Here is a 144179-nt window from a genome sequence, read left to right as displayed (position 1 = left end):
TCAACCAGATTACTTTTTCTCCGTATTCCCCAAGGTGTCTATAGCATTGTGACGTAGTTTTACGCATTTATGTTGAAGAATACCCGTAAGCGGCTACATTGCGCAACTGGTCACCTGATGGCTCCCAGAGTGATTCTAGATCATTTTAGACTTTAAGTTATGTAATGTTCAACAGAACAAAAAGTTTAAAACACTGACGCGTTTCGCCAGCATGGGCTTTGTCAGGGAGTTCAAAGAGGACTGTTATAGTTATTTTCGAAAGAGAGGGTCCAGATTGTCTAGCCCGGCTGATTTGTAGGGGTCCAGATTTTGCAGCTCTTTCAGAACATCAGCTATCTGGATTTGGGTGGAAGGAGTAATGGGGGAGACTTGGGCAAGTTGCTTTGGGGGGGTGCAGGGCTGTTGACCGAGGTAGGGGTAGCCAGGTGGAAAGCATGGCCAGCCGTAGAAAAATGCTTATTGAAATGATCAATTATCTCATACTTATGGTTATGAGCTGAGTGATCTACATTTCCATGCCTGGTAATGTATGATCACAGCCTATGCTGTTTCTACTTTAGATGCATCTTTAGGCCATGATCGCCCAGGCAGAATAAATGTTGACCATACTGTAAGAACCACCCAAACTGACTGAATTGGGAATGTACTGAAATTGCATCAAAACACAGCTTCTACTCAGCAAATATAATTATTGCTCTTCTCTGCTTTAAAAGCCACATTTTCTCCCATAAGATCAACATTTTGTCTCCACAATGTAACTTCAACTGACTGCTTCCCAACCAGTTTTCCTGATATAAAAGCAGACACTTACACAAGGCCCCTGAAATAGTCAAACTCCCTCTCCCAGCCACCCAATAATATGCTATGGTGTATGTATAGCCGTCTCAATAACACAATAACCCTGCATAACATTAAAATGTCAGAGTATTTCATAGTGACTGAAATCTTTGTTGGCTACCAGTCATGCTGAATCCTCTGAGCATAGCCATTCAACCGTGTATTTGTCTCAGCACAATGTTTGTTTTGACTACAGGGGTTCAGATTCTATCTACAAGAAGACAAAACTCTTTATGCATCTGCTACCCTAAGAGAACATCAGGTGCCACTCACTGATAAAACCGTTCATGACACATGTTGCAAACGGGAACCTACTTAACTTAAACCATTTACAGAATTTCCTATGGATAATGCAAAAAAGCTAAGAAAAACAAAAAGACTATAAGAAATATAACAATCCTCTTTGTACTCCCTGACCAAGGCCATGCCACCGAAATGCGCCAGTGTTTTTAACTTTTTGTTCTATTGAACATTCCATAACTTAAAGGCATTTAAACTAATTATATGAAGAGTTCATTGGTCATTTTTTTTAAAGACCATTTAACCCTTTCACCAAAGAGCTCCTTAATACCTAGAGAGTTCTACTGTTGTATCCCAGCAGCATTCCCTTTCGTAATTTTTTTCTACTAAAATAATGAATGTTGGAATTAATTTGATAATAAAACAGTGCCTACTGTGTTAAACTGACGACAAGTTCTACTTTCAACGGATTCACAGAGCAAGACTAATCTTGTCCAACCCCAGTGAACCCCAGATATAGGTTTTGATTGAATAGGTCATTGTGTCTACCACAGCTGTTGTTCACACCATGCTTTTGGCTGGACTATTCTCCATCAACAGTGCCAATCAATTATATTTCCTGTTTTATGGTTACATAAGCTTCTGTTCTGTTGGAGTCCTTTGCTAAGTGGCGCATTGGGAAAAAAAGGAATTTAGTTAGACATGGAAGGATCCCAGAGCAAATGTTGTGGCATAACTGATGTTGATTCATTTGAAGCTGCGTAAAACGAGTGTAGATGAGATGTGTTATAGCTCACACATGTAATGGTGATGATCTTGAACACATTCTCTACAGCCAATGGTTGGCTTCCAATACAGGAAGTTAGTATGATTCTCCATATCAACACTGCCCCAGGTTGTAAAAACATAACACTCTCAGGATCCAGGGCTTGTTTCAGACACCCTGCTACACATCTTATGATACATAGACTAGATGTCATTGTCAAAATACATTTAGTCTCACCTGGGACCAAAACATTCTTCATGTCTAGATTTCATATTTTCCACCTCAAACGGATCCAATTCTTCTCAGAAAACCACTCCAGGGCCCAAAAGTTATCTATCTGGATTTCGCTTATCCGATGGGATTAAATGCATAGAAATGGAATGAATAGAATGGACAAATCATTAACTTGAGTGGGGAATCCTCTTCTATTTTTATTTATTTCATCCTGTTTGATAGGTGAAATATAGATCACTTTTGAAAAACTGGGCCCAGGACATTTATCAAATGAACATCCTAGAATCCCAATGTTCCAATGACATACAAAAAAAACCTCACATTCTCATTCACACACAAATGGCCAAATGGAAATACATGCCGCTTGATCTATGGAATACGCATTATTTCCATTTCTAATGAGCCACAAAGTTAACGGCATCTAGTGAAAAGCCATTGGAATACTAAGGGAACAGAGTCTGTATTCTAGAAGCTGCTCTCTGCTGAGCTCTTGTAATACCCTCCTCCATCATGGATGAACCGGACTCAACAGGACCAGGCACGTACTGGAGAGATGAATATACATCTCACTCAGTGCGTTATCAAGGCCAGACCTGGTGCGCTCATTCGATTGAATTCCATCTCTGCACTCGCTGACGGGGTCTAGCGGTTTTAATTGAGTTGTTTAGTATCTTCAAAATGGCTATTTAATCCTGGTCTGCATATCAAAGGCTCGAAATGAGGAGCCTGGCCAAACTCACCGATTTAGGAATCTCCGCTAGGTTTTAATTGGATATAATTATCATTCACAGGCTAAACTCTACAGGGGACTCAGGGTCAAAGGATTAACATTTTTGTTTGACATTTAATTGAATTGGTCACTCTTTGTACGTTCGCATAGATAAGTCTAAGGTGATTGTGGAAAACAAACAGAACCTTAATCATTCACATTACATTTAAGTAATTTAGCAGACGCTCTTATCCAGAGCGACTTACAAATTGGTGCATTCACCTTATGACATCCAGTGGAACAGCCACTTAGTGGAACAGTGGAGCAGCCACAATAGTGCATCTAAATCTTTTAGGGGGGGTGAGAAGGATTACTTAATCCTTCTTTATATATGGTACTTCTAAATAAACTATTGGCTAGTCAATTTGATTCATGGTGTTAAGGTTCTATATTTATTTTCTTAGTCAACCTTGTGTTCTGTTTTGTTGTGTTCTTGAACATAGCCCTGTCTTTCATTTTTGTTAATTGATTTCACCTGTGTTAGTTACTCACCTGGTCTCATCAGCTCCTTATTTAGTTCAGTTCATTCTGTTTGTGCCTTTGTGAGGTATTGTTCGATTTGACTCTACTAAGCCTTTTCCCAGCTCGTTTGTGAGAACCAGTTATAGCCTTCAATTCAAGTTTTGATTCACCTGCATGTTTGCCTAACTGTGTATGACCATTGCCTGCCTGTGACCAGGCTTTCTGTGAAGGCAAAATAAACACCTACAGTGTTCTGCAAGTGAATCTACACCTTTATCTCCCTGAGTGTTCATTACACATGGCAGCTGCTTCATGCTGTGTAATTCTCTGTAACGGAACCATAAGGCTTTTCCTCTCAAACTGGATTGCTGGTGCAAGGTGTTAGCAATCTTATTAACGTGGCCTGTCCAAGCAAACAGTGATTTGATCCAGCTGGGATCACACTGCTAGCATCTGCAACCTCCCTAACACCCCACCGATAACCTCTCCCTCACCTCGGAGAGATGTAATTGGCTGGGTGTCAAGTTTGCTTACACTCCTCTGTGGTAGGTGTATAGTGCAGAATTAATAGCAGACGGAGGTCAGCCCATAATCACCGTGATGAATAAGGAGGATCCTTTTGGGTTTACACAGGAGGGCTGCCAAAAAATTATATCGACCCCCTTTGTGCCTTCTCTGGGGTCTATATGTTCTCATCTCAAGGTTGAGACTGACAGACAGCCACTGGCTTAAGGGGTATGGACACTTGCCATTATTTATTAATCTGTTTGACACTTTAATAATTTTGCTAAGGAAATTAAAGATTCCTAGATGTAACAGAATGTGTTCTTAAATGCATTAGTCTTGCAAATTGAATGAGTCTCTCAATGTCCTATGAGATCAGGAGGAAGAGGGAAACAGTGTATATATATCTCATCACAACCAGTCAAAATTCAGGTGGCGAGGAAAAACAGTAGCATAACAAAGTGGTTCGATCGTGGATCGTCTGTTTTTTCTAGTGCTTTTGTCAAGCCACCCGTAAAGTAGGCGGCTGTGTAAGATCAGCTGTGAGTTATACGGGGCTAATTAATGTGGGCTGTGACAGGCTGAGCGTTGGCTACTTCCCCTTATCTCCATCAGCTACTCCTGGCCGCTTAGCAACGTCACCCTCCTTATTCATGGCCCCACAATTAGATGATATATTTTGGGCTGGGTGAAAGTGGTCACAGTTGTCCTGCATGGCTGCATAAGGATACTACTGAGCCACCACACTGTCCTTCGTCGGCAGTCTTGAGCCTGTGACTTGTTGGACACTTGAGGTAGGTCAGACTGGCTAGACTTCTCCTGACCAGGTTAACAGTTAAGTCCCCTTTAAATCAGTGACTTGGAGAGATAAATTTGAATTATATTTGCGCATTAGCTAAATGAAATTGCCCTGCTCCTGACTATCAAGAGAAACATTAATAAAGATGTGGAGATCAGCACGACTTGGCATGACCCTCTTTCAAATAGAATGTGCCAAGGTTCAAAGTCCTGCAGTTGAGACTCTGGTGGGAGAGCCCATCTCCACTCTAAACAGGGCATTAACTTCAGGAAGTTTCTATGGCTGCCAAAGTCAATAAATTGTGCACTGAGGTACAATAACTTTTAGCGATATCATCAGTTGATGGAAATGGGGTGTTTGAAGGGCTAAGGTACCGCATTATGCGCATCATTGAATTTATCATAGGAGAGCTTGAACCCAACATTGTGCCAAGGAGGAAGGTTATAGACTGAGAATAATTTAGCAGTAGTTGGCACAGCAGATAATCCACAGCAGATACTGAAGACAACCAGAGCAAATGCATACAGCAGTTATGCTGTAAAAGTCCCTATGCTGTTTTGCCCAACAAAACCATCACTCCTTGATCTGATTTGAGCATAATCACACTGTGCTTTCAGGGCTGTTCAATCTGACTAATATCACATGAGTTGGCATGTAAAAATAAACGTCCCTTTTTCAGGACCCTGTCTTTCAAAGATAATTCATAAGAATCCACAGATCTTCATTGTGAAGTGTTTAAACACTGTTTCCCATCCTCGTTCAATGAACCATAAACAATTAATGAACATGCACCTGTGGAACGGTCGTTAAGACACTAACAGCTTACAGACGGTAGGCAATTAAGGTCACAGTTATGAAAATGTAGGACACTAAAGAGGCCTTTCTACTGACTCTGAAAAACACCAAAAGAAAGATACCCAGGGTCCCTGCTCATCTGCGTGAACGTGCCTCAGGCATGCTGCAAGGAGGCATGAGGAGTGTGGATGTGGCCAGGGAAATACATTGCAATGTCCGTACTGTGAGATGCCTAAGACAGTACTCCAGGGAGACAGGACGGACAGCTGATCGTGCTCACAGTTGCAGACCACGTGTAACACCTGCACAGGATCGGAACATCCGAACATCACACCTGCGGAACAGGTACAGGATGGCAACAACAACTGCCCGAGTTACACCAGGAACACACAATTCCTCCATCAGTGCTCAGATTGTCAGCAATAGGCTGAGAGAGGCTGGAGTGAGGGCTTGTAGGCCTGTTGTAAAGGCAGGTCCTCACCAGACATCATTGTCAACAACGTCGCCTATGGGCACAAACCCACCATCGCTGGACCAGACAGGACTGACCCTCTCTTTGTTCAGGGACACATTATTCAATTTCTGTTAGGCACATGTCTGTGGAAATATTTACACATGTTAAGTTTGCTGGAAATAAACGCAGTTGACCGTGAGAGGACGTTTTTTTTTGTTGCTGAGTTTATTTAACACTCTGGGGGAATGAAAAGGCCCCATCAACAGATGAGGTGCCCTGTCAGGTATAACCACACACAGGCCACCATCACCCTACCCCAAAACACAGGCCACCATCACCCTACCCCAAAACACAGGCCACCATCACCCTACCCAAAAACACAGGCCACCCACCACCAACCCACCCAAAACACAGGCCACCACCACCCCACCTAAAACACAGACCACCACCACCCCACCCAAAACACAGACCACCACCCCACTCAAACCATGAATAACTATTATTTTGATCTTTATTTAACTAGGCAAGTCAGTTAAGAACAAATTCTTATTTTCAATGACGGCCTAGGAACAGTGGGTTAACTGCCTGTTCAGGGGAAGAATAACAGATTTGTACCTTGTCAGCTCAGGGATTTGAACTTGCAACCTTTCTGTTACTAGTCCAACACTCTAACCACTAGGCTACCCTGTAAGTGTCATTTGACAGAGAAGCGTCTTTTTGTATTTTGACAAAAATGTTGATAACTGAATAAAATAAGTAATGTAAACATTTTATCACCAGGAAATCTAGTGCCTGAAATCAGGCACTGTACTCTTAAGAGGTTTGCTTAATGGAATTTCCCTGTTGTGATCTAATTTCCCTGATGTGATGAATTGTCCCTGTTACTAGCTATTGTGTTATAGTCTCACAGCAATAAAACAACCCACAAAGCCAACTGATCGTGAGAACATATACATCTGAAATCCTTACATGATCAAATATCACATGCTGTGTATGAACCTTCTTTGATTCTACGGTATTAGTCACATGTTGGATCTTTATTCAGCTAATTACATCCACGGCACAACCAGGTGTGTACAGCTGTCCTTTTCCTGCAATGATCTATTCAACCTCTGTTCGACCTCTGTTCAGATGTTGAGGTGTCACCTGCTTCGGTGGCTACAGCACCTGATTATTGACATTTGTTTCATCATGCTACGCAACTCAGTATACCGCTCCAACTCCCCTTCGTTGGGTTGCATAGGAACCATTAACTTTAACAAAACTGCATTTTCAAAACCAGCCATTTTAGTGCTCAATAATGACTTATTTCTTATAGTGTCATGAATTACTACTTCGTCAACATATAGATTGAATATATTTGACAAACAATTCTCATTGTTCTGAGAAGCAACGTGTCCTCAACTAAATGGATCTACAGCTCTGGAGTCACAATCCCTTCGCCTGTTTAGAAGGCTGAACGTAAACATATCAGACATACAGTTCCTTTGAGAGAGAAACAGATCCACTCCATTAAATCCCTCATCTGTATCCTCTCCTCGTCCCTACCCCCATAAGCACAGAGCAAATAGCAGCCTTCCTCTGGGAAATAAAGGACCTTCTCAGAAAGGGAAGTCATCACCAGTTGTGCTCTGTGGAAATCAGGCCAGTACCATTGCTTTGGGCATTATTCCTTTAAAAAAACAAGTTATATTATACTGGTATACTGGTACTGGAAACACCATTGTCAGAATCATCATTATCATTGCCCTTCCTATTCCCTGGCTACCTTGAGTCAGCAGGCGTGATCTCCGAGAGCAACGGGGTCTGGGTCGCTGCGCGTTCAGCCCCCATACACTTTCCCAACCACTGCGGAGCGAGTCAGTACAATGTGTCTATACTTGTACGTGCAGTCATCAAGTATAATTCATGTTTGTTAAGTAAATATAGTGAATATATCTTATGATTATTAAATGAAATTAACAACAGCTCATTCTAAACCCCCTGTGTTCTTCACACACTGAGCTGAAAAAGTAATTGGGGGAGGGTGGGGCAACTCGCAGGCAAACATGTTAGTGGGCCCCCTCATGACTGCAGGCCTCTTGACTGTAGAGATTTTTTGTGGTTGTTGTAGTTTTACAGTTAATTTCCTGCAATTGTACACATTTTGCAATGACTACATTGTAGAATAATAGTGAAGACATCATAACTATGAAATAACACATACATTTTGTCACTCTCACACAGACAAAGCTGTCATCAAGGCAAAGTGTGGCTACTTTGAAGAATCTCAAATATAAAATATTTGATTTGTTTAACACCTGTTTGGTTACTACATGATTCCATATGTGTTATTTCATAGTTTTGACGTCTTCACTATTATTCTACAATGTAGAAAATAGAACAAAATAAATAAAAACCCTTGAATGAGTTGGTGTATCCAAAACGTTTGACTGGTACTGAATCTGTGTGAGAGTGACTAACAAAGTCAATGGGGTCCCCCTGGAGGCCAGGGCACCTGGGCATTTGTCCTACATACCCAGTCTCTAATTCGACCATGATTATTACAAGTTTAGATAGCTGGCTCGACTAACTTAACAATATAAACAATGTTAGCTGACATGGGCTAATTGAGTGATTGTCAGTGATTGACAAAACAAGAAAAAATGCAGATGGACAACCACATTTCCAAATTCCACTTTGTGTATTCTACTTATTCGACTTTTCTAACTCTCAACAGTAAGTTGAGACCAACACTGAGTTCCTATTTTTTGGGGTCGTGGGCCGCCTAGTTGCTGCAGGGCTCTAAGCGGTCACTTATATCGCTTAGTGGCTAGGGCCGGCTCTGACTGAGCTTCTAGAACATCTGAGTTGTTCTCATGGTAAGGACACTGTCAAATTACTGAGGGCAGCTGCACTTTGAAATATGCATCAGCCGTAAAAGACTGGCAAACGTCAACATCAGTTTCAATTAGCTCTCAGTTGCCACGTATCATATCATCATGATTTTACATGCTCTGCATATTTATTTTAAGTATGTTTCAACCTAAAAATATGATACAACTCTGCAACCCCAACACAGCAAGTATGGTTGATGATTGAGGTGGATGGCTGGTGCATGATGATGAGGAAAGAAATGAAAATAAAGCAACATTTGTCAACATTACTGGGATTGTAAAATGGTTATCCAACCAATGGAACTGTAATGGGACTCTCGGCAGTTGGTGTTTTGATTTTCTCCCTCCTTTATGAGAGCAAGGAGGGCGGTCTATCCTGGCAGCTGCTTCTGCTGCACTTATCTATTGATCCTCTACAATAAGCACTTAAAGGGTGTCTTGAAGGCAAGATAGACCCAGGGAGCAGTGGGTTGACATGGACTGGCTGAACTTTTTGTTGTGACAGATGAGACATTTTAGCTAATTAAATAACTGTTTGGAGAGATTCGATGCATGCTAAAGTAATTGAGATTGGTGGCAGCCAATGATGAGAGAAAAACAAAATGCCTGTCTGTATTAATGTCTTACGGGATTTGTTTCTAGGTGTGTACCGCTAGGGATAGCTGGTTAAATGAGCTAAAGTGATCTCACTGTCAGGTTTATCAACTGGAATAGTAGAGCATGGGTCAAAGGAGATATCTCGTATTGGTGCAGAAGCAAGAGAAGTCCTAACCATCATAGTGATTTTATTCCCTGGGAATCGACTCCTTGACAAGACAGTTGGTGTTAAAACTAAGTGTCAATTATGAAATGGGCTGTTTAAATTTGATTTGATTTAACCTTTATTTAACTAGGCAAGTCAGTTTAAGAACAAATTCTTGTTTTGCAATGACGTTCTGATAGAATTAACCCAGCTGTTTGCACGTCTAGACTAACAGGTGTGCGACATCCATCTTGCGAGAGGACCGAAGATGAAAAATCTAATGCCATTAGGTGCTGATGAAAGAAGTGAAATGTTTGAGCAGCTGTTTTGCCTGGGGTACGTGCTGCTGAGTACTGGATGGACAATGCACTGTTCTTGTCATGAATAAATGAATTATGAATCTTTCTATACGCAGCAGTTGAAGACTTTGCATATACAAACTGACACAGTGTCTACAGAGAAGCACCGCAAGAGAGAAATAAGAGGGCGCTGTGTTATCCTAGTCAACCCCCCCCCCCCCACACACACACACACACACACTGTCCACTGCATTCAGACCACTCCCACTCACTCTGGAAGTGGAATGCTTTTGGCAGCTGTTTGAGTAGGCTTGAATCTGAACCCTCAACATAAAGTGAGTTTAGAGACAAAGGGCATTTATGTGCTGTGTTTTCAAATGAGCACATAAGGATTTGTGATTGCTAACACTCTAGCCTGTATTGTGGGCTGCACAATACATAGGTGAAATTGTACTCATCGGGTAATGAACAAATAAATAGTCCGTATAAAACAGAAGGGAGTCAATCATAAAGCCCATCTGTAGTACTGAAGGAATATCATTTTTACCCCCTACACCTGGTAAATGTGTTTGATTGAATAGTATACAGTATTTGAGGATGTTAAAAAGGAACATAAGCAGGATACAAAGTGCACTATTCGATATCTGAATAGTTACCTCGGTTCACGCTGCCTCTGGGTATATGTACCTGGCATTTCATTAGCCACTAAATAGACAGGCTGCGTTTTCTCGATCAACCTCAGGTGTTGCTGCCATGCTAGCAGAAATGCAGAGGTGTGACATTGTTGCGCTGACTGCAGGAATGCTATCTACACCGGGTTCCCGATACCACGCAGTCTTGTTTACCACATTCCAGTTGCGGTGAGACAGGCTTTGATTGACCCCTGAATCCCAGCTAACCCGTGTCATGCACACAAAGACGACCTCAGACCGCGGTAAGGTAATCCGACAGGCATCTACCCATTCTCCCCTCTCTCCTCCTCGCGTAACCACCCTGCTCACCTGGGCGGCCAGATGACCTTGGGCTATCTTAGTCGCGGAGGGATGGCAAACACACACACAGCACCAACTGCAAGTCAGTCTTACACACTTCAGACAACTCCCGTATCTCATTGCTCTCCTCGACAACATGAAAGATGCAGGTGACTTGTCTTTCTGAGTCCTGCATCAAAAAGCTCTGACACATTTTAATGCCTAAGGACCCGCACGATGGCCTTAGGGATGAAAGAATACTTTCCCGCTATTCAAAGGAGCCACTGTTCCTGAATACTTTATCATGTCTTGTGTAAACAATGGGGAAGTCTCTCCCTTAATTAGTAAAGAAGACTGATTTGCCTTGCTGACAGTTGGCTCAATGAACCTAATTGTGAGTCATTTCACAGAGGCAAAATGTGCTGCTTGGCTGATGGCCTGAATGCCTCTATTTTACACAATCATGAACTATACCCAGCTAGCACATAACATTCTGAGAACCATATATTTCTTCGAGCTTGGTGAGAGCGTGGTTGTCTTAAAGTTAATTTGCATACAACCGTCCCACAATGTTCTGGGAATGGTGAAGGATAGTTGCTTGCCTTTGGAACATTCTCAGCACATTTAAATGCGGAAGAGACATTTATTTTGAATGCATTCAGTTGTACAACTGACTAGGTATCCCCCTTTCCCCTTTCCCCTGTAAATTGGACAGTGCAGTTAGATTAACATGAATTTAAGCTTTCTGTCCATATAAGACATGTCTATATCCTGGAAAGTTTGCTGTTATTCCAGTCACACTAGCGCATGTTAGCAACAACTGTCCCTTTATAGGGACACCAATCCTACGGGAACTGAATCAGAGAGGTGCGGGGGGCTGCCATAATCGACATCCACGTCTTCGTACGCGGGGAACAGTGGGTTAAATGCCTTGCTTAGGGGTAGAATTACAGACTTCTACCTTGCTAGCTCGGGGATTCGATCCAGCAACCTTTCGGATACTGGCCCAACGCTCTAATAAACTGGTCCTGAAAATCTCTAAAACTAAGGGCATTGTATTTGTTACAAATCATTCCCTAAATTCTAATCCTCAACTGAATCTGGTAAACAACGGTGTGGCTGTTGAACAAGTTGAGGAGACTAAATTATTTGGCGTTACCTTAGATTGTAAACTGTCATGATCAAAACATATACAGTTGAAATTGGAAGTTTACATACACCTTAGTCAAATACATTTAAACTCAGTTTTTCCACAATTCCTAAACATTTAATCCCAGCAAACATTCCCTGTCTTAGGTCAGTTTGGATCACCAATTTATTTCAAGAATGTGAAATGTCAGAGTAATAGTAGAGAATGATTTATTTCAGCTTTTATTTCTTTCATCACATTCCCAGTGAGTCATGAGTTTACAGACACTCAATTAGTATTTGGTAGCATTGCATTTAAATAGTTTAACTTGGGTCAAACATTTCGGGTAGCTTTCCACAAGCTTCCCACAATAAGTTGGGTGAATTTTGGCCCATTCCTCCTGACAGAGCTTGTGTAACTGAATCAGGTTTGTAGGCCTCCTTGCTCGCACACGCTTTTTCAGTTCTGCAGACACATTTTCTATAGGGTTGAGGTCAAGGCTTTGTGATGGCCAATCTAATACCTTGACTTTGCTGTCCGTAAGCCATTTTGCCACATCTTTGGAAGTATGCTTGGGGTCATTGTCCATTTGGAAGAACCATTTGCAACCAAGCTTTAACTTCCTGACTGATGTTTTGAGATGTTGCTTCAATATATCCACATAATTTTCCTGCCTCATGATGCCATCTATTTTGTGATGCACACCAGTCCCTCCTGCAGCAAAGCACCCCGACAACATGATGCTGCCACCCCCCTGCTTCACGGTGTTCTTCGGCTTGCAAGCCTCTCCCCTTTTCTTCTAAACCTAATGATTATCATTATGGCCAAAGAGTTCTATTTTTGTTTCATCAGACCAGAGGACATTTCTCCAAAAAGTACAATCTTTGTCCCCATGTGCAGTTGCAAACTTTTTTTATAGTGGTTTTGGAGCAGTGGCTTCTTCCTTGCTGAGTGGCCTTTCAGGTTAGGTCGATATAGGACTCATTTTTACTGTGGATATAGATATTTTTGTACCCGTTTCCTCCAGCATCTTCACACGGTCCTTTGCTGTTGTTCTGGGATTGATTTGCACTTTTCGCACCAAAGTACGTTCATCTCTAGGAGACAGAATACGTCTCCTTCCTGAACGGTATGATGGCTGTGTGGTCCAATGGTGTTTATACTTTCATACTATTGTTTGTACAGATGAACGTGATACATTCAGGCGTTTGGAAATTGCTCCCAAGGATGAACCAGACTTGTGGAGGTTTACATTTTTTTCCGAGATCTTGGCTGATTTCTTTTGATTTTCACATGATGTCAAGCAAAGAGGCACCAAGTTTGAAGGTAGGCCTTGAAATACATCCAGAGGTACACCTGCAATTGACTCAAATGCTGTCAATTAGCCTATCAGAAGCTTCTAAAAGCCATGACATAATTTTCTGGAATTTTCCAAGCTGTTTAAAGGCACAGTCAACTTAGTGTATGTAAACTTCTGACCCACTGAAATTGTGATAAGTGAAATAATCTGTCTGTAAACAATTGTTGGAAGAATTACTTGTGTCATGCACAAAGTAGATGTCCTAACCGACTTGCCAAAACTATAGTTTGTTATCAAGAAATTTGTGGAGTCGTTGAAAACAAGTTTTAATGACTCCAACCTAAGTGTATGTAAACTTCCGACTTCAACTGTATATTCAGTGGTAGTAAAGCTGGGGAGAGGTCTGTCCGTAATGAAGAGACGCTCTGCTTTTTTGACGCCACACTACAAAAAGCAAGTTCTGCAGGTAGTTTTGTCTAACCTCTATTATTGTCCAGTTGCGTGGTCCAGTGCTGCAAGGAAAGACCTAGTTAAGCTGCAGCTGGCCCAGAACAGAGTGCCACGTCTTGCTCTTCATTTTAATCAGAGGGCCGATGTAAATACTATGCATGCCAGTCTCTTTTGACTAAGGGCACTTATTTTTATAAGAAACAATGTGTTGAAAATCCCAAATTGTTTGCATAGTCTACTTACACACAGCTCTGACACCAGGGGGTCTTTTCACAGTCCCCAAAATCCAGAACAAATTCAAGAAAGCAGACAGTATTATTGTTACGGATACCAGTATCCTGTGTGTGTATACTGTGTGTGTATCCTGTGTTCTTTTCTCTCCTTCTCCCCTCATAGGTGAAAATCATCACTCCCCAATCAGTCACCAATCCAATCATCAATCAGAAGACACACCTCCTCCTGTTTCCTACCCTATCACAGTTCCTTTCCCTTGGTTTAAAAACCCTGTCAGTTGTTTGTTCTAGAGCTCAATTTCTCTGTAAATGCCATGTCTGTAGGTCTCTGTGTTTTACTCTCTCTTTGTGTATGAACCTCTCTTTGTGTATGAACCTCTCTTTGTTTATGAACCTCTCTTTGTGTATGAATCTCTCTTTGTGTATTAACCTCTCTTTTGTTTCAGCACCTCCATAGCACTTTGTCATCACCTGTGAGTATTGTTATGGTGTTTGTTTGCTGGTGGGAAAAGGGGAAACCAAGACAAGTCGCCCATGGACATACACTACCCGTAGGTAAACTTTGTAAAATACACTAGTTAGAACTGGGTGGACCACCCACTGTATTTTTGGTTAGTTAGCTGTTAAAGTAAAAGTAGGCTAGTCTAGTTTAGGGGTGTTTTTGAATACTTATTGTTTCTTTCCTTGGTCCAGCTCAGCCCCTTTTCCTGCTCCCCCCATTACCGTGTGTTTACTAATAAACCCTGAGTTTGACGGTAGATTTCTGTTGTCCTGGTTATTTCATTCTCACTTTTACTTTGTCGCTATTATAAATTGCATGAGTTGTGTTACGGGTCTCATTACCATCCCGCCTAGACTGTCGGGCCAAAAGGGATTCGTAACAATTATACAGAGCCCTTATTGCATGGAACTCCATTCCATCTCATATTTCTCAAATAAACAGCAAACCTGGTTTCAAAAAACCGATAAAGCAACACTTCATGGCACAACGCCTCTCCCCGTTTGACCTAGATAGTTTGTGTGTCTGTATTGATATGGAGGCTACATGTGCCTGTAAAACATTTATGCTGTTCTTGTCTAATTTTAATGTTCTGTATTATGTCATGTTTTGTGTGCAAAACACAACAGCTAATGGGGATCCTAATACAATACCAAAAACATACGTTCCCACAACTTCCAAGAAACCAAATATGCTAGCTGGGTGTTCTCTGTAATTGAAAAGTCACAATCCAACTGCGTTTCGCTGAAGTAAACCATCTAGATAATAACAGACTTTCAGAGTGAAGAAAACAATGCTATGAGTTCAACATAATCACTTAAACAGTGACTAAGTCAATTGACTCCTGAAAGCAAATTCTGTAGTCAAACCTCATTTTAGAATGCCAACAACACTGTATCAGAAAGTATGTTGTAAAGGAAATCATTTTAGCCTGTTTTGTGTAGTGAAATTGCATTTGTTAAAATCCATATGTGGATGACTAAGTAGCAAGCTACCAACCTAATAAACGTATAACAAGCTAATAAACATGATTTTTATGATTACATATTACGGCAATTGCATATTTCACATACCATATTACACCGATATATAATGCTAGCCCCTCATGTATTTGGGGTTATTTTGCTGGGTATTAAATGGCTAACATGGACAATGGCAAATACTTGTACCGCATTTTGCTAATGCTGCCACAATTAACACTTATGATATCATAAAATCCCCTTGGCATCTCTCAGCGGCACCATAATCAGCTCAAATTGCTTTTGTGCCACCTAAGCATATTCAGGCCTCCCCGAATGCCTTGGCCAGAGACCATTTTGCTCAGTTGACAACAAACCCAAGTCCATCAAAACAAGTTTGATAAACGGCCTCTGCTTGTGTATAGAGAAACAATAGATCATTTACTGAGACTCCATCCTTGTTTCCAGAACAATAGCTCAAAATGTTATTCCTATTTCCCCACAGTGCATAATACACACAGTACTGCACCTACACATCTCTGTGGATGATTCTCAACGACTCACAATACCAATAATACTGTACATCCAACAGTGTCTCGTGTAGCTCAGTTGGTAGAGCATGGCACTTGCAACACCAGGGTAGTGGGTTCAATTCCCACAGGGGACCAGTATGAAAAAGAACAGTATAAAAATCTATACATCCCCTGCTGTAAGTCGGTCTGGAGAAGGGTGTGTGCGTAGTGATGTTAATAGTACTATTTACAGGACATGAAATCAGCATTAGCTTTATTTACATGTACTATAACAATACTCCAGCAAGTTAAGATATTTTGATACATCACTGAGGTGCGAATGAGCATCTGATAGAGCACAGCTGTTTTTCCGTTGTTGGACGTGATGGCTGGCACTGGAGATACACTCAAGGAAAGACATTCTACACTCAAGGAAAGACATTCTACACTCAAGGAAAGACATTCTACACTCAAGGAAAGACATTCTACACTCAAGGAAAGACGTTCTACACTCAAGGAAAGACATTCTACACTCAAGGAAAGACATTCTACACTCAAGGAAAGACATTCTACACTCAAGGAAAGACATTCTACACTCAAGGAAAGACGTTCTACACCTTTGATCAAAGAGATACTGTACAAGCAATGCGTTCAAGCGAGTAGAGGGTTTCGTGTTTGTACAGTGACATTGAATCCCATTCTGGGGAGAGGATGTTTTTCCAAGGAATGTCAGAGATAAAACAGGATTTGTTACATGATAGAGATCTGCGTTATGGTGTGAGAATTGCACATTATTGCCTCCAAACCAAATGAATATCTTTCACAGACGTGTGGAAAGTTCTACTCAAATCGTTATCTGTTATCTGTTATCCAAAAAAATAAACAAAATGGACTGTCAAGAGTTGAATTATATTCACCCACATTCACCTTCTGAACCTGTTCTGAGTCAGTGTTCTCCATTAGCTATTGAAGTCAAGTCTGTCAGTCATTTAGTTCAGAATAGACATGAGGTTGTTCATCTAAGAATTCACCATTATAGCGCCACTCTGCAGTTTCTACTGTAGTTTTTTTTGTAGTCGTGGAGACAGATTCTGTGCACGTCAATACTCCATGTTAAGCACGTCCATGGGTTTTGTCACTATGCCGACAAAACATAAAGTGAAGCTGAAGAGGAGAGGGCCCTCGCACAGAGGCCATTATTGCCCCGAACCCAGTGACTTCTGTAGAGTATGCATTTAACTAGAAACATGACAAGGAGCACATAAGCGAGTTCACATGCACAATTTTGTCATCTGAAGTGGAAATCACACTCCCACCACAGAGCAGGCTGGACACATTAGCCAGGGGTCGGAAATTACAGAACATCTCCCAACCTCAATGGAACTCTGCATGTGCTTGCCAAACTCCTGGACCCACTTCCTGGACTCACTGAAACTCCTATTCCCTTCTCATATGGGCAAAAAAATAGGTTTTGTCCAGACATTATTATTATTGGCTTATCGACCAGAAATGTGATATTTGTTTTCCTTTGTACAGTAGCATGACAAATTTGATCTAATTCATTGATTTTTATTCCAGCTGTGATTTTAAAGTTTGGGGGATTGAGGTGGAATGTTCCTTTTCTTTTATCTTGACATTTTTTACCCCAGGCACCTTATTGGTTGAAGTACATTTGACACCGGTGAAACTCCAAAAATGCTTCCACAGTTAAACTTGGTTTAATGGAGTGCCTCAGGGATTGGTCCTTATCCCAACACTTTTCCAATCCGCCACCAGGCAGGATATGTGATCACTGAATCGGAGAAGACAGTATTGTTCTTTCCTAGGAGACTTATGTGCTTGCCCCCACAGTCAGAACATTAAAATAAGGCTCTTGGGCACAACATTTCCATGGATGTAATATTGTAAAAGATATCACATTCATCCTTAAGAAATGTGGAATGCATTTGTTTGGGTGATTGAGAAGTGTGAAATGTTAGGAAAAGCAAAGATGGTGGAATATAATTAAGCACAGGTAATATGAGGCAATATTTTAATTATGTGAAGCCCTTTAACCGGCATAACACCCACATAGAAAAAGACTAATTTCACATTTTAATGCTGAAAAGGTGGAAATATTGATGCCAACACAACAGTGCTGCATGATGTTGCTCGTCCATCTGGGTGAGAATGAAATATCTCAAGCTCACTGTCATTAATGAATGGTAATTAACAATGCTGTAAACATCAGAGTTGATGTACTTCGATATTCATCAGTCTAATTGTAGACATAATTGCTCAGCCTCAGCCTGATACACTGCACCTCCTTCGAACCTATAACTCCACATTTCAAGCAGAATCCAAATGCAGCGTGAAGATTCCAATCATCAATGTGTATGTGTCATTAAACAGCCCGAATAAAAACCCTAACCGCAATACCTGCTTAATGGAATATCTTTATGGCTTGTAAAACGATGCCCTTGACGTGGCATACAACAGGTCCACTGCAGTTTTCTTCACATCAACATTTTATGGTTGTGGAGGGGAAGGGTGGTGGTTTATGACACCAAGCACAACTTTGCATTCCTAAATAATTGACGAGCTGCGACGAAGCCTCAAACGTACTTACAGATTGAAAAGAATATCCTTTAAAAAAATGATTTATACGTCTTCTGCAATCGCTCAAAATCGCCAAGAACTGATTCAAGTTGAAGATACTACCTTCAAACAAAAGTGAATACACAAAATCATCATGATCATAACTGTGGCGGCAAATTCATACACTTTCTACTCTACGAGCATTATATAGTGTGCAGATCACTGTTTCTCGATGCACCGGTTCCCTTTTATAGCATCTACTGTGAGCTTCCTTTTGAAACGTCACTCTTCTTCTTCTCTCTGTAATATGCCTATCCATCTCAAGTCCCTTTGCGTGGTCACAGGAGCTGCACGCATGAGATACTTGAACGTGACCGTGGTTAAAGCTATCGTCACACTGCATCTCGGGGATTTTAACTGAGGTTCTACTCGGGGTCTGACGTTTAAAAGGACATCTAAGGAATCCATATTATCCACCCCCAACGCAAGTGTGAAATGGATACGGACCTAATGAACAGAACCATACTCCACTTGCTGCAATTTGTCACTGTCCTGCTAACTCCTCTGCGCTGGGTTTAAAGTTTCCGATTGTTTTCAAAGGGATAAACGAATGTGATCTGTCGAATCGCCGTCATTATCTTATCTTGAAATATGATCGTTCTCGTCAATGGAACAATGGTTTAAATTACATTTCTGTGCATGGATGGAGGCCTGGTAACGATGAAAAAAAGAAAAGAAAATACAAGCACTCCTCTTCTCCAGTATTGTTTGAGTATGACCTTGTTTTGTATGGTGATACAATGGCGACATCTGGTGGGCAAATACCGACATAGGGACAGGTTTTGGTGCATGGATTTAATGAATACCATTTATTTATGGATGGACACTAAGGTTCATGCAAAACACTCTCTAGTGCTATCCACATCTCCTCACACCCAGTCACTTCCAGTCCAAATATAAAATATCTGTGTAATGTTAGACTCTACACAAGTGGGATATTTCAAGAAAATGTGACCACAATATTCTGGTTTTCCTCCAAAAAATACAACTGATCTCTTGTACCTGCAACACAGATGTATTCTAACGAGTTGGCTGATTGATATTTATATCCCGGTGCTGAGACCTGCTAAGCACAACTGGCCAGGGAGATGGAAATTCATAGTAGTACGCCACGGGAAAAACAGAGCATGTTGGGTAACAGGAGGCCTTTACATCTTACTTAGCAATAAGGGGTCCAGGGAAAATCCCTGAGAAATCATGGACGACCTGGAGGCATGTTAAACAAATACAGACACGCAATAGATCCACTGTCAGCGTTAATGCCTGGCCGTTCACACACTGGTTATTTGAAAAGGGGGACTGTTGTTTCACAGGCTCGTGCTTCCTGGTTGTACAATAACCTTTTGTGACTTTCACTTGAACTTATTCTGCCCTTGCTTGAACACTCAAATAAATGATTCTACTGTACAACGATGGATTTACCCACTGTTTACTTGAAGATTGAGGTGAAAGGAAGCCCTGAAACTATGCTCCACTCATTTGAATTCAAATAATGACTAGACTTTTATTAACATTATGTTCCTACCGTATGCGTCCTTCTCCCATTGAGTTAACGCTTCGCCTTTCAGTCCCATTCTGTCGGCTGATGACAGTAAAACTTTCCAATGAGGCACATCGGGTCTGTTTTGGATTATGGCACTCCTTCATCCTCTCATTGACTGCTGAATTTGATCTTTATTACTGGGCCTCGACTTTACTGTATGTTGACAGATTTTACGAGTACATGTCCTGCAGGGTTTTGCTCATGTGTTTTTAAAAGGAAACAGGCTACAATGTTCCAGTCCTTGAGGGGGTCCAACAAGGTAATCAGATCAAGGGATTTCACTTGTGATTCTGAGACGATAGGTAGAGAAACATCTGTTTTCAGAAGTCTACAAGTGTGGTGGTGATGTGCTTAGATGCAAGAGTCTTAGCTATCAAACAAATGGTCACTGTGATAAGGTTACATTGTCCCTGCTTTAAAAAAAATACATACTGTGCACATTGAGATGTGAAAGATAAAGAACCCAAATCCACTGCTCAATAACAGAAACCCCATGACTTCAGTGACTGAGGGCAAAAGAGTGTGACACTGCCACAAATGTTAGGTGATAGGCACATACACACATATACAAGGCAAGAATAAACCTCCCGATGTGATATTTGATTTTTAAACTGTTTATGTGATGTACTGTACTGTATCTGCCTGCATGCATCATTTGCACTGACAAATCAAAGAAGGCCATAGCCTAAAAATATAGACAATTAGGAATACATATTGCACATTTTTGTGGATTATTCTTATCCATCAAAGAAGTACATTTTTGTTGGTTTTGTGAGGATGAACGGTAAGCCGTCTGAAGCATCTCTGCTCTCCGAACTCTGATTGATTGGATTTTGGACTTCCTTATTTAGTTGGACATGAAGCCTTTTGGTTGGGATTGTATTTGTGATAATGACTTTTATTTTGTTTGAAACTCTGATATTGTGACACTATGCTTATTTTGCTCACTTCATAACAGTTTGTCTGTTTTGTTTTTGTTGCACTCATATTCACAAAGTATTTCCTTGAACTTTAAAATGGTTAGTTTGAGATCCAAGCTGATTGTTACAAGAGGTAAGACTTGGGGAAAATAGTCATCTGGATTGAAAACCGTCAACTTTGAAATAGCTCATGAAGACATCAGTCCAAGTTCTTAAAAACATAGCACAAACACAATAACAAGATTATTTTTTGATGTTAAAAGCATCCTGCAAGCTTCAGGCATAGCATAATCAGTTTAACTGGCTGGCTGTCAGTCAGGAAAGACAGCGTGGGAAGCTAATCTGCTTTGATACGTTCTGTCTCTGTCTGGTAGGCTACTGGAACACTGAATGGGTGCGTGCATTGGCTGTCAGTCCATGCACTGTGCCAACGATCCCGTTTGTAATTCAATTAGTATGGTTGAGTCATGTCCTCTTCGATTCTCCAGCACATCTATGTACTGATCAAGACCTCACTGCGCAAATGGTCACATATGAGTGCTACAATTTAACAGGCACTGTTATGGATCAAAAGTTTGAACACACCTACTCATTCCAGGGTTTTGTTTTATTTTTTACTATATTCCAAATTGTAGAATAATAGTGAAGACATCAAAACTATGAAATAACATATCTAATCATGTAGTAACCAAAAAAGTGTTTAACTAATCAAAATCTATTTTATATTTGAGATTCTTCATAGCCACTCTTTGCCTTGATGACAGCTTTGCACACTCTTAGCATTCTCTCAACCATCTTCACCTGGAATACTTATCCAACAGTCTTGAAAGAGTTCCCACATATGCTGAGCACTTGTTGGCTGCTATTCCTTCACTCTGCAGTACAACTCATCCCAAACCATCTCAATTGGGTTGAGGTCAGGTGATTGTGGAGGCCAGGTCATCTGTGTCACGTCCTGACCTTAGTTCCTTTTTTATGTCTCTATTTTAGTTTGGTCAGGGTGTGAGTTGGGGTGGGCATTCTATGTTTTTGTTCTATGTTTTGTATTTCTGGTTTTGGCCTGGTATGGTTCCCAATCAGAGGCAGCTGTCAATCGTTGTCTCTGATTGAGAACCATACTTAGGCAGCCTGTTTTCCTGGTTTGTGGGTAGTTATTTTCTGTTTAGTGTGTTTTGCACCTGGCGGAGCTGTTTCGGTTGTTTCTTTTGTTCCATGTTGTATTTAGTGTTCAGTTTATTAAAATAATGATAACTTACCACGCTGCATCTTGGTCCTCACCTTCTTCCACCAACGGTCGTTACAATCTGATGCAGCACACCATCACTCGTGTTTCTTGGCCCAAGCAAGTCTCTTCCTATTATTGGTGTCCTTTAGTAGTGGTTTATTTGCAGCCATTCAACCATGGCCTGATTCACACAGCCTCCTCTGAACAGTTGAGATGTCTGTTACTTTAACTCTGTGAAGCATTTATTTGGGCTGCAATTTCTGAGGCTGGAAACTCTAATGAACTTATCCTCTGCAGCAGAGGTAACTCTGGGTCTTCCTTTCCTGTGGCGGTCCTCATGAGAGCCAGTTTCATCATAGCGCTTGATGGTTTATGCGAATGCACTTGAAGAAACTTTCAAAGTTCTTGAAATGTGGTATTATACCAAATAGGGCTATCTTCTGCATACCACCCTACCTTGTCACAACACAACTGATTGGCTTAAACGCATTAAGAAGGAACGAAATTCCACAAATGAACTTTTAATAAGACAGACCTGTTAATTGAAATGCATTCCAGGTGACTACTTCATGAAGCTGGTTGAGAGAATGCCAAGAGTGTGCAAAGCTGTCATCAAGGAAAAGGGTGGCTACTTTGAAGAATCTCAAATATAAAATATATTTTGATTTGTTTAACACTTTTTTTGGTTACTACAGTACATGATTCCTTATGTGTTTTTTCATAGTTTAAATGTCTTCGCTATTATTCCACAACGTAGATAATAGTGAAAATAAAGAAAAACCCTTGAATGAGTAAGGGGTGTCCAAACGTTTGACTGGTACTGTATATATTTAAAGTCACATGACAAGCCAATTGAAGGTTCAAATGTTTAATGCTACATACTATTAACATATTGTAGTCATTTAGGCATTTGGAGTCATCTTTTCAGTCACTTAAGAATATTATTGGAATGTTAGTAAACTACAGTATGTGCGATATTTTCGCTGCATGTTGCCTTGTATCAAACATAGGTGGAATATAATTGTACCTTCTTGCTGCTTGATGATTTAATTAAGACACTAGATGGAGGTACATACTTATATGTAAACTATCCCTCCTCATAAGAAGACACATGATACTCTCTGTAAATTAATACATTTCCAAATTGTAATCTTGTTTTGCATTTTTACATTAGGAGTAACAAGATGCATTGGGTAACATATATATTTTTTTAAATGTGTGATTATATGATAAATGCAATTGGTAGACTTCCACTTGGAGATTAATACTAGATACTTTTCTAATCAACCTGTGTGGTTTAGGTAGATCATCAGTGCATTCCATATTGTAACCTAATAAGCTACATTTATTACAAACTAACGGTACACTCATTACCTGTCTCTCATGCCATAAAGATCTTTCTTTAATTTGATTGACGTTGTCCTCCACAAGCCACGACAAGGGCTCCGGTTTACAATAGAAAGGAAAGGCAAGGAGGGCGAGCAGGAGCACATTTGTCCAATGGGATCACAGGTGGGAGGGAGTTTGTCTAACTCGAGTTTTGTTCGAAGTTAGTAGGTACCTAAGCGTGTATGATGTCTGAAGCTTCTGCACCGTTATTCCACGGGACATTGTATTGGTACCACTGAGAGTATTTGTGCCTTGCTTTCCATATTCTATAAAAGCAATTATTTAATCACTTTTAACTTTTGGATACACTTTTGACAACGGAGAGGAATTAACATTGGCATGTATTTTTCACTTTTGTAGTTCCTATTCATCCGTAAGTGTATTGCGCATATAAACCATCATGCATTGCCGCTCACATACGATGCGTTCTCCGAAACTTAATTGACAAGCAAGGGAAGTCTGAGCACCACGGATTCATTGCATCCCAAGGATTCAATTACTACATCTAGATACGGGAGAAAATACTTCAGTGGAAATATCCGCATAATTTCTGGAATTACCACAGTGTGTCGCGCACTTTTGGAATACAATGCTTTAGCTTTGGCCAAACTCGAATAAAGTTGATGCATCTACGGCATGGACTTTTTATAATAAAGGTGGACTTGGATTTCGACCATGGCGCTCACAGGTAGGGACTTAGGCCGGTTCCATTTGATTTTATTGATGCTATGGACTCTGTCGCAATATTCTTCATCCAGCCAAGTTCGTCAAGAGTTTCAGGTATTGGAGGAGCAACCGTTTGGTACCTATGTGGGGACGATAGAGACGAGACCCAGCTTCACATATCGCTTCAGTGAAAACCACAAACTTTTTGCAATTAATGGCACCACTGGAGTCATTTACACCTCTTCTGTGATTGACAGGGAGATTTTGCAAAGTAATGTCATCAATGTGGTGGTCCTCTCCAGCCAACCTACCTATCCTACCGAAGTTAGGATTGTTGTACTGGATATAAATGATAATTCGCCAGTGTTTCCCGACGCATCAATTGTAGTTTCGTTTAAAGAAGACGCCAGCAGTGGCAGACAAGTGATTCTGGACACGGCTACAGATTCAGACATTGGGAGTAATGGAGTGGATCACACCACCTACAGAATAGTGAATGGCAACGAGCAAAGGAAATTCCGTTTGGATATTACAGTGAATCCTAGTGGAGAGGGGGCATTCTGTCACCTCGTTTCAACTGGAGGCTTGGACAGGGAAATCACTCCCTTCTACCAACTCTTGATTGAAGTGGAAGACAAAGGAGACCCTAAGAAGTTTGGGTACCTGCAAGTAAATGTAACTATTCAAGATATCAATGACAACCCCCCTATGTTTGATCATGACCAATATGAAACCAATGTTTTTGAAGACATGGCAGTGGGTTCTAGTGTTCTGCAGATAACAGCATCAGACCAAGACGAGGGAGCTAATGCAGACATCAGGTACTTCTTAGACGAGGGAACACCTTTTCAAATCGATCCTAAAGCAGGTACCATCATTATAAAAGAACGTTTGGATTATGAGAGTAAGAAAGAATACGCTATGACTATTCATGCTATGGACAACGGTGTACCTTCTCTGTCAGGTAGGTCAGAGGCCACTATCAAACTACTGGATGTCAATGATAATGACCCAGTTGTGAAGTTTAGATATTTCCCCACCACATCTAAGTTTGCCTCTGTTGATGAAAATGCTCAGATTGGTACAGTGGTAGCCTTATTGACAGTCTCAGATTCCGACTCTCCCACAGCTAATGGTAATATATCTGTCTCAATATTGGGGGGGAATGAGCAGAGACACTTTGAAGTGCACACTTCCCCAGTTCCCAACCTAAGCTTGATCAAAGTTGCTAGTGTTCTAGACAGAGAGCGCATTTCCTCCTACAACCTGACTGTGTCGGTATCAGACAATGGCAAACCCATGGCCAGGTCCTCTTTTGCCAGCCTGGTTATTTTTGTGAATGATATCAATGACCACCCACCCATATTCCAGGAAGTCATCTACAGAGTAGATATCAGTGAAGACATTCCAAAAGGCAGCTACATTAAAGGGGTCTCTGCAACAGATGGCGACTCCGGGCAAAATGCCAACCTTCGCTACTCCCTGGTGTCTGGAAACGGTTTGGGCTGGTTTGCCATCAGTGAAAACAGTGGTCTGGTTACCAGCGCCGCTTTGTTGGATAGGGAAGTAGCATCTGAAATAGTGCTCAACATCAGTGCCAAAGACCAGGGTTTGCAACCCAAAATCTCTTACACTAAATTGATAGTCAACATAACTGACGTGAATGACCAAGTGCCCACATTTACACAGAGCACGTATCATGTGTCCCTGGTGGAGCACTCTCCAGCCGGTGCTGAGCTCCTAGTGCTGTCAGCCTCAGATGATGACCTTGGGGCCAATGGAACTATCCGGTTCTCTTTTGACCCTGAGACCCCGTCTAGTGTACAAGAGTTGTTCCGCCTGGAAGTTGTATCAGGCAGGTTGAGCACAGCCACAGAACTGGACAGGGAGGACCAAGGGAGTTATTTACTTTACATCCAGGCGACAGACTCCGGTTGCCCCCCTCTCCACTCCATTGGTAAAGTAAACGTAACTCTGAGTGATATCAATGACAATAGGCCAGTCTTCTACCCAGTCCAGTACTTTGCCAATGTCAAAGAGAATGAACCCTCTGGCTCGTTCATAACCACTGCATTAGCCACAGACCCTGACCTGGGGGGAAATGGCACAGTGAAGTATATCATATCTGCTGGAGACACATCTAAATTTCACATTAATAGTAACTCGGGCAAAATCACCACCCTGGTGCCGCTGGATAGAGAGGAGAAGACCGCCTACCAGCTGCAGGTGACAGCAGCAGATGGTAGAGACCTCCGTTCACACACCCAGGCCATCGTCACCATTAATGTCATAGACACACAGGACAACCCCCCTACCTTTAGTCAGAATGCCTACAGTTTTGTTATGTTTGAAAATGTGGGCATTGGCACAGTTATTGGCACTGTATCTGCCACCACTGTCGATCTGAATACAAATATCACATATTTAATCACCTCAGGGGACCAGAGGGGGCTGTTTACTGTCAGTAGTGCAACAGGTCAAATCAAAGCATCCAGTCAGATAGACAGAGAGGAGCAGCCATTCTATCAACTCAAAGTCATAGCCAGAGGTGGTGAGGTAACAGGCGAGGCCCTCGTCAACATCACAGTGAAGGATTTAAATGATAACGCTCCCCATTTTATCCACGCCACCGAGCACGTCAGTGCAGTGGAGAACTGGCGCACAGGGCATCTGATATTCCAAGCTAAAGCTGCCGACCCTGACGAGGGCACGAATGGCATGGTGGTCTATAGCCTCAAGCAGAACCCCAAAGGCCTATTCCACATCCATGAGAAACATGGGCTTATCACACTGACAGGGCCGCTGGAGCTCACCACCAGCTCCTACCAGGTGGAGGTCCTGGCCTCTGATATGGGGGTCCCCCTGCTCACTTCCACTCTAATGTTAACAGTCAGCGTGTACGACGTCAATGACAACGCTCCCGTGTTTGATCAGCTCTCCTACGAGGTCATTATTTTAGAGTCGGAACCAGTCAACAGTCGCTTTTTTAAGGTGGAAGCCACCGACAAAGACTCAGGCCTGAATGGGGAGGTTATGTATGACATAGTTGACGGGAACACAGCCAACGTATTTGGGATCTTTCCAGACGGGCAGTTGTATATTAAGGCTGAGCTAGACAGAGAAGTCCAGGACAGATATAACTTAGTGCTGGTGGCCACAGACAGGGCAGTGGAGCCACTAAGTGCCAGTGTCAATGTCAGTGTAATTCTGGACGACGTGAATGACAATCGCCCCCTCTTTAACAGCACTAATTATGTGTTCCACTTTGAGGAAGAGCAGAAGAGAGGGTCACTGGTAGGGCGAGTGTTTGCAGTGGATAAGGACTTTGGCCCCAATAGTGAGGTCAGGTACGCGTTTGAGACTCAACAGCCCAACTTTGAGCTGAACGCCATCACGGGGGAGTTGACCAGTACTCTGCAGTTGGACCGTGAGTCACTAATGAGACAGAGAGGCGCAGCGGTGTTCAGCTTTACAGTAGTTTCCTCAGACCAGGGGCTCCCCAAGCCTCTGAGAGACCAGGCTAAAGTGCAGGTTTACATCCAAGACATCAATGACAACCCACCCAAGTTCACCAAAGACATTTACCAGGCCTCCATCTCCGAGTCGGCCCAGAACCTGACGCAGCTGCTGAGGGTGTCTGCCGTCGATGTGGATGAGAGCAAAAATGGACTGGTCCACTATCACATAAAGGAAGGCAACGAGGAGAGCCAGTTCACCATCGACAGCAGCTCAGGACAGGTCACACTAGTGGGAAAGCTGGACTATGAGGTGACATCCTCCTACTCGTTAAAAATGATTGCTGTTGATTCTGGAACCGTACCCCTCTCCTCGTCCTGTATGCTCAGCATTAGCATACAGGATGAGAATGATAATTCCCCTTCCTTCCCCAAATCTGCCATATCTGTGGATGTTCTGGAAAATATGAGGATTGGAGAGCTGGTGGCCTCAGTGACAGCCACTGACTCTGATTCGGGTCATAACACAGACATAACATACAGCATCACAGCCACAAACAACCACGGGACATTTAGCATTAGCCCCAACACAGGGAGCATCTTCCTAGTAAAAAAGATGGATTTTGAAACTCAGTCTTTTTACAAACTGAACATCACTGCAAAGGACAATGGGAGACCACCAAGGTCCTCAACAATTCCTGTGGTCATTCATGTCAGAGATTTCAATGACAATCCTCCTATATTTACCCCTGGTGATATTTTTAAATCCATTCCTGAAAATATGCCCCTCTCTGCATCAGTAATGACAATCACTGCTCATGACACGGATGCAGACATTAATGGACAGCTGGAATACTCCATAGTTCAACAGACACCCAGGGGAGGTCACTTCAGCATTGACTCCAGCAGTGGGCTCATATTCACAAACAAGGAGATTGACAGAGAGTTCTCCAATCTCTTTGAGTTGACAGTTAAAGCCACTGACCAGGCAGTTCCTGTGGAATTCCGGCGCTTTGCCTTGAAAAATGTCACAATATGGGTGACGGACCTGAATGACAATGTCCCCACGTTTGTTTCCCAGAATGCTCTGGTTGCGGAGTCCACCATAGTCATTGGCTCCATCCTCACGACGGTGGTGGCGTTCGATCCTGACGAGGGCTCCAACGGCGAGGTGGAGTACGAGCTGGTGAAGGGGGACTCGGACACGTTCATCATGGACCGCTACAGCGGGGATATCCGCTTGGCCTCACTGCTGGTGCCGTCTCGCCTCATCTACAGCCTGACCGTGTCGGCCACCGACCATGGCTCGGACAGGAAGACCTCCAGGACCGAGCTCGCCATAATCCTCCAGGGCGCCGATGGGCCCGTCTTCTCCCAGCCCAAATACATCACCATCCTGAAGGAGGGCCAACCACCGGGCACCAACGTCATCTCCCTGGATGCCTCCAGCCCCAGAGGCTCAGCCACCAAGGTGGAATTTTTCATTGTGTCAGTCCGCAGCGGCAGCAAGGCCATGGGACGCCTGTTCACCATAGGCCGCCATACTGGAGTGATCCAGACCGCAGCCGAACTGGACCGGGAACAGGGCTCTGACCTCTACCTGGTGGATGTGTACGCCATCGAGACGGACTCCAGTCATCCCAGGACGCAGAGGGCTGAGGTTAGTAGTGCGTTTATTTCTCTTCTCTTTTTGGAGGGCAATGGCTTCTTCACATTGTGGTCGATGGCTTCCAGACAGCATAATTGGAACCCGTACAGCCGTTGAAGTCGTTTAGTGGGATTAAATGAAATGAGATCAAGGTTTCGACTGGAAAACCTGGGAGTGAAAGGAAAATATCCAAGTCGCACATAAAACAGGTATACCTAGTGCATTCGTATGCACATTAATTACATTCCTTTTTTAAATATATTGCTAAAAGTTCTGTGTTACATAAAATCTAAATTGCCTTGGACATGAGTAAGTAGGCCTTGGTTTTTGGCTTTGGCAAGATAACTGTATTGTTCCAGTTCCCAAAAAGGACTGGCCATAACAATCCTTCTAGCATTTGTCTGTGTTTTCTGGGAAGGGGAAATGAGTGCCTCGTATCCTGTGTTTCTACTGTGCTCATGCTGTTATGAACTTGGATATTCTTATCAGTGAATAAGAACTACACAAATCGAAACGTAGCACTTTTTCTCTTTCGCAGGCATTATCGTCCTGGGTTGCTTTATATGATAAAGATCCATGATGAATTGTTCCAGGTTTCTATAGGTAGTAATGGAACACACAAAGAAAATATCATGATGAGTTAGTGCAGGTAGACTATATCTGGCCAATATCACAGAGTTTTAAGCCTGAGGCTGTTTTGGTTTAAGGGTGTTCCTGTGGTACTCTCCTCCACCACTGGGCCGGGCTCTACAGGCAATATGTGACCGTTAAAATTGAATGACCTCCTAAGACTGTGGAAAGATTTTCGGGGAGAGAAGAAGGGGAAGAAATCTTGAAGACTGAAACTTAAGCTCTCTATTCAGTTTGCATTATGTGATGCACCTCTTCCCTTGGGGGTGGAGTTAAATTCTCTGAAGTGCAGTGCTGAAACTGTAAACCCAGCTTTGGGTGGTTAAGCCCTAGCCACTCCTCAGATTTAAAACATGTGATTCTATATGCTATATATGTGTATTGGAAATTTCAACTGGAACCTAGAATTTCATGTTATTACAGGCTTGATGATACGCATTTATAAATTGGGAGTTTTCTGAGCGCAACCAGAAAAGATTTCACTGCTGCTTCCTTCAAGAAAATGTGTTTTTTATTATTGGAAGTTGCTTGCAAAGGGCCTATCCTGAAACGCTCTAACAGTATGACAGTAATCAGATGCTTCGACCATTTTTTGTGGATACCACTTCAACCATTACAAAAACTGAAATTGAAATCCAATACAATAATCGGGTATTTGGAGGCAAGCTCAAATATGATTAAAATCACAGATTTGGCAAAATGGCGTTAAGTCATTTAACTTAATGTTAGTTTGGTCAAAAGGGGATATCAAATGCTCTCCCGTTTCGCCTGCACCACCACAGATACTAATCTCTTCGTTTGAAAACTCTGCAGTCGATCAGAGAAATAATGCTTAACATATTTCTTAGGTTTTCCATGTACAAACCCTGTTCTCAAAGTGCAGTGACGTTTTATACTTTTTCTGTCCTCTGAGAGATGACTTAAATATACCCCATAACTGTATAGGCACTCTCTTTATTGTTAGTTCTGAAGTGTAATAGCTCTTTGATGATTTTAAACTACCTTTCCTGTGGGTGATAGTGGCCTTTTAGATATGCTCTACTTGAAAGTAGTCTCAGGTACTGTACTGCTCACTGGTGGGACATATGACAGGCTAAGGTTTTGGGCTTAGACTGGTACATTTCAAATAAAAACGTAACTTTTAAGGTCCCTAAAGAGGCTAACTCTTTCACTTTCTCAGCTTTAAATCCATTAGCCTTTTAGAAGTAGTCATATTGATTATTGAAAACACTTTGACAGCTGCTTTTCTTGTGCTTTGCACTGTGCACAAAGTTTTGGATAGACTAGAAGAAAAAATTCAGTTCAGTATGCCGTCTCAATGATTGGTATCATAAACAACCTGACATAGCGCTGAGCTTGCTATGAAACAGAAGTTGCCGCTGACTTGTTTTGAACATGCCTCTTGGTATCATATTAAGTGAGTATAATTGCCATTGTTTGTTGATTTGTTTTTTTCCATCTTTTGGGATTCAGAGTTTGCTTTGATAGCACCTGCTTTAGAACATGTTGTAACAACCTGCTTTAGAACATGTTGTAACAACTTGCTTTAGAACATGTTGTAACAACCTGCTTTAGAACGTGTTGTAACAACCTGCTTTAGAACGTGTTGTAACGACCTGCTTTAGAACATGTTGTAACAACCTGCTTTAGAACGTGTTGTAACGACCTGCTTTAGAACATGTTGTAACAACCTGCTTTAGAACATGTTGTAACAACCTGCTTTAGAACATGTTGTAACAACCTGCTTTAGAACATGTTGTAACAACCTGCTTTAGAACGTGTTGTAACAACCTGCTTCAGAACGTGTTGTAACGACCTGCTTTAGAACATGTTGTAACGACCTGCTTTAGAACGTGTTGTAACGACCTGCTTTAGAACATGTTGTAACAACCTGCTTTAGAACATGTTGTAACGACCTGCTTTAGAACATGTTGTAACGACCTGCTTTAGAACATGTTGTAACAACCTGCTTTAGAACATGTTGTAACGACCTGCTTTAGAACATGTTGTAACAACCTGCTTTAGAACATGTTGTAACAACCTGCTTTAGAACGTGTTGTAACGACCTGCATTAGAACATGTTGTAACGACCTGCTTTAGAACATGTTGTAATGAACTGCTTTAGAACATGTTGTAACGACCTGCTTTAGAACATGTTGTAACAACCTGCTTTAGAACATGTTGTAACAACCTGCTTTAGAACATGTTGTAACAACCTGCTTTAGAACATGTTGTAACAACCTGCTTTAGAACATGTTGTAACAACCTGCTTTAGAACATGTTGTAACAACCTGCTTTAGAACGTGTTGTAACGACCTGCATTAGAACATGTTGTAACGACCTGCTTTAGAACATGTTGTAACGACCTGCTTTAGAACATGTTGTAACAACCTGCTTTAGAACATGTTGTAACGACCTGCTTTAGAACATGTTGGAATGAACTGCTTTAGAACGTGTTGTAATGACCTGCTTAAGAACATGTTGTAACAACCTGCTTTAGAACAGGTTGTAACAACCTGCTTTACAACATGTAACAACCTGCTTTAGAACATGTTGAAACGACCTGCTTTAGAACATGTTGTAATAACCTGCTTTAGAACATGTTGTAATAACCTGCTTTAGAACGTGTTGTAACGACCTGCTTAAGAACATGTTGTAACAACCTGCTTTAGAACATGTTGTAACAACCTGCTTAAGAACATGTTGTAACAACCTGCTTTAGAACATGTTGTAACAACCTGCTTTACAACATGTAACAACCTGCTTTAGAACATGTTGTAACGACCTGCTTTAGAACATGTTGTAATAACCTGCTTTAGAACATGTTGTAACAAACTGCTTTAGAACATTTTATTTTATTTTACCTTTATTTAACTAGGCAAGTCAGTTAAGAACAAATACTTATTTTCAATGACGGCCTAGGAACAGTGGGTTAACTGCCTGTTCAGGGGCAGAACATCAGTTTTGTACCTTGTCAGCTCCGGGATTTGAACTTGCAACCTTCCGGTTGCTAGTACAACGCTCAAACCACTGGGCTACCCTGCCGCCCCAACATGTTGTAATGACGTGCTTTAGAACATGTTGTAATGACGTGCTTTAGAACATGTTGTAATGACGTGCTTTAGAACATGTTTTAACAACCGGCTTTAGAACATGTTGTAACATCCTGCTTTAGAACATGTTGTCACGACCTGCTTAAGAACATGGTGTAACGACCTGCTTTAGAACATGTTGTAACGACCTGCTTTAGAACATGTTTTAACAACCTGCTTTAGAACATGTTTTAACAACCGGCTTTAGAACATGTTGTAACATCCTGCTTTAGAACATGTTGTAACAACTGGCTTTAGAACATGTTGTAACATCCTGCTTTAGAACATGTTGTAACAACCTGCTTTAGAACATGTTGTAACGACCTGCTTTAGAACATGTTGTAACATCCTGCTTTAGAACATGTTGTAACGACCTGCTTTAGAACATGTTGTAACGACCTGCTTTAGAACATGTTGTAACATCCTGCTTTAGAACATGTTGTAACATCCTGCTTTAGAACATGTTGTAACATCCTGCTTTAGAACATGTTGTAACATCCTGCTTTAGAACATGTTGTAACATCCTGCTTCAGAACATGTTGTAACGACCTGCTTTAGAACATGTTGTAACGACCTGCATTAGAACATGTTGTAACAACCTGCTTTAGAACATGTTGTAACGACCTGCATTAGAACATGTTGTAACAACCTGCTTTAGAACATGTTGTAACGACCTGCTTTAGAACATGTTGTAACGACCTGCTTTAGAACATGTTGTAACATCCTGCTTTAGAACATGTTGTAACAACCTGCTTAAGAACATGTTGTAACGACCTGCTTTAGAACATGTTGTAACAACCTGCTTTAGAACATGTTGTAACAACCTGCTTTAGAACATGTTGTAACGACCTGCTTTGGAACATGTTGCAACGACCTGCTTTAGAACATGTTGTAACGACCTGCTTTAGAACATGTTGTTACGACCTGCATTAGAACATGTTGTAACGACCTGCTTTAGAACATGTTGTAACAACCTGCTTTAGAACATGTTGTAACAACTTGCCTTAGAACATGTTGTAACAACCTGCTTTAGAACATGTTGTAACAACTTGCTTTAGAACATGTTGTAACAATCTTGTTTCAGAACATGTTGTAACAACCTGCTTTAGAACATGTTTTAACAACCTGCATTAGAACATATTGTAACAATCTTGTTTCAGAACATGTTGTAACAACCCTGTTTATCGCTCGACCCTTCAGTCAATATTGGTCAGGGTGTCTGGCCGTCTTTCTCTCTCTCTCTCCCCCTCTCTCTCTCCCCTCTCTCTCTCTCTCTCTCTCCCCTCTCTCTCTCCCCCTCTCTCTCTCCCCCTCTCTCTCTCTCTCTCTCTCTCTCTCTCTCTCTCTCTCTCTCTCTCTGTGTGTCTCTCTCTCTCTCTCCCCCTCTCTCTCCCCTCTCTCTCTCTCTCTCTCTCTCTCTCTCCTCTCTCTCTCCCCCTCTCTCTCTCTCTCTCTCTCTCTCCCTCTCTCTCTCTCTCTCTCTCTCTCTCTCTCTCTCTGTGTCTCTCTGTCTTTCTGTTATTTTCACTCTCTGCCCTTCTCGCTCTCTCTCCACTCTCACACTCTCAAGCCCACTCCCTCCAGCTCCAGCCTGAATTGTTTTCTTTTGCTCATTGTGAAAATGAATAAAGGATCTTTTAGGAGAGAGCCTGAAGTGCTACATCACTTCTTGCCCTGCCGAAAGCATTGTTCCTTCTGGAAATAAACACTGCCGACCGCAACAGTCCTTCCTTTGTTTTGCCTTCACAGATATAGTGTTGCTCCGCTCTGGCACTGGTTCAGTGGGCTTTGTTATTTTTTTGTCTGTGCCAGCGTCATTCAATGGCAGATTTAGGGTTGTGTATGGGACCCCCTCCTCCTTGACGGAGGAATAGGGAAGTGGGAGTTGGAGTGGAGAAAAAAAAGACTTGGGATACGTTTCGGATCATCTCACAAACTGAGGAGGGGGGCATCAGCATTCTGCCTGGTGGCCTGGTGTTCTGGTGGACTGGTGTTCTGGACATCGCAACAGGGGAATGCAGATGGCTAGGCTAGATAGACGGCTCTTATTAGTGTTTATTTTACTCAGGACAGTGGAGTTGACCCCCCTTTCTTCATTATCTCTCTCCCAATCTTTCTCTTCCTCACACTTTCTTTTTCTTTATTCCCCCTCTCCTTTGCAAGGAACATTTTGTCCAGACAATAACCCTCTATCGTCTTGTATACTTCGAAACAGTTGGAAAAACAGACTGTTTATTAATGTAGCCCCGCAGTTAGAAGCATGCTTACTGGACATGAAATAGACTGCGAATCAACCTTGAATGTCTTAACATGCCTGGTGTCAGTCCAGAACACTTAAACCAGCCCTGGGTTCTAATAGTCTTTATTTCATTTCAAATACTGTAGCTGTGCTTGATTCAGCTCAATCAAATGCTCAAAGTATTTGACAGAAAACAACTACTGTTTGAACCCCGGGTCCGATAAACTCCTCAGACTTGAACCGTGAGGAAATGTGATTAGGGCATTAGTAGCGGGTGGAGTGCTTAATGTAGTGTAGATAGAAAAGCACTATGAATCGTAAAACCTCTACAGGCAGGTCAACAAGGTAGAGCGAGGGCTGCGCTGCCCTGGTACCATATGATATGGTTGTTGGTATGGGGGATGAAGGGTTTCTGAGGCAAGCAAGACAGTAAATTCACCAGGTAAATTGGCTGGATATGTGTTTTGTAATGGTCATCGCCAGGGTTCTCACAGCCTTCATGGAGTTGATGCGTATGCTGGTCCTCCCATGTAGGTGGTCCTCTCTGAGGTCAAAGTTGAGACAAACAGGAGACTCTCTCTAAGTACCTGTCTTTTACGAGACACAAACTATAAACCCCTCCTCACAGGCATGCAGGGAGAAAAACACACACACACACACACGCACGCACACACGCACGCACGCACGCACGCACGCACGCACACACACACACACACACACACACACACACACACACACACACACACACACACATACAGCTGCCCTATTATTTTGTTTTCAGTGTTTTATTTAATAGGTGGATTACAGGGCAAGAGGTCAAGTATCGTGTTCAAGTTCATACATATTATCTTCCATGCCAAGAAATCAACACTCCAGTTGTCATGCTACCACTTTAAAGCATTCCCCCTGGAAGAATTACTGTGACTGTTCCAATAGCAATGCTGTTCCAGCGATAGCATTGTGGGGCATGTCCCCACAACACAGAAGCCACACTAAGCTGTCTCTGTTTACTTGTTAAACTTTCTCTCTATCTCTCCCGGTTTCAAAGCTAGCGGCAATCGTCGCTCACAATGAGCGTTTGTTTAGCAATGATGATACACTCAAGGCTCATGTTGAAAACAAGGCTGTAGGTCCTTATCCAGGCCATGTGTTGCTAAGTCCCCCCCCCCCCACCACCATAAAATGTGCCGACAAAATAGCAGATCAAACGCATATTTAGCACACATCAATACAGTAGTTTTATTCATAGAATAGAGATGCCATTGAACATAAATGCTATAAGCACTACATTAGGTCGACTAATGTCAACAAAGGGTCAGCCTCAGACCACAGACTGACCATATGTTTCAAAACGGTCTATAAACGGTCTGCTCGGTCGGCTGCCTCATCCCGCCCCTCCATTTGACTCGGTCGTCTTCCAAAGAGAGCACAGGTTTCCCGTTGGAATAATAAATGAATGTGGCGAGAGGTGTGCGCGCGCTCCAAAGAGCTCGCATGGACTTTAGTTTGACCTCTGTGAATTTTGGTTGTTTCGCCTCATTTTGCAGGTCATTCCTGGTCTTTTCAGCACGCGTGGTCCGAGCACAGAGTATCAGGTCCACTGGGAATGTCCTGCTGTTTTGGTCTATGGAACAAGTTATCAAACAGCAACAGGGCCATGGGCTTACTGGGTAACTTTGAAATAGGAATGTCTATGATTGGCTAACTGGTGTAGGTGTAACCTTTTGTTAGCGTTCAGCCGGTATAGAAACGGGTTCAAGCTGATAAACTGTGTCTTCGGGTGTTGTTTACAGTCTGTTATTTAACGTTACACTCACGTTATCATTGTGTGGCAACAGGATAGTAATGTAGTCATCTACAGTGTGGTTATTGTAATAGCTATGCTCGAGTCCACTTAGCTTGACTGGTCTGTAAAGGAAATGTTACAGTAAATCTGGTCCAATTCCAGCAAAACAAGATTCCACTACTTGGACTAGTAAAAAGTTAGTAGTCTGAGAAAGAGAGTGTGCAAAGGAGATTGGGGAGAGGTGTGTGTGTGAGGGGGGGTGGGAGGGGTGGATTTAGGCTCATTTTCAATGCAGTAATAATTGATCCCAGCTCCAGAATGATTTTTTCTACACGTGACTGACACTGCAACACACACACACACACCTCCCCTAGGCCTCCATTGTTTTCTCTGGACAAAACTACACTGCATCTCCATTTCATATTGAACGTAAAATGCTCCTGTACTTTTAGAGATCTCGATTCCCAGACCCTATATCATCAGCACCTTCCAGGTGCCATTAAGTCACGCCACCACCCCTGTGACATCAAACGAGAGGGGGGAAAGAGGATGTGAGTTTTTTTCAAAGTCTAAACCCCCTCCTCTTTTCTTTCAGCCTGCAGTTGATAGCCTTCCTGTCCCAGGAAGGCTATCTCCCGCAGGCAGACAGATAATTTAGGAGCGGAGAGAGATGGAGAGAAAGGAGGGAGGTGGAGAGGAGGAGGGGGGATTGAGGTTTGAGCTGTGGGAGAGGGCCAGAGTGAGCTTCAGCAGCGTCAGGCCTGGAGACAAGGAGAGAGAGAGACTGGTTCCAGAGAAGAATGTTCATGTTATTGTTGTCTTCCCTCTTATTTTAGAGGGTTTCCATCAAGAGGGGAAAAAGGTGCAGGGCAGTCTACTGTATCCTGGCTGTGTCAGAACGTTTTGATGGTGAAGGGTGATTTAAGCTTTACATGTTTTTACAGTGTTGGCAGGTGTTTATCTAAAAATTATGTATGGAGTAATGTGTGTGTGTGTGTGGGGGGGGCATGTGTGCTTTGAAGCATCTCTCTAAATTCACTTTTTATTAGCTTTCATTATACATGCACACCAGCGTGTAACTGAATAGTTATGGCATGTTTGGCAATTGATAAAAGAGGAACTGCTCTTGAAAATATGTTGGCCTTTTCATATGATAGAAGTAATGCTCACTAAAGATAGACCATATTATGCTACATTAAAAGTGAGCTGAATCAAGCAGACAACTTTGGCTCATGAGATATTTTTCAAAAGCTATTCTCCCAAAACAAGTTTGTAGTCTCCAAGAGTTTCTAAAGAAGATTTTAAGAGGATGGCCACATGATTTACATTGAAAAATGGAATGAAGACTATTTAAGACTCAAAACAAATGGATTGAATTCGCATGACAACAAATAAACCTTGCCTTAATAACAAAACAACACTTTTGTTTACACAATTCTAACAACTGACATCTCCAGTTTGTTGAGTGAGAAACAGAGCTCTCCTCTCCGCCATTTTGGTGAGTGCAGCCTTTTTCTCCCCCCTCTGGTAAGGCTGCCTAATTGAAAACATCTGGGTGAAGCACTTTTTTTTCGGGGCAGCAAGGTTGGGGCCAGCCAACGTGACTCAGGCTCTCATTCCTGATTGGGTACCTAAGCAGCTCTCTCTGAGCTTTGTTGTCAGGCAAAAGTTATGCTTTTATTAAACCAGACGATATCACAAGGAGCAAAGGGAAACTTTTTACTGTTTGTGCTCCGTATGTTGGGACACAGAAACAGTTCCTCTGCTTTCGATTACACACGTTGACATTGTGCTATTTTTTTCCCTCCTCAACTTTTCCTATTGCTGGAGTGGCCTAGTTAGACCAGCTGTATTGTATCTGATTCCTATGGTGTGTGTGCGTGTGCATGTGTGTGTGTGTGTGTGTGTGTGTGTGTGTGTGTGTGTGTGTGTGTGTGTGTGTGTGTGTGTGTGTGTGTGTGTGTGTGTGTGTGTGTGTGTGTGTGTGTGTGTGTGTGTGTGTGTGTGTGTGTGTGTGTGTGTGTGTGTGTGTGTGTGTGTGTGTGTGTGTGTGTGTGTGTGTGTGTGTGTGTGTTTGCGAAAGCGTGCGAATGCAGGTATGTTTATCACACTTAACAGGTTGTTAACTCAAGAATGCCTTATTTTCTTGGCCAAAGGAGCATGCAATGTCCAACAGGCGAAATATGCTGGCTGAAGCATTGTGTTCTGATATCTCCCCTGTTGATAGAAACTTCCTAATGAAGTTAGCTCTTAATGGAATTAGTTTCCATGGGCATCATGCACTGTAATCATACATTGGGAGTAGTTTCCCTGGACATCATGCTCTGTAATCAGACGTTGGGAGTAGTTTCTATGGACATCACTGTAATCATACATTGGGAGTAGTTTCCCTGGACATCACTGTAATCATATATTGGAAGTAGTTTCCCTGGACATCACTGTAATCATACATTGGGAGTAGTTTCCCTGGACATCATGCTCTGTAATCAGACGTTGGGAGTAGTTTCTATGGACATCACTGTAATCATACATTGGGAGTAGTTTCCCTGGACATCACTGTAATCATATATTGGAAGTAGTTTCCCTGGACATCACTGTAATCATACATTGGGAGTAGTTTCCCTGGACATCATGCACTGTGATCATATATTGGGAGTAGTTTCCCTGGACATCACTGTAATCATACATTGGGAGTAGTTTCCAGGACATCTCTGTAATCATACATTGGGAGTAGTTTCCCTGGACATCATGCACTGTAATCATACATTGGGAGTAGTTTCTATGGACATCATGCACTGTAATCATACATTGGGAGTAGTTTCCCTGGACATCATGCACTGTAATCATACATTGGGAGTAGTTTCTATGGACATCATGCACTGTAATCATACATTGGGAGTAGTTTCCCTGGACATCATGCACTGTAATCATACATTGGGAGTAGTTTCCCTGGGCATCACTGTAATCATACATTGGGAGTAGTTTCCCTGGACATCACTGTAATCATACATTGGGAGTAGTTTCCCTGGACATCACTGTAATCATACATTGGGAGTAGTTTCCCTGGACATCACTGTAATCATACATTGGGAGTAGTTTCCCTGGACATCATGCACTGTGATCATACATTGGGAGTAGTTTCCCTGGACATCACTGTAATCATACATTGAAAGTGACCACATACTACTTACGTGGTCTGTGCTGTTGGTCCTAACTTTCTGGACTTGCTCTGTGGTAGAACACACAGCAGAAACCTACAAGTGGGGGATACAAGTCCCGGGGCATTCGGTCTCTGTTATCATTCTGTCGCTGCCCCTCCATTGGAGCCAGGTGATTGATGAAATCAGGCAGAACTCCTTTCTAAAGGATGGGATGTCCTTGTCCGACCTGTTCCCCTACCTTATTAACAGACACATACTCCCATTGCAGTCTAGTCTCCATTCTGAGTATTGGCATGAAATGGAATACATAAAAAAATGTCATTAATATGATTCTAGCAACACATAAATGAGATAAAGGCCTTTGTCGCCTCACTCTTGGCTTGATAACGCGTTAAATTCCGTGAGGGAAGGTGATGAACATTCACACTGCAAAGGGTCAGGTTGCCAGTGAATGTAGTGACATTTGGCTTGCCTTGGCAGAGCCTGCAGCATTAGCGGAAGCAATGTCCCTTGGCAGCTGAACCACTGTGCCAGCTGTGTGTGTGTGACAGGGCCCAACAGTGCTGGAGACTGGCAGACCAGAGCCTGATCTCCCCATGGTGTCTTTATGCGTCTGACGTGTGACAAGGCTGACACGCTGTTAATAATGATGTGGTTATTACTTCCCATCATGCCTCACTGCAGACCGGCCCATAAAACAGCTCTGTGTGCTCCTTTTGTTTCTGATTGGTTGCCCATAGAGCAAGTAATGTTGTCATACGCACATCACATTATGATTCTACACAGGCCCAGGTTCTGGGCTCAACATTATTAATTTTAAGTTCCATTTTGATTTCATAAAGTCACAGGCAATACACCTTCATAAACTCAGCAAAAAAAGAAACGTCCCTTTTTCAGGAACCTGTCTTTCGTAAAAAGGGTTTAAACACTGTTTAAACACTGTTTCCCATGCTTGTTCAATGAACCATAAACAATTAATGAACATGCACCTGTGGAACGGTCATTAAGACACTAATAGCTAATAGACGGTAGGCAATTAAGGTCACAGTTATGAAAACGTAGGACACTAAAGAGGCCTTTCTTCTGACTCTGAAAAACACCAATAGAAAGATGCTCATGCTCATCTGCGTGAATGTGCCTTAGGCATGCTGCAAGGAGGCATGAGGACTGCAGATGTGGCCAGGGCAATAAATTACAATGTCCGTACTGTGAGACGCCTAAGACAGTGCTACAGGGAGACAGGACGGACAGCTGATCGTCCTCGCAGTGGCAGACCACGTGTAACACCTGCACAGGATCGGAACATCCGAACATCACACCTGCGGGACAGGTACAGGATGGCAACAACAACTGCCCGAGTTACACCAGGAACACACAATCCCTCCATCAGTACTCAGACTGTCCGCAATAGGCTGAGAGAGGCTGGACTGAGGGCTTGTAGGCCTGTTGTAAGGCAGGTCCTCACTAGACATCACCGGCAACAACGTCGTCTATGGGCACAAACCCACAGTCATTGCAGGCAATCTCAACGCTGTGCGTTACATGGAAGACATCCTCCTCCCTCATGTGGTACCCTTCCTGCAGGCTCATCCTGACATGACCCTCCAGCATGACAATGCCACCCACCAGCCATACTGCTCGTTCTGTGCGTGATTTCTTGCAAGACAGGAATGTCAGTGTTCTGCCATGGCCAGCGAAGAGCCCGGATCTCAATCCCATTGAGCACGTCTGGGACCTGTTGGATCGGAGGGTGACGGCTAGGGCCATTCCCCCCAGAAATGTCCAGGAACTTACAGGTACCTTGGTGGAAGAGTAAGGTAACATCTCACAGCAAGAACTGGCAAATTTGGTGCAGTCCATGAGGAGGAGATGCACTGCAGAACTTAATGCAGCTGGTGGCCACACCAGATACTGTCTCTTACATTTCATTCTGCCCCCCCTATGTTTAGGGACACATTATTTCATTTCTATTAGTCACATGTCTGTGGAACCTGTTCTGTTCATGTCTCAGTTGTTGTATCTTGTTATGTTCATACAAATATTTACACATGTTAAGTTTGATGAAAATTAACGCAGTTGACGGTGAGAGGACGTTTCTTTTTTTGCTGAGTCTAAGTCTTCACACCTATAACAATTATATTCTGAAAATCCGACAGCTTAAAGCATTACAATTATTTGTACATTCTGTAGATTAAAGGTGCAATTTGTAGAAATCGCTCTGCCATTTCCTGGTTGCAAAAACTCAAATAGTTCGCCTAATTTCAGTTTATGTGACAAAACAAGCAAGTAGCATGTAGAGAATCATTGTACAATCAAAACCGCTGTGAAATATATTTTCCATAACCAAAGATATTGTATTTTCAGCTGTTTGAAGCTGGTGAACAAAGCCAAAAGTAAAATATGCAAAAATTAAACTTAAGAACGGGAAGCATAGAAATAACATGCACAGAACAGATCTACCACTTCTTAGACTACCTTTCAAAAAGCAGGACAGATATATAACTCACATTTCTATGTGAATTTGGTTGGGTCGCCCAAAAAGTTACATAATGCTCCTTTAATAATAGGAAAATGTGTGTTAGTGCTAGGTCAAATAGCACAGACGTGGTGAAAGGCAAGTTATCCAAAAGTTAGCCCCAGACGTTCCTTGGTGCAGAGATCACACTATTCCATATATCATTCATATTCATTGGCTGTCTTCATTGGCTGAGTATGAGGCCTGGCTATAATAGTAAACAGATTCAGATTTGTCTTTGAAACCTAATCTCTATTCACCAAGATCATATACCATCCTACTGTCAAGATACTAGTAAGTAAGCCAAAAAGTGGTTGCCCTTGCTTGATGTCTTGACATTATTGGTCATATGGAGTCAATCAGAGAAGGCCATTTCTTTCCTCTGACCGTCAAATGGCCTGTCTGACCACTGCATTAGGCTTCATAGCAGCTTTGCAGACACTGTACTGTTTGGCATTAGGGCCATGGTGACTGTGGTGCTTCTTAAAATCTGGATTTGTATAAACTTGTTTGCCTCTTAAGATTTGCAAAATTAAGAAGGAAATGTTTATTAGTGTTAATCTTGGACATATGGTTTTGACTATGCTGTTGTCTTGATGTTTTCCCCCCATTCACTTACGCTACTGAATATAACATTGAAAGGAATTATGACATGGAAAGCATTCTGTACGCAACTCTGTTGTGATGTAGGCTACTACAATGCTTGGCTAAGTATAAATGATGCACTGCTCATTAAGTGTGCCAGTCATCTGATGTCCCATTCATATCATTATGACATAAATTAGCCTCTCGGATCATTATCCTGTCGTTGTCGTTGTTGTTTTTCCACTCTGCATACATCAATTCGAGTACCACTTTAATTCATTTCTTACCTAAATCAGCGCTAAGAAAAATACTCCCAGGATGATTCATTTAGGGTGGTATGATTAGCACAAGCAGTGAAGATCAGAAGCTCTTGTTCCTTCGCACCAACTTGGATTCATCCTCCCCCCCCAACCCCCGCCCTCTCTCTCCATATCTTCATAATAGTCTATTCCGCAGTCTGGTTTCATTCTTTGCGATTACTAGACCTCCATCAGAGTTGGATGGAAATGAGGCTGGCTCGTCGTCGCTGGGGATTTGCTGGTCGGATGGATGGATGGAGAGATGGAAGGATAGAGCCTCATCTGGAGGTCTCCTCTCCGGGTCTGTGGCTCGTAGGCCATTGAGAGGAGATTACATAGCCCCGCCGGTGGTTGTAAAACGCCGGCCGTCCTGGCAGACACCAAACGGGACTCACAGGAGTCCTTTCAAACATCACTATTGTTAGCCAGGGATTATGCTTTGAGTTTTATCCCATTAAACGCTGTGATGGTAGCCATTTTCTGCTTCGGATCCAGAGATTTCTTTGGGCAAAAAAATGCCAGAATGTTTTAGAATCAGTTATCGACAATCTGTAAATTAGTAGCAGGATTAGGTATTGATATGTCATTCATTTTCTTCCAGTTATAGAAATCAGTATTCCTGCTTGTTTTTAAACAAATTCAATGACATGTTTTATTTGCAATATGTGATAATATTGACCGGAAATGAAACATTGTTGTAGAATTAGCTTTAAGCCTCTTTAAAGTTGTTAGGAAATGACAGAGGTCATTTTCTATTGAATGTATTGTATTGAATGAAGAAGTCATTTAGTATTGAATGAAGAAGTCATTTAGTATTGAATGAAGAAGTCATTTAGTATTGTTCTTAAAGCAGTGGGAATGGATCATTTCCATAACTTTGACATTTAAGTCAAATTCTTGTGAGCAAAAGCAGTTTATTTTTTATTAAACTCTGCCGTCGACATGGCTTTTCAAAGTAATGCTCTTAGCAGGTCATTAAGCGTTTTCAGAGTTTTTCTGTAAGTTTGCCCAAACACTAAAACCCTGTGTCTTTCACTTCTGATTAGTGACACTTTATTAAAGCTGTTTAAAGTTTAGTGGACTGAATCTTCCATCTTTTCTACTGTTTCTATGGTCACAGTGAAATGACCTGCATTCAGGCCTCTAGGCCATCTTTTAAATGCAAATCCTTTAAAAGTAACTGTGTAATTCTGTGTATTGGGACTCTCCCGACTTGGCTGTGAGAGATAGTGTTTATTATATAAGGCAACCGCGGCTGTTTTTCTTTCTGTCTTCTTGATCTGACAGCAATTGACTAAACCAGCCCTTAAAGCGTGACAAAAGCTTGGCAAAATCTTTACATTTATTTTCCTTTTTTCTTTCGCTGTTGCACTTTCCTTGGATGGGCATAGGTAGGTAGACAAAAGCTGTCTCTTCCACTTGATTGGGTCATAAGCCTGAAGTTAATGTGTGGTTGAAAATTGTCTTAACATTCCCTGCATTTTGTTTTCCTCCTCTGGGGAAGCCAGGAAAACTATGTCGAATCAGCCACAATCAAATAATTTACGGTGAGCTCACAGAGAAGGAATTAATGCATTTTATATTGGGCTGGGCGAACTGCCCCCAAACACGTGAGAAAACCCCTCAGTCACCCACTTCACAAGGGGAGCGGGGACGCAGGTCATTGACTTGATTTTCATGGGAAGGCTGGTTCGGCCATTCAGATCCTGATAGGTCCAGTATTGACAGCCTCGGAGAGGGGAGTGGAGCATGCCGCCTTCATTGTACCATGGTTTGCTGAGGAAAAACAAGAGAGGCCCAGAGACAAAGCACTCAATGGGAACAGTAGACCCTGTGTCCCCGCTTCTGACTGCTGCCGGGGCTTGTGTCTCCCATTCGGCTGAAGTGCTACTCTCCTCCTCCTCCCTTCCACTCCCCTAACCTTCTCCCCCCTTTTTCACTCTGTCAAGTGTCTGCAAAGGTGTTGCAGTCTCTCTCCCTGACACCGAGTGCAGAGGTTGTTTGCGGTCCTCATTTATAGGGGACTTCTTTAATGAACCTGTATGGTTCTCAGGCTGGACATGTAGTATGTGTATCTGTACTCCTTTCTCTCAAATATCGGCAGTAGTTTCCAGTGACTTACTGTTACAGAGAAACAGTTGTTCCCCCACTCACCATGGCTGTAGTTCAGTAGTCTGGGTTATCAGTTCAGGCTTATCAGGCCAGTCTTTGAAGTTAAGTGTTAGCTCTGTTTTCCCTGGATAAAAACGTTGGTTGGCTATGGGATGTAGGCCAGGACTTCTGAGGGATGGAATATTATCTAGTTGATGTTTTTATGTCTTCAAAACACCAATGAATTATGAAGTATATTTTTCTGATAAATGGATAAGAGTTAGATGTATTCTATAATATACACTCAGTTGCCGGTTTATTAGGTACACCCATTTAGTTCCGGGTCGGACCCTCCTTTGCCTCCAGAACAGCCTGAATTCTTAGAGGAATGGATTCTACAAGGTGTGGCATTCAAACATTGTTCAATTGGGATCAAGGGACCTAATGTGTGCATGGAAAACATTCCCCACAACATTACACCACCGCCACCAGCCTGTACCATTGGCACCAGGCAGGATGGGGCAATGGACTCATGCTGCTTCCGCCAAATCCTGACTCACAGTCTGTGGGATCAAACCATTTTCGTGAACGGGCTGGTGTACCTAATAAACTGACCTACACCAGAATGACTTTGTTATTGAAAAATAGCTTTATAATGGTGTAGAAACTCGATACAATTGTAAGAAGTTGCTCAGTAACTTAATAGTTTTGTACTCAATAATGACATTATCCTGTGATGTGTTTGGCTTCTAATCTCACATGCTGCATATGTGTTCTGGTCAAACAAGGACTAGAAGATTGGCGGGACAGTAAACAAACAGGAAGAGTTATGAGATTATAAGAGATGATAAGGGATGAGGAGAAATCACATTATTAAATTTTTTGGAGGTGGGATTTTCTTGGGGTGGGGGGAAAGAACCACGACAGTGTGGGTTGAACTCTGACCCATTGGGCTTCCGACCTCTCGGTGCACCCTTTGACCTTTTTTAGTGCTCTGGCCAACCGAGGAAACCGCTCTTCCCCCTGACAACTAATCAACACAGACCCTATTCCCTTGCTTTCCTTGCACTCATTTGGTTAAAGTTATTACGAGCCAACTGATAGTAATTAGAGGCCATTGAAAAAGTCAAATGTTTAAAGAGCAATAATGTTTGGTGGGGGAACACACCACATGCTATTTCAACATCTCGGGTCCCCGTAACACATCACACACGCACACATCACCCCCCTACTTCCACCCCTCACTCCCACTCTGTCTAAGACAGGGGTTCTTTTGAAGTGTGGATTGTCTGGAGAAGTGTTTTGCGCCCCCCGTTGATGTATCAGTCCTGGCTTTCATATGGGGATATAGTTCTCTCTATTTGGTCATGAGCTCTTTATCCTAATATACTGTATCAGGGTGTGCTTCCCTCTGCTATGTAAGGATTGAGAGGGCTGGTCATGTGCTGGGCTGATTAAGAAGTTGGTGGTGACCTAAGGTTAAACCCTCCAAGGAAGGGGGGACAAAAGCAGAATGAATCAAGCGGTCCGAGGGAGACGCTAAAAATGGGTCAGACCCAAACTTCCATGGAAGAAGTGAAACTTTCCAGGACACGAGGGAGTCATCTTACCTGCCACCTTTGCTCTGCTCGCTCTGTCCATTACTTGGAAAAAATAAACTCTGTTTTGGATAATACCATTAACGCTAAACCTCAAACCCCTTTTGAGTTATCATTGAGGCCAGTTTTGGTAAACATTCTTACTCTCTCCTTATCATATTCCATTAATCGAAGATCACCTTTCTTTCTCCCCATCCTCTCTGGGTATGAAGTCACTGCTGGGTTGTTTTTGTAGCTGTTTTATCTCCGTGGACAATTTGGATGTCCTGAATGGTGACAGGTTTGCCAGCCAGGCCGTGAGTCTGTGAGTCTAGCCTGCTTTTTTTGCTCTCCTTTCCCAGTATCTGATGGGAGTTAGACGAGTCGGAGCTGCTTGAGTAAGTACAGAGGCCAGCTCTGTGCTCAGGCGCTGCCTGCACTAGTGGCATAGCCTGGGACGGCCCAAATGATGTGTTAGCAGGTATTTTTTTGGTAGCCTTCAAAGGGAAACTTGGCCATTCTTTTCCACTATTCATTATCATCATCATCGTGAGTCTAACGGACAATAAGGCCAGAGAGAGAGAATTGAGTCATGGAAGTGCAACACATCTGTGCAACTGCAGTTGAAATTCGAACAATTTTTTTCAAGATTTCTTTTTACTGCCCATAGACAACGGCTCAACTGTGTTGTGTTTTGCAGGATTTCTGCTTTCATTTTTTGACAATTATTGAGTGCTGCCGTCATTCCTGGCAAAGCATTGGCATTAAAAGTCATTGAACCATTTTGATGGTTAACTCGACCCTGCTGAGCGACGCTTGCAATCAGATGTGACTGTGTTAAGGGCTCCTTTCTTTTCACTTAAATCATTGTCGTCAGGACTGGGTCAGAAAAACTCCTCCCTGCCAATTTGCAGGTATAGTGTCAATTTGATTTACTGCGTCTACAGCATCATGTTTACAATACTTTAAGCGTATTGTGTAGCGAAGACGAAGATGTCTTAACACTGTCATCATGGGCCACTTCTGTCATTCAATAAGCACTGAAAACCGGACACAATTGAGCTAAGTGGAATTAATTAGCGACTTTTTCCCTGGAGGCCCCTCCCTAGCCTCTCTCTTTTTGTCTGTTAAAGTGAACGTTCTGCATCATGGCCCCTATGCCCTGGCATGGGCTCGCCAAGATCTCTCGGGTCCAACAGGTAATTCCCAGGCATTTCCCCTTGTTTGGCTAAGGAAAAAATGCTCAGCTTCATCCCTGTGTGTTTAAATCATCAGCCGAAGGGGGAAAAAGGAGAAGGAGGTTGTGGTTGCCGTGCGGCAGTCTAACCCTAATGCTCATTACCTCATTCAGAAAGGATGTATCCATCCTGGGAAATGTTTCAAACTGAGACATGGTGAAGAAGAGAAGCCCGAGATCTAAATGGCGTAGTCTTTTTGATGTATGTGACGGTGCACTTAGCTCTTGGGAATTGGGAGAAGGTTTACACAGAGGGGAAAATGTATGTATTAATCGCCAGCGTTTCCATTTCAATTCTGTGTATATTTCAGAATAAACAGTACTTTTGATACACTCATCTCTAAAGGATGGAGATGGATGATCGCTCTTAAACGAAATTGCATCATTATTTCGACCAAAGACAAATTAAGTTTTGTTTACACTGTCCTTTGATGCTCCAGCCGTTTTCCGAGAACGCGCATGGTGATTATCTTCTGGACTAAACACCCCCAACCCATCGCAGGCACACTTTCACCACAAAGATAGAGGGACAGTGCTCTTGCGTCAGTCTCCTGATCATACAGATACTATAGGTACTTACACAACCACATTGGACCCTCCCTCTGTGGCGGCCATTGTGTACTTTACGATAGTATACAGTACCAGTCAAAAGTTGTAGAATAATAGTGAAGATATCAAAACTATGAAATAACACACGTGAAATCATGTAGTGACCAAATAAGTGTTAAACAAATCAAAATATATTTTATACTTGAGATTCTTCAAAGTAGCCACCCTTTTCCTTGACAGCTTGGCACACTCTTGGCATTCTCTCAGCCAGCTTCAACTGCAATGCTTTTCCAACAGTCTTGAAGGACTTCCCACATATTCTTGTTGGCTGCTTTTCCTTCACTCTGCGGTCCAAATCATCCCAAACCATCTCAACTGGGTTGAGGTTGGGTGATTGTGAAGTCCAGGTCATCTGATGCAGCACTCCATCACTCTCCTTCTTGGTCAAATAGCCCTTACACAGCCTGGAGGTGTGTTGGGTCATTGTCCTGTTGAAAACAAATGATAGTCCCACTAAGCGCAACCCAGATCGGACGTTTTCATAGTTTTGATGTAGTCACTATTATTTTACAATGTAGAAGAAGAAAAACCCTTGAACGAGTAGGTGTGTCTGAACCTTTGACTGGTACTGGATGTGTGTGATGCGTATGTTTGTATGATGCAAATGCATGCGCAACATGGATGTGTTTGTATGACGTGTGTTTGTGTGTGTGCGTGTGTAGGATGTTTGTGTGTGAATGACGTGTGTTTGTGTGTGTGTATGGTGTGCTTGTAAGACAGCAGAGAGGGGGTTCCTATGGGGTATGGGTGGGATCCACTCGGGGGCCCGCTGGTGCAAAACCCCTACTGACACTGAGCCATCGCTTTAGAGGATTTCCACGGCCTTGAAAGGCAACTGTGATAATGCAGGGATGATCCTGCCCCGGTGGTCCCCTGTTGGCACCCCTTAATAACTATATTAGTAATTAACGGACAGACCCCTCTGCTCCTCTCCTCTCGCCCCCGGGAGACGAATGGCATTTGGGTTAATGAGCTGTGTGAAGACTTTATTCATGTTCCTCTCACTCCTTTTCTCTACACAACAGATAACCCAAGCACAATAGATAATGTCCATTCACTATGATAACAGATAACCCAAGCACAATAGATAATGTCCATTCACTATGATAACAGATAACCCAAGCACAATAGATAATGTCCATTCACTATGATAACAGATAGCCCAAGCACAATAGATAATGTCCATTCACTATGATAACAGATAGCCCAAGCACAATAGATAATGTCCATTCACTATGATAACAGATAACCCAAGCACAATAGATAATGTCCATTCACTATGATAACAGATAACCCAACCACAATAGATAATGTCCATTCACTATGATAACAGATAATCCAAGCACAATAGATAATGTCCATTCACTATGATAACAGATAACCCAAGCACAATAGATAATGTCCATTCACTATGATAACAGATAACCCAAGTACAATAGATAATGTCCATTCACTATGATAACAGATAACCCAATCATGTCCACTCACTATGATAACAGATAGCCCAAGCACAATAGATAATGTCCATTCACTATGATAACAGATAACCCAACCACAATAGATAATGTCCATTCACTATGATAACAAATAATCCAAGCACAATAGATAATGTCCATTCACTATGATAACATATAACCCAAGCACAATAGATAATGTCCATTCACTATGATAACAGATATATGATGTTTCCTTTCAGTCACCTTAGTCATAGATTGTGGAATGTTATGTATGAAGGGGGGTTGTGGAATAAGATATTGAAATCGGGTGTGAGGGTTCATATCGTAAGCCCCCCCTTTTTAACACTTGGAGTCACCATGAGCGATATGCTCTTAGGCCTTAGGGATGTTTCCTGGAGTTGTGGGTAACATTCTTTCAAGATAGTAATTAGATTTGTAAAAATGTTGACTGAATGTGCAAGAGGATCGGTCGCAGGCGTAATGCATGCTCAGGGTATTTGTGTAAGTCTGCGGCATTGAGCTCAAACCCCTGGTAAACCTGACGTACAACAGCCATGTGAAGTGCCCTTCTAATGTTACGTTCATGGTGATCCCTTGGTTTTAGTCTCTGGGGGAGTAACTCTCTGACCAGTCTTTTCCCACATGTCTCTGTCTACGTTGGCTAAGCATTTTCATTAAACCAGGGGTCTCCAACCTTTTCTAGCATGAGAACTGCTTTTTAAAATAGGAAACATGTCGCCAGCTACTCTTTCCTTTCTAACTTTCAAATAGGTACATTATATTCTTTGGTTTAGATTTTTTGGGGGTTTTCTCTCTCAAAATGACAATTGTTCATAGAGAAACAACAAAAGTGGATGTTCTGAGTTGATATCAATGCATAAATCACATCAAAAGACAATTTAGGTCTGGAAGAAAACTAACACATTTATATTTTTGAGTATAATTCCCCTTTAACTGTGCATCTTGTGTGCCATCTAATGTGTCGGTCTACTGATGGTACTGTACTGCTGCTGCTCATTTCATGGCAAAGTTTGCAAATAACAAATAATAGATACAAATTATATACTTACTCATGGTATACTTCTGCCTGGTAAACCTACTTTACAGTTAACATTTGATTAAGAAGGTTTTGGGGAAAGTATTTCGGTCAACCCACAAGCCGGTTACCACATCAACTGGCTACTAGTGATGGGCATTCCGAGTCTTTTCTGTGAGCCAGATCTTTTGTCGGTTCACCTATAAGAGCCTGTAAGTCCCAAACAGCTCTAAGTTCAGTAATGCTTAGAAATGAACCTAAAACCTTCATTTAAAGAAAATAATAACATAAAGCCTAAAACGTTGCCTACCATTATGTCAGATTGTGAAATGTACGTTTAAAAAACAAACATTTCCTGACCAAATGTTTAGATGACCTCCCCCCCAAAAATGCAGACTGAATGAGGCTCACTATATTGTTCCTGCACTGAGGAATTACCATCTTCAGAGAATGTTTTTATAGTTTATCTGCAGATAACCATTGTCTGGAGCTCAAAAAGCAATAGTAAAAGTATGCAAATCAGGGAGCCAAATGAACGGCTCTTTCACATATGCGATTCGGTTCCTGACCTTCACCAAATCGGTGCTGTTTTTAAAAAAAAGCAGTTAGTTCACAAATGACCGGCAACACTTGGAGTAATAGACAAACGCCCACACCACACAGACCGAAAGGGGCAATATTGCTGGAAATTAATTGGCAGATATTGTGTTAGGTTTGGCTTTTTAAGCCAATAGTGGCTAACCAGGGGTTGCTTAATGTCAATGTTGCGTGTATTTGCTGGGAGCTTTATGTTTATGACAGTTTGCAATGGATCACATGTAAATTGTACTTTCCGAATTGTTTGACGTGTTACTCATAGGTGTTCGGCGAACTCCTGGTAGTTCCTGGTAGTTGGTGATTGACCTGTTGGAGACCCCTGACCAAAACACACGTTTGTAGTCGTTCATGTTTCCACTTGTCTGGTTGTCAGGAAAGGCTTAGAGGATATGTGATACATTTTTGGTACATTTTCTTACAAAAAACAATGCATTTAAATGGTTTGTCTTTAGTGAAAGAGGGATATTGTCATTTCTCCTCTCTCTTGCTCTGACACTTCTCGTCTGCCTCCCAGACCCTCTCACACACCACGCCCCTCCCTTCCCACCGCCGCTCTCGTCAGCAAGAGTGTTAGAAGTTATGGATGAGCATACTGATTCTGCTGACAAGCACCCCTAATAGAAAACAGAGGATTCTATCCTCCTCCCCGGGGCCTGTGATTGGGTAGGGGAACAGGGATGACAAATAATGGCTGAACTCTTGAATGCAAAGGTTCTGCTTCCCGGGGCTGTGTTTGCAGCATGGACCCCAGAGGCCATAGCTACGCCGCCCAGGGGGTTGTCAGTTACTGATGGCACTGTTGTTGGTTCCAGTGTGAAGGGGGCCGAAGAAGCCCCCTCAATCCTGCTTGTTAAATAGCATGAATTAATGAAGTGGCGGATCTGGGAACTTCCTACCCCTGAGCAACAAAAAAGTACCACTTCCTTAGGATTTCTATGGGCCCCCAACTTCTTTTCATCCTATCTGATTTTTTTTCCAACCCAAAACTTTTTTAAAGTCCCTTAATCCTCAGGATTTATGCTGGGTCGGGAACTGCAACTGATAAGCGGTTCTCAATAAGCAAAAATAAAACGGGGGCGGAGTCAAATCTAAATGCTAATGCGAACAGTGGTCATGGCTAACGGCATGGTGAGCCAAGATGAAAGAAGTCACAGATGTGAGAGTGTGTTTCTATTTTTCAGCCGTTCACAGCCCACTTCGCACAACTTCTTTTGCAGTTCACCAAGTGTTCATGCTCAAATGTTGTTTTACGTTTCTGGTTGTTTTTGTGTGCGTATGGTTCTGTAGTACACTGGACCACAATCCAAGCATCTTATGGTCCTAGTCAAAACAACTGCAAACTTTATGCCCATGATTCTCAATGATACATTTAAGATGCTGTTGTGAGGCTAGGAGAATGAAAACTAGCCAGGCCTTGTAGGAGTTGTTCCCATGGCACATTATTCTCTTTTTATGGCCATCTTGCTTTCTTCATTTACTTCATTTTTTGTTACTTATGAGCTGGAGTCCTAGACACCTGATTTACAGACAGGCAAAGACAGAGGGACACTTTAATAGAACTGTAAATGGGTCCAATGATGCTGATGGATTACGCTAGCCGTGTAGAGCCTGCCACAGACCTGGTTGATGTAGTGTGGCCATCAATACCCATACCTGGGATCCTATGTGTCAAGACCTTAATAGAGTATTTTATTAAACTATTAGAAGATAAAAACATGTTAGGAATTCTGCCACAACCTGTTTATGTTATAGAAGGTCCATATTTCGCTGATTTAATGCAGTCTGTGTCTTGCACACAAACTAAAAAGCATCAATGTGGTGTTTGAAAGAACACATGGCTCAAAGCATTCTGCCACCTCATTTCTTTATTTTGGTAAAATGACATTTTTATGAAGATGGATTAGCCTGAGAGGCTGAGACTACGGCTGATGATGGCCTTCCTCAAGGCAAGGCGTAACAGAACAGAAGTCCTGCAGTGAATCAGTCCAGTGTAGATCCAGGCGCTGGGCTGATAACACAGATCCCTTTGAGGTAATGCTGGTTGGCCGCCAGAGCCTAATGGGAGCCTGTTTATACTTTGGGTTTATCTCCCGTTTTCGACTGTGACGGCCCTCCAACGTACAAAGGCTGGAATTCGCCTCGTAAAGCAGATACCGTGCAAGCAAAAATAAATAAATAATCACAAGGTTGAGGGAGGGGAAACAATGTTACAGCTGCCGCACGGGACGAAATGCTCGATTGGTATCTCGCTCTGGACCAGACACACGCATGTACGGTCCACTCTGCCGTGGCGAGGTGTGGAAACATTGTTTGAGGCTCACAGCGGTTCGGCTCTAGTAAGGGAAAACACTTAAGGCAAGTTTCAGACGCTGATCGCAAGCCATGATAAGGTTTCAATTATGCTTCCTTTATGAGAGTGCCACGTATCGTGGCAGCGTCTCTTAGCAGGGTGAAGTAACCGATGTAGACGTGCGGCTGTCTAACTGCACCAATTTCTAAGGCGCGCAAGCAATTATATATCGTAGAAGGATTGCCTTCGTGCTACACTGTACAGCCATGGTTTGTTAATCATGAGTTATTTCAAAATTAACTCTTACTTCCAGTACCCATATGGAAGGAATAGCTTTCTTGATCTGATACCAAGTAAATATTCAGACTCTAATATAACTGGGTATGATACCAAAAAAAGGCTATGCACTCCAAAAAAATACCAAAACAACTGTACTTTTCCATGCAGAGTCATATCTTTCCATCCAACCCACTCCCTGGAGCCCACGGTGGCATCTCAGGCTGAAATGACATGTAAGGCAATGGGGTCTTGCCCCTGGACAAAGCACTGGAAGTGACCAGCTCAAACTCTTCCCCATCTGGCCTGTGAAACTAAACTCTGGCTATTATATCCTCTCTGTTTCTCTCCAGGGTCCCCCATGGTCTCTGTCTGACTCCCCCCGCTCCAACAAAGACCCAAGGAACTGCAGGTTGCAATGCTTCCCCCTCGCCAAAGCAGGGCCTTTTTACAAAGAGAGTTTATGAAATTAGCCAATTAGGATCTGCACAGGGAAGATAGAGAGATGGAGAGAGGGAGGGAGAGAGAGAGAGGGATGGAGGAGAAAGGCCTCTCTCACTCCCAAAGTCCCAGCATGGATTAATCACCCTGTCTGGAGAATGAATGGCCGCTCACATCCCTGGGCCTGTTATTTACAATGAAGTAGTTAGACAATAAAACTCACGCCACAGAGTCTGCTCTGGACCTGCCTGCCTGCTCTCTCTCTCTTTGTTCACCCTCACCCTCTGTCTCTCTCTCCCTCTCCCTCTGTTGAGAAGTAACAGAACTTTTGGAACCAGATAATGGAGCAAGGAATGTCCCGGGCTATTAAGTTTTGATGAAGGAAAGCAGATTTGTATATCTTTTTTTTTGTTAGATTAACTCCGAGCTCTGCATACCCCCGTACACATATTTCTGTTACTACACTCCTCCCAGTAAAGCTCGGGGGAAGGTGACTGGTGTCAGACATGCAGGGTCAGTCTAATCCCCTGGAGGGAATCAGCATTTACTACAAAACAAATAACAGGAAACCTGGCCGTGCTGCAACATTTACAACAATCCCAGCCGTTGTATTTCCACCCCCACTCCTCTGTCTCCGTGGTGACTCTTGTTTTAGGACTTCCATAGACTCATATCGTTGTCGTGGAATAATGCACATATCTCAAGGCGTGGTCTAGGTGTTTTTGATAGGAGGCTGCATTGCACTTTGTCGATTGTTTAATCCACTGTGATTAAGTTCGATGTGATTAAGTTTGTCCTAATTTGGCTATAAAATGGGGTCACGTAGTTATATACTGTAGTGTCAACATAGTCATCATGGGTACCCCTGAAATAACGAAGACGCCAGGGAGAACGTATAGTGAAGCCCACAATCTCAGGCTGCAGTTGGTTTACTACATGAACTAAATCAGACTTAACCCTGTTTATTCTCCAGATTTGGATACAGCATTGCTTTAATTAGCATCAACAGTGGTTTAATTGTTCCATTTGTTTTCATGTCAGAGGTAATGGGCGGTGTAGTGCGTAACGCGCACACCGAGTGTTACCCTTGTGGACGTGTTTAAAATGTCCAATACATAATAAATACCCTGTAATTTGGAATCCCCACACTGGGTATACCCTCCTTGATTAACTGGCAGAAGTGAGTGAATTCTTCTCTCTGTATTTATCTTACTCTAAATGTAGTGAACAGCGAGCAGGCTCGCTCGGTTCGGCATTCTAATCATAATAAGAAACGCAAAAGGTTTTTGAGAGGCCTAATGTTTCATACTTAAACATGAAGCAACGTTGGACAATGTCATCAAGCTCGAAATAAACAGTCGCTTCTGGCAAAGCGGAGGCGGAGAGGGTTTGGAAAACGGATTACAGGCCTTAGATTTGAGCCCACTCTTGACCAAAGAATCAACATATTCACTGTATACTGTTTCAGGAATAGAAGGAGAGAAAAATACCAAAGAAAAGAGGGAGAAAATGTTCAACAGAAAATAGCATCACTCTTTTCGATTGCCAGACCAGCAGTGTTCGCCGAGAATAACAACAAGGGGTCTCTGTAGTTTAAGGGAGAAATAACTCTTCGCTGGGAAAAAGAAATAATATTATGGCCTAAACTCCACCAAAAAAACGACTCCTCGTCCTGACGCGTTCTCAGTCGCGATGGCTCCACTGTGGGAAATGTTTGTGGACAAGCTCCCTGTTTATCTAACCTTTTTCAACTTACAGTCTAGAGCGACCTCTTCAAAACATATCTACCACCTTGCATGTTTCCGAGCCAACGTTTTTAGAATGTGTGTATATACTTTTGCCCTCGTTTTGACTTATATAAGAGGAATTGCACCTGTAAACAATGGGGAGTGGACCTGGGGGAAAGAGTCAGAGATAATACAGTACTAGTAGACTTGTAGACTGAGAACTCATATTAGGTGGGAGAATCGTGTTGAGCGATCCAACTTCTGTGTTATCTTACAGAATGGTAATTTGGACAGTTGAGAAAACATTTCTAGACTACAAAGATTCTCACCATTCCCATCACTGCCTCAATGGTAAATTGATGTTGTTATTTGGATGTATAACATGTACAGCATTGGACAGAAGTTGTACCTTAAACAAGCCAAGCATAACTTTGAGGTATGAACGTTTCTCATCATTGGCAAACATTCACAGCTGTGTTCTATTGCACATTGGATATAGACCACAATGGATAGTGATGGAATTTAGTCAAGCAAATGATTGATTGGCCAAAGACAAAGGTCACAACCTCTTCTTTCACAGTATTTACCATGGCCAAACTATAATGAAGATCTGCAAATGCGACACAGCTTAATATAATTTCCCAGCCCTTTCCACCCCGTACAGTAGGTGACATCACCATAACCATTCTCCTTCCTTCCCTCGCTCCATTGTGTCCCAATGACATGTCTCCGTTGGCAGTGACTAGTTTGTCAGAGTTTCTAGCGGTGTGGAGTCTATTCTAAACACAGAAGAAGGCGTGAATACCGAGTGCAGTCTTAATGCTCTTCCCAGCTGCTAATGCACTAATTGTAGAGGGAGGCCTCCGTTCAGACGGAGTATCTGTCTTGGATGGGAAAGTAATGGATCTCGGCGAGCAGTGCTGATGAGACAACGTGAGCTTGCTGGACTCTGGTTAGAGGGGAGATGCGCCATATATCACTCCCGGTTTCAAAAAATGGTTTCCTTCTCCAAACACAGCTGGCTCACGAAGTTATTCCTTCCTCACGACCCTTCTACGAAAGCAAAGACCCAGTTGGATAAATGTTAGCATCCCACCTGAAAACGTTCAGCGGAGCGCAGAGAGGGAGTGGCGATCCAGTATGTGAAGTGTTATCCTCCGTGTCCATCTGACTAACACTTTTTCACCTCCTGATCTGTCAATTACCACACAGTAGTCTGGAGTGGATGTGAAAAGCTCCACAATGACATTTCAACAGATACAGCTATTGTTTTAAGACCATCTTCCCCTAACTGTCCTCCATTGGTCTCTCTCTGTAGTTTGGAATAGGTTCAAAGTACCTACAGTTGTAGTCGGGAAGTTTACATACACTTAGGTTGGAGTCATTAAAACTAGTTTTTCAACCACTCCACACATTTCTTATTAACAAACTATAGTTTTGGCAAGTCGGTTAGGACATCTACTTCGTGCATGACACAAGTAATTTTTCCAACAATTGTTTACAGACAGATTATTTCACTTATTATTCACTGTATCACAATTAGAGGTCGACCGATTAATCGGTATGGCAGATTAATTAGGGCCGTTTTCAAGTTTTCAAAACATTCGGAAATCGGTATTTTTGGACACCGATTTGGACTATTTTTTTACACCTTTATTTAACTAGGCAAGTCAGTTAAGAACAAATTCTTATTTACAATGACGGCCTAGGAATGGTGGGTTAACTGCCTTGTTCAGGGGCAGAACGACAGATTTTTACCTTGTCAGCTCTGGGATTCAAACTTGCAACCTTACGGTTAACGAGCCCAACGCTCTAACCACCTGATTACATTGCACTCCCCTAGGAGACTGTCTGTTACGCGAATGCAGTAAGAAACTAAGGTAAGTTGCTAGCTAGCATGAAACCTATCTTATAAAAAACAACCAATCAATCAATCAATCAATCATAATCACTAGTTAAATACACATGGTTGATGATATTACTAGTTTATCTAGCGTGTCCTGCGTTGCATATAATCGATGCGGTGGCATTTGCGAAAAAGGGCTGTCGTTGCTCCAACATGTACCTAACCATAAACATCAATGCCTTTCTTAAAATTAATACACAAGTATATATTTTTAAACCTGCACATTTAGTTAATATTGCCTGCAAACATGAATTTCTTTTATCTAGGAAAAATGGTGTCACTTCTCTTGCAACAGAGTCAGGGTATATGCAACAGTTTGGGCCGCCTATCTCATTGCAAACTGTGTGAAGACTTTTTCTTCCTAACAAAGACAGCAAACTTTGCCAAACGGGGGATGATTTAACAAAAGCGCATTTAACAAAAGCGCACGAATGTACCTAACCATAAACATCAATGCCATTCTTAAAATCAATTCACAGAATTATATATTTTTAAACCTGCATATTTAGCTAAAAGAAATCCAGGTTAGCAGGAAATATTAATCAGGTGAAATTGTGTCACTTCTCTTGCGTTCATTGCACGCAGAGTCAGGGTATATGCAACATTTTGGGCTGCCTGGCTCATTGCGAACTAATTTGCCAGAATTTTACGGAATTATGACATAACATTGAAGGTTGTGCAATGTAACAGGAATATTTAGACTTATGGATGCCACCCGTTAGATAAAATACGGAATGGTTCCGTATTTCACTGAAAGAATAAATGTTTTTTCAAGATGATATTTTCCGGATTCAACCATATTAATGACCTAAGGCTTGTATTTCTGTGTGTTATTATGTTATAATTAAGTCTATGATTTGATAGAGCAGTCTGACTGAGTGTAGGTAGGCACCAGCAAGCTCGTAAGCATTCATTCAAACAGCAATTTTGTGCGTTTTGCCAGCAGCTCTTCACAATGCTTCAAGCATTGTGCTGTTTATGACTTCAAGCCCATCAACTCCCGAGATTAGACTGGTGTAACCGATGTGAAATGGCTAGTTAGTTAGCGGGGTGCACGCTAATAGCGTTTCAAACGTCACTCGCTCTGAGACTTGGAGTAGTTGTTCCCCTTGCTCTACATGGGTAACGCTGCTTCGAGGGTGGCTGTTGTCGATGTGTTCCTGGTTCGAGCCCAGGTAGGAGCGAAGAGAGGGACGGAAGCTATACTGTTACACTGGCAATACTAAAGTGCCTATAAGAACATCCAATAGTCAAAGTTATATGAAATACAAATCGTATAAAGAGAAATAGTCCTATAATTCCTATAATAACTACAACCTAAAACTTCTTATCTACGAATATTGAAGACTCATGTTAACCACCAGCTTTCATATATTCTCATGTTCTAAGCAAGGAAGTTAAACGTTAGCTTTCTTACATAGCACATATTGCACTTTTACTTTCTTCTCCAACACTTTGTTTTTGCATTATTTTAACCAAATTGAACATGTTTAATTATTTATTTGAAGCTAAATTGATCTTATTGATGTATTATATTAAGGTAAAATAGGTGTTCATTCATTATTGTTGTAATTGTCATTATTACAAAAAAAAGAAAAAGAAAGTGTCCGATTAATCGGTATCAGCTTTTTGGTCATCCAATAATCGGTATCGGCGTTGAAAAATCATAATCGGTCGACCTATAATCACAATTCCAGTGCGTCAGAAGTTTACATACACTAAGTTGACTGCCTTTAAACAGCCTTGAAAACTCCATAAAATGATGTCATGGCTTTAGAAGCTTCTGATAGGCTAATTGACATCATTTGAGTTAATTGGATGTGTACCTGTGGATGTATTTCAAGGCCTACCTTCAAACTCAGTGCCTCTTTGCTTGACATCATGGGAAAATCTAAAGAAATCAGCCAAAAACTTGCAGACCTCCACAAGTCTGGTTCATCCTTGGGAGCAATTTCCAAATGCCTGAAGGTACCACGTTCATCTGTACAAACAATAGTACGCAAGTAAAAACGCAATGGAAGCACTCAGCCGTCATATGCGTTCTGTCTCCTAGAGATGAACGTACTTTGGTGCAAAAAGTGCAAATCAATCCCAGAACAACAGCAAAGGACCTTATGAAGATGCTGGAGGAAACAGGTACAAAGTATCTATATCCACAGTAAAACGAGTCCTATATCGACATAACCTGAAAGGCCGCTCAGCAAGGAAGAAGCCACTGCTCAAAAACTGCCATAAAAAAGCCAGACTACGGTTTGCAACTGCACATGGGGACAAAGATCGTACTTTTTTGAGAAATGTCTTCTGGTCTGATAAAACAAAAATATAACTATTTGACCATAATGACCATCATTATGTTAGGAGGGTAAAGGAGGCTTGCAAGGGGAGGCTTGCAAGCCAAAGAACACCATCCCAACCGTGAAGCATGGGGGTGGCAGCATCATGTTGTGGGATGCTTTGCTGCAGGAGGGACTGGTGCACTTCACAAAATAGATGGCTTCATGAGGATGGAAAATTATGTGCATATATTGAAGCAACATCTCAAGACATCAGTCAGGAAGTTAAAGCTTGGTCGCAAATGGATGTTCCAAATGGACAATGACCCCAAGCATACCTCCAAAGTTGCTGCAAAATGGCTTAAGGACAACAAAGTCAAGGTATTGAAGTGACCATCCCAAAGCCCTGACCTCAATCCTATAGGACATTTGTGGGCAGAACTAAAAAAGCGTGAGCGAGCAAGGTGGCCTACAAACCTGACTCAGTTACACCAGCTCTGTCAGGAGTAACGGGCCACAATTCACCCAAACTTATTGTGGGAAGCTTGTGGAAGGCTACCCAAAACATTTGACTCAAGTTAAACAATTTAAAGGCAATGCTACCAAATACTAATTGAGTGTATGTAAACTTCTGACCCACTGGGAATGTGGTGAAAGAAATTAAAGCTGAAATAAATAATTCTCTCTACTATTATTCTGACATTTCGCATTCTTAAAATAAATTGGTGATCCTAACTGACCTAAAACGGGGAATTTTTTACTAGGATTACATTTCAGGAACTGAGTTTAAATTCAGTTGGCTAAGGTGTATGTAAACTTCCGACTTCAACTGTATTTGATGCATTTACCACATGTTTTAATCACACACATCCAAAGGACATGGTGTCAGCTTCTCCTGATGTCCCATGTTCGTGCTCCATCCATCGACAGAAATGACATAAACCCGTAATTTTCACGGAGACATATATTTTTATATGTTAGGCAGCATTTTGTGTTTAAGGTCAGCATGTGTCTCTTAGCGATGTTCTTTGTGTGTGCCTGCGTGTGTGTCCGTTCATGTGTGTTTAAGAGAGAGTGACAGCGGTCTTGGCCTATGAAACTGATACCGCATTTTGGCAGTGTCGGGGACAACAGCTATCAATCCAACAATTTTCATGTAGTATCACTAATAGATATTCAGTCATGAAGGAACATAGTCAAGTTTTACACACAGAACTTTTCACACACTATGCATTTATGCCCCAACAAACAATTGTTGAATGGGATTATGACAAACCTCAGTGCTCTCACACTGTGAAAAGACCATCCATGTTGTGGTGTCTATTTCCTACGAACTCGTTTGACCCTTAGCCAAAAGTATCCGATGTATGCAGCTTTCAAAGTGAGTGCGTTAGACAATTCCATTCCCTGGTTGTCTGACAGGGAATGGAATTGGATTAATCTGGATTAGTGATTTCATTCATTGGATTACTGTCGTAACCAGCCATTTAATTGAACAGTATACTGTTTAATGAGTTTGTATCAAGGTATTGCAAAGAGTCAACAGCTACAGAAGCTTTCAGAGAAAGAAAACATTTTAGGCATCAAATATGAAATGCAAAATGTCAAATAAGATTACTTTCAAGAGTACATTTAGTATGAAAACCTTCGGAATAATATATTGTCCTTAAATTATGCAAAATTATTGTCAACGGACGTCATTAATCACCTTCAATGTTATTTTGATGCTTGGCCAGTTCTATTGTTAAACAAAGGTGTAAAGAACCAGGCCCAACATTACCATCATAAAGCTTGTGCTAGGGATATCCCACATGAAAGAAGATATCAACTACAGTGGAAAATAGCAGAGGGCTAAAGAAGGGAAAGGGGTGAGTGGAAGAGTAATTAGGAAGAGAACCCTTAACGGGTCTCTATGGGTGTGCCACAGGGTTCAATTCTCAGGCTGACATTCTTTTCTGTATACATCAATGATGTTGCTCTTGCTGCTGGTGATTCTCTGATCCACCTCTACACAGACGACACCATTCTGTATACTTCTGGCCCCTCCTTGGACACTGTGCTAACTAACCTCCAGACGAGCTTCAATGCCATACAACTCTCCTTCCGTGGCCTCCAACTGCTCTTAAATGCAAGTAAAACTAAATGCATGCTTTTCAATCAATCGCTGCCCGCACCTGCTCGCCCGTCCAGCATCACTACTCTGGACGGCTCTGACTTAGAATGCGTGGACAACTACAAATACCTGGTGTCTGGTTAGAATGTAAACTCTCCTTCCAGACTCACATTAAGCATCTCCAATCCAAAATTAAATCTGGAATTGGCTTCCTATATTGTAACAAAGCATCCTTCACTCATGCTGCCAAACATACCCTCGTAAAACTGACCATCCTACCGATCCTCGACTTCGGTGATGTCATCTATAAAATAGCCTCCAACACTCTACTCAACAAACTGGATGCAGTCTATCACAGTGCCATCCGTTTTGTCACCAAAGCCCCATACACTACCCACCATTGCTACCTGTACGCTCTCGTTGGCTGGCCCTCGCTTCATACTCGTCACCAAATCCACTGGCTACAGGTTATCTACAAGTCTCTGCTAGGTAAAGCCCCGCCTTATCTCAGCTCACTGGTCACCATAGCAGCACCCACTCGTAGCACGCTCTCCAGCAGGTAGATCTCACTGGTCACCCCCAAAGCCAATTCCTCCTTTGGTTGACTTTCCTTCCAGTTCTCTGCTGCCCATGACTGGAACGAATTGCAAAAATCTCTGAAGCTGGAGACTCACATCTCCCTCACTAGCTTTAAGCACCAGCTGTCAGAGCAGTTTATAGATCACCGCACCTGTACTTAGCCTATCTGTAAACAGCCCATCTACCTACCTCATCCCCATACTGGTATTTATTTATTTATTTTGCTCCTTTGCACCCCAGTATCTCTACCTGCACATTCATCTTCTGCTGATCTACCATTCCAGTGTTTAATTGCTATATTGTAATTACTTCACCACCATGGCCTATTTATTTACTTAACTTACCTCATTTGCACTCACTGTATATAGACTTTTTGTTTTGTTTTGTTCTACTGTATAATTGACTGTATGTTTTGTTTATTCCATGTGTAACTCTGTGTTGTTGTATGTGTCGAATTGCTACGCTTTATCTTGGCCAGGTCGCAGTTGCAAATGAGAACGTGTTCTCAACTTGCCTAACTGGTTAAATAAAGGTGAAATAAATAGAAAATAAATAAAGGAGAGGAGGGGACAGCTGAGAGGAAAATCCAAAAGTAGAAAGTAGAAGAGAGGGTTTGAGGAGACAAAAGTAGAAAGGACAAGAAAGATTTAAAGGGCAGAAGAGAAGAGAAAGGAGGAGGGAAGAGAAGGTGGAAATAGAAAAGATGAGAGCAGGGGAGAAGGAAAGAGAAAGGAGGAGGGAAGAGAAGGGGTAAAGAGAAAGGAGGAGAGCAGGGGAGAAGGAAAGAGAAAGGAGGAGAGCAGGGGAGAAGGAAAGAGAAAGGAGTAGAGCAGGGGAGAAGGAAAGAGTAAGGAGGAAAGAGAAAGGAGGAGGGAAGAGAAGGGGGAAGAGAAAAGAGGAGAGCAGGGGAGAAGGAAAGAGAAAGGAGGAGGGAAGAGAAGGTGGAAAGAGAAAAGAGGAGAGCAGGGGAGAAGGAAAGAGAAAGGAGGAGAGCAGGGGAGAAGGAAAGAGAAAGGAGGAAAGCAGGGGAGAAGGAAAGAGAAAGGAGGAGGGAAGAGAAAGGAGGAGAGCAGGGGAGAAGGAAAGAGAAAGGAGGAGGGAAGAGAAGGTGGAAAGAGAAAGGAGGAGAGCAGGGGAGAAGGAAAGAGAAAGGAGGAGGGAAGAGAAGGTGGAAAGAGAAAGGAGGAGAGCAGGGGAGAAGGAAAGAGAAAGAGAAAGGAGGAGAGCAGGAGACAAGGAAAAAGAAAGGAGGAGAGCAGGGGAGAAATAAAGAGAAAGGAGGAGAGCAGGGGAGAAGGAAAGAGAAAGGAGGAGGGAAGAGAAGGGGGAAAGAGAAAGGAGGAGAGCAGGGGAGAAGGAAAGAGAAAGGAGGAGAGCAGGGGAGAAGGAAAGAGAAAGGAGGAGAGCAGTGGAGAAGGAAAGAGAAAGGAGGAGAGCAGGGGAGAAGGAAAGAGAAAGGAGGAGAGCAGGGGAGAAGGAAAGAGAAAGGAGGAGAGCAGGGGAGAAGGAAAGAGAAAGGAGGAGAGCAGGGGAGAAGGAAAGAGAAAGGAGGAGAGCAGGGGAGAAGGAAAGAGAAAGGAGGAGAGCAGGGGAGAAGGAAAGAGAAAGGAGGAGAGCAGGGGAGAAGGAAAGAGAAAGGAGGAGAGCAGGGGAGAAGGGGGAAAGAGAAAGGAGGAGAACAGGGGAGAAGGAAAGAGAAAGGAGGAGAGCAGGGGAGAAGGAAAAAGAAAGGAGGAGAGCAGAGGAGAAAGAAAGAGAAAGGAGGAGAGCAGGGGAGAAGGAAAGAGAAAGGAGGAGAGCAGGGGAGAAAGAAAGAGAAAGGAGGAGAGCAGGGGAGAAGGAAAGAGAAAGGAGGAGAGCAGGGGGAGGAAAGAAAGAGAAAGGGGAGAAAGAAAGAGAAAGGGGAGAAGGGGAGAAGAAAAAGAAAGGAGGAGAGCAGGGGAGAAAGAAAGAGAAAGGAGGAGAGCAGGGGAGAAGGAAAGAGAAAGGAGGAGAGCAGGGGAGAAGGAAAGAGAAAGGAGGAGAGCAGGGGAGAAAGAAAGAGAAAGGAGGAGAGCAGGGGAGAAGGAAAGAGAAAGTAAGAGAGCAGGGGAGAAGGAAAGAGAAAGGAGGAGAGCAGGGAAGAAGGAAAGAGAAAGGAGGAGGGAAGAGAAGGGGGGAAGAGAAAGGAGGAGAACAGGGGAGAAGGAAAGAGAAAGGAAGCTAGGAGACTAAAGAGGAGGCTCAATTGAATGTGTCTCTTGGCCTCTCTCAGCCTCTCTCCACTCTCTTTCCCTCTCTCTCTCTCTCTGCCTCTGTCTGCCTCTCTCCCCTATCTCTCTCCCTCCCTTCCTTTCTAGCCAGTGCCAAGTGGTGGTTTCGAGCTTTGCGTGCCACGGTCTGGGGGAGGTGGAAGTGGTGGCTGCTCCTGTCTTTGACTAGATCATATGTGACATTGTAAGCCCTTTTACCCCAGCGCAGCCCTTCTTAAATCCTCTGTCCTCCACTGATTGACATCGACCAGACGATCGGATTAAACCAAACATGTTTTTGTGTGCATTTAGTTGAATGAATAAAGTGTTCTTTGCAACTTAGTGCCTAGAACGTTGGGTTAAATAGATAGAATATAGTGTTATTTGTTGCAAAAGTATTTGTTATTTTTATGTCAGTACAGTCATGGTTGTAACGTGACATGAACAGAATGGCAGCCATCTCAGATTTAGAGTTTTCTTACGGCATCTTAAATACCTGATTGTTTCTTTGACAGTAAATAATGTGGGGAATAACCCTGCCTTTTGCCAGCCCCTAAAGACAAATGCTTTATTTGACTCATCTTAAGACCGGAGAGAAAACATACACTATCTCACAAAGGTTGGGGATAGACATTAATTGGTCATTTTTGTGTGTGTACTGTCACGAAGGTTGAGTAAATGTTGAATTAATAAGTAAATGACCATGGTCCATTTAGTTGTGTGTTTGTGGGTGTGTACATTTGCTTTCTGTGTATCTTGGATTGCATATCCCAAGGAGCATTGTCAGCCATTGTTATGTCAATGACTTTCAGTATTTTTTGCCAGACTAAACAATTCCTTCATTAATAAACACAACTGTATTTATTGTGACGGACTTAATTTACAGTGCTGGATTAGCCTTCCCACTACAGTCACCAGAGAGACAGTTGGAATGTTGTCTGAGTATTTATGCTCAAATTCGCTGTAAACCACAAACTTTTTATTTTGTACAGTTTGTCTACTTGTGTAATAAAAGGGGGATGGTTTTGGTGAATAGCAATACAAATGAACAACAGAGCCAGTCCCCCCATTCTCCTTTCCTCCACCTTCTAGAAAACTGGAGAATGGAGGAATGGATGTAAAATAGATGTCAGGGTTTGCAGTAAAGGTCAACTAACAAATGACAGTGTTGTGCTAAACTGGGGTCATGACCCCCAAGTATCCAGGAGCTCCCACAATGCCAATGCTCTTCTGACCCTGTGAAGTGACCCCAAAATCCCCAGAAAGCCCATAGATGTTATGGATGATAGCAAAGACAGAGAGAGGAGAGCAGTAGCTACCTAAATCCTCAGTAGGGATGTATGAGTGGCTTCCTACCCCATAGCTCGTTCTGTGGGTTCATGAGTTCACAATTAATCGTCTATATAAGTTTCTTGAATGGGAATTGAGACGGATTGTTTTGAAGCCTTTTCGGCTGCAGTCAAGCGCGCCACGAGAAAAAACAGGGTGGCTCTGAAGCTGGATCTTTTTGAAACATTTCCTTTTTGTTCCTCAGACAGGCCCAAAGGGAAGGCCCTACTGCTCTAGTCACTAATTCAGCATGTGCCAAACTAAACATGCTATCTAATACTAACTAAAATCTTCTTCTTAAACAGCATTCTCTGGTTTGAAAATGATTGGAAACTGGTACAAACTGAGTCTGACATGTTTGTTCTTGCTGAAGAGACAGTAATTATAATGACCCATTTGAGAGGTTCCAACAGGACACCGTGTACATCATTAATTTATGCTATTGGGACAGTGAGCCCTTCATGCTACAGACAGTAAATCAAGAGGAGATCGCTTCAAAGGAAGGTTACTCAGAATAACGTACTTAGAAGGGATGGAAAGTGTCAGTATGTGGAAGATGTGCATCATGTCTTCATAAAAGAAACATCATTTTTTTGAAGTAGCAAATATGTACATTTTACATGGATAATATATAATAACAGTCCTTGATATTAGTTAACATGCACTGGCAACATGGTGGAGCCATTTAGGTTTTAATCCAGTAATGATCTCAGTGATTCGAGAGCTCATCTTTAGCCAGTCGATTGCTTCCCATGCTAGCACTGACGGCGGCTGAAGTGCATACGAATGATGAGTTATTGACGATGGGTAGTATTCAGAGAGAGCCCATCTTCACGAGTGAACACTAAACATTAAACTCCTTTTGAGGGTGGTTGAAAAGCAGGCTGCTCAGTGGAGAGGAGAGGCTAGCTCCAGCACCAGTCTGTTGCTACGAATGGCCTCTGTAGGGGGGAAACTGTCCCTTATTGTCAAGTTCTTTGGCAGAACTCTTTCAACAACAACAAAAAATTGTCTCATGTTTAATGCATCAACATTTCTCTGAATGTTTTTTTTGTTGCCCCTCAAAATGTCTTCGGATCAGGCCATCTTGCCAAACGGTTCCTGTCAGGTTCCTAAATGACCGGCGCAGATGTATGGGACGCAAAATGAGAAATAGCTGCATGGTTACGGAGGAGAAAAAAAATGGGTTATTCTTTGGATCAGGAATTACCAAATGTAATTGTATGATTGAAGCAGTGTTTAACTCACGCTAGCTCTTCAGTAGTAGATGCAGTAGTAGACTAAGGTCCCTTAATAAAATCTAAAACGTCATTGCACATATGCTAGGCTAATTCTTTCAACTCAAATGAATAACCATCCTAGTCTTGTTACTTCTGTACAATACTAGTGTAGTGTATGATAATACTGTCACAGATGAACACTGTGTACTTCAGTTTCTTTACCAAAAAGCTAGCAGCAAGTCTCTCTGAACTACATTTCAACAACTGTTTCTACATTATCATCATAATTTGTTGTCTGGGAATGAAAAAAAGTTAACTCGGCAACCTGTTAGTGACTAGTAAACACATACAAGTGTGATTGTGGTTTGCGATTTGCATGTTTGTGTTCTTGCAGCGATCCTGAAGCAACTGTTGGCCAGAGCATGTCTGCTCCTTCCGAGTTCCCTCGAAGGCTGTTAAACAGTCAGGGAGCTTGGAGAGTCGCCGGCATGCACAACCATTTCTGATTATGTACCGGCCGCTGGGCTCTCTTTCTCTCTCCCTCTCTCTCTTTTTCCCCTCACTCCTTCCTCTCGCTGTCTTTCTCTGTTCACTCTTCCCATTGTTACTTTTTCAGGGGTTTTCACATGAACAGAGGCTGCAGGGGGTGCCCAGAGCTGTTCTCACACAGAGTTTGTCCTGTTTTAGATTTAATCACGCCACACACACACACACACACACACACACACACACACACACACACACACACACACACACACACACACACACACACACACACACACACACACACACACACACACACACACACACACACACACACGCACGAGCCGGAGGGTACACACACAAACATGCACGCACACACACACTACCCTCCATTCACCCTTGTAAAATAAAATGCACACAAGATTTCAGTATCCTTCCTCCAACCCCAATCCCTCCTCCTTCCTCCAACCCCAATCCCTCCTCCCTCCTCCTTCCTCCTTCCTCCCACCCAATCCCTCCTAATTTTTCACCTTCCCAATCATGTTCTGTTAGTGGACTGAGGAGAGGTCATGTGGTCAGGCATGTGGTCAGCTCTTGCCTCCCCTGATGCCCTCGAAGCCACATCAGGGCACTCACTTTTTAATGACAATTTCTTAGCTTCCATAATAGTTTAACATGACGTACATCACTGAAAATAAATGAGCAGCCTCTGCAGATTTGACTGTCTTCCATGCATATTTTGGCCAACTCCAGACGAGCATATCGCCAGTGCCTTTTCTGCTCCCTGCTTCTGAAAATCTTATGCATCAATCACTTGCGGACAGCGACTATTAAATGGATGTCGGAATAGTCTTTAAAGCCTTCTCCTTCCAGAAGTCTTGGAGACTGACTTTGGCTTGAAAGAGACATGCCTTGTATCTGTATCCTTTAGATTTAGTAGTTGTCTTGTTGAAATCCCCTGGGTTGAACTTGAAACTGCATGCAGGGGCACTCAGTATTATCTTCCAGTATTTATGATGACTCTGAATCACTATCAGTTGGCAATGGGAAAGACATTTGTACTGTACTCTGTCATTTTTTCATCATCAGTTTTCGAGGGTTAACAGCAGGCAGTGGTAGGAAATGGTTGAGTTGGTTGAAATGGTTGAGTTGAATTTTTGTCAATATTTTTTATGAGCAATTAGCATAATGTTTTATTCCCCCTATTTCTTTCCTGCATGCTCAATGTGGTTTGAATGCGATAGTGGATGGTGATAGTGAATAACCTGTAGTTCTGAGGCCATAGGCTCACGCAGGGCTCGTAGCTCCAAGATGGAGATGGAGATGTTCTCCCATAGCAGTCCATTTCCATTTTGTCAGAAGCACAAGGTTTTTGTAAACTTCAAAGCAGAATTTTTGCAAATCCTGTTTTAGTTTTTTACCTTATCGTTCCCTCTTGGTGAGAAATACGGTCGGTGCGCTTGTTTTGATGTTCTTAAATTTCTCTAACCTTTTATCGTTGGGATATGTAGTTTTTAGGCTATGGTGGTTTTGAGGAAAGCTTTGTAGTGGGCTGGGGCCTCAAGGAGAGGTAAACTTTGTCTCTCATCTGTTTCGTTAGCTCTGATATAGTTCAACTACTAATTAAACTTTCCACTAAACTCTCCCTGGTACCAACAATATAGAAGAAATATGACTGTTTATGGAGAAAAATAGCAGTGCTGCATTCACATTCTGGATAATGCAAGACCTTGGACCATTAAAAACGACAATTCGTCATGATTTGTTTCAAGTCTTTATGTGGGGAGTACTCGACAACGAGCCCAGAAACTCTATGAAACAATACTCCGGTCCAAAAAGACTATGGGTTATTAGTTTAGGATTATATATACCTCCTAAACACATTGAGGGAACCTTGCTTGGCAGAGGCTGCAGGGGGTTTGGAGGACCGACTGTAGACAAACTATCTTTTAACAGTTGCTGAAGTGCTCCTCTGAGAGGACGGTGATCCTCTTTATTAAAGCCACTTGTCCGGCATTGTCTCTCCACCACTCGTTGGTTACATAAGAACGAGGTGCTTTGTGATCGTTTGCAGGCACTCTTGTTTTGTTTAGTTTTCTCTCTCCGTGGATTTTTTTTCCGGCTGGAGAAGATTTGGAAGCTCGGGGGATAGGACCGTATTCTGACTTCTCCCCAGCACTGTGTGTTGGGGTCTGGCGGCGTTCCAGCTTTGTCTAGCTTTTCCCCGTGTACATTCCCAGTCCTGGCACAGTCCAATTCCCATCTCTGGAGCACACGCCGCCGGCTGCGGTCAGGAAGATTGATCGTGGCGGGGGCTTTTGTTTGACAAATCAAGCCAGTCGTGATTGCGTATGTGTAAAAAGCAGGAGGATAAGATAATTTATACCTGAGCCGTCACCTTTATTATATGCTTATGTTTCCTTTTGCTCTTAAAAACGAAGCCTGGAATGGCACTTGGAGTTGTGCTTGACCCTCGGAACTCGCCGGTTCCTAAGCCGCCATGGCCATAAATCTGGGGCCCAAAAAATCGCTGACGTTATATCTAAACAGTGAAATGAGCAAAGGAGAGAGGGAGGGAGAGAGAGAGAGATGGGGAGAGAGAGTGAAGATAAAGTGAAATAAAGATGGTCTTTGTCTGCAAGTCTCAGGAGCCACAGGAAATAAATAATGTTGAATGTGCCGTTATATCACCCCAGTCCGCCTTTACATTCTCTGAGCTATAGCAGGGCATTCATCAGACGTGCATGGTTCATGACATACGCTTTTCAGATTAAGCAATGCAAACACAGACACCGGGCCTGGGGTTTTCTAGAGGGTCGGCCATCCATTCCTAGAGTCAGGAAGATGACAGAGCCCTTCAAACAATACAGTGCCTCTTAAATACTACTGAATCTCATGGAAGGGTATGATCTCACTAATGCATAGGGTTGCTTAGAACCATGGAAGGTGTGTTCATTGTATGAAATTACCTTCTTTATTCATTCAAGTTTAGTTATTAGGATCACCATTAGCTACTGCACATGCAGCAGCTACTCTTCCTGGGGTCCACATAAAACGTACAAATACCTGACAAAGTACAGAGTAGTTATAGACAAGAACAACATAACATATTACATTAAATTGAAACAAAATAATGAAATAAGAGTTATTGCATTACATTTAAAATTACATTACTTTGAAAATAATAAATGCAGTTACATTAGGAAGACACCCAAAAATACTATTTACACACTATTCCTATATACATATTAATATTCTTACAGTACAGTTAAATTAGATCTCTTGAAAGAGGAGAGGCGCTATGACACAAGATGTTTATTTTTCATAAGTGTCTTGGCTGACCTTAGTAATGGGTAGTAAGAAGGTGGATTCAGTCCATAGCGCCGAAATATTACCTGCATTCACAGTGAATTGAAAATGACCTTTACATTTCAACCACGCTAAAACTGTGATCTTCGTCGCTACGGATTGCATCCATTCCTTAGTGCTTGGAAGTCAGAAGTGAATGTGAGATGCTCCAGTGATGGCTCCATTTCCTCTCTTTCCCAACATACTCTCTGTCCATACTCCAGCTACCTCAAGGCCCTGTTGAATTATTGGCCAAACAAAACAGCAGATGAACGTAATTTCACTGAAAACAAATAGTGCAGTCGGCCTCCGCCAACTTTTTTATTTAATTTTTTTATTTTTATAGAATCAACACGTTTTAATATCGAGTTCATTTTCTGGCGATACAAACATTCTTTGTACCCTTTATTTTATTCAAAGCCAACGTCTGAGTAATGTCTTTTGACTGCTCATGATTTTGGCCTTGTGCTATGATGAAGTGTTACAGTGAAATAGCCCTGGTGATCCAGGTTTTCGGCACATTAGTTCCAAGTACACTACTGCTGCAAAATAATTTTTTGGTTATGTAGAATGTAATTATTCAATTTTCAAAAGGCCCAAAAATAATGTGCTGGAAGTCGATACTTCCAAGAACTTTCACCTCAAGCCGTCAACAATGTCTAATGAGACCTGTAATCATTTTGAAATTATTATTCTCCACACGGGACGCACCCCTTTCCCCTGTCAGTTTTTATGATCAATTGAACCAGACTTGGCTTTCCAACATGTTGCATCAGAAGTTATATTGTTAGAAAAGAGAGACGTTACCTTGCTGATGTTTCTTTTACTCTTTTCAGGTGGAGTCTTTGCCATCACAGTAATGAGTAGGAGTAACTGATGTGTAGCTTATTACTCATCTTTAATGCAGACCAGCATTGAGTTAATTCATTAGCGGCCCCCTCCACTGGTATAAAACTGACTGACTCACTAACTCACAAAATATGTGTACTGACTATAGGGGGTGATGTCTTTCCTCCATGACCCCCCGTCACCCCATCTCTGTGCAGTCATCTTGGCACGGCTGCAGGAATGATGGGGGGAAAGTGTGTGTGAATCACTCCCAGTGGTTCCACCTTTTACAATATGAGGATGATTAGAAGGGAAATGTAGTGTGCTCTCAGGGATGCAGGCGATGCCTATACCATGGAAACCAGGTCCTGTGTTCCTCCTCACCGTGCACCACACGGCTCAAGCGCACCAGGATGGAGTGGCTGTTTCAGTACATTTTGTTACTGTTAGTGAGAGGGAGTGAAACCCTTCAGTGTCTGCAGTCTCAGACTTTTTTTGCTTGACGATATGGCTTGTTGAGACTGCAAATTGAGCTTATGAAGTGTTTAAATCCCGCAAGGTTAGTAGCTCAATGGATGAAGTGTGTGCAATTCTTCTCTCATAATTGGCTAAGGGCTAGAATGTTTGGCCAGAAGGTTGAATGGAATGGTTCATGGAGGATTTTATGAATCATCTAGAAGAATAGGAATCCACCTCACTGTGTTAAGAAATATGTGCCCTTGATTTATCGATTTGACCGACTAGACTGTGTGAACAATTCCTGTTGGATAAGAAATCCTCTGTCCAAGTTGCAGGCTTAGATGGGTGTAGACCCTGGCAAATTGTCCTTGGCCACTTAAGGTATCATAATCGACAGCATTCAGGAGTGGCTCGGCCTGTGAATCATTCATGGCAGGCATAAATAATGGAGAATAGCAGCCAGTTAGCAGCTGCAACTCGAAATAGTAGTGGCCTGAAACACAATCTTTTCCCCTGTAAACTATGTGTTTCACCTGTATCACACCGGGGCGTCTGGGCCTGAGTGACAGGTTTGAGCAGGGGAACGAAACAACTCCTTCCTCCCTCCAGACCTCGCTTCATCTTCCTCCGATGAATTTTTCACCAAAGCGTCTTTTTGATATCTCTCACCCAGGGGAGCTTGGGTAATGTAAACTATAATTATTTCTCATAACCGCACATCTTCTCTAATTAGTTCACTCCTCTGAACTGGACCTTGCAATTTTTACACGCCAAGAGGACATGGGTTGGAAGATAAATATACATTGTTTGTTGACTTTGCCGAGTCCCTCGGCTCTGCAAGTGATGTCGTCTGCCGTCTTGTTTTTACCTTGTAAATGGCTCCCCAACCATGATGGCCGGCGAGGCCCCGCGTTAAGTCTTGTTCTCCAATTATCGGGACCCAAGGTCAGATCCACCACATCCTCATCCCAGACAGAGACCACTGAACAGTCCAAAAACTCTGATTCAGAATCAGATTAATAAGCGGTCAGCGTGGAGACACGTTGTAATCATAGTCCTTTTAAGACTGCTCTTGGTTTTGGACAGCGTTAGTAAACATTCAGACTTACGAATCCAATTTTCATCTGGCTTTGGAATGTGTGAATGAAAATAGTTATAGCAAAGCAATGATAGTGCTCAAGTCATCAATGAGAAGAATCTCAATTCAATATGTTAAGCCCTTCTCTGTCCAGGCATCTTAAAGCTTTTCAAACTGGGTCATCTGTAATGGGCTGCAGCTCTTGAAAAGGGTCTGGATGGTGGCATTTACTCGTAGATCCTGCATGCGGCTTGTTTTAGAGCGGATTTGCAGGAGCACGTGAGGTCTGTTTTTCCTGTCAATGGCAGGCATGAATAGACTCCTGTATCTCCCCCATCTTGGTGGTCCTGCGGCCTTGAAGCCAATTGTCTGCATAGTAAATGCCTGTGGGGGAAACTTCGGTTGGTGGACGTGATGCAAAGTTGGTCGCGTACTAGGGCTGGCCCTATTTAGTCGACTGGACGATTGTTTGGTCGATAGGCTGTTTTGGCAACCAGTGTCAAATATATATATACAGTGCCTTGCGAAAGTATTCGGCCCCCTTGAACTTTGCGACCTTTTGCCACATTTCAGGCTTCAAACATAAAGATAAAAAACTGTATTTTTTTGTGAAGAATCAACAACAAGTGGGACACAATCATGAAGTGGAACGACATTTATTGGATATTTCAAACTTTTTTAACAAATCAAAAACTGAAAAATTGGGCGTGCAAAATGATTCAGCCCCTTTACTTTCAGTGCAGCAAACTCTCTCCAGAAGTTCAGTGGGGATCTCTGAATGATCCAATGTTGACCTAAATGACTAATGATGATAAATACAATCCACCTGTGTGTAATCAAGTCTCCGTATAAATGCACCTGCACTGTGATAGTCTCAGAGGTCCGTTAAAAGTGCAGAGAGCATCATGAACGCCGCAGCCCGTCTGGTGTTCAACCTTCCCAAATTCTCTCACGTCACCCCGCTCCTCCGCTCTCTCCACTGGCTTCCAGTTGAAGCTCGCATCCGCTACAAGACCATGGTGCTTGCCTACGGAGCTGTGAGGGGAACGGCACCTCAGTACCTCCAGGCTCTGATCAGGCCCTACACCCAAACAAGGGCACTGCGTTCATCCACCTCTGGCCTGCTCGCCTCCTACCACTGAGGAAGTACAGTTCCCGCTCAGCCCAGTCAAAACTGTTCGCTGCTCTGGCTCCCCAATGGTGGAACACACTCCCTCACGACGCCAGGACAGTCAATCACCACCTTCCGGAGACACCTGAAACCCCACCCCTTTAAGGAATACCTAGGATAGGATAAAGTAATCCTTCTCACCCCCTTAAAAGATTTAGATGCACTATTGTAAAGTGGCTGTTCCACTGGATGTCATAAGGTGAATGCACCAATTTGTAAGTCGCTCTGGATAAGAGCGTCTGCTAAATGACTTAAATGTAAATGTAAATGTAATGAAGAACAAGGAACACACCAGGCAAGAAGAAGTTTAAAGCCGGATTTGGATACAAAAAGATTTCCCAAGCTTTAAACTTCCCAAGGAGCACTGTGCAAGCGATAATATTGAAATGGAAGGAGTATCAGACCACTGCAAATCTACCAAGACCTGGCCGTCCCTCTAAACTTTCAGCTCATACAAGGAGAAGACTGATCAGAGATGCAGCCAAGAGGCCCATGATCACTCTGGATGAACTGCAGAGATCTACAGCTGAGGTGGGAGACTCTGTCCATAGGACAACAATCAGTCGTATATTGCACAAATCTGGCCTTTATGGAAGAGTGGCAAGAAGAAAGCCATTTCTTAAAGATATCCATAAAAAGTGTTGTTTAAGGTTTGCCACAAGCCACCTGGGAGACACACCAAACATGTGGAAGAAGGTGCTCTGGTCAGATGAAACCAAAATTGAACTTTTTTGCAACAATGCAAAACGTTATGTTTGGCGTAAAAGCAACACCCTGAACACACCATCCCCACTGTCAAACATGGTGGTGGCAGCATCATGGTCTGGGCCTGCTTTTCTTCAACAGGGACAGGGAAGATGGTTAAAATTGATGGGAAGATGGATGGAGCCAAATACAGGACCATTCTGGAAGAAAACCTGATGGAGTCTGCAAAAGACCTGAGACTGGGACGGAGATTTGTCTTCCAACAAGACAATGATCCAAAACATAAAGCAAAATCTACAATGGAATGGTTCAAAAATAAACATATCCAGGTGTTAGAATGGCCAAGTCAAAGTCCAGACCTGAATCCAATCGAGAATCTGTGGAAAGAACTGAAAACTGCTGTTCACAAATGCTCTCCATCCAACCTCACTGAGCTCGAGCTGTTTTGCAAGGAGGAATGGGAAAAAATTTCAGTCTCTCGATGTGCAAAACTGATAGAGACATACCCCAAGCGACTTACAGCTGTAATCACAGCAAAAGGTGGCGCTACAAAGTATTAACTTAAGGGGGCTGAATAATTTTGCATGCCCAATCTTTCAGTTTTTGATTTGTTAAAAAAGTTTGAAATATCCAATAAATGTTGTTCCACTTCATGATTGTGTCCCACTTGTTGTTGATTCTTCACAAAAAAATACAGTTTTATATCTTTATGTTTGAAGCCTGAAATGTGGCAAAAGGTCGCAAAGTTCAAGGGGGCCGAATACTTTCGCAAGGCACTGTCTGTGTGGCACACGAGACACCTGTTTGACTCATGCCTGTCTGAGTCGACTAATCCATTGCGGAGGCCACAGGAATGGCTCACCATTCCAAACCCATGTTTGTTTGGTGACGATAATTTCTGTTAATGCATTCAATATATTAATTATTACAGTCTTACCATTTTTAGTGTAGGAATGGACAGAGCGCACAACCTGGGCTACACTTGTGAGGAATAACTTTTGGTTTATTTCATTCCATTTTCAATGTATTCATTGTCTTGTTTGGAGCGCTCCTGTCAATCTTGAGTAAGGACATGCACCTGATTACGCATACAACTAGGCCTACCTGGCCTTTGCACGAATGTAGGCTTAGAAATGTGTCTATTTGGGGATCTGATGCTATTGATGGTTATCTTAACTCACCGTCACTGTGGATATTCTCAAAGGAATGTTTTCTTTGCCTCTAAAAACAAATAAACAAAGTCTGTTTTTACATCATTTGATAATGATAATAGTTCATCAATGTAGTCTATTTGAAAAATCTTTCCAGCTCTCTCCCTTTCGATAACCACTCAGCATGAAAGAGGAAAAATGTCATGCTCTGATCCGGTGGAAATGTCATAAAAAAGGCCTGCCTGATTACTTCTTATCCCTTGTGCAAATAGCCTACAGCTGTGTCTGTCTGTTCCGGAGCTCACTGGTACAGGAAACTCTTGAGGACCCAGCATATTTTATACAATGTTGCAAGTTTGCTAGCACAAGCTTCAGGCCTGGGACCCAAGTTAATAGTTGATACAATGTTTCAAGTTCCTTGCAGACTGGCCATGCAGAGCCAATATGATTTATAGGATATTCATTTGTATCATATTTTTACCTTGCGCGCTGCAATGTTTTTATTTGTTGGCTTTATGTAGGCTATTTTTTACGTATTGGCAATAGAAGTTACTTTTAGATTTGTATCATTTTCATTAGATATCATTTTGATTAACCACATTACATTGATTTTGAAATATGTGACTCACCACCTGGATTCATTCTTATGTAGCAAAATTTGAATTTCTGTTTTTTACACTGGATCAAAGTAGAGACTCATAGCTACAAAATGGTATATCATACACCGCATTTGAGGAAACAATGGGAAAGTAATTATGCTTTGAAAGTTGATACGTTTGTAAACTCACTTTTGAGAAAAGGGCCTTTGAATGTTTTGGTACCTACTAAAGTGCTTTACTTTGTCTACACCATTCAGCATTGTTCACACCCTCTTAAGCCAGCCCCACCCATCTCTTTAAGGATTCACATGAGGTCTTGCGCTAAAGACTGAAAGTGGTAGTAGCCTGCAATAAGGAAACATCACAGGTAAACAGATGTGTCCAGATAAAAATATTTGATAAATATTAGATATTAGATGATGCTTACCCAGATACACTTGTCTAAATTGATGGGTCATGTGAAATAATTGCTATAACCCCCAGTCACATCCAGTGGGGGGAAAAGTACTGCATTGTCATACTTGAGTAAAAGTATAAATCATGTCAAATTCCTTATATTAAACTGTATTTAAAATTGTATATATAAAAAGTATAATAATTTGACGGATAGCCAGGGGCACAATGTACTTAGGTATCAAAAGTAAACATATAAACCATTTCAACTTCCTTATATTAAGCAAACCAGACGGCACAATTGTATTATTTTTATTGACAGATAGCCAGGGTCACACTCCAACACTCAGACATGATTTACAAATGAAGCATTTGTATTTCGTGAGTCTGCCAGATCAGAGGCAGTAGGGATGACCAGGGATGTTCTCTTGAGAAGTGTTTGAAATGGACAATTTTCATGTCAAAATGTAACAAGTACTCAAGGAAAACGTATGGAGTAAAAAGTACATTATTTTCTTTACGAATGTAGTGAAGTAAAAGTTGCCAAACATATATTTAGTAAAGTAATGTACAGATACCACATAAAACAACTTAAGTAGTACTATAAAGTATTTTTACCTAAGTACTTTACACCACTGCCCAAATGCCTTCACACCAGCACATTAGCATACTTTATATACTGTTACGCACACACCTATCACATAGTATTCCATACATAAGTTAAGGCCATGCAACCTGAGTTGAAACCTGAGTGAGGTAAACATCTACAGTTGAAGTCGGAAGTTTACATACACCGTAGCCAACTACATTTCAACTCAGTTTTTCACAATTCCTGAAATTTAATCCTAGTAAAAATTCTCTGTCTTAGGTCAGTTAGGATCACCACTTTATTTTAAGAATGTGAGATGTCAGAATAATAGTAGAGAGTGATTTATTTCACCTTTTGTTTCTTTCATCACATTCCCAGTGGGTCAGAAGTTTTTGGTAGCATTGCCTTTAAATTGTTGCGTCAAATGTTTCGGGTAGCCTTCCACAAGCTTCCCACAATAAGTTGGGTGAATTTTGGCCCATTCCTCCTGACAGAGCTGTTGTAACTGAGTCAGGTTTGTAGGCCTCCTTGCTCGCACAAGCTTTTTGAGTTCTGCCCACAAATGTCCTATTGCAGGGGTGTCAAAGTCAAATGGACGGAGGGCCAAATAAAAAATGTAGCTACAAGCCGAGGGCCGGACTGTTCGAATGTTCATTGAAAATTTTTTAAATGACGCATATAGTCTAGTGAACCTAATTGAACCTACTGAAAACCTAACAAATATATTCCAATATGATCAGATAAATAAAGCAATATTTTCTTATGGCTCTGTCAGTAATCTTTAATTTTCAACAGACACAAAAGACAAATTTCCTTTATATAAAAATCCCCATAACATGAACATTAAATGAAAGAAACCGGTATTCAAGGCACCATCAGTAGCCTATATTTTCTATTTTAGCAAAAAGTGGGCTAAATTTACTTAAAGAAAAAAACAATAATAGCAATTTTCTATCATCCACTCAACTGAAATATTTTTAAAATATAATTGGATTGAAATACAATAAAATAAAGTGCAAAAATCTATTAATCAAAAACAACACTTTGTTTAAGGAGAAGTAACATGCAGTGAAAACAAATATTAAACTTTAACTTTTAAACTTGAACTGAGTAAAAACTCTAAATATGTGATTGCACAGTAATGTTCACTTGTTTGAGGTTGAGGGTGATACTTGGTGGTGTCCCATCTTTTCCACAAGTTCATCAATGTTCGGGGTAAGGCTCTGAGCTGAGGAAATCCTCAGAATTGAGTGGAGGTGTTCAGCAGTAAGTCGACTTCTGTGTGATGTTTTGTTCAAGTTCATCAAAGAAAACAGTTGTTCACACAGGTATGTGCTGCCAAACATAGACAACGTTTGAGCAGCCTGGATGCGCAGCTGGGGCATTGTGTCGGGAGAAACGGGCGAACTCCGCAGCACCCACTGCCGCATATTTTGCCCTCAGTGCATCATTGCATTGAGGTCAATCAACTCCATTTGGAGGTTTGGTGGTGAGCTTTCCACGTCAACAGCAAATGGGTTACCGAGCAGTTCCAACCTGCTTTTTGTGCTTCAAAGTCAGCAAATCGGCGTCGAAAGTCAGCGGCAAGCATACCTATTTTATCAGCCAACTGTGCGCTCGGGATCGCACTGGTAGAGAGCTTCTCTTTCATGGTCTGGCAGCTGGGAAAGTGGCTCAAATTTTCTTTTCCGCATCTGCGTCTCCCACAGAGTCAGTTTGGTTTTAAATGCCTTCACTGTACTGTACATATCAGAGATGACACGATCCCGACCCTGCAGCTGCAAGTTCATTGCATTCAGATGACTCGTAATGTCACACAGAAAAGCCATTTCACACAGAAACATTTCGTCTCGGAGTTGTGTTGTGTCTTTCCCTTTGCTGTCCAAGAACAGACAAATCTCCTCACGAAGCTCGAAACATCTTTGAAGCACCTTTCCCTGGCTTAGCCATCGCACCTCTGTGTGATAAGGCAAATCACCATGCTCCGTTTCTAACTCCGTCAGAAATGCCTTGAACTGGCGGTGATTCAAACCTTTGCTCTGATAAAGTTAACTGTGCGTGATGATGCTCATTACATGCTCCATTTTCAAGGCTTTACCGCACAACGCTTCCTGGTGTATGATACAATGATAAGCTGTCAGCTCACCTGTCGCGTTTTCCTCTTGCATCTTTTCCCGTATCTTCGCCACCAGTCCGCTCCTGTGTCCACACATCGCAGGTGCTCCGTCGGTTGTCAAACCCACGAGTTTTCCCAAGGCAGCTCCATCTCATTTACACATCTTGACACCTCTTCATACAAATCATGCCCCGTAGTTGTGCCATGCATAGGACGTAAAGCCAAAAACTCCTCTGTCACGCTTAGGCTGGAGTCCACTCCGCGGATGAAAATTGACAACTGGGCAATGTCAGAAATGTCGGTGCTCTCATCCACAGCCAAGGAATATGCAATGAAATCTTTTCCCTTTTTCACAAGCTGCTCTTTTAGATTGATGGACAACTGGTCTACTCTCTCGGCAATGGTGTTTCTGCTCAGACTCACATTTAAAAAGAGTTGCCTTTTTTTCTGGGCAAACTTCGTCACAAACTTTAATCATGCAGTTTTTGATGAAATCCCCTCCGTAAATGGCCGGGCTGATTTAGCGATCTCTTCTGCCAAAATAAAACTGGCCTTGACAGCAGCCTGGCCTTGTGATTTGGCTTTTTTGAACAGAGCCTGTCGAGATTTGAGGCCTCGTTTTAATTCCTCTGCCTTTTGTAGCCTTTGTTCCATGTCCATATTCTTGTTTTTGTCCGCGTGTTTCGTTTCATAATGTCGTCTCAGATTATACTCTTTCAGTACCGCCACACTTTCTCCACACAGAAGACACACAGGTTTTCCAGCTACCTCCGTGAACAAATACTCCGACTCCCACCTTGTTTGAAACCCCGGTTCTCAGTGTCCACCTTCCGTTTTGCCATTTTTGATGGGTATCTGAAAGTTAATTTTACTGTGATGCTGACAACTGCTGTGCCAATAAATATTGAAATGAAGCAGCCTACTGCTCGGTGCGTCACCGTTGCATTGTGGGAAATGTAGTATTGGTGCGTGTAAAAGATCTGCGGGCTGCCGGCTTGCTGCGGTCTGCGGGCCGGTTCTAATAATAAATCAAGATCATCCCAGGGGCCGTAAAACACCTTCTCGCGGGCGGATGTGGCCATGGGCCTTGACTCTGACATATGTGTCCTATTGGATTGAGGTCAGGGCTTTGTGATGACCACTTCAATACCTTGACTTTGTTGTCCTTAAGCCATTTTGCCACAACTTTGGAAGTATGCTTGGGGTCATTGTCCATTTGGAAGACCCATTTGCGACCAAGCTTTAACTTCCTGACTGATGTCTTGAGATGTTGCTTCAATATTTTCACGTAATTTTCCAACCTCGTGAAGCCATCTATTTTGTGAAGTGCACCAGTCCATCCTGCAGTAAAGCACCCCCACAACATGATGCTGCCACCCCTGTTCTTCACGGGTTGGGATGGTGTTCTTCGGCTGGCAAGCCTCCCCCTTTTTCCTCCAAACATAACGATGGTCATTATGGCCAAACAGTTCTATTTTTGTTTCATCAGACTAGAGGACATTTCTCCAAAAAGTACAATATTTGTCCCCATATGCAGTTGCATACCGAAGTCTGGCTTTTTTATGGCAGTTTTGGAGCAGCGGCTTCTTCTTTGCTGAGCGGCCTTTCAGGTTATGTCGATATAGGACTCGTTTTACTGTGGATATAGATACTTTTGTACCCGTTTCCTCCAGCATCTTCACAAGGTCCTTTGCTGTTGTTCTGGGATTGATTTGCACTTTTTGCACCACAGTACGTTCATCTCTAGGAGACAGAAAGCGTCTCCTTCCTGAGTGGAAGGATGGCTGTGTGGTCCCATGGTGTTCATACTTGCGTACTATTGTTTGTACAGATGAATGTGGTACATTCAGGCATTTGGAAATTGCTCCCAAGGATGAACCAGACATGTGGAGGTCTGCATTTTTTTTCTGAGGTCTTGGCTTAATTCTTTTGATTTTCCCATGATGTCAAAGAGGCACTGAGTTTGAGGCCTTGACAGGTACATTTCAAATTGACTCAAATGATGTCAATTAGCCTATCAGAAGCTTCTAAAGCCATGACATCATTTTCTGGAATTTTCAAGGCTGTTTAAAGTCACAGTCAAATTAGTGTTTGTAAACTTCTGACCCACTGGAATTGTGATACAGTGAATTAGAAGTGAAATAATCTGTTTGTAAAGAATTGTTGGAAAAATTACTTGTGTCACGCACAAAGTACATGTCCTAACCGACTTGCCAAGACTATAGTTTGTTAATACCAAATTTGTGGAGTGGTTGAAAAATGAGTTTTAATGACTCCAACCTAAGTGTTTGTAAACTTCCGACTTCAACTGTACATGTAATCAGAGGTAAAGTGGCTGAGCAGCAGGATAACACAACAAAAATTGCAGCAACATATGACTGGACCGTCCAAATCACGCATTTATATTCGGAGTTCCTTTTTCTGTCCTGCCCTTGACTTTGGTGCAGGGCATGTGATGTCCATAGCCTCTTTGTCACAAATCTCCCTGATCTTGTCAAAAAGATGTTGTCTAGCTGTGTCCAGTCCAGGTGGTGCTTTTACTGGCAGACCATCTATGGAAGGAAGGATGTCAGCAATGCGCAACAGCTGAAACCTTGTCCCGACAGTCTGAACGCTCCTTGGAGACAGCTCCAGGCTCCAGAGCATCAAAGCTGTAAAACAGGGAATAACAACAAAAATCTGAAGACATTACAACCCTGCACCAAATCAATTCACCTCCCAAGTTTAGATAAGAATAACCTCATACAAATAATTATTTTTTACCTGAAGTGCTGGTACTGCTTGTTCTGTGCCAGCGGCCTGAAGTACGGAGTCAGGTGTTGTTGCCAGCCATAGCTTTCCACCAGCACCATACCATCCTCCAGTCCAACCAGCTCTGGGATATTGACCCCTGTCACAGTGCTGTCCTTCACAACACCAGCAATCTCAGATAGTGTTCACTCTGGTCTGTCTGAAGCGCGGCTTGATGAGGTTGAAGCACCAGTCAGGGGCAAACTTGGTGTGGCCTGTGATCAGGAAGTGAAAGTCCAGATTGTGGTGTAGCTTGCACATGTTCCACCAGGCACAATACCAGAGCACAAACCTGTTCTTGTTTTGGCCACTGAAGTTATCACATTTCAGGTCCACACGTGTTTTCCCAACTCCGTAGTTGGTGAAGAAATGGTGCATGTAGTTGATGACTGCGCTGCTGCCTTTTCTTGCTTGGGCCAGCTCTCTTTTTGATGACTGTATGACTGGTGGATTAGTCAGGCGTTTTCTACTGATTAATGCTGAAATACAAATTCCACACAAACATTTCAGATTTATTATACAATAGATGCGAAATGGCAGAGATAACATCGCTACACACAGTTCATTCAGGTAGTGTTAGCTACTGTAGCTAGCCAGCCATCTAACGTCAGCTGACTAGCTGATAGCAAGCTTTAACTAACAATACAAACCAATTGTCATAGCTAGCTAAAGTTAACCAATAAGTTAAATGTTAGCCAGCTAACATTAGGCTATATCTAGTAATGCGAAATGGAATTCTGAGAAAACATCGCTAACGTTACACAGGCTTCATTCACATAAGTTAATGTTAGCTAGCAAGCCAGCCACCTAACCTCAGCTAAAGTTAGCTAGCTAACAGCAAGCTTTAACTTGGTATCTTTTGTTTAGACATGCCACGTTAACGTTAGCTAGCAAGCAAACAAATTAACTATAATCCCAATCCATAGGGTAATGTTACTAACAATACAAACCGATTGTCATAGCAAACTAAAGTTAACCAAATAACATTAGGTTCATTTTTAGTTCGCAAGCCAACCATCAAACTCTAGCTGGCTAGCTAACAGCAAGCTTTAGCTTGCAATGAAAACAACTTTCTGACAAAATTAGAAATGTATAATATCTGAATCTGTAGCTAGATTCTTACCTGTATACATGGATGAAAGCTTCACGGCAGACTGCCACCCCTTTTATAAGACATCCTGTGTTGTTTCTGTTTAGTTTGCACAGCTTGTTTGGCCCGTTGTGTTCCACTGATTCGTTATAAAAGGAGAGAGTCAGCATTGCATGGCATGTTCGTCATCCAGAAAGTAGTCCATCACAACTTATTCCCACTGACCTTGGTCGATAGTGCCTTGTAAATTCGGGGAAGCAATGTTATTGAGAGCAGTAGCAACATATTTGCAGTTGTCCATGGCTAACATATCTTTCAAGAAAACTGCAGTAGAAAGTATTATTTACGCATTACGAGCAGCTCATTTTATAGACACAAGATGCAACACCGCAGACCAATCCAAACTCATCTCTCGGCATGTCCAACCCAATCATTATCTCAGCCAATCATGGCTAGCGGGAAGGTTGCTGACTTTTTCTTTGGCTAAACCAACTAGGCTCACAATTTAATAATTTAACAATTTGTATTTACAGATGACATACACCTTTGATATTAAGGCACATGAAAGTTCACATGTTCAAGAAGGCATTTCTGCCAAAAAAAAGCATTTTCATAAAAAATATATTTTTTGCATTCAAAAGGTGCTCCTGTGAAGTCGTGATTTGCGACATACGCCTAGTTTCCTGAATTGGGTCACATATGAAGACTATTCTAAATTATTTTGAGATATGAAGACATTAATTAAATGAAACTGTTCCATGAAAATATGCATATGAAAATCATAACTGGCACGCAGATCAGTAGAAACGGTATGATAACTTGGGACTCCAAATCGAAAAGGTTGTCGACTGCTGCATATTACTGGCAACTTCAGGAGTTTAGTGTCAGAATCTGTGAAGGCCAGCAGCAGGAGGCAGCGGGAGGAGGAGGGTTTTTTCTTCTGTCTAGACTATATTGATCTCTGGCTCCCTCTTTAGTAATTTGTGTCTTAATTTTTAATCGCAATGCTTAAAGCATCAGACAAACTCAGTAACCTACATATAGTCTATATATGGAAAAATACATGTTTAAACATTTTCACCAATCGATTCGTCGAAAGAACCCACGACTCTCGGTCGACCAAGATCATTTTTTGTTGGGACAGCCCGATGTTTCTTGCTCCAGCAGTGCAGTAATATGTAAAGGATTATGTTTCTAGCTCCAAAAGTGGAGTAATATCTCAATCCTTACGTTTCTTACTCCAACAGAGCAGTAATATCTTGCAGCACAATATCAATATACACATGATCCAAAAGGTATATATATTGTTTTTGGGGCCTATTGCGCCTCAGCAACACACATCAACCCGCACAGCGGCAGATTCAACTGTATGACTGAATAAGACTGCATAGAGGCAAATAATTACCATAATCACTGTCAACATTAATGGATTTGGCAACACTGGAGAATTCAAACCCGACTTTTCCATATTTATAGAAGCAATAAACAAAGAATGCAAACGGAAATGTCTGTTATGATTCAAAGTGAACACTGTTTACTGGCATTGAAATGCATATTTGGGTTAGGGGATGAGATTGGATTGTGGAGTATGAGTGGAAATGTAATATTTATGGGCTCGACACAATTTGACACCATAATATCTCTATCTTTCTCTCCCTCTCTCTCCCTTCACCTCTCTCTTTCATTATGCTAAAGATACCACAGAATGGTTTTGGGTTGTGTAAAACACTAATAAGAAGTGTGTATCTCAAGGCAGTAGTTGAATACTGTCTGTACACTGTGTAGACGTGTGTGTAAAACCATAAAGCAGCTCCCTCTCGATGGAACTGTCCCATGCATTGATAACTACACTCTACATTTGGCATCAAACTACCATTGATCTCTACACTTGACATCAAAATAAGACTATTCAGAATGTGAATATGAAACACTTGACATTTCAGTAACTCTCCTCTCCTCAGCCCTCTGCAGTTTTATGAAGAGTGGAAGAATGATCACTTGTCCCTGCTGGGCGCATATCTGTCAGAAATGCGAGCAGGACGTTTCGCAGTGAAACTAACGGCTATAGCAGGCATAGTTTGGCGCTGTTTTCATGGAAATGGTGGTGTTTTTCTTTCTCTCCAGGTGGAAATTACGCTCCAGGACGTCAACGACAACCCACCTGTTTTCCCGAACGATCTTCTTGACGTGACCATCGAAGAGAACATCAGTGATGGCTTCAAGATAATGCAGCTAACAGCCACAGACGCAGATGAGGTAAAGTCTCCCAGGATTGGCCTTTTCTATATTCTGTCTTCTGCCTATTTGAATGGAACTCTGTCAGATAACTCCCCCGTCCCCGTTCCCCATGCTAGAGGGAAGGATCAGCCAAAAGGCAGCCATTACAAAGAGTAAATGTACAAGGCATACCGTCGTTATCTCTGTGTTACCATCAAAATTGATGTTTTTTTAGGTACATCTTGACTAGATCTGGTGCCGCACTTAAATGTAAAGCGCTCAACCTCCTAAATATACTACATTGCTCTTATCTGCATATAGGAACTTGGAAATGAAAATCTGGAAATGAGCAGATGTGAGCCTCTGTTAAGGGATTTCTTAAAGTGGCTGCAGGTAGAAACGTAGTTTCCAATATCCCAAAAATTAAATAAGAATTCCGTCCAATTAATGCGCTCTGCAATTATTTTACCAAGTATCCGACCACAGCCACTGGTGTAATGCAGTTTGATCAGTCACATTCCTGAAGCCCAAGAAACTAACACTAGAATCCTAGTACATATGGAAATGAAAAAGGTTTATGAATGACATTTTGGAGGGTTACTGTCAAAATTATTTTTGAAGCGGAAAAAAAATTGACAATCGATGATGGACGCATGGGCCTCCAGTGCTCGTGCACCCTCACTCCTTGAGGTTGTCCGGTACACCAGTGACCACAAATTGTAGTTGGAGAAATTACAGCACTTTTTCTTGCTCACACACACAGACACACACGGTCCCCAGCGATCACGTGTTTTGACGTTACATGAGATGGCTAGGGACCACAGGTGTCACCGAGCCCTGAGGAGAGCAGCTAACAATTGACTCCTTGCGCCGGGCAGATTGTCCCTCCGCGGGCCTCTGTAGTTCACATTACATCACTGACTTCACCCTTGATTAGAAAAAGGCTCCATCTTTCGCAGCTTAGGCAGGATGTGGACATAAAATCCAGCACTGAGCGAAAATCAGGTCCTCCCAGCATCTCCAAGGCCTGCGGTTCCTTGGCCCTGCCAATGAGACAGGGGATCTGAATGGAAAGAACTGGGGCCATTGTGAGGAGGGATTAGTGTGTGAGAGAATATGCACTCATACTTAACGTTAACTTATGAGGCCACACATTTTTATTACACAGCTGTTACCTCACCAACCTCGCCAGTTAGAATGTGAGAAAAATCACAGTCCATTTCTGGAATGGTCATTGTATTCGGAATAGAACATTGACTGTAAATCCTGGAGGCAGGTCAATATTTTGACTAATAGGGCGTTTTAAGGACATTTGAGTAACTTCTCTTGGCCTCAAGTGAACTTGAACTCGGAGCTCTGATCTTGAAGGATTTTAAATGAAATGGACTTGGACGGTTTCCGTTATTTTCTTTATCACTTTTTCCTCATAGTCAAAATCAAAGGGAAGAAAGACTTGAGCTGTGTTCCAGTAGTATCAAATAGCTGCCTTCCCTTGCCTCCTCTCCTTCATGACCACTGATCCAAAAGTACCTGAAAGGGGAAAGCAATATGATGAAACCTATCCAGTCATTTGACCTATTATGGGTCATGAAGGAAATTATAGTTGGAAAAGGCTCTTGTTTAGAGTATTGGGACGCAGCCTCGGACAAAGTAGTTGCACTCAGATATGATCATTAAACTGAACTCCAGATAAAGTCGGCTAATTTCTGCCCACATCCTAACGCAGGAAGCGCAAGTTGCGCTGGTACTAAGCGTATGGAATGCATTCAGGCCCTATTCAGAAATCCCCATGTGATCCACGGAGCCGTAACCAGGCGTGGCAAGCTGATGGCCAGTTAACTGGCTGAATCCCATCCAATTTAACAGTGCTACATATGGGAGTCATGTGTGAGCATATTAAAATGCTGTATCTATGCATCTGTTTTTCGCTACTCCCGAAACGAAGGGAACGGTTGCATTCAGTTTGGAAAAGAAAAAGAATAAAGCTTTGCTCTCTCCTGTTATGAAGGACTCTTTTGGAGAAAATGGTTCTCACCTGATTATTTGAAAGAATTGAAAAAAAGCTGCACTTTTTGTCTTTTTGGAGAGAACATTCTCGTTTTATTAGCATTCTGACACAGAGTGGAAAATATGCAGGTACCAATAGCAAGCCTAACTAAGAAAAGTATCTAGAACACTGGGTGCTAAAGAAGCAAAATAACAACGTAACAGCCAAAAAGACTGCTGAAAATACAAATGAGCGTGACTGAAGCTAGTTCCTACAAGACAGTTAATAAAGCCAAGTAAATGACTGTGTATTTACCTCACATGTAAATATACAGTAATTTACTAAATCAACAGTCCTAGGGGGAGCATAACTTTTAAAGTTCCTTCTTTTGGTACTGTGCATCACCTACAAATCTAGTTAGATTGGACTGTGATTGGACTTTTAAAACCTGTCTTGTGATTGGCTCACACGGCCTAATCTTGTTTTAGGACTAGGCCATTTCTCGACAGCTCTAGGAGTCTCTCTCCTCACCCCGCCCTGCTGCTGCAACTCATCTGCTAAATGAGTTTCCTTATGCCCAAGTCTGGCCCGGGAATCCTGCTCTTTAATTGGTTTCCCCCCACCCCCCTCTTTCTTCCCTCTGTGCCTTGGGACGGCTGTAAACGAGTCAGTCTTTTTACAAGGGGAGGTCAGGGGAATGGTCAGTGTCAGCGGGAGACGATGGACCCGCTACTCCTTTCCTCCTCTCTCCTTTTAATCCCCCTACTCTCTCCCCTCCACTCACCCTCTTCCCCCACTCCTCCACCTCTGTTTTAACCCCCTACTCTCTCCCCTCCACTCACCCTCTTCCCCCACTCCTCCACCTCTGTTTTAACCCCCTACTTTCTCCCCTCCACTCACCCTCTTCCCCCACTCCTCCACCTCTGTTTTAACCCTCTACCCCCTCTCCCCTCCACTCCCCCTCTTTCCCCACTCCTCCACCTCTTTTTTTAACCCCCTACTCCTTCCTTCCTCTCCCCTCCACTCTCCCCCTTTCCTCACTCCTCCACCTATTTTTTAACCCCCTACTCCTTCCTCTCCCCTCCACTCCCCCTCTTTCCTCACTCCTCCACCTCTTTTATAACCCTCTACTCCTTCCCCTCCACTCCCCTCCACTCCCCCTCTTTCCCCACACCTCCAACTCTTTTTTTAACCCCCTACTCCTTCCTCTCCCCTCCACTCCCCCTCTTTCCTCACTCCTCCACCTCTTTTTTAACCCCCTACTCCTCTCCGCTCCCATCCCCCTCTTTTCCCCTTTCCTCCTCTCTCATTTTGAACCCTATCAGAGAATTAATTAGCAGACGAAGGGTGTCTGGTTCCAGTTTGCAGCCCAGGTGGCTGATGGGAATCCCAGATCCAGCATTCGAATTGATGACAAGGGCCTGTTAGATGAACACAGCCTCAATCTGACCTCTCACAAAAAAATGTACCACTCTGTAGGTCTGGGAAGGAGAAGGGGCTCTCTGGAATTGCAATGGGGGTAACTCACAATGATGATGTTTTTGTCCTTGATAAACTAGCAATAAACTATTACTACTTACTAAATGGGAGATACATCAACTTTATTTTATTGCATCAACTCCATTTTATTGTATCTTGTCAAGATCAAAAGTACCCTTGAAATCACCCTGAAATGAAAGATGTTTTTAGCTTTTGACAAGTCAAAACATAATTCCTCTGTTGAAAAGTCGTAGCTTTTGAAGTTTACCTTTTTCCCTCACTTAGCATCCGACATGAGGAGAAAGTCATCTGCTCTGGTATTGTGCTCAGCACAAACATAAATGTTAAAATCTGTCGCCACTGTTATTCAGTTGTCATACCACGTCCAGTCCTCTACTCCAATTGCAAAGGACCACTATGGCTTTCACATGTGTACTGGGTTGTACTTGTCCAAGGTATCATGGGATCTATTAGTTGCGTTTATAGAGGAACTCTATAGCCCCAGAGTTCAAAGACCAAGAGAAAGGCCCAAGAGAATACTGCCATTCAGCTCCTGTGAGTTTTTCTTTTCACCCACATGACCATTCTATTCTGAGGGGAGCTTGCTAAGTGATGCATTTGTGATATATTTCACTCATTGAGATTTCTAATATAATAATGTCTAATCTATTAGCCCTAGAATAAGGTATTTGATAAAAGTGTGAACACACGCAGTGGGTGGTTGTGAACATGAATTTCACTCTCACAAAGAAAGTAGTATGATGTCCCTCTCTCCCCCTTCAGAACTTTGACTAACCATAATCCTTAACCTATGTTAAACATCACGGTCTCGTGTAAAAGGATCCACCCCCTTTTTTCAATTTTCGCCTAAAACTGCCTGTAGCTCAGGACCTGAAGCAAGGATATGCATATTCTTGATACCATTTGAAAGGAAATACTTTCAAAGTGAAACAGTTTGTGGAAATGTTAAATTAACGTAGGAAAATATAACACATTAGATGTGGTAAAAGATAATACAAAGAAAAATAATGTTTAAAATAAAACTTTTGTACCATCATCTTTGAAATGCAAGAGAATTATTCCAGCACAGGCGCAAATTAGATTTTGGCCACTAGATGACAGCAGTGTATGTGCAAGGTTTTAGACTGATCCAATGAACCATTGCATTTCTGTTGATAATTTTGCATCAAGACTGCCCAAATGTGCCTAATTGGTTTATTATTAAATAAAGCCTCATAATAAAAAATTGATACTGAATCTTTCTGCCATTAGAAATAACCAATTATAGCAATTTGTATTTCTTCAGGGTCCTAATGCACTGGTGACCTACACCATTATCAGCGGTGCCGATGATAGTTTCCGGATTGACCCAGAATCAGGGGACCTGATCGCCACCAAGAGACTGGATCGGGAACGTCGCTCCAAGTACTCCCTGCTGGTCCGAGCTGACGATGGAAAGCAATCCTCAGATATGAGGCTGAACATCACTGTCAGTGACGTCAACGATCACACGCCTAAATTCTCCCGTGGAACGTACTCCTTCGATATTGCCGAGGATATGACATCAGGTAAAAGGCTTACTGTCACATGGCGTTGCTTGTAACTGCCAGGTTCTTTCATGCTTACTCAGTGTGAAAGTTCCAAATTAATTTCTGCTAAAGTTTATGCCATTCCACGTGAATGTAGTCTATCTATATCTTAAAGGCTTTTAATGCAGACGTTTTGCTCGTTAGCTAAGTCAACAAAGATTGTAACACTTTATTTTAAGGGTCCATAATAAACCATTTATAAGGCATTTACAATACATTTTTTTCACTGTTTATGAATCATTATTCTCATATTTGTAAATGTTAGATATTCACATATGTATATATAGTTCGTTAAACATCCTTTGTTGTGTGCTTGTTCTATTATCAGGTACTGCAGGAATGTCTACCAATGGCATACCCATCTTTTTGTGAGAAATTACACTAGTCACTCAAAACATTTAAAGTATTTCTACATTATAAATGGCAATCACTTTAGAATAGGGACTGCAACAATACTTTAATAATGATTAGTAAATGGTTTATTAATTTTATTTATTTATTTTGGGAGTAATTATTAATAAATGGTGAACAGACAATTTATATATTCCTTATAAATGGTTTATTACAAACCATTAAAATAAAGTGTTACTGGGACATTGAATCTGTTCTTTAAACTGTGGTACTTGGAAATATGAAATGTGTATTTTTTTCTATGGCAGTTGAATGAGTTGGTAGGCAGACATGAGGGAATCCCAATCAAACAATCCAAAAACCCTCTCAAACCCTCACTGTCTGACTGTCTGCTTCTTGACTTGTCAGGCTCCATTGTGGCGGCGATACTGGCTAGTGACTCGGACTCGGGGATGAACGGCGAGATCACGTACTCCCTGGAGGAGGACGACGAAGACGAGACCTTCCTGCTCAACCCCGTCACGGGGGTCTTCAACGTCACGCGGCCCCTGGACTATGAATCCCAGCAGTACTACATCCTGACCGGGAGGGCCCAGGACGGCGGTGGTCAGGCCAGTTCAGTCAGGGTTTACTTCAATGTCCTGGACGTCAACGATAACCCTCCCATCTTCAACGCCACCTCCTACAGCACTTCGGTCACCGAGAGCCTCCCACCTGGCTCCAGTATCATCACTGTAGGGGCCAGTGATGCAGATGACGGTATGTATGTCCCTTCTGTCAGTTGCTGATTTCCATAATAGAATAATCTGCCACACCAATGACGTAAACGGATGGTTCATGAAAAATGCAGGTGAACATGGCCCATAACTATTGTTCTATGACATAACACCTGTAATGATCATGTAGTGAAGGCAGTTTGCTAAACATAATATTAAGCCATATATATATTTTCCATTTGTCATTCCTGTCACATTGGGATCATGTTGTGAAATACGGTCCACTAGGCTTGAGGTACTTATCAATTTCAGGTGGTTACCTTAGACTGCTTCATGCTGTTATAACAGCTCTGCCATCCCTTTCTGACTGCAATTACCGCTCTGACCATACCAGGCCTAATGCTGTTACTGTGACCCACATTCCTGGGGCAGAAGCCTGTCTTGTGTCTCCCAACATCAAGCCTCTTCTCCTCCACTGTCCACTTGCTCTCATTGACCCTCCCTGTCGATAGTCAGTCACTGTTCTCTCTCTGTGATCTCAACGTTCTCTCAATGATCTCTCAGCGTCCCCCCGTCCCTACACACTAATCATTATTGGTAGCACTCTCAGAAGTTCCTCAACCCTTCACCCCTGTAGACGTGGTTGTAACCTAAGGATAGAAGTAGACTTGGCCTTTTTGATAAGGGGTTACCTGTGTTCAGTAATAACGTCTGGAGTGTGGGAAGGTGCTGGGCCGCTTTCCACATGAATACCCCCATGACTTGAATTACAGACGCAAAATCTAAGCTCTTCTTCCCCCGGCTCCAGGTGAGGAACAAGGATTAAGCTAGATTTCAAGGTCTAATAGTTTGTATTTGCGCGGTTTCTGCAGTTAGTTATTTCATTGAAATTAGTGTTTCGATTGTGAGGGAAATCCCCAAATTGTAGAATCAGTAAAGGAGGTGATTTTAAGTTGCTGTGCGATTTCTCTTTTGAAAAGGATGATTACCCTGCATAAAGGCATCCTCCGTTTGGAGGAAGAAAGTGGAAGTCTGCTGAGACAGTTGTCTTTGTGAAGACATTAAGGCAATATGTGGAAATGCATGTTGATAGCGAATATAACATTATAATTCAGACATACAGTATCTAACAGTCATGTCTAAACAACCTGGCATCAGTCCAAATTATCTACGCTTGATGTTTTTAAGGTACAGTGCAGTATATCACATGACATGTTCTCTGGGATATTTGAAGGTAATCTAATCCTACCCCTTCCAGATGAATACTTCTCGACTTGAAACAGAAAGAGCCATTATACTGTAACTACCCCCTACCATAACAAACAGCTGAAGCAAGCACACAAAGCTTCTTCAGAGCTTCACATTTTCTAGTACAAGCAACTAACGCAAGGTAACCAACTCCAAATCTATTGCTATGGCTTGTCTTCCAGGTCCGAATGCCCAGCTACTCTACTCCATCGCATCGGGAGATCCTCAGAGCCAGTTTGACATTACCAAAGCTGGGGTACTCCAGACCAGAAAGGCCTTGGACCGGGAGGCCCAGTCCTTCTACAACCTGGTGGTCATTGTCCACGACCTGGCCCTCGCCCCCATGACTCGCTACACCAGCACGGCCCAGGTGTCCATCATCCTGTTGGACGTCAACGACTGCCCGCCAACCTTCACCTCCCAGAAGAGGACCTATATCCAGGAGAATACTCCAGTGGACACGGTGGTCTTCACGGCCCAGGCCATTGATGCAGACAGTGGGCCCAACAGCTACGTGGAGTACTCCCTGAAAAGCCCCTTTGGGAACAAGTTCAGCATAGGAACTATCGATGGAGATGTGAGGCTGGTGGGCGAACTGGACCGGGAGGAGATGTCCAATTATACATTGACTTTGGTGGCCAAGGATAAGGGCGAGCCGCCGCTGTCTTCAGCCATGGATGTCACGATGCTGGTGCTGGATGTCAATGATAATACACCCAGTTTCTCGCAGAACATCTACGACATCGAGATTGAGGAGGACACGCTGACGGGCTCCGATGTCATCCAGGTGTTTGCCAGCGACGCTGATGAGGGAACCAACGGGCAGATCCGTTTCTCCATCGCTGGGGGTAACATCAAATCTGATTTCAGGATTGACTCGGTCACCGGATGGATCTCGGTGGCCAAGCAGCTGGACCGAGAGGTGCGGACGTCTTATTCCTTGGTGGTCCAGGCTGCCGACCGCGGAAGCAGCTCGAGGGTGGACCGCGCCACAGTCAACATTGTGCTGTTGGATGTGAACGATTGCCTGCCGGTGTACGAGCTCTCTCCCTACTCTGTGAACGTTCAGGAGAACGCGGGGAGTCTCCCCAGCAACATACTACAGGTCAGTGAGGTCTTTCACTTTGTTAGTCATTCTAGACAATCATGGTCAAACATTATTGACATTTCTGGACTGGGAATTTAAGTCTCATAAACAAAGCACCAATTCATATGCCAAGCTTTAGGCCTTCAACAAGCTAATGGCTTAACTTAATGTCTAGGAATATTAAGCCATTAAGTATGTATGGTATCAGTTTACATACTTTACATACCGTACATACTTGCGGAGTGGCAGGTAGCCTAGTGGTTAGAGCGTTGGACTAGAAACCGAAAGGTTGCAAGATCAAATCCCCGAGCTGACAAGGTAAAAATCTGTCCAGTGCCTATGCCTCGGCAGGCCCGTTAGGCTAGTCCAGGTGGGACGCCGGGAGGCACGGGTACTGTCAAGCCTGCTCCCGCTCTCCCTCCCTGGTGCTCGAGGGCGCCGGGCTGCCCTGCATTATGCATTCCTGTCACCATCATTACGCACACCTGCTTCCCTCATCACGCCCATCAGCGATTCATTGCACTCACCTGGACTCAATCTCCTGTGTTATTTCCTTCCCTATATCTGTCTGTTCCTCAGCTCTGTTCCCCGCTTCAGCATTGATTGTCGTATGCCTTTGTATTACCCGGTTCAGATGCTGTTCCTGTCCTGTCCCATGTCTGTGCTAAATTAAAAGTTCAAGATCAGACACACAAAAGACCTTTCTCCACTGCAGAGCAAAAACACAAAGGACCTGCCTCCACTGCAGAGCAAAAACACAAAGGACCTGTCTCCACTGCAGAGCAAACACACAAAGGATCTGTCTCCACTGCAGCGAGCAGACACACAAGGACCTGTCTCCACTGCAGCGAGCAGACACACAAAGAACCTGTCTCCACTGCAGCGAGCAGACACACAAAGAACCTGTCTCCACTGCAGCGGGCAGACATACAAAGGACCTGTCTCCACTGCAGCGGGCAGACATACAAAGGACCTGTCTCCACTGCAGCGGGCAGACATACAAAGGACCTGTCTCCACTGCAGCGGGCAGACATACAAAGGACCTGTCTCCACTGCAGCGGGCAGACATACAAAGGACCTGTCTCCACTGCAGCGGGCAGACATACAAAGGACCTGTCTCCACTGCAGCGGGCAGACATACAAAGGACCTGTCTCCACTGCAGCGAGCAGACATACAAAGGACCTGTCTCCACTGCAGCAAGCAGACATACAAAGGACCTGTCTCCACTGCAGCGAGCAGACATACGAAGGACCTGTTTCCACTGCAGCAAGGAGACACACAAAGGACCTGTCTCCACTGTAGAGCAGACACACAAAAGACCTGTCTCCACTGCAGATTAGACACACAAAGGAACTGTCTCCAATGCAGAGAAAACACACAAAGGACCTGTCTCTACTGTAGCGTGCAGACACACAAAGGACCTGTCTCCACTATAGAGTAGACACACAAAAGACCTGTCTCCACTGCAGATCAGACACACAAAGGACCTGTCTCCACTGGAGAGCAGACACACAAATGACCTGTCTCCACTGCAGGTCAGACACACAAAGGACCTGTCTCCAATGCAGAGAAAACACACAAAGGACCTGTCTCTACTGCAGCGTGCAGACACACATAGGACCTGTCTCCAATGCAGAGCAAAAACACAAAGGACCTGTCTCCACTGCAGAGCAAAAACACAAAGGACCTGCCTCCACTGCAGAGCAAAAACACAAAGGACCTGTCTCCACTGCAGAGCAAACACACAAAGGATCTGTCTCCACTGCAGCGAGCAGACACACAAGGACCTGTCTCCACTGCAGAGCAAACACATAAAGGATCTGTCTCCACTGCAGCGAGCAGACACACAAGGACCTGTCTCCACTGCAGAGCAAACACACAAGGACCTGTCTCCACTGCAGCGAGCAGACACACAAGGACCTGTCTCCACTGCAGAGCAAACACACAAAGGATCTGTCTCCACTGCAGCGAGCAGACACACAAGGACCTGTCTCCACTGCAGAGCAAACACACAAGGACCTGTCTCCACTGCAGCGAGCAGACACACAAAGAACCTGTCTCCACTGCAGCGAGCAGACACACAAGGACCTGTCTCCACTGCAGCGAGCAGACACACAAATTACCTGTCTCCACTGCGGTGAGCAGACACACAAAGGACCTGTCTCCACTGCAGCGAGCAGACACACAAAGAACCTGTCTCACTGCAGTGAGGAGACACACAAAGGGCCTGTCTCCACTGCAGAGCAAACACACAAAGGATCTGTCTCCACTGCAGCGAGCAGACACACAAGGACCTGTCTCCACTGCAGCGAGCAGACACACAAAGAACCTGTCTCCACTGCAGCGAGCAGACACACAAAGAACCTGTCTCCACTGCAGCGAGCAGACACACAAAGGACTTGTCTCCACTGCAGAGCAAACACACAAAGGATCTGTCTCCACTGCAGCGAGCAGACACACAAGGACCTGTCTCGACTGCAGCGAGCAGACACACAAAGAACCTGTCTCCACTGCAGCGAGCAGACACACAAAGAACCTGTCTCCACTGCAGCGAGCAGACACACAAGGACCTGTCTCCACTGCAGCGAGCAGACACACAAATTACCTGTGTCCACTGCGGTGAGCAGACACACAAAGGACCTGTCTCCACTGCAGCGAGCAGACACACAAAGAACCTGTCTCACTGCAGTGAGGAGACACACAAAGGGCCTGTCTCCACTGCAGCGGGCAGACATACAAAGGACCTGTCTCCACTGCAGCGGGCAGACATACAAAGGACCTGTCTCCACTGCAGCGGGCAGACATACAAAGGACCTGTCTCCACTGCAGCGGGCAGACATACAAAGGACCTTTCTCCACTGCAGTGGGCAGACATACAAAGGACCTGTCTCCACTGCAGCAAGCAGACATACAAAGGACCTGTTTCCACTGCAGCAAGGAGACATACAAAGGACCTGTCTCCATTGCAGCGAGGAGACATACAGGGAACCTGACTCACTGCAGCGGGCAGACATACAAAGCACCTGTCTCCACTGCAGCAAGGAGACATACAAAGGACCTGTCTCACTGCAGCGGGCAGACATACAAAGGACCTGTCTCACTGCAGCGAGGAGACATACAAAGGACCTGTCTCACTGCAGCGGGCAGACATACAAAGGACCTGTCTCACTGCAGCGAGGAGACATACAAAGGACCTGTCTCACTGCAGCGGGCAGACATACAAAGGACCTGTCTCACTGCAGCGGGCAGACATACAAAGGACCTGTCTCACTGCAGCGGGCAGACATACAAAGGACCTGTCTCACTGCAGCGGGCAGACACACAAAGGACCTGTCTCCACTGCAGCGAGCAGACATACAAAGGACCTGTCTCCACTGCGGTTAGCAGGCACACAAAGGACCTGTGTCCACTGCGGTTAGCAGACATACAAATAACCTGACTCACTGCAGCGAGCAGACACACAAAGGACCTGTCTCCAATGCGGTTAGCAGACATACAAAGGACCTGTCTCCACTGCGGTGAGCAGACACACAAAGGACCTGTCTCCACTGCGGTGAGCGGACACACAAATGACCTGTCTCCACTGCGGTGAGCAGACACACAAAGGACCTGTCTCCACTGCGGTGAGCAGACACACAAAGGACCTGTCTCCACTGCGGTGAGCGGACACACAAATGACCTGTCTCCACTGCGGTGAGCAGACACACAAAGGACCTGTCTCCACTGCGGTGAGCAGACACACAAAGAACCTGTCTCCAATGCGGTTAGCAGACATACAAAGGACCTGTCTCCACTGCGGTGAGCAGACACACAAAGGACCTGTCTCCACTGCGGTGAGCAGACACACAAAGGACCTGTCTCCACTGCGGTGAGCAGACACACAAAGGACCTGTCTCCACTGCGGTTAGCAGACACACAAAGGACCTGTCTCCACTGCGGTGAGCAGACACACAAAGGACCTGTCTCCACTGCGGTTAGCAGACACACAAAGGACCTGTCTCCACTGCGGTGAGCAGACACACAAAGGACCTGTCTCCACTGCGGTGAGCAGACACACAAAGGACCTGTCTCCACTGCGGTGAGGAGACACAGAAAGGGCCTGTCTCCACTGCGGTGAGCAGACACACAAAGGACATGTCTCCACTGTGGTGAGCAGACACACAAAGGACATGTCTCCACTGTGGTGAGCAGACACACAAAGGACATGTCTCCACTGTGGTGAGCAGACACACAAAGGACCTGTCTCCACTGTGGTGAGCAGACACACAAAGGACCTGTCTCCACTGTGGTGAGCAGACACACAAAGGACCTGTCTCCACTGCGGTGAGCAGACACACAAAGGACCTGTCTCCACTGTGGTGAGCAGACACACAAAGGACCTGTCTCCACTGCGGTGAGCAGACACACAAAGGACCTGTCTCCACTGCGGTGAGCAGACACACAAAGGACCTGTCTCCACTGTGGTGAGCAGACACACAAAGGACCTGTCTCCACTGTGGTGAGCAGACACACAAAGGACCTGTCTCCACTGCGGTGAGCAGACACACAAAGGACATGTCTCCACTGTGGTGAGCAGACACACAAAGGACCTGTCTCCACTGTGGTGAGCAGACACACAAAGGACATGTCTCCACTGTGGTGAGCAGACACACACAGTGCAGCTTGTCTGTATAATGTTCCTACAAGGAAATTATTTTGCAGCTGTGTGGAAACGGCTCCAGCGGCAGTGGGTCGCCACACAAGAACAAGTCCCTGTGCCAACCTGATTTGGCCCTCTATCTGTGCCCCGGCGGGCATTAAAGACAGAGCCCATAATGCACTGGCACCACTGATGTAAAGTACTTAAGTAAAAATACTTTAAAGCACCACTTAAGTATTTTTGGGGGGTATCTGTACTTTACTTTACTATTTATATTTTTGCCAACTTTTACTTTTACTTCACTACATTCCTAAAGAAAATAATGTACATTTTACTACATACTTTTCCCCGACACCCAAAAGTACTCATTACATTTTGATACAAAAATGGTCAAATTCACACACTTAATAACATCCCTGGTCATCCCTACTAGATCTGAATGGCGGAATAAACACAAATGCTTCATTTGTGAATTATTTCTGAGTGCTGGAGTGTGACTCTGGTTATCCGTCAATAAAAAAATGTAATAGAAATTGTGTCGTATGGTTTACTGGGTGACTTTCACTTTTACTTGAGTAATTTTCTATTAAGGTATCTTTACTTTTACTCAAGTATAACAATTTAGTTTTTTTTTCACCACTGACTGGCACCCTCAAATGAGTCCTTTTGGTCTGAAGATTTATGCCCAACCTTACAGCATCTGGAGAGGAGGTTGGAAAAGACCAATATCATATTTGACATTTTTTGGGGCATATTTTCAGTAATGTCTGTCCTCCCAGACAGATGTTACAGTCTTACATTTTTCTGATCTCTGAGAAAATCTATTTTTATTGTGTCCATATTAGGATAGCCTCAGAGTCATGAGGAGTGCTTAACTCTGACTTATCCGTCTCATCTTTGCTCTCTAGGTTATGGCCAGGGATGATGATCTGGGTTCCAATGGCCAGCTGAGTTACATGCTGAGCGGTGGGAACGAAGAAGGAGCCTTCAGTCTGTCGTCCAATGGTCAGCTGATCCTCACCCAGACCATGGACCGCGAGGCTCAGGGGAACTACACCCTCGTCATCACGGCAACCGACTCCGGTAAGAACAGCTGAGAGCGGTCAATTTATAATCTTCAAGTGTTTCTAGCATTTTGACACGACAGCATGAAGATGGACAGCGACTGTTTTATTACGTGTTGTCGTCCATTGGTGTTTGAAGTGGCACACCTGTGCTAAATACCTACCGTATTCAACATGTTCAACTTAGTGTCTATCATCTCCTTGAAAAGAGAGCCAATATCTGGCAAAGGAAGAGCGATGCTCCGTAGGATGCGTCTGTGTTACATCACATGGACATAGACCCAAGTATCTTAACACAAAGCAACTATTTCAACAAATCATGGAGTTCATCCTTATTTCACACTGTAAGCTACGCATTGTTTTGTTATGCAAATGTCAATATAGGGGTATTATCTTTGACCATAAATCGTATAGTTTTGACCGCTAGTTGTCTGTACCTGCACCGAAACTCCAGTGTTTTTCTTTCATCGCTTGTTCTCCAGCTTCTTTTTAAATAAGGGAGCCAATTTGTTTCCAGCACTTTTATTTCCATGACTGATCAAAACTACTTGTCTCATGCTCTCTCTCGACTCTCTGCAGCAGACATATGGTGAGCAATACATCAAATCGCAAGAAATTGGAACATCGAATCGGCAATAAAATTACTGTATCGAATCTCAATACATACAGAATCACAATACATATCGTACCGGCACCTAGGTATGATGATATTGTGAGGTCCCGGGTAATTCCCAGCCCTAATTATTTCCGCGCAAGGTTTTTTAAGTATATCCCAGGAAACCTTGTTGCAGCATTTCAAAGGGCCCTTCTCTGTTTGTTTGGATACAGTGGTGGAGCTTGTTTTATCCAGATAAAAGGTTAGGTTGTTATTCCATAGAGGTCAGTAAATATGCAGTTAAGCGAGTACATGCGTATCCTCGTCCGAGCCAAATCACATGGTATGTAAGTTAAGTATATGTTTCTTTGGTCTACTCTGGCATGGCCGTCATGGTGAAAGGGTGGTTCTGTTTAATTCCTGGACTGACCATGTGACCAGTAGTAATGATGGGTATTTTTGACTTGGCATTGACTTTGGTGAGAAATTTTTACAGTAAAGAGATTCACTCTCTGTAGTGTGCTATAATGTTGGCTAGTGTGCATTGGGATAATGGATTATAGTCGGGGCTTCCCTCTTTGCAATGTCTCAAAGGTGTATTGTGTCAGACCCTGGGTGGCATCTTGCCACAGTGTTTGTTTTGGACATGCGCAAAGGATTTAAATGCACAATCTATAACTTTAATATCCAGTCAAAAGTACTGCAGCTTGTCTTTTAAAATTATGGCAGTGACAAAGCCATGAAATGTGACACAACTATACTTATTTTGTTTGATTTATTACTTACAATAGGCTCAAATTCAGAGATGTTGAATATCATGATTCTAAACCAATTATGACAATTATTGTGTTCCATTTGATATCTGCTCCAAAAGTATGCCATTGCTTGAAGCCCTGTCAACAAATGCAAAATATGTTGATAGAACATTTTGGAAGTTTTACCAATAAAAATGCAAAAAGAGGGATTTGAGTAGAAAATTGAAAAACCCATAATCATAGTACAGTCGAAATGACCCTGTTGAGGCTGAGGCTAAGACAGGGAGGGAAATGGTTACCCCATTTACTATCTGGCAGGACATCTTTAAGGTAGATGTTGAATATGTTCATTTTAACTCTTTGTTTACTGCAAGACCACTTCTCAAAAAGTTCATTACAGTAGTTTTGGAAAGTGTTTTAATTGCACAATTCAGAACGAGCTGTCGTGTCTAATTGATGATTCCTTTGGGTGACATAAAGTAGGCCTATGATTAGTTATGTGTAGTTCAAATATGGTTGATGTGTGGATCATGGAAGGAATTCCACTTCAGGGCTTGTTTTGCTCCTCTGTCTTGTGGCTGACACTCTTTCAGGGTCTGTCTGAGGGTTTCAACAAAGGTAAACTCATTAACCGGTGGCTGAGTGGAATTTCAGGGCCAACTCTGTTGAGTGGAATCTGTCATGAAATGTATGGAAACAGAAGAGCTCTCTGGTCCTGGTTCTCATAATGCTTTCTGGCTGGGGAACAGGGAGTTTGGCACACTCCTGTCAATGTTTGGAACTCTGCGCTCTGGCCCGAAATGTGGCACAAATACAAGTTGCATAAAGGTGTTTTACAAGGAGGCTTGTTGAAAGGAAACTTGAAGATCAGATCCCCTTGCAGTGGAAAGTTGTTGGCATAATTTCTGAGGGAAAAGTGTGACCAAGAGAGAAAGATAACGGGACTGTGGAGTCCCAGGCAACTGTAATAGCTATATGGTGTTTAACATCAAACATCTGGCATCAACTCAAGGAAAATCAGATTTGTAGCCCACTGCTTAGCCACATACCAGTACAAGTTATCCCCCTGAACACATACAATAGACATTGGACACACACACACGCTACAATATGTTGGCAATGAGTGATACTGGAACTGTTTTACTCAACCACCACAGTTTGAAAAAACACATATTTCTGTATGACATGTTGGTAAGTTATAGTAGCAGCTAACCTTGAGTATGCATCGTTAACTTTCACAGAGTTGCTTCTCACCAAACAGGACTTTTAGATGTTAGTCCATATGTTTACAGTGCAGTTCATGTATTAACTCAGATTGTTTTGATTGTTTTACATTTACAGTAACACTAGCAGAAGTTCCAAAGTGTTGTGAGGAAGAGAAAACACTGATGTGGTTTACTGGTTAACCTTATGTTCTTTCCTTACAGGGGGGATCGAAATGATGGGGGGAGAAGTGTTATAGTGTGGACACTTCACAAATACTTACATTGAATATGTATTGTACTTACGTGCAGTACAGTAGGATTGCTATTCATGTGTGCATGGTTATTATTGTCATTGGCATTGACCGTGATGAGGTCATCACCCAGAGACAGATCTATACAAGGCGACTCTATCACATGTTGAGTTTGCTGTATCGCTTTGCTGTGTTTGTACCGTTTGTACTTGGCTGTACACCTTTTATTTCTTAGGTTGGAAATAATGAAAAGTAATACAGAAATGCATGTGGGCATTCCTTGTCAAGTTACTACACTAAGTGTTGATGCAACCTGAAGGCATTATACATGCATTCATTTAGGCTGTCTTAGGAGCCATTCTCTGTTGTGAATGCTTATAGCACAGTTATAATGCACGATAGACGACTGCCTTTGTGTGATGCTAGATGACATTGAACGTTAGCAGGTTGTGCTCTCTCTCATACTGTAGAATGTCTCCATTGTCTAGGTCACGTGCGTGTGGTGAGAACGTCTCCGGAGGAACATTGACATGCACCACGTTTGGTCCCATTTATTAAAGAGGAGGACACAGTAAATCCCCCAGCCCATGCCTATGGCGGCGCTTACCATCGCATAGAAATCCCCTCTTTCACATCTCGCCATAGGGCCAAAGTGTATGTACTTTCTCCCTTTCAGGTCTAAACGACCGCTTAGCAGATAAAGGATTGTAATGAATGTCCCATTTGAATGCAGGATCTTTTATGAATCTGGTCTGAAAACCTCCTAGGTTTCTTAAGTATTTCCAGCGTAGGATTTATCCCTGTTAGGAACGAATGGTCTGGTCATCTTAAAGATGATCTTTGTCTTGGATTATAACTATTGCTTTTTAAAGAGTTTTTTTTAGAGATGTCTCACCTCGCCCCTACTGTGCTTTAGTACTTAGCTCAGTAGAATGATTTCAATGGAAAGTGAAGCTAACAAAGTTTGGAGAATTACTGATACGTGTTGTAAAAGCATAGATGGGACCTTGCCAAATCATTGTCCAAAGCTGGCCACAATAAATATTTAATGGGGTCCATTTCTGAAGTCCTCTCCAAGGCAGACTAGTGGCAACACAAGACGAGGCCAAATAAAATATCAGGTTCCTCAAATGAACTTTAACAGACCTGTAACATTCTAGATCAACTCTTAAAAAACCGGCGCAGTAACAATGTGGTCTTGCAGGACGTTTCATTTTCCTATGGCTCTTTTTCCACTCCTGGTTTCTGGTCCGCTTAACAATTGCGGGAACATAATGTTTGTGTAAATAGCTTTAGTGTCTAATAAGTGTTTTAAAGAGGTGGCGTGGGTTGGATGATTAGTGCTTTGCTGCAGCCAGGAGATCCACGTTTTAAAAACCGTGGCTCTCTGTGACTCTGATGCGGTCTTCTCAACCATGATCACGCCACTAACACACAACACAGTTCATCTCAAATAGGCGATTTTCCGCCACAATAATTCCAATAGTGTCTTCTAAGTCGTACTCCATGGAAAACCAACGGCATAGACGGCTCTTCGGTTGTTACTCTTTTTCACTTTTGGAAACAGCAGAAAAACATGTCATTTAAAAGACCTGTGGGCCTACTGGGTGACAACAATGTCAAAACCATTGAACAGTTCAGCAAATGAAAAGCGTCATGGTAATAAAAGCACAAGAGGCAAATCACTTCATAAACTCCCAGTACGTGTCCTGCAGTAGGAGAAAATGGCAGTTTGTCTATGAATGGACTTTTCCTGTCTGTCTACAAACCGCCAACCCCTATTCATAACATAATGGGGGGAAAATATGTCTAACCATTCACATACAGCACTCCATAAATAACTGAAAGCTCTAACATTCCAGGTATCATTTGATGAATACTTCTGAGATTGCTGTATTATTAGAAATCGGGTTCTGAAATGGGGAGTGGTCTGTTGTGTATAGCTGGGAATACCCTTTTATATTATCTCCCTCATTAAGTGTGAGAAAAAGCCCTGTTTACTTTGTTACATTTGGCAAACCCAGCAGTGGGATAGCTCGCACCCGACAAACACAGCTTCACCATCCCCATTCAGGCGTGTTGGAGCGGGCACATTAAAAGCAGCTTTGGTCGCAAAGCAACAGGTTCTCATGAAGAGAAAAATGTCAATGTCGGGCGAGATGGCGGCCAATTCACTGTGAGTAATGATGTGTTTTATTTATGCCGTCCCAAAAGAACACAATCTAGCCGCTGTCCATAAAGCTTAATTAACAGTTTAGCCTTAAACTCCCAGCTACAGATGGCTGTCAGATAAATGTACACATCCATCCTTCTTCCTAAGTCAACCTGTCTGGGGCTTCCAACTTTAATGAACCCTAGAGTTTGGACAACGATGCCATTGTTCTGATGAACCAGGGTGTTCAATGAGAGATCACTCAATGATTCTGAAGGCAGAGATTATCCCCAGAGTCAGTAAGACACCCAAACCCAGCTCTTACCACTGCTCAGACTGGCCAATCCCTGGAGGACACAACAACCTTCCTCAGGGGGGTGCAGCCATTTCCTGCAAGTCAACTCCCTGCACAGATCTCAGTGTGTGGCATATGCTCACCAACCAGCTTCAGATAGTTTAATTGTAATTATATGTCTTTTGTACCCCCTCCAGCTCTGAAAGGATGGCCCATGCCACCTTTTCCAGGGCTAATGTGATTTGTCCTCTGGTAATGTACACTAATAAGGTGCTTAGACTCGGCCATATGTTTATGCTAGACAATGCTTACTGGGGAGGGCTTAAGGCCGGCTTACAGGGAAAGCTGTCAGTGTGTGTTTAAGCCAGAGCAGGCAACGCAGATGGAACACAGCACTCCCAGTGAGTCTTCAGGGCTTGTTATTTTGGACGCTGACACTTAGGGTTATTTAGGGTTCTCCCATTCGCTCATTTGATCCCACCAATAACAAACATTTTAGGCGCATAGGCTTAAATGCAATAATTGCATATTAGGAAGGAATTGAACATTATTCTTCTCACGACCACTCCAGTCTCTTCGATATCATTTAGAAATATCAAATACAGTTATGTTTTGGTCTCAGCTGGCCGAATTGTCATTGAGCGAGCCTAGGGGGAATGAATCATGCTTAAATTGGTATTGCTTTTTTGATTGAATTAAGGTGGTGAGGGATCCTCATACTGTGTTAGTGCTTAAAGTATTTATCTGAGGTGTTGTGTTTCTTTCGTGTGAAATGGGCTATGATGACTCAATGTCTCTATCATTGTCTTATTTCTCCCGTACTGTAATGGCTGCCGATGGAATCTACACGGTTATCTGAATACCATCAGCCTGTAGTCTTGGAAATAAAAAGTGAACTGTGGAGACAGGTCTCTCGTCAGGACTTAGCTTGGGCTTAGCATGTAGCAAAACTATTGCACAGCTTGCTGACACCACTAGGAGTCTCGGGGCAATCCTTGTCTTGGAAACAAGGTACCATGAGATAAAATATTTTCTGATTGAAAGAGCACATTTCTTGTGACCAAATGCCATTTCTTCATGTTGTAATCTCCAAGACATATTTTTTATTAAATATATACACTTTATATATATACACGTCGCCAAACAATGAGTGGTGTTTGCTTTGCTAGAATCACAGCAAAGTCCCCCAAGTATTATATACAATGCGTCTCCCAAAGATGAGAGCGGTGTTGTTGATATGTCCCGGTGTGAGGTAAATACTGATCTATAAAAGTGTAATCATCAAGACAGGATTGTCAGGTCAGAGCAGCTTTCCTACACTCTTAGAAAAAAGGGTTCCAAAAGGGTTCTTCGGCTGTCCCCATAGGAAAATCCTTTTTGGTTCCAGGTTGAACCCTTTTGGGTTCGATGTAGAACCCTCTGTAGAAAGGATTCTGCATTGAACCCAAAAGGGTTCTACCTGGAACCAAAAAGGGTTCTTCAAAGGGTTATACTATTGGCTAAGCCGAAGAACCCTTGAAGATTCTAGATAGCACATTTTTTTCTTAGATTAACCCCCGTGTAAAATGATGCTAATGAGGCTAACTCAAGTCCAATTTGAGCAGAGTTGATATCTGACATTTCCAGCTCCTTAAGTATAGTAAACAAGGTTCAGAAGGTTGATTTCAGCCTAGTCTTTTTAGTTGAATCTTAAGTTAAGTAATTTTTTAAAATCATATTTAAGCCTTTTTTCCAGTGGATGTAATGAAGTTTGGCCCTACCCTGGAGTATCACCGGAGATGGCACTAAAAAACATGATGCGGTTTCATACTAGCTCGTAAATAGTGTCAAATACACAGAACTGCTGGTGCAGCAGGAAGAAAGAGCTCTCTGGGAACACGTTTTGTCTATGGAAACAATACTTTATAACCACAATGAATGGCACCACCACCGGTGCTGCAGACGTCCCAGTATAACTTTCCACCAGCTCTCTTTCCATGGCACGATGATGTAATTTGTCATATATCTGCAGGCCAGACAAGGGTTGCTTGCAGCCAAACCTACTGTATGCCTAGTTCTGCCATATCTCCCCAGGCTCAAGCCATTGGTCACAAGAGGTGGAAACGTTCACCATTCAAGTCGGCAAAATTGTTGACCTTGATACTTTGGTCGCCAGATTCCAGTGCAGACTGTTTGGATGAGATGCTGGCATTTTCATTGGAGAGAGCATCCTATTGAAACAGCATCACCATCTCACTGTTTTATTCCTCCATTCACAGTCACATTTTTGAACTTGTTATCAATATGGGTGGGAACTTAGCATTATATTGGTGTGGGTGGTAGCTATGCTCTCTTCCTCCCGTATTCAATGTCACAGAAGCAGTCATGGAATGTTTTCTCCTAACCAAAACTATGCATCAGCACCATACTTTGCATACTTGTATTTGCACACAGTATTCCATTCCATGATGACTGAATCTGTGAGCCCACAGAATGTAGTAAGAGATCTTCAGAACTATGTATACATTATGGACAAACAGCAGGTCAAAATGAAGAAACTATTGTTATGTGCTAGCAATGATCCCTGGGAGGTTAAGATGAAGACTGTGGAGAGAGAAGGATGGTTTGAGACTGATCCACACAGAAAGTTGTGGAAAATACCTCATATGAACCATGGCTGTCAACAAGGGTGTTTTTCATTGAATCACTTCTTGATAAGTTCAACAGATTTCCATGCTCCACTGAGTTAATGACTGTCGCAGAGAAAGTCAATTGGTTTTAAAAGACTCTAATCGGTCAAGGAGTTGCAGATCAGAACATCCTTAGCCGGCAACATTGCAGGGCTCTTACGAGTTGTTGTCTGCCAAACAGAGCTTGCCCGGAAACAGTGGCTCAGCGTTCCCTACCTTAAACCGATGCAGACACCTCCTGACATGGATTAAGAGGATCAGTTGTAGAGTGGCTGCCATTTAATCTGCTTCCATAACAACCCGTGAAACAATGACTCAATCTTGTCAATCCCGTCACGTTGCACGCTTGTATGGGTGATGACACTAAGCACAGAGACCGACATGTAAATCACATCGGACCACTACTAAGCAGTTTGCTGACTCATATGTTTTGATACTGGTGCCACTGGTTATGTAATTTAATGATGACAATCCAACTTAATGTATTTATAGTATTCAGTGTTCCATGCATTTAATTTGGGGGGGGTCTTAAAAATTGTATTGCTTTTGAATGAGCAAATTCGTAAGTCAAGGCTGCCCTATTTTCTACTTTGAAACACCTTGCTTGAAATGATGTACTGCATGATTGTAAATGACCTTGTCATATGCGCTTTTCAAAGTCTAACAAAGCCTAGAGTTCCTAATAAACATACAATTGTGAAAATTAGCAACTTTTCTTGAGGCAAAGCAATGAATGACTCATCCTTGTAATGACTCAGCAGTATAGTTTGCGGTTTCTGTGCCTGGTATTTTGGGATAAAACTGTTGACTTTTTCGCTGTGTATGTTATCATTTATTTTGTACTGGAATGCATTTTTTGTTTGGGGTGTTTGTAACAATTTGCAGTGTGTTTGTGCTAACAACTGCTGTGCTGATCATAGCAGCTGAATGTATGAAGGATTTAGCTAAATCTGCAGGTATTAGATTAAGTTATTTCATTTAACATAAGTATTTGAGAGGGATTTCTTGCAGAAGTGCCATCACCCCACCGCTCATTCAATAAATATAAGGCTCGTCACTGGACCATAATCCCTTTGTCATCCAAATGAGTAGATAAGCATTAGTAATGCGGCAAAGAGCTTATGAGCACGTGTTATTAATGAACATGATCTTTACACATCAAGAGAGCCCTCCTGGCTCTAAGGGATATGCTCCCTATTGTCCCCCTGCATTCCATTCAGGAGTTTCTGTATGTTTTGATTATGCACAGGCTCCAGATCAAGAGAGATTATTCATGGCCTCTTTCCAAATGTTTATTTTATTATTGTATTATTCATCCGTACCCCTGCCCAAGGTTCAATTATTTGACATTTACAGCTGAATATACAGCTGCATATTAGCCACACATTCATTGGTAACACTTTACATTAACAGGCCATCTAAAGAGAAGTTTGTGAAGGGGCAACTTGAGCCAGCAGATGTTTGAACGTCTCTGTGTTTCTGCTTTGCAGTTGGTTTTAATCTACTATTGATTTAAATCCATCCCTCAGGGCCCGGAGTGCCTTATTTCGTCACTCGCTTGGCGAATGAACGGCTAGATTTTTGCTGAAAATAGAATGTTCTGTTCTCTCGATTTCCACAAAGTAACTCACTGAGTGCTGCTTGCCTCAAAATAGATACCGGTACCTCAGCAACCAGATTACATCTATGATGTCCAAGAGCCAGGGAAGGACACGTTCTAAAGATTCTGTTTCAGAGCTATTGATGTCTTTTGACGTGTTGTGTGTTGATGTGGCAGCATGGCTCAGAAAGCAGGACTGGTGGTGACCGAAGACGTTTGCTGGATTAAATGCAGGGATCTTGTGGTGCAGTCCCTGCAAGGATATAAATTGCTTCAGCATGTAAACGATAAACCCGCACAATAACTCATCTTTCACACAAAATGATATTCTAACTGTGGTCATATGGAACTGCCTTAGGTATTTCAAATAGAGTTTTCTCTTGTTCCTTTGATATCCTCTCATTGCCTTTTTGTCTTTTTTCCTCCCCCTTTTATGACCAGGCTCTCCTCCCCTGAGTGGAACGGGTACGGTCACCGTCTTGGTAGATGACGTCAACGACAACGTCCCTGTGTTCACCTCGTCCACCTTCCACACCACCATTGCAGAGGACGCCCCCACCGGCACTGACGTGCTCCTGGTTAACAGTTCCGACGCAGACGTGGGCCTCAACGGTATCATAAGGTACATTCCAGAGCCAGACGCCCACCCCACTCCGTCCCTAGGGTCATAGGCGGGCTCCTGTTACCCCAAGTCGGACATTTTACTCAGATCGGACCCCCGCTTGTTCACCCTCCCCTCGACCCGGTACCCCCAATGGGGAGGCGCATGTGGGTGAGGAAACTTGCCCCACTTTCCCAAAACATTGTAATGATGATGTTAATTGGCTATGACAGAAGTAGTATCGGGGGTTCCACAGGTTCTAGGCCTTACTGGAAATCAGAACCAGTTGCCATCAGTTATTAGTTTCCATTCTCACAGCCCATTAACTTGGGATTTTTTACTTCTGCTTTTGAACTGTTTGGACCACTTCTGGTTGTAGACAGTTTGTTTGTTGTCCGAATAAGTCTGTGTTCACACTTTATTCCATAATTTGTCACCAGTTTCAGGGGAAATGCTTTTCTAGGAAGCCTTTTCAAAATATGTGCTCTTGTGTACATGTAGATGTCAGTATATGTTTGTGTCTGCGACTTACTGGAAACTTCTGAAAAGTTGAGTGAAACACTATCCTCTTTTGGAAACCAAAAAAGTATGGCTCTTTGGTCACAAATAATTCCGGGGTGTCTCCAACCCTGAACTTCAGCAGAGAGCAGCTTGAATTAGAAGCCTCTGTGAGAATGAAAAAATACAGGAGAAAATGGAAGTACCAACTTGGATAGAATATTAAGATGGATACCTTAAGAATTGGGTAATGCTTTGATAGATGGTGCTTTCTTCGAAACCAAAGAAACAGCAAGGAAGTTACATTAGATCTGTGTTTCTCTGTTAAATGTGCTCTCTGCCTCTTTAAAGCCGTGTCCTCCACATGTCCTCTTCTGTGTGTCCCTACAGTTACAGATTGACTGGAGGCAACGGTCAGTTTTCCATCAACCCAGGTACAGGCCAGATCATCACCAGCTCCCTACTGGACCGGGAGGCCAGAGCCAACTACCAGCTCCTAGTTGTGGCCACAGACGGGGGGCAGCCCCTGGGCATGTCCAGCTCCGCCACTGTGTCAGTGGTGGTGGCTGACATCAACGACAACCCTCCCCGCTTCCACCACCACCCCTACGTCACACACATCCCCGCCTTCACCACAGCAGGTGGGTTCAGATTTGATCAATTCATCTTAATGTCAAATATTAATGTTCTTCTATATCGAATTATATATGATTATATAATTAAAGTGTACTGTATATGAACCCCTATGAAATTATTACTTTTGTGAAAAATATTGATGATGAAGTGAATATCTGTTGTACTTATAGTAGTTATTATGAGGTATTTTGTCTCATTTCATCCACTCATTCTCATTTTCAGGCAAGTTGGTATTCGCTGTGACGGTGACAGATGAGGACGCTGGACTCAATGCTCAGCTCCACTACTCTCTAACTGGCCGCAACTCCGACAAGTTCAAGATTGACCCCGTAAGAGGAGCCATAACAGCCAATGAGAGGTTGACAGGCAGCTCGGAGGTTACCCTCACTGTCCGAGTGAAAGACGGAGGAACCAATCCCAAAACAGACTCGACCACTGTGACCGTCCGGTTTGTGACCGGGGGAGACTTCCCTGTCATCAAGCTGAAGGATACTACTTTCACATTCCCAGAGAGCCAACCCACAAACACAATCGTTACCATTGTGACCGGGGCCTCAACACGTGGTGGGGCCCTATCATACTACATCGCCAGTGGAAACCTGGATAATGCCTTTCACATTGACCAGTTGACTGGAGAGCTGTCAATCAAACATTCACTGGACTTTGAACACATTCAGAAATATGTGCTCTGGGTTGAGGCCAGGGACCAAGGATTCCCTCCCCATTCCTCCTATGAGAAAGTGGAGATCACAGTGCTGGACGTAAATGACAACCACCCTGTATTTGACAGGGAACCATTCCATGCAGATATACTGGAGAACCTGTCCCCTCAGCGGGTGCTCATGGTCTCTGCCGTGGATCAGGACAGTGGCCCGAACGGCCAGCTGGAATATGCCATTATCGACGGCAACAAGGAGAACAGCTTCAGCATCAACCGGGCCACTGGTGAAATCCGAACGACCAGGCCTCTTGACAGGGAAAAACTAGCTCAATATGCCCTCAAAGTGAAGGCCACCGACCGTGGCAATTCTCCCAAAAGCACAGCTGTGAAAGTCCTGATCAATGTATTAGATGTGAATGATAACGCTCCCAGGTTCTCTAAGATCTTTAGCGCCACAGTGCCCGAAAACGCCCCAGTGGGTTACACTGTCACCAGGGTTACAACCACAGACGAGGACACGGGTGCTAATGCCATAAGCAAATATTCAATCACAGACCAAAGTCTACCGTTCACTATCAATCCAAGTACTGGAGACATAACTATCAGTAGACCACTCAATAGGGAAGACACTGGCCATTACATTGCCAAAGTTTCTGCCCATGACTCTGGCTGGACAGTTAGCACGGATGTCACAATATTTGTAACGGATGTAAATGATAATGCCCCCCGATTCAGTCGGCCATCTTACTACCTGGACTACCCTGAGCTTACAGAGGTGGGGTCACTCGTTACTCAGGTGTCTGCGACTGACCCCGACGAAGGTGTCAATGGCAAAATATTCTATTTCATCAGGTCCCAGTCAGAATATTTCAGGATCAATTCAAGCTCTGGAGAAATCTTTATCAAGCAGCATTTAAAATATCAAAACTCAACTGGCAGCAACATAAACATAAATCGGCACAGTTTCATCATTACTGCTTCAGACCGTGCGACCAAGCCATTGATGAGTGAAACTACAGTTATTGTAAACATAGTAGATAGTAATGACAATCCACCCAAGTTTGAATCCTCTAGCTACTTTACCCCTGTCACGAAAAGCGTCAAAGTTGGCACCAAACTTATCAGGGTCATAGCTCTTGACCTTAAAGATTTTGGCCTCAACTCTGAGGTGGATTATATAATATCAGGAGGGAATAGCACTAGCAAGTTCAAGCTGGATAAACAGAGTGGATGGGTCGCAGTCGCCTCCTCACTCACCTCAGATATGAACAAGGTGTTCCTCATGGATGTTACAGCCCGAGACAAAGGGAACCCCCCTCTGAGTGCTAGAACCACTGTGAAAGTGGCAGTCACTGAGGAGAACCACCACACACCAGAGTTCTCCCAAAGCCAAGTCACAGCTACCATACCTGAGAGCCTTGCCGTGGGGACAGCCATCAGGACGCTCTCTGCCAGGGACAAGGACAAAGAGATGAACGGGCTTATCACATACAACATCACCACAGGTAATGACAAGGGCCTGTTTGCCGTGAACAGTAAAACAGGAGTCCTATCTCTGGCCAATCATCTGGACTTTGAGGAAAAGCAAAAGCATGAACTCCGAGTGACAGCCAACGACGGGGGATGGATTGCAAAGACCAGCTACGTCATGGTCACAATCCATGTGACCGATGTGAACGACAACCCACCTATATTTGAACCTGATGAGTATTTCCCTGTGGTACAGGAGAATGTTCCCAGTGGCACAACGGTGGTGAAAATGAATGCCACAGACAGAGATTCAGGGCCCAATGCTGTCATGGCTTACGTGATTCAGTCGTCAGACAGCGACCTCTTTGTAATTGATCCAAACACAGGCGTAATAACCACCCAGGGTTTCCTGGATTACGAGGCTAAGCAGGTCTACCACTTAACAGTGAAGGCCTTCAATGTCCCAGACGAGGAGCGCTGTAGTTTTGCCAATGTCAACATTCAGCTCAAGGGAGCCAATGAATACGTTCCCCGCTTTGTCTCGAAGCAGTATTACTTCGAAATCTCTGAAGCAGCTCCAACAGGCACAGTGGTGGGAGAGGTGTTCGCCAGTGACCGTGACCAAGGGGATGACGGAGTGGTTTACTACCTAATTTTCGGGAAGAGCAGAAGAAAGGGCTTCAGCATCAACAGGAAAACAGGACAGATCCACGTCACAGGCCCCCTCGATCGTGAGAAAGAGGAAAAGATCTCACTCAAAGTCCTGGCGAAGAATGCGGGAAGCATCCGTGGGGCTGATATTGACGAGGTCTTTGTGAATATCACAATCCTGGATGCCAATGATCCTCCTGTTTTCAGCCAGGAACTGTATAATGTTCAGATCAGTGAGGGTCTATCCCCTGGTGGTCTGGTCACCTTCGTTAGTGCCCAAGACTCTGACTCTGTCCCAAGCTGGAGCAGATTCTCCTACTCCATATCCTCAGATTTAGAGAAAAATGTCTTCACTATCAACCCCCAGACTGGCCAAGTGTCTGTAGCAGCTGAGCTGGACAGGGAAACCACTCCTGTGTTCAGCCTGACTCTGCTAGCTGTGGACTCTGGCTCACCCTCCGCAACTGGAAGTGCCACCCTGGTTGTGAATCTGGAGGACATTAATGATAACGGTCCTACTCTGAAGACGGTGAGTGCCGAAGTCATGGAAAACCAGCGAGCTGGGACAGATGTCGCAACTCTTACTTCAACCGACCCAGACCTGTCACCCAATCAAGGTCCATTCTCATACAGTCTGCTCATCTCGGGCTCAGCCAGTAATTACTTCAGCCTCAGCCCCACTGGAGTGCTGACCACCAATCGAGAGATTGACAGGGAGCAGATCAGCGACTTTTACCTCTCTGTGGTGATTAAGGACTCCGGTGTCCCTCAGATGTCCTCAACTGGAACAGTCCACGTAAAAGTAAACGATCAGAATGATAACCCATCAGAGCCACGCTCCGTGGAGATCTTCATCCACTATTTCGGAAACATGTTCCCCGGAGGATCCATTGGGGTTGTGAAGCCCCAAGACCCAGACATCCAGGACAGCTTCCACTGCTCCTTGACCCCTCCTTCATCCAGTCTGTTTACCATCCCAACAGGCACCTGTGACCTCAACTCAAAGGCCCGCTCAACAGACGGAACATTCGAATTAGCTGTCCGAAGTAGTGATGGTGTCCACGGCTCTGTCAGTAGTAACGTCCGAGTCTTCTTCGTGGGGTTCACCAACGCCACTGTGGACAATAGTATCCTGATTCGCCTCCGTACCCAGGGGGTTACCACCTTCCTCACCAATCACTACCTCAGCTTTGTCCGTATTGCAAACTCACAGCTGGCAGGGCTTGGCACTGGAGTACAGCTGTATGGCGCCTTTGAACTCAACAACCAAACATTCCTGATGGCTGCCATAAAGCGAAGCAACGGACAGTATGTCAACCCCAGTGGAGTTGCCACCTTCTTTCAGAGCATTAAAGATGTTCTGCACAGGCAGAGTGGTGTACAGATAGACTCAGTGGATCACGACCCCTGCACACGTAACCCATGCCAAAATGGGGGCAGCTGCAAGAGGCGCCTTAGCGTGGGGCCAGATATGAAGACTGAGGATAGTGTCCCGGTGATCCTTGTCTACAACCACCCCCATCAGCCCTACGCCTGCAGTTGCAGACCAGGGTACGCAGGGGCGCTGTGTGAGATGGATATAGACGAGTGCCTGCCGTCTCCGTGCCACAACGGCGGGACCTGCCACAACCTGGTGGGAGGATTCTCCTGCACCTGCCCAGAGGGATTCACAGGCATGGCCTGCGAGAGGGACGTCAACGAATGCCTCTCCAACCCCTGCAAGAATGGAGCGCTGTGCCAGAATTACCCCGGTGGATTCAACTGCCTCTGCAAATCTGGCTTTGCAGGTACCGTACACCGCCTTAGGAGCCATTTAGATTTTATGAGCAACACAACCACAGATGTTCAGCTAGGCTCAAGTATACACACACTGCACATGACTCACACTTTTTTGTCCAAGTACAATATTTGCCTCCAAACGAATGCAAGAGGTGTTGTAACCCTAGCATACAGGCTTGACTGCCAAAAACCAAAAACTGTTTGGTTTTACGATTGCAAGTTGGGGGGTATCAGCTTTGATGCATATCAGCTTGTCATGTTTACTTTAATAAAAAGGATGATGCGAAATTGACCCCAGTAAGGGCCTTACTGTGGACTGTACACAGTTCACTAGTCTCATATAGTCTCATATTCCTCTGCATGCCTTTCTTTCTACAGTACTTAAGCATATTTTTTATATTTAGGGCTCTGCTCATCTTTCTTTTGTTCAAACATTGAGAGGTTTATGATCCTTACAGATCCTTAAAGATAAAAAATAAAAACATTTTGAGTGAACTATAGATAATTAGCCACTCTATTTTTGTGTAAATCACTCCCTCCCTACTTGAATTTGATGGTGTGATAAATACAATAATATTACTCTTAATGAAGGGAGTGCACATGGAGAAGCATAAATGAGAACAGTAGTTTGAATCATGTCTGTTTGATCAGCTGCTGGCAGTAGTAGCTGATAGACATTTCCAATGATCACCAGCGGACATGTTGCCTCAGCACCAGTCATTACTGTCTTTTTTGATTATGACCATAACAAATGACCACACACCTTGTCGTTTCATCGAGACAAATGGCCCTCCTGAAGAACTGCTCCTTTTGACTTAAAGAAGTTTGCATGCCCTCCCGTTGAACTCCACACTTCCCATTTTCCATGCCTGGTTGTGGTGAAATAATTGTTCTAATGGTACAGGAGTCTTAAAAATGCTTAGAAATACATAAAGCTGCAGGCCATTGTCAGTGTCGCCCCTTGCATACCTTGTTCTGTCTGTTATTGTACTATCTTATGTTATTCATCACATTTTCATCATGTTTTAGTTCATTGGCTTCAGAGATCCAATGAAGTCTACAGTTCTAAAATCTCTATATATTTTTGTACTTTTTCACACATGCAAGTTTCAAAGAAACTCTTATAAGATTACAATAGCCTAGGATCAGGGTTTCCCAAACTCGGTCCTGGGGCCTTCTCTGGGTGCACTGAGTTTGGGAAGCTATGGCGTAGACCCTCTGTGGTTTTAAGCATCAGTGACAGGGTGCCATAGGAAGAAAAACAACATGGACTGTGTTTTCCCCCACATCTTCCTGTGTTTCCCCCCCCCCCCACGTCTTCCCACCACGTTCATTTTAATTTGTGTTGTTTTGTGAACCCAGGAAAAACGTGTGATTCCATCATCAATCACTGTGAGTGTAACCCATGTTTTAATGGCGGCTCCTGCCAGAACAGAGTGGATGGGTATAACTGTCATTGTCCATTTGGTAAGTATTAACTTAGAGGAAACTGCTACGTGATTGAAAACTATCTCGATTGGCAAAATGACTGGGGATAGCATGACACTGTGGATAGCATGTCTCCATGTCACATTTATTCACATACTGTATGTTGTGTAACTGTTTCTCTCTTCTAAGCATGATACCCTTATGGTTAGCCTATGATAGCGGATGACAACAGATTCCCAGCTGTGTGCTGATTTTGTAGATGCAGTATGGTGAATTATTCATGACATCCCTGTTTCATTTTTTTCATTCCTTTCCTCCTCAGGGGTCTTTGGAAAACACTGTGAACTCAACAGCTACGGCTTTGAGGAGCTGTCCTACATGGAGTTTCCGAGCCTGGATCCCAACAACAACTACATCTACATCAAGTTTGCCACACTAAAGAGCAACGCTCTCCTCATGTACAACCATGACAACCAGACCGGAGACAAGGCGGAATTCCTGGCTCTGGAGATCTTTGAGGGACGGATGCGCTTCTCGTTTAACTTGGGAAGCGGGACCTATAAACTAATCACCATGATAAAGGTTTCAGATGGACAGTTCCACACAGTCATCGCAAGGAGAGCTGGAATGGTGAGAGGCATTTTTGTTACATATTGCTTTATTACCAAGCTGATTTTATTTGTTTTGCATCATAAACAGTTGGAAAATATATTTGGTTTGAAGTCAATGGTTTTATGGACCTATAATTGCACAAATGTAGAGTAGCATTCTAAAGCCCCCACATGTAGGCCTATATAGAAGACTAGTTTATGTTTCAATAGCAGCTATAACATCCTGGGTTTTTATAGCTGAGAGCAGCGTCCACATTTGGCCTCATATTTTTTTTTTTTTTTGCACCGTGAGATGATAATTAAACTGCCCACACACTGGTAGTTCTGCATATCGTTTTCATAGTTGTAATTATATTTGATTGCTTGTTGTGATTTACAATATGGCCTCCAAAATAGCCTCAGACTCTGAAATTCCTTCTATTTGCTCCAAATCTAGTTGTTTCTCTGCCAGTTGTTCAGTGGTTGGGCTAAAACAATTACTAGCCTGTCCAAAGTTGTATAAGTCTCCTGCCGGACTTCAGATTTGTAATTTCCCATCATGCACAGGGATTTCATAGGAAACTGGCAAAATCATTAAATTGACAGCTTTGAGAGAGTGACAGGATAGACAGGTGCTCAACGTGTAGTGAGAAATGCGATGTGTAGGTTGAGGAATTACGATGTTGAGGTTCTTAACCGAGTTATAAGAACGAAAACAGAGCTTATTATCTATTCTTCTGCTCTGCTGACTAGTATTTTTTCTCCGATATGTCAGTGGGTGCTGCAGCACCCCTACTTCCCGCGGCTATGCCTGTGAAGAGCATTTTTTCAGTTCCTCCACTTTTGGATTCTGAGCAGATGTGATAACCAGACACCAGTCATAGTCCTAGTAATGTAGGACACACCGAGAGCGTCAAGGACACTGTTGTTTATATTTAAATCATATTGTAGTTCACCCAACTGAAAGCTGCACCCCAGCAAGCATCATTTATATTGTCTATACTCTGTATTATAACAGCAATAGTTATGAGTATGACCACTAAGAACACTAATGCAGCTTACATTTGTAATACAGTCATTTGCAATTTAACTGCAACATTTGTTGTAATGTTCTTCTCAATGCTATTTTTGCCTTATTTCCTATTCCTTCCCATTGTGAGTGGTTTTAGGCCTCACATAAATAATTTACAACTAGTCGCACCCTTCAGCATCCACGTTCTGTTTTCATCCTCAATGAGTCTTGAACCTGACTTTCTCAAGTAAATAATCATGGCAAATGGAAGACAATAGCAGAGAGGGTTGGTCGTTGGAAAAGGATGCTCTCCAGTGACACTTTTCCGCCCTCATATATTGTGACATCACTAATCTGCGGTGTTTACCCTGTAACCTGAAAGTTAAACAAACAGAAACAATGCTCCTGTTCTTTTGTCACATTCTATATCCATTTTCAGAGGGTGTTTCCTCCAGAAAACCCTTCGCCAGTCATGCGAGACACTTGACAGTATGTGTAGGCTGTGGTTTGGCTGCAGGGGCTTTGATCTGAGAGAAAAGCATTAATAAAATGCCCATCTGGCGCCGAAGGGTAGCTCTTGCCCTTCAGCAACAGCGACAAAGCCCTGAGACAAATGAATCTTTTTTTTCCATTGTTGTTTTTTTGCCTCGTAAATTGTACGTTTCTGTGTTAGCAATTAGCGCAGGAAGGGATGGTGGAGTCACGCTCTCTGGCATCTCTTGGATGATTTGTGCTCACGTTCCGTGGAGGCCGCTCCGTGTTTACCTAAGATCTTGGTGTACGTGGAGCATGCTGTCATGGTTTTTCAACACGTTCACACACTTTTAATTTCTCCTGCCACCTCGTTTTTTCACCTCAGTCAAGCTTCAGAGACCACAGAATTAAAGAGAAAGTAGAACAATTATTAGCCTTGGCTAACGGTAAAGGTCATATCTTAGGGAATTTTAGATTTCCATGTAGGTCTACTGCGTCTTCATAATGATGGTTTCAAATACAGTATGCTATCGAAAATAACATGAATTGTAACTTACAAAATCAGTCATGTAGTTGTATTTACTGTTGTCTGTCTGTCTTCCTGCAAACTGGAGTGCTCATCTGAGTAAGATATTACTGTCTGTGCTGGTACAACCATCAGGAAGGTGCAACGTGTGTGGTAATTTGTTTTGTGTTGTATGTGTGCTGTACAGTCAAAGCAGAATAACATGTGCGTGACCGTGTCTCTGCTCCTCTCGTCATTCAGGCTGCGTCCCTGACAGTCGACCTGTGTGGGGACGATCAGGAGCCAGGCTACTGTGCTGTGAGCAACGTAGCTGTCCATACTGACTGGTAAGAACACATAACGTTACATAGAGCTTACCACACAGTCCATCCTGGCAACGTACACCCAGCTGTCAACTACATAGTGAAAGGCTCAAATCGGTAGAAGAGACTTTTGGTATAAATAAGGGAAGCATTTATTTCCAGATGCAAATAGCACTTTATTTCCATGATATACTGTAGTAAATAAATATAATTCCTTGAGAGAAAAAAAACCCATAATGCCATTTGAAGCTGTTTACTGTCAGAGTAGCTCTTTCTGACCACTTTCAATTTATACAAACTTCCTCATCGGTCACTATTGGTTCTCATTCTGGGAAGTTGAATATATCAACAATACAACAATATCTCATGTCTCTGCTAATGGAACAGTCTGTGGACCCATCCATCATGTCGACTGTTCTCAATGAACCCTTGCATATCCACGTTGGCTTGTGTAAACCATAGTGTCTGTAAACACATACATGGACATCACATGTATCGTTTAGCATTGTGAGAGGCCCAGAGTGAAAAGCTGTCTGGATCCATAGGGGGAGAACTGTGTGTGAGACTGTCTGAGTGAGTGATCTGGCAGATGAGGAGGGTCTGCTGCAGTTTATTTGCGGAGGGCCCGGACCCCTGTAGGGCCATGTTGTTGTGAGAGGCGCTGACCCCCAGCGGCTTCTCCTTCTCCTTCTCGCAGGATCCTGGACGTTGGGCCCAACCGTCTCTCGGTGGGAGGCGTCAGGTCAATAGAGCCCGTCCTTCATCGCCGTGGCCAGGTCGCCACACACGACTTTGTGGGCTGCATCATGGAGTTCGCCGTCAACGGCCGCCCACTAGAGCCCAGTCAGGCCCTGGCATCCCATGGCATCCTTGACAGGTTTAGCTCTCTCCCTACCTCTTTCTTTCCTACATCCTTCCATCCTACTCAACCCCCTAACCCCCAAACTCTCCCAGCACGATATCTGGTCATTCTCTGTAGCTCTCAACCCTCAAGAACCGCTGAAAAGCCATCTTTGATATAAATAGCAGACGTACAGTTTTTTTGGAATCGTAGAATGGAGATTTTTTCTTTTAGTTTGTTGTGAATAGTGGCGAGGACAGATCTTTTAATATGCTAATTCCCTGGGTCTTTTATGGTTTTTCTATTGGAGGAGTTGCATCTGCCGGGTCCTGTAGAGGGCCCGCTGTCCACCATGGGGGCTGACTTGTCTGTCTGTCTGTCCTTAGATGTCCCAGACTGGAGGGAGCCTGCACAGCCAACACCTGCAGACATGGGGGCACCTGTATTGACTACTGGTCCTGGCAGCAGTGCAAATGCATGGAAGGCTTCACTGGCAAAAACTGCGAGAAATGTAAGAATCCCTTTGGAGGGGAATTTTGGCTGACTGTGCTTGCAGTCTGAGTCATACACTTCTTGTGAATTTGACCATCACTCAGATGCAGATTGTATAATTTCCTTTGATTTACCCTGACTTGTGCTTTTCATTCTTTCATAGACATCACGGCCGACACGGCTCTCTCGCTGGACGGGACTGGTCGGCTTGACTACGCCATGCGCCAGAGCCCCAAACGGGATGTCCTGCTACGCCAGAGCCTCATGGGCTTGCCCTCTGACTTCTCTGGGCCCAGCAGCCTTGAGGTCAAGTTCCGCACCCGCAGCAAGAGTGGCACCCTGCTCCATGTCCAGGAGAGCAGCAACTACACCACCATAAAGGTAAAGGAAGGCTCCACGGAGCGATGCCAGAGACATGCTAGAATGTGTCTGCAGTTCCCAAAGCATCCGGAGGCACAAGTGAGCGTACATACAGGCATGTTAGTATATTTGTCAATTTCTCCATTTGCTACTTTGTCGTCATCCTGAGATCCACACGTAAACATGTCACACATACACACAGTCCTCCCTTAGCTCCCCATCCCTGAGTCAAAGCTATAAGGGGACCTGTCTTCATCACCTCCTCTCATTACCCATATATATACGCTCCATACGGTCCTTCAATCTGCTGCTATAAACTTCAAGGCTCTGAGTGATTCGGGGCAGCTGCCCAAGGGCCTTCCTTTCCTCCAGGACACAGAGGGTCTCTCTGGTTGTTTTCCAGTGCAGAGCAGCCCCCCAGAATCCCCCTACCACTACTAGTATACAGCCCAAAGAACAATATTGAATGTACTGCATGACCCTAGAAAATGAGAATCATTTCTACAGGAGTATAAATCATGTAAAAGAGATAAGTTTAATTGGTTCTCCAGATCTCTTTTCCTGTGTTTTTTGGCTCACGGGATTTTTTTCCTTTTCCAGATTTTGTCGTGAACCTTTAAAATCAATTCCTCCTGAAATGTATGAGATGACCATACACAATGCCTGGCACACATTCATTTTGTAAGAGAAAGTCATATTGGTTCATTACTTTTAAAGAATGAACTCTATTGCGTATGGATAGAGTTTATGCATAGTGAAAGTAAAAGTATTAACTGGTCCTGCATACATAACACGATCATAATAATAATATCAGTCCGGTTTACTGGTATTTGGCACATGCAACACTTTCCTCTGCACTGCAAAGAGGGTTGCAAAGTGACTGGTAATTTACCAAAGTTACCCGGAATCTTCAGTGACTTTGGTAATTAACAGAAAATCAATGGAAATCTATTATCGTAATTTCGAATAACTTCAAATAAATATGTGTAAGTATTCATATATAGTGTTCATTTATTCTATGTCTGTCCATGTTGTTTCTAGTAGATAGACCATATGGTTGCAGAGGAAATAGCCTATATAATGAAGAAATCATCAAGTCAATGGTATTAATTTCCAAATATTGACTTGTACCGCCAGTTTGATGCGAAAACATTGCAAATACATATTGACGTAGTAAAATGAATAAAAGTTAGGGAAACAATTTTTATAAAGGACATTTCATGCTAAAACCCTCATTCCATTGGTATTCACTAAGTTGATGGTTTATATACAGGATAATGTTTTACAGCTTTGTCATTCTATGTTGTATTATTTAATTATTTCATATATTTTACATGATAAGGCCACACAGATGGACACAGATTATTGGGGACACCTGTGATAATCTGAAGTACCCAAAAGGGCCACTAGATGTCTTGTGATAGATTACGTAAAATCTTTGAAAGACACCACAGTTCTGGTAGTTTACTGGTAAACTTCTAATGTTTCCAGTAATACACCCTGCCTTTGCAAACCTAACTGCAACAGTCATTATTGTAAAGGAACATGTGTTTTCAATCAACTCTCCTACCTGTTACAGTAACGATACTGTAAATAAAATTCCAAAACAAGAACAACTCTCCAACTGAAATGAAACATCAACAACATCCCAGAGTTGAGAATTATCAGAGCCTGAGCATATAATCATATCATCATGCTTATCCATTTCTCCGAGCTCTCCTTCTCCACAAACATATACAATACAGTATCTATGTCTGTCCTCCCGTCTGCGTCCGTCTGTCTGCGTCCGTCTGTCTGTGTCCACCAGTCTGTGTCCGTCCATCTGTCCACATGTGTATCTATCCATCCATCCATCCATCCATCTAACTTCATCTCTGTCTCTTTCCCCCCCCAGTTAAAAAATGGCAATGTCCACTACATCTCTGACGCGGGCGTGGGAGGAAAGGTGGAGAGGACCCTGGGGGAGATGGTCCTATCAGATGGCCAGTGGCACGTCCTGCAGATTTTCAAAAACGGCTCAGCCACCTCCCTTTACGTGGACGGAGCCCTACTCAAGCTCATCCAGCATCCCACCCAGGACTTTGGGGGTCTTAATGTCCTGACCATGTCCCTCGGTGGTGTCCCGTCTGGCCCCACCCAGCAGAAAATTGCATCAGGTGATTTGGTGAAATGTGAAGTTGCTGTTATTGTCATACACTGAGTGCACACAACATTAAATCAAATCCAATTTTATTTGTCACATACACATGGTTAGCAGATGTTAATGCGAGTGTAGCGAAATGCTTGTGCTTCTAGTTCCGACAATGCAGTAATAACTTATATGTCTTATACACAGTGTAAGGGGATAAAGAATATGTACATAAAGATATATGAATGAGTGATGGTACAGAGCAGCATAGGCAAGATACAGTAGATGGTATCGAGTACAGTATATACATATGAGATGAGTATGTAAACAAAGTGGCATAGTTAAAGTGGCTAGTGATACATGTATTACATAAGGATGCAGTCGATGATATAGAGTACAGTATATATGTATGCATATGAGATGAATAATGTAGGGTATGTAACATTATATTAGGTAGCATTGTTTAAAGTGGCTAGTGATATATTTTACATCATTTCCCATAAATTCCCATTATTAAAGTGGCTGGAGTTGAGTCAGTGTCAGTGTGTTGGCAGCAGCCACTCAATGTTAGTGGTGGCTGTTTAACAGTCTGATGGCCTTGAGATAGAAGCTGTTTTTCAGTCTCTCGGTCCCAGCTTTGATACACCTGTACTGACCTCGCCTTCTGGATGATAGTGGGGTGAACAGGCAGTGGCTCAGGTGGTTGTTGTCCTTGATGATCTTTATGGCCTTCCTGTAACATCGGGTGGTGTAGGTGTCCTGGAGGGCAGGTAGTTTGCCCCCGGTGATGCGTTGTGCAGACCTCACTACCCTCTGGAGAGCCTTACGGTTGTGGGCGGAGCAGTTGCCGTACCAGGCGGTGATACAGCCCGCCAGGATGCTCTCGATTGTGCATCTGTAGAAGTTTGTGAGTGCTTTTGGTGACAAGCCGAATTTCTTCAGCCTCCTGAGGTTGAAGAGGCGCTACTGCGCCTTCTTCACGATGCTGTCTGTGTGAGTGGACCAATTCAGTTTGTCTGTGATGTGTATGCAGAGGAACTTAAAACCTACTACCCTCTCCACTACTGTTCTATCGATAAGGATAGGGGGGTGTTCCCTCTGCTGTTTCCTGAAGTCCACAATCATCTCCTTAGTTTTGTTGACGTTGAGTGTGAGGTTATTTTCCTGACACCACACTCCGAGGGCCCTCACCTCCTCCCTGTAGGCCGTCTCGTCGTTGTTGGTAATCAAGCCTACCACTGTTGTGTCGTCCGCAAACTTGATGATTGAGTTGGAGGCGTGCGTGGCCATGCAGTCGTGGGTGAACAGGGCGTACAGGAGAGGGCTAAGAACGCACCCTTGTGGGGCCCCAGTGTTGAGGATCAGCGGGGTGGAGATGTTGTTGCCTACCCTCACCACCTGGGGGCGGCCCGTCAGGAAGTCCAGTACCCAGTTGCACAGGGCGGGGTCGAGACCCAGGGTCTCGAGCTTGATGACGAGCTTGGAGGGTACTATGGTGTTGAATGCCGAGCTGTAGTCAATGAACAGCATTCTCACATAGGTATTCCTCTTGTCCAGATGGGTTAGGGCAGTGTGCAATGTGGTTGAGATTTCATCGTCTGTGGACCTATTTGGGCGGTAAGCAAATTGGAGTGGGTCTAGGGTGTCAGGTAGGGTGGAGATGATATGGTCCTTGACTAGTCTCTCAAAGCATTTCATGATGACGGAAGTGAGTGCTACGGGGCGGTAGTCGTTTAGCTCAGTTACCTTAGCTTTCTTGGGAACAGGAACAATGGTGGCCCTCTTGAAGCATGTGGGAACAGCAGACTGGTATAGGGATTGATTGAATATGTCCGTAAACACACCGGCCAGCTGGTCTGCGCATGCTCTGAGGGCGCGGCTGGGGATGCCGTCTGGACCTGCAGCCTTGCGAGGGTTAACACGTTTAAATGTTTTACTCACCTCGGCTGCAGTGAAGGAGAGTCCGCATGTTTTCGTTGTAGGCCGTGTCAGTGGCACTGTATTGTCCTCAAAAAAGTTATTTAGTCTGCCTGGGAGCAAGACATCCTGGTCCGTGACTAGGCTGGTTTTCTTCTTGTAGTCCGTGACTGACTGTAGACCCTGCCACATACCTCTTGTGTCTGAGCCGTTGAATTGAGATTCTACTTTGTCTCTATACTGACGCTTAGCTTGTTTGATAGCCTTGCGGAGGCAATAGCTGCACTGTTTGTATTCGGTCATGTTACCAGTCACCTTGCCCTGATTAAAAGCAGTGGTTCGCGCTTTCAGTTTCACGCGAATGCTGCCATCAATCCACGGTTTCTGGTTAGGGAATGTTTTAATCGTTGCTACGGGAACGACATCTTCAATGCACGTTCTAATGAACTCGCACACCAAATCAGCGTATTCGTCAATGTTGTTATCTGACGCAATACGAAACATATCCCAGTCCACGTGATGGAAGCGGTCTTGGAGTGTGGAATCAGCTTTGTCGGACCAGCGTTGGACAGACCTCAGCGTGGGAGCTACTTGTTTTAGTTTCTGTCTGTAGGCAGGGATCAACAAAATGGAGTCGTGGTCAGCTTTTCCGAAAGGACGGCGGGGCAGGGCCTTATATGCGTCACAGAAGTTAGAGTAACAATGATCCAAGGTTTTTCCAGCCCTGGTTGCGCAATCGATATCCTGATACAATTTAGGGAGTCTTGTTTTCAGATTAGCCTTGTTAAAATCCCCAGCTACAATGAATGCAGCCTCAGGATGTATGGTTTCCAGTTTGCAAAGAGTCAAATGAAGTTCGTACAGAGCCATCGATGTGTCTGCTTTTGGGGGAATATATACGGCTGTGATTATAATCGAAGAGAATTCTCTTGGTAGATAATGCGGTCCACATTTGATTGTGAGGAATTCTAAATCAGGTGAACAGAAGGATTTGAGTTCCTGTATGTTTCTTTGATCACACCACGTCTCGTTAGCCATAAGGCATACGCCCCCGCCCCTCTTCTTACCAGAAAGATGTTTGTTTCTGTCGGCGCGATGCGTGGAGAAACCCGCTGGCTGCACCGCCTCCGATAGCGTCTCTCCAGTGAGCCATGTTTCCGTGAAGCAAAGAACGTTACAGTCTCTGATGTCCCTCTGGAATGCTACCCTTGCTCGGATTTCATCAACCTTGTTGTCAAGAGACTGGACATTGGCGAGAAGAATGCTAGGGAGTGGTGCACGATGTGCCCGTCTCCGGAGTCTGACCAGAAGACCGCCTCGTTTCCCTCTTTTACGGAGTCGGTTTTTTTGGGGGGTCGCCGACTGGGATCCATTCCATTGTCCTGGTTGAAAGGCAGAACACAGGATCCGCGTCGCGAAAATCATATTCTTGGTCGTACTGATGGTGAGTTGACGCTGATCTTATATTCAGTAGTTCTTCTCGACTGTATGTAATGAAACCTAAGATGACCTGGGGTACTAATGTAAGAAATAACATGTAAAAAACAAAAAACTGCATAGTTTCCTAGGAACGCGAAGCGAGGCGGCCACCTCTGTCGGCGCCGGAAGTATAAGGAACACCTTCCGAAAATTGAGTTGGAACCCCCCCCTCATTTGCCCTCAGAACAACCTCAATGCATCGGGGCATGGACTGTACAATGTGTCGAAAGAGTTCCACAGGGATGCTGGCCCATGTTGACTCCAATGCGTTCCACAGTTGTGTCAAGTTGGCTGGATGTCTTGGGTGGTGGACCATTCTTGATACACACTGGAAACTGTTGAGTGTGAAAAACCCAGCAGCGTTGCAGTTCTTGACACACTCAAACTGGTGCGCCTGACACTTAATACCATACCCAGTTCAAAGGCACTTATATTTTTTGTCTTGCACGTTATCCCTCTGAATGGCACACATACACAATCCATGTCTCAATTGTCTCATGGCTTAAAAATCCTTCTTTAACCTGTCTCCTCCCCTTCATATACACTGATTGAAGTGGATTTAACAAGTGACATCAATAAGGATCATAGCCTTCACCTTGTCAGTCTGTTATGGAAGGACATGTTTTGTACACACAGTGTAGTATGTGAATGAATGGTAGATACCTTTTTCACTGAATAAAAGGTCTTCTGTTGACCATATTAGGTGGTGTTCCAGTCCTGCTGACTGGAGATAGTGTAAATTGTGTTTTTGACATTGGACACATATTTGACTGTGAAATATTTACAGTAGAAGAGAGTTAATGTTGCTCTCTTTGACAGATTATTTCTAGACAATAACTAATGTGAAACTAGTTTAATTAGGTGAGGGAGCCCCGCCTTTGATGCTTTCATGTTTTAATCTCTTTGCTCTGGAACCTCGGCTTTGGTTAGGCCTAAATCACGTATCAAATGTCCTCAACTCTGACTTGAAAATAGTTTGGATAGGGTGAACGGGAGGGCTTCCAGAGGGAGGGATACACCGCTGTCAATGTATGACTTTTAGGGGAAAGAAAATTACTTAATACTATGGGCTGGACTAATATGGTAAAAAATGAGCAATTTGAATGATTTGTTGGCCTCTTTCACACAGCAAGGTCCAGGATATATTTAAAAATAAACACGCTCTGAACACGCAGATCTATTGCAGGCTGCCTTGCCTAGCACACTGATAATCTGGTCCCGGTTTCCACGCCTGCACCAAATAAGACCTGACCCCTCGCTCAATATGCGTATCGAAGCAGCTGTGTGCATTCAACTAGTAAGATTATAATGAATAGGACAAAATAGTTTTAATTTATATTGTAATAAATTCAATAAACATTTTTACATCTGTGAGGGACATTGTGAGGCAATATGAAAGTAAAGGTTTGAATTGGTCACCAAAACATTTCTTCCACATGGATGTCTTGAAGCGATATGAGGTCTGAAGGTAGATTGTCTGGCATCAACTTCCCATTTTTTAGTAAATAATCATATTGGTTTGTCTCAGAATTGACCCATTTGAGAATGTGATTTGTCGAGGTATTTTCCATGAGAAAATTTCATTGAGATTTTAATCGATGCTGAACCAATAGTCGCCAAAATTCCCCCAGTTCTGATTATAGCTTTCAGTTCCTGTTAATTACAAGGAGGCAATCCAAGCCTCATTGCAAATTCTGAAAAGCGATCAAACTTGTGCCATTCGGAAATTATGATCTTCCAGGCCACTATGTTGTCTTAATAACCGTCCAGGACTACTTCCTGTTTACTGAACACCTCTTCCTATTCTTCCTGCAGGCTTTGATGGCTGCCTGGCCTATGTGAAGTACAATGGGGAGAATCTACCATTCAGTGGAGATCACAGCGCTGTCACCATCTCCAAGACCAGCTCAGCCGTTAAGATTGGCTGCAGAGGGCCCAACCTGTGTGAGAGCAGCCCTTGCTGGGATGGCCTGATGTGTGTCAACCAGTGGTACACCTACCAGTGCCTCCCGCCCGGCGAATGCGCCTCCAGCCCTTGCCAGAACCGAGGGAGCTGCGTCCCTGGCCCCCGCTCTAGTTACACCTGCGTCTGCTCTGAGTTCTACACTGGCAAGACCTGCGAGACCCTGGTGGCGTGCCTGGGGGTTCAATGCCCTCAGGGCACCCTCTGCAAGACGGCCAACAATGGCGGCTTCATCTGCAGCCCGAGCCCCACAGCCAAGGAGCTTACCTTGCCCATCTGGGCAGTGCCAGCCATTGTGGGAAGCTGTGCCACAGCCCTGGCCCTGGTGGTGCTCAGTCTGATCCTCTGCAACCACTGCAAGGGCCGCAACAAGACCAAAGTGCCAAAGGAGGAGAAGCAGCCTAAGGAGGAGAAGAAGAAGAAGAAGAAAAAAGGGAGTGAGAACGTGGCCTTTGACGACCCAGATAACATACCTCCGTACGGTGATGAAATGACGGTGAGGAAGCAGCCTGAGGGGAACCCCAAGCCTGACATCATCGAGAGGGAAAACCCCTACCTGATATACGACGAGACGGACATTCCCCACAATAATGAGACCATCCCCAGCGCCCCCTGTGCCCCCTGCCAGATGCCTGAGGCAGACATGGAACACTATGACATAGACAACGCCAGCAGCATTGCCCCGTCCGACGCCGACATCATCCAGCATTACAAGCAGTTCCGCAGCCACACGCCCAAGTTCTCCATCCAGAGACACAGCCCTCTGGGCTTTGCCAGACAGTCTCCCCTGCCATTGGGTGCCACCAGCTACACCTACCAGCCCCAATACAGCCAGGCACTGAGGTCCACCCCTCTCAGCCACTCAGCCTGCCCCACGCCCAACCCCCTCTCCAGGCACAGCCCGGCCCCCTTCACCAAGCCCTCGTCCTTCTACCGCAACACCCCCACCAGAGAGCTTAACCTGGCCCGCAGGGATGGCAGCCCCCTGGACTTGCACCACAATGAGATGAGCCAGCAGGGAGCCATGTTCAACTACGGCAACCGGCTGGGCCGACGCAGCAAGAGCCCCCAGACTATGGGGGGCCACAGCTCCAGGCCAGGCAGCCGGCTCAAGCAGCCCATCGAGCAGATCCCCCTGGAGACGGGGCCCCCCGTGGGGCTGTCCATTGAGGAGGTGGAGCGGCTCAACACGCCACGGCCCCGAAACCCCAGCATCTGCAGCGCCGACCATGGCCGCTCCTCGTCTGAAGAGGACTGCCGGAGGCCCCTGTCACGGGTACGCAACCCAGCCGATGGCATCCCTGCCCCGGAGTCATCATCTGAGAGCGACTCCCACGACTCCTTCACCTGCTCAGAGATGGAGTACGACCGGGAGAAGCCTGTGGCCTACAGCTCCAGGGTGCCCAAGCTGTCGCAGGTCAACGAGTCAGACGCCGACGATGAGGACTACGGTGGGCGGCTCAAGCAGAGGCGCTACTCCAGCCGGCGGACCGAGGGCGGGCCCGCTGCACAGGCACCGATGACAGACCACTACACTTTGCCCCATAAACTGGGCCAGCAAGCCGGGGGCTTCAACTGGGACAACCTGTTGAACTGGGGCCCAGGCTTCGGCCATTACGTAGATGTATTCAAGGACCTGGCCCTGCTGCCGGAGAACGCAGCCGCGAAAGAAATGAACATTGAGATGAACATTGAGATGAACAGTGGGGATGGGTCAGTGACCATTCTGAATGAAGGGGAGGCCGAGCAATATGTATGAGACTATTTATTACAATCCTGTACAGTATGGTATGTTCTCTAAAAGATAAACTAAGACAATGTAGATAAGAAGCAGAGCACATTGGGCTAGCCGTCTCCGTTAATTTCTTTGTGGAAATAAGACAACCTTCAATGCAGTAAAGCAGAAAATGACACCTGTAATATTACTTCTAATGGAGTTAGCCCCTTGGAAGAGTATACCAGTCCTTTCCAGACCTCTAATTGTACATTAACACTGAATGGTTGGAACAAAAAGCCTGGGTCTGAATTCAATTTGATGACTGCAAAGCTAAATTTGATCTTCATCAAATGTAGCTGGTCTGTATTACCAATAATGCCGCTCCTTTGCGAAACGTCTGTCACATTCACCAGTGAAAGATAAGATGAGCGATAGCATTGAAACACTCGCAAGAGAATTTCCAAAGGCCATAGCAATAGAAACCCCTTGCCTGTGTCTTTTTTTGTCCCATTTCTAATTTTTAAAAGGAAGCATATGTGTATGATTCTACAACACCTCTAGGCATCCAGATACAGCCCTCATGTAAAAATGAGCACACCACTTTGCTTGCACGGTAATCGAGGCCTGCCAGTGTTATGACCCAAGCACAATAACCGCTCTCTGGCTGTATGTGTTCTCTCAGATGACTGGCTAAGCACTCCAAGAGCTAGGATTAATCAAGTCCCTGCCTTACAGACATTTTAGGATGCTGAGGATACTATTGTTTCTGTTGGCGGGGTTGGGAAGGGAAGGTTCTGTGATGAATGGTCTGGATCACAATCCCCCGAGCCTGAGTGTTATTTGACCAGCCAAAAGGTTCGGCCGATGATAGCTGATCCATCCCGTCATGACGTGAACCCCACCCTACTACAACTATGAACTTGTGTATATTTGTCTGTTTTCATGGGAAATCATGGACGTCATCGTTGTCAGTGTTTTTGTGCATTATTTTTAAATGTATGGTTTCTACTTTTTGTACTGTTTATTAACTTAAACGACTTAAGATGGGGTTTTATGGATATTTTCACATGCAGAAGTGTGTTCTTACTTTCAGGGAAAGTAAGATTGAAGACTTATCTTTTACATTTGTTACATATGTAACGTCAGTATTTTCCCACTTTTGATAAAACTATAACACACTTTATGCTTTGTACATGTAAAAAGCCAATAACAGAATAAAACGTATTTATTTAAAGGTCTCTTTCAATACAAAGTGAGCATGTCATGTGGTAAGCAATCTCACTGCAATCCTGTGGGGGAGGCACCTTTTGAGCTCAGATTGCAGTTCATTAATGTGGGTGGTATGGTATTTTATACTCTAAGGACTATAAGACTGTTGTGAGTAGAGTTTAAATAAAGCATGTGCTGAATTGAACAAAACATTTTAAAAGGCCATTGAGGACCTAAATGAAACTGAGCCACAGTGCTGGCAGCCAAGCACAACATCCAGCGGACTCAGCGACGCAGGGCCCTCTATTGCTTTCAACAATTATTTACATCTGGCTTATTGAGTAGAACAATTTTTTGTAGCCTGGTGATCTGGTATGTAACATGCTTATCTTCTCCGTCATCGAGAGAGAGGGGCCACGAAGAGAGAGAGAGAGAGAGAGAGAGAGAGAGAGAGAGAGAGAGAGAGAGTGGGGAGCCATGAACCAAGCGAAGAGTGACAACCCAAATCTGGTAGATTACTGTGGACTCCTGGAGAGGTTCTGTCCTGCCGAGACCAATGTTGACGTAGACTGCTTGGGAATGCTGTACCATGCCGATGCTGAAATAATAACACTCATAAGGATAATGATAGTAAGTGAAAAAGGACCTCGTGTAAACACAAGAGAAGATGAATCCAAATAAACCTCACAGCAGCTCTCTCGCTTTGCTGTGTGAGATTGGCATGGCAGGGTATCAAAATGAAACCGAGAGAGGAGTCGAAGATTGCATAGCATGCACTCCCCTCTAACTAAATGTGAATTAGAAAGGGAGACATATGGATGGCAAAAATAAATACCAGCAAATGCCAGATGGGATGGTGTTTCTTTTTCCTTTGTGGGCCTAACTTTTTTTTTTTTTTTGGTGTGCAAAATCATAATCTTGCTAATAATGAGGGCCTCAAGGGAACAAAATGGCCGGTGTGGGGGCCTGAGGGGGAAAAATGGTCCGGTGTGTTAGATTTCTGGTCCCAGTCCACCCCTGGAGACAAGGCTGCTTCATAAAGGGAGCATTGTCCTACTATATAAAGTATATATATTTGCCCAAGAAGGATTTGTTGTTGCAAAAATTGTTTTGCAGCATTGTCTTTTTGTAATAATTTACATTAGCTGGTTACCATATATATACAGTTAATGTTATTTCAATAGAGTAAAATGGACAACACTCATAGTCTAGAATGACTTCACATGATTAACTATGTAAATTTAGCAGTGCAGTGTGACTACTTTATCAACATTCACCACATGAAGTTACCAAAGTTGAAATTGGAACTAGTTGTTTTCCAAGCAAGTGATAATGATGGAGATGCCAACAAGACTAGAGCTAGAGGCAATTTCCCATGTACAGGTGAAGTCGGAAGTTTACATACACCTTAGCCAAATACATTTAAACTCAGTTTTTCATAATTCCTGACATTTTATCCTAGTAAAAATTCCCTGTCTTAGGTCAGTTAGGATCGCCACTTTTTTTTAAGAATGTGAAATGTCAGAATAATAGTAGAGAGAATGATTTATTTCAGCTTTAATTTCTTTCATCACATTCCCAGTGGGTCAGAGGTTTACATACACTCAATTAGTATTTGGTACATTGCCGTTAAATTGTTCAACTTGGGTCAAACGTTTCGGGTAGCCTTCCACAAGCCTCCCACAATAAGTTGGGTGAATTTTGGCCCATTCCTCCTGACAGAGCTGGTGTAACTGAGTCAGGTTTGCAGGCCTTGCTCGCACATGCTTTTTTTTCAGTTTTGCCCACACATATTCCAGCTAGCAACAGGTAACTTGGTCACGAAAATCAGAAAAGCAGTCAAATTAAATCGTTTACCTTTGATGAGCTTCGGATGTTTTCACTCACGAGACTCCCAGTTAGATAGTCAATGTTCCTTTTTTCCAAAAATATTATTTTTGTAGGCGAATTAGTTTGTTCTTCACGTTTGGCTGAGAAATCGACCGGAAATTGCGGTCACGACAACTCCGGAAAATATTCCAAATTAGCTCCATAATATTGACAGAAACATGGCAAACGTTGTTTATAATCAATCCTCAAGGTGTTTTTCAAATATCTATTCGATAATATATCCATCGGGACAATTGGTTTTTCAGTAGGACCGATTGGAAAAATGGCTACCTCTGTATTTTACGTGAGAATCACTCTGAGAGCAATCAGGTGACCACTTACACAACGGGTATTCTTCAACATAAAGGCGTAAAACTATGTCACAATGCTGTAGACACCTTGGGGAATACGTAGAAAAAGCAGGTCCTAATCCAGGCACTTGTCATCTCCCGTCTTGATTACTGCAACTCGCTGTTGGCTGGGCTCCCTGCCTGTGCCATTAAACCCCTACAACTCATCCAGAACGCCGCAGCCCGTCTGGTGTTCAACCTTCCCAAGTTCTCTCACGTCACCCCGCTCCTCCGCTCTCTCCACTGGCTTCCAGTTGAAGCTCGCATCCGCTACAAGACCATGGTGCTTGCCTACGGAGCTGTGAGGGGAACGGCACCTCAGTACCTCCAGGCTCTGATCAGGCCCTACACCCAAACAAGGGCACTGCGTTCATCCACCTCTGGCCTGCTCGCCTCCCTACCACTGAGGAAGTACAGTTCCCGCTCAGCCCAGTCAAAACTGTTCGCTGCTCTGGCCCCCAATGGTGGAACAAACTCCCTCACGACGCCAGGACAGCGGAGTCAATCACCACCTTCCGGAGACACCTGAAACCCCACCTCTTCAAGGAATACCTAGGATAGGGTAAGTAATCCTTCTCACCCCCCTAAAAAGATTTAGATGCACTATTGTAAGTGGCTGCTCCACTGGATGTCATAAGGTGTATGCACCAATTTGTAAGTCGCTCTGGATAAGAGCGTCTGCTAAATGACTTAAATGTAAATGTAAATGTAATCCCATTCACTGCTCAATAGGGACGCAATTGGAACGCAGAGCTTTCAAAACATGAGGCACTTCCGGATTGGATTTTTCTCAGGCTTTCGCCTGCAATATCAGTTCTGTTATACTCACAGACAATATTTTTACAGTTTTGGAAACTTTAGAGTGTTTCTATCCTACGCTGTCAATTCTATGCATATTCTAGCATCTTGTCCTGACAAAATATCCTGTTTACTTTGGGAACGTTATTTTTCCAAAAATGAAAATACTGCCCGCTAGTCACAAGAGGTTTTAATCTCTAGTAGACAGAACGTGTCTCCTTCTTGAGCGGTATGATGGCTGCGTGGTCCCATGGTGTTTATACTTGGGTACTATTGTTTGTACAGATGAACGTGGTACGTTCAGGCGTTTGGAAATTGCTCCCAAAGATAAACCAGACTTGTGGAGGACTACAATTTTTTTCTGAGGTCTTGGCTGATTTCCTTTGATTTTCCAATGTTGTCTATCAAAGAGGCACTGAGTTTGAGGCCTTTAAATACATCCACAGGTACACCTCCAATTGACTCAAATGATGTCAATAAGCCTATCAGAATCTTCTAAAGCCACAACATAATTTTCTATAATTTTCCAAGCTGTTTATAGGCACAGTCAACTTAGTGTATTTAAACTTCTGACCCACTGGAATTGTGATACAGTGAATTAAAAGTGAAATAATCTGTTGGAAAAATGACTTGTGTCATGGACAAAGTAGATGTCCTAACCGACTTGCCAAAACTATGGTTTGTTAACAAGAAATTTGTGGAGTGGTTGAAAAACAAGTTTTAATGACTCCAAACTAAGTGTATATAAACTTCTGACTTCAACTGTCCATACCCCAACTAGAAGCCATGGATTACAGGCAACTGGGCTAAAGGGTAGAGTTGCCGCTTTAAAGGAGCGGTCCTCTAACGCGGAAGCTTATAAGAAATCCTGCTTTAACCCCACGACGAGCCATCAAACAGGCAAAGCGTCAGGACCAAGATCAAATCGTACTACACCAGCTCCGAAGCTCGTCGGATGTGGCAGGGCTTGCAAACTATTACAGACTACAAAGGGAAGCACAGTCTGTAGCCATGAAATGCTTTGAAAAGCTGGTCATGGCTCACATCAACACCATTATCCCAGAAACCCTAGACCCATTTCCATTTGCATACCGCACCAACAGATCGTCAGATGATGCAATCTCTATTGCACTCCACACTGCCTTTTCACACCTGTACAAAAAGAACACCTATGTGAGAATGCTATTCATTGACTACAGCTCAGCGTTCAACACCATAGTGCCCTCAAAGCTCATCACTAAGCTAAGGACTGTGGGACTAACACCTCCCTCTGCAACTGGATCCTGGACTTCATGACAGGCTGCCCCCAGGTGGTAAGGGTAGATAACAACACATAGGCCATGCTGATCCTCAACACGGGGGCCCCTCAGGTTTGCGTGCTCAGTCCCCTCCTGTGCTCCCTTTCACTCATGACTGCACAGCCAGGCATGACACCAACATCATCATTAAGTTTGCTGATGACACAACAGTCATAGGCCTGTTCACCGACAACAATGAGCCTATAGGGAGGAGGTCAGAGACCTGACCATGTGGTGCAATGACAACAGCCCCTCCTTCAGTGTGATCAAGACAAAGGAAATTATTGTGGAGTACAGGAAAAGGAGGACTGAGCACCCCCCCCCATTTAAAATCAGCTGGGCTTGACAATCTGGACCCTCTATTTCTGAAACTATCCGCCGCCACTGTCACAACCCCTATTACCAGCCTGTTCAAACTCCCTTTCATATCGTCTGAGATTGGAAAGCTGCCGTAGTCATCCCACTCTTCAAAGGGGGAGACACCCTGGACCCAAACTGTTACAGACCTATATCCATCCTGCCCTGCCTGTTTACATACCCTACATTATTCATCTCATATGTATACGTATATACTGTACTCTATATCATCTGCATCCTTATGTAATACATGTATCGCTAGCCACTTTAACTATGCCACATTGTTTATATATTCTTATCGGCAGACTCAGTAGCCTCGTTTTTTCTAATGACTGCCTTGCCTGGTTCACCAACTACTTTGCAGACAGAGTTCAGTGTGTCAAATCGGAGGGCATGTTGTCCGGTCCTCTGGCAGTCTCTATGGGGGTGCCACAGGGTTCAATTCTCGGGCCGACTATTTTCTCTCTATATATCAATGATGTTGCTCTTGCTGCGGGCGATTCCCTGATCCACCTCTACGCAGACGACACCATTCTGTATACTTCTGGCCCTTCCTTGGACACTGTGCTATCTAACCTCCAAACGAGCTTCAATGCCATACAACACTCCTTCCGTGGCCTCCAACTGCTCTTAAACGCTAGTAAAACCAAATTCATGCTTTTCAACCGTTCGCTGCCTGCACCCGTACGCCCGACTAGCATCACCATCCTGGATGGTTCCGACCTAGAATATGTTGACATCTATAAGTACCTAGGTGTCTGGCTAGACTGTATCTCACTGATCATCCCTAAAGCTAACACCTCATTTGGCCGCCTTTCCCTCCAGTTCTCTGCTGCCTGTGACTGGAACGAATTGCAAAAATCGCTGAAGTTGGAGACTTTTATCTCCCCCACCAACTTTAAACATCTGCTATCTGAGCAGCTAACCGATGTGTTGTTGTCTGTTCACACTGCTATGCTTTATCTTGGCCAGGTCGCAGTTGTAAATGAGAACTTGTTCTCAACTAGCCTACCAGGTTAAATAAAGGTGAAATAAAAAATAAATACAAATAAATTATCATCTATGGGGCTGTAGTGGAGTAGGTTGAGAGCTTCAAGTTCCTTGGTGTCCACATCACCAACAAAGTAACATGGTCCAAGCACACCAAGACAGTCGTGAAGAGGGCATGACAAAATCTATTCCCCCTCAGGAGACTGAAAAGATTTGGCAAAGTTTTTGCAGCTGCACCATCGAGAGTATCATAACGGATTGCATCACTGCCTGGTATGGCAACTGCTCCGCCTCCAATCACAATGCACTACAGAGGGTAGTGCGTACGGCCCGGTACATCACCGGGGCCAAGGTTCCTGCCATCCAGGACCTCTATATCTGGCGGTGTCATTGGAAGGCCCTAAAAATTGTCAAGGACTCCAGCCACATTGTCATAGACTGTTGTCTCTGCTACCGCACGGCAAGCGGTAGCAGAGCGCCAAGTCTAGGTCCAAGAGGCTTCTAAACAGCTTCTAACCCCAAGCCATAAGACTCCTGAAGAGCTAATCAAATGGCTACCCAGACTATTTGCATTGTTCCCCCCTTCTACGCTGCTGCTACTCTCTGTTATTATCTATGCATAGTCACTTTAATAACTCTACATAGATGTACAGTACATATTACCTAAATTACCTCGACACCAGTGCTCCCGCACATTGACTGTGTACCGGTACCCCCTGTATATAGCCCCACTATTGTTATTTACTGCTGCTCTTTAATTAATTGTTATTCTTTCACTTACTTTTTTTGTTATTTTCTTAAAACTGCATTGTTGGTTAAGGGCTTGTAAGTAAGCATTTCACTGTAAGGTCCAAATGTGACAAATACAATTTGATTTGATGTTATTAATTAAACCGATGTATAGTGCAACGAGTGATTGCTTGAAGTACCTAGGAAACTGTTGTCGTGTCTTTGGCTATGCCGGATTAAGTGATATGACATGCTATTCTATAAAATAATTTCTCCGTAATTAATAATACCCGATTGAGCTAATCATGTAAATTTACATTTACATTTAAGTCATTTAGCAGACGCTCTTATCCAGAGCGACTTACAAATTGGTGCATACACCTTATGACAACCAGTGGAAAGTGCATCTAAATCTTGTTGGGGGGGTATGAGAAGGACCCTATCCTAGGTATTCCTTGAAGAGGTGGGGTTTCAGGTGTCTCCGGAAGGTGGTGATTGACTCCGCTGTCCTGGCGTCGTGAGGGAGTTTGTTCCACCATTGGGGGGCCAGAGCAGCGAACAGTTTTGACTGGGCTGAGCGGGAACTGTACTTCCTCAGTGGTAGGGAGGCGAGCAGGCCAGAGGTGGATGAACGCAGTGTCCTTGTTTGGGTGTAGGGCCTGATCAGAGCCTGGAGGTACTGAGGTGCCGTTCCCCTCACAGCTCCGTAGGCGAGCACCATGGTCTTGTAAATGTAATTAACTAGAGAGTCGGGGCACCACAATAATAATAATAGTTATAGAGCTGTTATCTTCTGAATAACCTCTTAAAGGACTAGTAATATTTCACATCAATAGCAGTCAATATTAATTGTCATCTTAATTCAGTCTCATCTGAAAGTTGTAAATTATTGGTTATCGGCACGGACCCTGGCTAACAAGTTGAATCAGCAATACAAAATCGGGTTTAATTATTTATTTACTTAATACCTTACTAATCACACAGAATTACACATACACATAATTAAATCATAACTTGATTACAAATTACGTCATAAAGGAAAACGTCCCTAGTGGGCGGAACAGATATGACAGCTTGTTACACAAAAGAAAAGGGGCTGGGTTTGAGTGAAAGAGCGGGAAGACTGAGGAACAAAGGGCGAAGCTGTGCTATCGTAAATACAGTATCTTATGCATTCTAAATTACCGCCCATTTGGAAAATGCAACAAATATTTACTCTGAGCTGCGCTTCAGTAGGTTGGTGGTAGATGGAAGGCCGTGTTGCCCAACCAAGTCCTTTGTCCTATGAAGAATGTCTCTGCTGGTAAATTGAATACGTTGTAGTAACGTCGTTGTGTGGTAGACGGGATACTCTGTCTGTTCCTTCCTAACCCTTGTTTGCAGCGGCTGTTGCTAACTCAACGGCTAGGAGGTATCAATTCTGTAGTGAATAAGAGTTCAAAGTTCATATCATTCGCAACCAAAGCTCACGCTGATCTTGGCTTCGTTCTGTAGTTATTATCTGAACCATTCTGACATCGGGCAGTCGTCCTCACATCCTCGGAACAGGAGGTTATATTGTCGTCAAGGCTTTATATAGGAAGGGAGAGGAGGGCGTGTTTGAAAAGTTTTATAGCCCATGTCCCTTCACTGGGGCGGGCCACTGATTCTACCTTATGAAAACCCAAATCTCACATTTTAGAAGCTAAAATCACATTTCAATCCCATCACAAATAATTTCATATTCAAACATTTAATTTGAACAACAATTCCATGTGAATCCGATAACTCTGATGTGTAGACTTTCCACTGTAGAGTTCATGTCATCTTATCATTGATGAGAATGTCTCAGATGACAACCGAACTGACATCATATTTATTAAGTACCACCGCATATGTTCAATTGGTCGGATTACCAGAATATAGTTAATTTCCCCCCACCTTCTGATGTTCCCAGAATCTCTATGTTAACCAAGGGTTTTTCAATTGTAACATCAGTAAGGTAGAGAGAGGAAAAAGGGGGGAAGAGGTATTTATGACTGTCATAAACCTACCCCCAGGACAACATCATGACACTGTGGTACAATTTCGATTGAGTAGTGTACCCAGTTACGATGTTCTGTGCTAGGTCTTAGCAGCATTGACTTGGTCTCAGTTGTCTCTTTGCTCTATAGAAATTCCCCCCAAAAGGGATTTAGCCCACATGTTTCTACTTGTTATCTTATGTTCGGTCTGTCTGGTTATTGCTTGTTGACCATTGCTTGTTGACAATCTATTTTTCTATGTTTTTGTCTTGAAGCTGAGATCATTGATGATTTGAAGGAGACCTCTCTCTGTGATGGGTTGAAGACACTGTCCACTGTCGATACTGGAGTCATAGCTGATTGTATCTCATCCTAAATCAGTCATATCTCTTTCTCTGGTTGACACTATCTTTCCAAGTCCAAGAAAAGATGACAGAAAACCCCATGGCAAATACAGTACAGAGTGTTCTTTTTTCCCAGGGGACACTACTTCAACCTTTTGCCAAGCACGGAGAGCTAGGTGGCACTTAAGTCAGCATCCCCCTGAATTAGAAAACAAAAGAAACTGCTGAGCCAGTAATGTCACATTGTTTGACTATGTAGTGGCACTGAAATGGGATGTTTGGTACTAGTTGATGTTCACTGCTTAGCACTTAACAGACACTTCTGTTTAGCCTACATTATACTACGCCTTGGACTAGAAAATATGCCAAGTCATAGAAACAATATATATTATATTCCAAAGATGTGCAGACATAGAAAAGTATGTTTATTTTTCCCTTTCCCTACAGTTTAATTAATTGATGCTTTCATGTCAGTTGAAAGGCATCGACTTGGCTGCAGTACGCACAGCATTGACAAACACTTTCGAAGGCAACGACACAGCTTTGATGCAGATGTGAACATGAACACTCCTTATTAAGATGAAGCAATAATTTGTAGATGTGTCTTTTGCTGTTATTTCACGTGCGCGTATTTCACGAATGAGCCAGTGATTTGTCTTCCGTGTATCCATCAAGGCCTTAAGATTCTGTAAGGATACCTGAACACCTGCCTCAAGAAGATAGTCATTGTATGATGTTTCAATTAGTAGATCATCACCTTCAGCTTTAAAGACATGAAAGATGCCACTTCCCGGAATAGGATTTAGGCTTGACCAACAACTCTTGACTCTTGTTAGTGGATAAGGATCATGGTCATATGACAATGCTTTTAATTAAAAGCCACGTCATTTAAACTGTTATTGTTTAATCAAACCCCATGACGCCCGGAATCTTAGGAATAATCAATCTTTATAAACAAACTCTGGGCAGATTTTGAAGGAACTGGATGATTTAAGAAAGGCAATTTCGCCACACCACATCCTCTTATAAACATGGGGGAGAAGTCAAAGTAAACAGAGAAGATATCAAAACAATTTTAATTTGACTTTTATTCTATGACACGTGTGGATTTAAAAATAGTTTCGCTCAACACTAAGCTACAGTTGAATTCGGAAATTTACATACACATAGGTTGAGTCATTAAAACTCGTTTTTCAACCACTCCACAAATTTCTTGTTAAACAAACTATAGTTTTGGCAAGTCGGTTAGGACATCTACTGTGTGCATGACACAAGTAATTTTTCCAACAATTGTTTACAGACAGATTATTTCACTTATAATTCACTGTACCACAATTCCAGTGGGTCAGAAGTTTACATACACTAAATTGACTGCCTTTAAACAGCTTGGAAAATTCC

General features: G+C 43.3%; 1 protein-coding gene across 1 annotated transcript; it reads left to right on the top strand.

Annotated features, from left to right (window-relative positions):
* The first annotated feature begins 23734 nt into the window (after positions 1-23734).
* On the top strand, positions 23735-134774 carry LOC118378919 (protocadherin Fat 4-like). The gene is made up of 17 exons (XM_035765915.2): positions 23735-29325; positions 87534-87665; positions 92399-92660; positions 93441-93791; positions 95179-96101; positions 101632-101806; positions 111751-111931; positions 112799-113049; positions 113267-117613; positions 118968-119072; positions 119356-119663; positions 121876-121961; positions 122635-122814; positions 123165-123289; positions 123434-123651; positions 125525-125786; positions 130970-134774. The coding sequence occupies exons 1-17, from the start codon at positions 24220-24222 to the stop codon at positions 132874-132876; spliced, it is 14919 nt and encodes a 4972-aa protein (XP_035621808.1). The 5' UTR covers positions 23735-24219; the 3' UTR covers positions 132877-134774.
* Positions 134775-144179: the final 9405 nt, after the last annotated feature.

This window comes from Oncorhynchus keta, chromosome 4 (genome assembly GCF_023373465.1).
Source record: "Oncorhynchus keta strain PuntledgeMale-10-30-2019 chromosome 4, Oket_V2, whole genome shotgun sequence".
NCBI classification, from domain to species: domain Eukaryota; kingdom Metazoa; phylum Chordata; class Actinopteri; order Salmoniformes; family Salmonidae; genus Oncorhynchus; species Oncorhynchus keta.
The sequence above is the reverse complement of the archived record's forward strand: the minus strand, read 5'-3'. Positions and strand labels throughout refer to the sequence as shown.

Coding starts and splice junctions, on each gene's coding strand:
- LOC118378919 (XM_035765915.2), top strand. CDS start 24,220: ATGGCGCTCACAGGTAGGGACTTAGGCCGGTTCCATTTGATTTTATTG. Junction 111,932..112,798: donor GGCCTCAACGGTATCATAAG/GTACATTCCAGA, acceptor GTGTCCCTACAG/TTACAGATTGACTGGAGGCA. Junction 119,664..121,875: donor TCGCAAGGAGAGCTGGAATG/GTGAGAGGCATT, acceptor CTCGTCATTCAG/GCTGCGTCCCTGACAGTCGA.